We start from the raw sequence: 144,179 nt of genomic DNA, 5'->3' as shown, positions 1-144,179 counted from the left end.
AAGAAAACTTGCTGACCCTTACGTGTTCCCTTGAGAAGATGTTTTGCCTTGACTACCCTAGATTTAGGTTATGTTATGCCCTGAACGGATAGTACTTGGCCATGCTCATTTTCAAAAGTGATACTCCCCTAGTGACAATGAATGCTAGCTTTGTTTGCAATTAACCAATCCATCCCAAGAATCTTTATGGATTCATGGGAAGGGGAAAGATATCTTTCCTTCGCGGCCTGCTTGATGTCTTCCCACGTTTGAGAATGCTCGGTGACTCCCTTGTCACGGCACCACTGTTTCCACCAGAGTTTAGCATCTCCGATGAGGTGAAACCATGCAAGCATAGACTGATTTGCTACTCCAGTACCGGCGGTACAGAAATGCACTCCCACTTCATTTGGGGAATATCCAAGGGTTGAAGTTTCCCAGGCATCTTGACCCTTTCAGCTTTGACCCTTTTAGCTTTGATCCTTTGGCATGAGAGAGACATCGCTTCAAGTACCGAAGGACATCATTTTTCAAGCCTGCCTAATGAAAGCTCCTTGTTACGGCATTGAATATTTTTGCATAGCCTGGGTGTCCCGCAGTAGGACTATCATGAGCTTCATGGAGGACACCACCAAGTGCTAGACTACTGGCATCAGTAACCACTTGGTGAAATCAGGAAGTTTCAGGACTGGGGCAAAAGTAATAATGACCTTGAGCTGATCAAAGCTGTTTTGATGGATTGGCAGCCACAGTATTTTGCAATACTTCTTGAGAGAAGATCCGTCAAAGGTGCAGCTACCGAGGCATAATCTTTAGAAAAAATCCTATACCATCCCGTGATTCCCAAAAACCCACGAACTTCATGAACTGATTTAGGGGATGGCCACTCTAAAATATCTTTAACCTTGGCGGGAACTATTGAAATGCCATCTTTGAAGACGATGAACCCAAGATACTCAATTTGATGAGTAAAGAAGGTACATTTGCTCTTCTTGGCATAGAGTTTGTGTCTGCGCAACAATTGCAGAACTCTACGCACATGCTCCTCATGCTCTTCCATTGATTTGGAGTAGATTAAGATGTCATCAAAGAAAACAAGCACAAATTCATCCAAGTAAGGATGGAATATATCTTGCATTAGGCGGTTGAAGGTTGCAGGAGCATTGGTTAACCCGAATGAGGTTACAGTAAACTCATAGTGGTTATAACCGGTACTGAAGGCTATCTTGGGTATATCTGCTTCCTCGACTTTGATGATCTAATAGTAACCAGATCTCAAATCTATTTTTGAGAAGACTTTGGCCCCATGAAGCCTGTCAAGAAGTTCGTCGATGCGAGGGATAGCATACTTATTCTTGACAGTGACTTGATTCAGCCCTCGATAATCTATGCAGAGGCAGAGAGTTCCGTCCTTTTTTTTGGAAAAGGACAGGTGCCCCCCAAGGAGAGCTACTGGGGTGTACGAATCCTTGCTCAATGAGTTGGGAAAGTTGCTCTTTAAGTTCAATGGCTTCAGGAAGGGACATTTTATAGGGCGCGTTTTTGAGACGGGTTGAGTCCCATGGATCACCTAAATTTCATGATTCGAGGAGGCGGTAGGCCTGTAAGCTTGTCAGGGAAGATGTTAGAGAATTCTTGGAGCCAAGAGGGTTCTGTCTCCTTACTAGGTTCAATGGTTTTGTTGAGCTTGGCTAAGAAAACTTGCTGACCCTTACGTGTTCCCTTGAGAAGATGTTTTGCCTTGACTACCCTAGATTTAGGTTATGTTATGCCCTGAACGGATATTACTTGGCCATGCTCATTTTCAAAAGTGATACTCCCCTAGTGACAATGAATGCTAGCTTTGCAATTAACCAGTCCATCCCAAGAATCTTTATGGATTCATGGGAAGGGGGAAGATATCTTTCCTTCACAGCCCCTGCTTGATGTCTTCCCACGTTTGAGAATGCTCGGTGACTCCCTTTTCACGGCACCACTGTTTCCACCAGAGTTTAGCATCTCCGATGAGGCGAAACAATGCAAGCATAGACTGATTTGCTACTCCAGTACCGGCGGTAGAGAAATAATCGTCCATCGCTTCAATCCAGACTTCAGCATCCTTCTCAATCTTTGAGTCTTCTCCTTTAAAGGAGGGAGGTTGCATTTGCTTGAGACGGGTTGAGTCTCAGGGATCACCTCAATTTCATGATTCGAGGAGGCGGTAGGCCTGTAAGCTTGTCAGGGAAGATGTCAGAGAATTCTTGGAGCCAAGAGGGTTCTGTCTCCTTACTAGGTTCAATGGTTTTGTTGAGCTTGGCTAAGAAAACTTGCTGACCCTTACGTGTTCCCTTGAGAAGATGTTTTGCCTTGACTACCCTAGATTTAGGTTATGTTATGCCCTGAACGGATAGTACTTGGCCATGCTCATTTTCAAAAGTGATACTCCCCTAGTGACAATGAATGCTAGCTTTGTTTGCAATTAACCAATCCATCCCAAGAATCGTTATGGATTCATGGGAAGGGGGAAGATATCTTTCCTTCGCGGCCTGCTTGATGTCTTCCCACGTTTGAGAATGCTCGGTGACTCCCTTGTCACGGCACCACTGTTTCCACCAGAGTTTAGCATCTCCGATGAGGCGAAACCATGCAAGCATAGACTGATTTGCTACTCCAGAACCGGCGGTACAGAAATGCACTCCCACTTCATTTGGGGAATATCCAAGGGTTGAAGTATCCCAGGCATCTTGACCCTTTCAGCTTTGACCCTTTTAGCTTTGATCCTTTGGCATGAGAGAGACATCGCTTCAAGTACCGAAGGACATCATTTTTCAAGCCTGCCTAATGAAAGCTCCTTGTTACGGCATTGAATATTTTTGCATAGCCTGGGTGTCCCGCAGTAGGACTATCATGAGCTTAATGGAGGACACCACCAAGTGCTAGACTACTGGCATCAGTAACCACTTGGTGAAATCAGGAAGTTTCAGGACTGGGGCAAAAGTAATAATGACCTTGAGCTGATCAAAGCTGTTTTGATGGATTGGCAGCCACAATATTTTGCAATACTTCTTGAGAGAAGATCCGTCAAAGGTGCAGCTACCGAGGCATAATCTTTAATAAAAATCCTATACCATCCCGTGATTCCCAAGAACCCACGAACTTCATGAACTGATTTAGGGGATGGCCACTCTAGAATATCTTTAACCTTGGCGGGAACTATTGAAATGCTATCTTTGAAGACGATGAACCCAAGATACTCAATTTGATGAGTAAAGAAGGTACATTTGCTCTTCTTGGCATAGAGTTTGTGTCTGCGCAACAATTGCAGAACTCTACGCACATGCTTCTCATGCTCTTCCATTGATTTGGAGTAGATTAAGATGTCATCAAAGAAAACAAGCACAAATTCATCCAAGTAAGGATGGAATATATCTTGCATTACGCGGTTGAAGGTTGCAGGAGCATTGGTTAACCCGAATGAGGTTACAGTAAACTCATAGTGGTTATAACCGGTACTGAAGGCTATCTTGGGTATATCTGCTTCCTCGACTTTGATGATCTAATAGTAACCAGATCTCAAATCTATTTTTGAGAAGACTTTGGCCCCATGAAGCCTGTCAAGAAGTTCGTCGATGCGAGGGATAGCATACTTATTCTTGATAGTGACTTGATTCAGCCCTCGATAATCTATGCAGAGGCAGAGAGTTTCGTCCTTTTTTTTGGAAAAGGACAGGTGCCCCCCAAGGAGAGCTACTGGGGTGTACGAATCCTTGCTCAATGAGTTGGGAAAGTTGCTCTTTAAGTTCAATGGCTTCAGGAAGGGACATTTTATAGGGCGCGTTTTTGAGACGGGTTGAGTCCCAGGGATCACCTAAATTTCATGATTCGAGGAGGCGGTAGGCCTGTAAGCTTGTCAGGGAAGATGTTAGAGAATTCTTGGAGCCAAGAGGGTTCTGTCTCCTTACTAGGTTCAATGGTTTTGTTGAGCTTGGCTAAGAAAACTTGCTGACCCTTACGTGTTCCCTTGAGAAGATGTTTTGCCTTGACTACCCTAGATTTAGGTTATGTTATGCCCTGAACGGATATTACTTGGCCATGCTCATTTTCAAAAGTGATACTCCCCTAGTGACAATGAATGCTAGCTTTGCAATTAACCAGTCCATCCCAAGAATCTTTATGGATTCATGGGAAGGGGGAAGATATCTTTCCTTCACGGCCCCTGCTTGATGTCTTCCCACGTTTGAGAATGCTCGGTGACTCCCTTTTCACGGCACCACTGTTTCCACCAGAGTTTAGCATCTCCGATGAGGCGAAACAATGCAAGCATAGACTGATTTGCTACTCCAGTACCGGCGGTAGAGAAATAATCGTCCATCGCTTCAATCCAGACTTCAGCATCCTTCTCAATCTTTGAGTCTTCTCCTTTAAAGGAGGGAGGTTGCATTTGCTTGAGACGGGTTGAGTCTCAGGGATCACCTCAATTTCATGATTCGAGGAGGCGGTAGGCCTGTAAGCTTGTCAGGGAAGATGTCAGAGAATTCTTGGAGCCAAGAGGGTTCTGTCTCCTTACTAGGTTCAATGGTTTTGTTGAGCTTGGCTAAGAAAACTTGCTGACCCTTACGTGTTCCCTTGAGAAGATGTTTTGCCTTGACTACCCTAGATTTAGGTTATGTTATGCCCTGAACGGATAGTACTTGGCCATGCTCATTTTCAAAAGTGATACTCCCCTAGTGACAATGAATGCTAGCTTTGTTTGCAATTAACCAATCCATCCCAAGAATCGTTATGGATTCATGGGAAGGGGGAAGATATCTTTCCTTCGCGGCCTGCTTGATGTCTTCCCACGTTTGAGAATGCTCGGTGACTCCCTTGTCACGGCACCACTGTTTCCACCAGAGTTTAGCATCTCCGATGAGGTGAAACCATGCAAGCATAGACTGATTTGCTACTCCAGTACCGGCGGTACAGAAATGCACTCCCACTTCATTTGGGGAATATCCAAGGGTTGAAGTTTCCCAGGCATCTTGACCCTTTCAGCTTTGACCCTTTTAGCTTTGATCCTTTGGCATGAGAGAGACATCGCTTCAAGTACCGAAGGACATCATTTTTCAAGCCTGCCTAATGAAAGCTCCTTGTTACGGCATTGAATATTTTTGCATAGCCTGGGTGTCCCGCAGTAGGACTATCATGAGCTTCATGGAGGACACCACCAAGTGCTAGACTACTGGCATCAGTAACCACTTGGTGAAATCAGGAAGTTTCAGGACTGGGGCAAAAGTAATAATGACCTTGAGCTGATCAAAGCTGTTTTGATGGATTGGCAGCCACACTATTTTGCAATACTTCTTGAGAGAAGATCCGTCAAAGGTGCAGCTACCGAGGCATAATCTTTAGAAAAAATCCTATACCATCTCGTGATTCCCAAAAACCCACGAACTTCATGAACTGATTTAGGGGATGGCCACTCTAGAATATCTTTAACCTTGGCGGGAACTATTGAAATGCCATCTTTGAAGACGATGAACCCAAGATACTCAATTTGATGAGTAAAGAAGGTACATTTGCTCTTCTTGGCATAGAGTTTGTGTCTGCGCAACAATTGCAGAACTCTACGCACATGCTTCTCATGCTCTTCCATTGATTTGGAGTAGATTAAGATGTCATCAAAGAAAACAAGCACAAATTCATCCAAGTAAGGATGGAGTATATCTTGCATTAGGCGGTTGAAGGTTGCAGGAGCATTGGTTAACCCGAATGAGGTTATAGTAAACTCATAGTGGTTATAACCGGTACTGAAGGCTATCTTGGGTATATCTGCTTCCTCGACTTTGATGATCTAATAGTAACCAGATCTCAAATCTATTTTTGAGAAGACTTTGGCCCCATGAAGCCTGTCAAGAAGTTCGTCGATGCGAGGGATAGCATACTTATTCTTGACAGTGACTTGATTCAGCCCTCGATAATCTATGCAGAGGCAGAGAGTTCCGTCCTTTTTTTTGGAAAAGGACAGGTGCCCCCCAAGGAGAGCTACTGGGGTGTACGAATCCTTGCTCAATGAGTTGGGAAAGTTGCTCTTTAAGTTCAATGGCTTCAGGAAGGGACATTTTATAGGGCGCGTTTTTGAGACGGGTTGAGTCCCATGGATCACCTAAATTTCATGATTCGAGGAGGCGGTAGGCCTGTAAGCTTGTCAGGGAAGATGTTAGAGAATTCTTGGAGCCAAGAGGGTTCTGTCTCCTTACTAGGTTCAATGGTTTTGTTGAGCTTGGCTAAGAAAACTTGCTGACCCTTACGTGTTCCCTTGAGAAGATGTTTTGCCTTGACTACCCTAGATTTAGGTTATGTTATGCCCTGAACGGATATTACTTGGCCATGCTCATTTTCAAAAGTGATACTCCCCTAGTGACAATGAATGCTAGCTTTGCAATTAACCAGTCCATCCCAAGAATCTTTATGGATTCATGGGAAGGGGGAAGATATCTTTCCTTCACGGCCCCTGCTTGATGTCTTCCCACGTTTGAGAATGCTCGGTGACTCCCTTTTCACGGCACCACTGTTTCCACCAGAGTTTAGCATCTCCGATGAGGCGAAACAATGCAAGCATAGACTGATTTGCTACTCCAGTACCGGCGGTAGAGAAATAATCGTCCATCGCTTCAATCCAGACTTCAGCATCCTTCTCAATCTTTGAGTCTTCTCCTTTAAAGGAGGGAGGTTGCATTTGCTTGAGACGGGTTGAGTCTCAGGGATCACCTCAATTTCATGATTCGAGGAGGCGGTAGGCCTGTAAGCTTGTCAGGGAAGATGTCAGAGAATTCTTGGAGCCAAGAGGGTTCTGTCTCCTTACTAGGTTCAATGGTTTTGTTGAGCTTGGCTAAGAAAACTTGCTGACCCTTACGTGTTCCCTTGAGAAGATGTTTTGCCTTGACTACCCTAGATTTAGGTTATGTTATGCCCTGAACGGATAGTACTTGGCCATGCTCATTTTCAAAAGTGATACTCCCCTAGTGACAATGAATGCTAGCTTTGTTTGCAATTAACCAATCCATCCCAAGAATCGTTATGGATTCATGGGAAGGGGGAAGATATCTTTCCTTCGCGGCCTGCTTGATGTCTTCCCACGTTTGAGAATGCTCGGTGACTCCCTTGTCACGGCACCACTGTTTCCACCAGAGTTTAGCATCTCCGATGAGGTGAAACCATGCAAGCATAGACTGATTTGCTACTCCAGTACCGGCGGTACAGAAATGCACTCCCACTTCATTTGGGGAATATCCAAGGGTTCAAGTTTCCCAGGCATCTTGACCCTTTCAGCTTTGACCCTTTTAGCTTTGATCCTTTGGCATGAGAGAGACATCGCTTCAAGTACCGAAGGACATCATTTTTCAAGCCTGCCTAATGAAAGCTCCTTGTTACGGCATTGAATATTTTTGCATAGCCTGGGTGTCCCGCAGTAGGACTATCATGAGCTTCATGGAGGACACCACCAAGTGCTAGACTACTGGCATCAGTAACCACTTGGTGAAATCAGGAAGTTTCAGGACTGGGGCAAAAGTAATAATGACCTTGAGCTGATCAAAGCTGTTTTGATGGATTGGCAGCCACACTATTTTGCAATACTTCTTGAGAGAAGATCCGTCAAAGGTGCAGCTACCGAGGCATAATCTTTAGAAAAAATCCTATACCATCTCGTGATTCCCAAAAACCCACGAACTTCATGAACTGATTTAGGGGATGGCCACTCTAGAATATCTTTAACCTTGGCGGGAACTATTGAAATGCCATCTTTGAAGACGATGAACCCAAGATACTCAATTTGATGAGTAAAGAAGGTACATTTGCTCTTCTTGGCATAGAGTTTGTGTCTGCGCAACAATTGCAGAACTCTACGCACATGCTTCTCATGCTCTTCCATTGATTTGGAGTAGATTAAGATGTCATCAAAGAAAACAAGCACAAATTCATCCAAGTAAGGATGGAATATATCTTGCATTAGGCGGTTGAAGGTTGCAGGAGCATTGGTTAACCCGAATGAGGTTACAGTAAACTCATAGTGGTTATAACCGGTACTGAAGGCTATCTTGGGTATATCTGCTTCCTCGACTTTGATGATCTAATAGTAACCAGATCTCAAATCTATTTTTGAGAAGACTTTGGCCCCATGAAGCCTGTCAAGAAGTTCGTCGATGCGAGGGATAGCATACTTATTCTTGACAGTGACTTGATTCAGCCCTCGATAATCTATGCAGAGGCAGAGAGTTCCGTCCTTTTTTTTGGAAAAGGACAGGTGCCCCCCAAGGAGAGCTACTGGGGTGTACGAATCCTTGCTCAATGAGTTGGGAAAGTTGCTCTTTAAGTTCAATGGCTTCAGGAAGGGACATTTTATAGGGCGCGTTTTTGAGACGGGTTGAGTCCCATGGATCACCTAAATTTCATGATTCGAGGAGGCGGTAGGCCTGTAAGCTTGTCAGGGAAGATGTTAGAGAATTCTTGGAGCCAAGAGGGTTCTGTCTCCTTACTAGGTTCAATGGTTTTGTTGAGCTTGGCTAAGAAAACTTGCTGACCCTTACGTGTTCCCTTGAGAAGATGTTTTGCCTTGACTACCCTAGATTTAGGTTATGTTATGCCCTGAACGGATATTACTTGGCCATGCTCATTTTCAAAAGTGATACTCCCCTAGTGACAATGAATGCTAGCTTTGCAATTAACCAGTCCATCCCAAGAATCTTTATGGATTCATGGGAAGGGGGAAGATATCTTTCCTTCACAGCCCCTGCTTGATGTCTTCCCACGTTTGAGAATGCTCGGTGACTCCCTTTTCACGGCACCACTGTTTCCACCAGAGTTTAGCATCTCCGATGAGGCGAAACAATGCAAGCATAGACTGATTTGCTACTCCAGTACCGGCGGTAGAGAAATAATCGTCCATCGCTTCAATCCAGACTTCAGCATCCTTCTCAATCTTTGAGTCTTCTCCTTTAAAGGAGGGAGGTTGCATTTGCTTGAGACGGGTTGAGTCTCAGGGATCACCTCAATTTCATGATTCGAGGAGGCGGTAGGCCTGTAAGCTTGTCAGGGAAGATGTCAGAGAATTCTTGGAGCCAAGAGGGTTCTGTCTCCTTACTAGGTTCAATGGTTTTGTTGAGCTTGGCTAAGAAAACTTGCTGACCCTTACGTGTTCCCTTGAGAAGATGTTTTGCCTTGACTACCCTAGATTTAGGTTATGTTATGCCCTGAACGGATAGTACTTGGCCATGCTCATTTTCAAAAGTGATACTCCCCTAGTGACAATGAATGCTAGCTTTGTTTGCAATTAACCAATCCATCCCAAGAATCGTTATGGATTCATGGGAAGGGGGAAGATATCTTTCCTTCGCGGCCTGCTTGATGTCTTCCCACGTTTGAGAATGCTCGGTGACTCCCTTGTCACGGCACCACTGTTTCCACCAGAGTTTAGCATCTCCGATGAGGTGAAACCATGCAAGCATAGACTGATTTGCTACTCCAGTACCGGCGGTACAGAAATGCACTCCCACTTCATTTGGGGAATATCCAAGGGTTGAAGTTTCCCAGGCATCTTGACCCTTTCAGCTTTGACCCTTTTAGCTTTGATCCTTTGGCATGAGAGAGACATCGCTTCAAGTACCGAAGGACATCATTTTTCAAGCCTGCCTAATGAAAGCTCCTTGTTACGGCATTGAATATTTTTGCATAGCCTGGGTGTCCCGCAGTAGGACTATCATGAGCTTCATGGAGGACACCACCAAGTGCTAGACTACTGGCATCAGTAACCACTTGGTGAAATCAGGAAGTTTCAGGACTGGGGCAAAAGTAATAATGACCTTGAGCTGATCAAAGCTGTTTTGATGGATTGGCAGCCACACTATTTTGCAATACTTCTTGAGAGAAGATCCGTCAAAGGTGCAGCTACCGAGGCATAATCTTTAGAAAAAATCCTATACCATCCCGTGATTCCCAAAAACCCACGAACTTCATGAACTGATTTAGGGGATGGCCACTCTAAAATATCTTTAACCTTGGCGGGAACTATTGAAATGCCATCTTTGAAGACGATGAACCCAAGATACTCAATTTGATGAGTAAAGAAGGTACATTTGCTCTTCTTGGCATAGAGTTTGTGTCTGCGCAACAATTGCAGAACTCTACGCACATGCTCCTCATGCTCTTCCATTGATTTGGAGTAGATTAAGATGTCATCAAAGAAAACAAGCACAAATTCATCCAAGTAAGGATGGAATATATCTTGCATTAGGCGGTTGAAGGTTGCAGGAGCATTGGTTAACCCGAATGAGGTTACAGTAAACTCATAGTGGTTATAACCGGTACTGAAGGCTATCTTGGGTATATCTGCTTCCTCGACTTTGATGATCTAATAGTAACCAGATCTCAAATCTATTTTTGAGAAGACTTTGGCCCCATGAAGCCTGTCAAGAAGTTCGTCGATGCGAGGGATAGCATACTTATTCTTGACAGTGACTTGATTCAGCCCTCGATAATCTATGCAGAGGCAGAGAGTTCCGTCCTTTTTTTTGGAAAAGGACAGGTGCCCCCCAAGGAGAGCTACTGGGGTGTACGAATCCTTGCTCAATGAGTTGGGAAAGTTGCTCTTTAAGTTCAATGGCTTCAGGAAGGGACATTTTATAGGGCGCGTTTTTGAGACGGGTTGAGTCCCATGGATCACCTAAATTTCATGATTCGAGGAGGCGGTAGGCCTGTAAGCTTGTCAGGGAAGATGTTAGAGAATTCTTGGAGCCAAGAGGGTTCTGTCTCCTTACTAGGTTCAATGGTTTTGTTGAGCTTGGCTAAGAAAACTTGCTGACCCTTACGTGTTCCCTTGAGAAGATGTTTTGCCTTGACTACCCTAGATTTAGGTTATGTTATGCCCTGAACGGATATTACTTGGCCATGCTCATTTTCAAAAGTGATACTCCCCTAGTGACAATGAATGCTAGCTTTGCAATTAACCAGTCCATCCCAAGAATCTTTATGGATTCATGGGAAGGGGGAAGATATCTTTCCTTCACAGCCCCTGCTTGATGTCTTCCCACGTTTGAGAATGCTCGGTGACTCCCTTTTCACGGCACCACTGTTTCCACCAGAGTTTAGCATCTCCGATGAGGCGAAACAATGCAAGCATAGACTGATTTGCTACTCCAGTACCGGCGGTAGAGAAATAATCGTCCATCGCTTCAATCCAGACTTCAGCATCCTTCTCAATCTTTGAGTCTTCTCCTTTAAAGGAGGGAGGTTGCATTTGCTTGAGACGGGTTGAGTCTCAGGGATCACCTCAATTTCATGATTCGAGGAGGCGGTAGGCCTGTAAGCTTGTCAGGGAAGATGTCAGAGAATTCTTGGAGCCAAGAGGGTTCTGTCTCCTTACTAGGTTCAATGGTTTTGTTGAGCTTGGCTAAGAAAACTTGCTGACCCTTACGTGTTCCCTTGAGAAGATGTTTTGCCTTGACTACCCTAGATTTAGGTTATGTTATGCCCTGAACGGATAGTACTTGGCCATGCTCATTTTCAAAAGTGATACTCCCCTAGTGACAATGAATGCTAGCTTTGTTTGCAATTAACCAATCCATCCCAAGAATCGTTATGGATTCATGGGAAGGGGGAAGATATCTTTCCTTCGCGGCCTGCTTGATGTCTTCCCACGTTTGAGAATGCTCGGTGACTCCCTTGTCACGGCACCACTGTTTCCACCAGAGTTTAGCATCTCCGATGAGGTGAAACCATGCAAGCATAGACTGATTTGCTACTCCAGTACCGGCGGTACAGAAATGCACTCCCACTTCATTTGGGGAATATCCAAGGGTTGAAGTTTCCCAGGCATCTTGACCCTTTCAGCTTTGACCCTTTTAGCTTTGATCCTTTGGCATGAGAGAGACATCGCTTCAAGTACCGAAGGACATCATTTTTCAAGCCTGCCTAATGAAAGCTCCTTGTTACGGCATTGAATATTTTTGCATAGCCTGGGTGTCCCGCAGTAGGACTATCATGAGCTTAATGGAGGACACCACCAAGTGCTAGACTACTGGCATCAGTAACCACTTGGTGAAATCAGGAAGTTTCAGGACTGGGGCAAAAGTAATAATGACCTTGAGCTGATCAAAGCTGTTTTGATGGATTGGCAGCCACAATATTTTGCAATACTTCTTGAGAGAAGATCCGTCAAAGGTGCAGCTACCGAGGCATAATCTTTAATAAAAATCCTATACCATCCCGTGATTCCCAAGAACCCACGAACTTCATGAACTGATTTAGGGGATGGCCACTCTAGAATATCTTTAACCTTGGCGGGAACTATTGAAATGCCATCTTTGAAGACGATGAACCCAAGATACTCAATTTGATGAGTAAAGAAGGTACATTTGCTCTTCTTGGCATAGAGTTTGTGTCTGCGCAACAATTGCAGAACTCTACGCACATGCTTCTCATGCTCTTCCATTGATTTGGAGTAGATTAAGATGTCATCAAAGAAAACAAGCACAAATTCATCCAAGTAAGGATGGAATATATCTTGCATTACGCGGTTGAAGGTTGCAGGAGCATTGGTTAACCCGAATGAGGTTACAGTAAACTCATAGTGGTTATAACCGGTACTGAAGGCTATCTTGGGTATATCTGCTTCCTCGACTTTGATGATCTAATAGTAACCAGATCTCAAATCTATTTTTGAGAAGACTTTGGCCCCATGAAGCCTGTCAAGAAGTTCGTCGATGCGAGGGATAGCATACTTATTCTTGATAGTGACTTGATTCAGCCCTCGATAATCTATGCAGAGGCAGAGAGTTTCGTCCTTTTTTTTGGAAAAGGACAGGTGCCCCCCAAGGAGAGCTACTGGGGTGTACGAATCCTTGCTCAATGAGTTGGGAAAGTTGCTCTTTAAGTTCAATGGCTTCAGGAAGGGACATTTTATAGGGCGCGTTTTTGAGACGGGTTGAGTCTCATGGATCACCTAAATTTCATGATTCGAGGAGGCGGTAGGCCTGTAAGCTTGTCAGGGAAGATGTTAGAGAATTCTTGGAGCCAAGAGGGTTCTGTCTCCTTACTAGGTTCAATGGTTTTGTTGAGCTTGGCTAAGAAAACTTGCTGACCCTTACGTGTTCCCTTGAGAAGATGTTTTGCCTTGACTACCCTAGATTTAGGTTATGTTATGCCCTGAACGGATATTACTTGGCCATGCTCATTTTCAAAAGTGATACTCCCCTAGTGACCCTTTCAGCACAAATTCATCCAAGTAAGGATGGAATATATCTTGCATTAGGCGGTTGAAGGTTGCAGGAGCATTGGTTAACCCGAATGAGGTTACAGTAAACTCATAGTGGTTATAACCGGTACTGAAGGCTATCTTGGGTATATCTGCTTCCTCGACTTTGATGATCTAATAGTAACCAGATCTCAAATCTATTTTTGAGAAGACTTTGGCCCCATGAAGCCTGTCAAGAAGTTCGTCGATGCGAGGGATAGCATACTTATTCTTGACAGTGACTTGATTCAGCCCTCGATAATCTATGCAGAGGCAGAGAGTTCCGTCCTTTTTTTTGGAAAAGGACAGGTGCCCCCCAAGGAGAGCTACTGGGGTGTACGAATCCTTGCTCAATGAGTTGGGAAAGTTGCTCTTTAAGTTCAATGGCTTCAGGAAGGGACATTTTATAGGGCGCGTTTTTGAGACGGGTTGAGTCTCATGGATCACCTAAATTTCATGATTCGAGGAGGCGGTAGGCCTGTAAGCTTGTCAGGGAAGATGTTAGAGAATTCTTGGAGCCAAGAGGGTTCTGTCTCCTTACTAGGTTCAATGGTTTTGTTGAGCTTGGCTAAGAAAACTTGCTGACCCTTACGTGTTCCCTTGAGAAGATGTTTTGCCTTGACTACCCTAGATTTAGGTTATGTTATGCCCTGAACGGATATTACTTGGCCATGCTCATTTTCAAAAGTGATACTCCCCTAGTGACAATGAATGCTAGCTTTGCAATTAACCAGTCCATCCCAAGAATCTTTATGGATTCATGGGAAGGGGGAAGATATCTTTCCTTCACGGCCCCTGCTTGATGTCTTCCCACGTTTGAGAATGCTCGGTGACTCCCTTTTCACGGCACCACTGTTTCCACCAGAGTTTAGCATCTCCGATGAGGCGAAACAATGCAAGCATAGACTGATTTGCTACTCCAGTACCGGCGGTAGAGAAATAATCGTCCATCGCTTCAATCCAGACTTCAGCATCCTTCTCAATCTTTGAGTCTTCTCCTTTAAAGGAGGGAGGTTGCATTTGCTTGAGACGGGTTGAGTCTCAGGGATCACCTCAATTTCATGATTCGAGGAGGCGGTAGGCCTGTAAGCTTGTCAGGGAAGATGTCAGAGAATTCTTGGAGCCAAGAGGGTTCTGTCTCCTTACTAGGTTCAATGGTTTTGTTGAGCTTGGCTAAGAAAACTTGCTGACCCTTACGTGTTCCCTTGAGAAGATGTTTTGCCTTGACTACCCTAGATTTAGGTTATGTTATGCCCTGAACGGATAGTACTTGGCCATGCTCATTTTCAAAAGTAATACTCCCCTAGTGACAATGAATGCTAGCTTTGTTTGCAATTAACCAATCCATCCCAAGAATCTTTATGGATTCATGGGAAGGGGGAAGATATCTTTCCTTCGCGGCCTGCTTGATGTCTTCCCACGTTTGAGAATGCTCGGTGACTCCCTTGTCACGGCACCACTGTTTCCACCAGAGTTTAGCATCTCCGATGAGGTGAAACCATGCAAGCATAGACTGATTTGCTACTCCAGTACCGGCGGTACAGAAATGCACTCCCACTTCATTTGGGGAATATCCAAGGGTTGAAGTATCCCAGGCATCTTGACCCTTTCAGCTTTGACCCTTTTAGCTTTGATCCTTTGGCATGAGAGAGACATCGCTTCAAGTACCGAAGGACATCATTTTTCAAGCCTGCCTAATGAAAGCTCCTTGTTACGGCATTGAATATTTTTGCATAGCCTGGGTGTCCCGCAGTAGGACTATCATGAGCTTCATGGAGGACACCACCAAGTGCTAGACTACTGGCATCAGTAACCACTTGGTGAAATCAGGAAGTTTCAGGACTGGGGCAAAAGTAATAATGACCTTGAGCTGATCAAAGCTGTTTTGATGGATTGGCAGCCACACTATTTTGCAATACTTCTTGAGAGAAGATCCGTCAAAGGTGCAGCTACCGAGGCATAATCTTTAGAAAAAATCCTATACCATCCCGTGATTCCCAAAAACCCACGAACTTCATGAACTGATTTAGGGGATGGCCACTCTAGAATATCTTTAACCTTGGCAGGAACTATTGAAATGCCATCTTTGAAGACAATGAACCCAAGATACTCAATTTGATGAGTAAAGAAGGTACATTTGCTCTTCTTGGCATAGAGTTTGTGTCTGCGCAACAATTACAGAACTCTACGCACATGCTCCTCGTGCTCTTCCATTGATTTGGAGTAGATTAAGATGTCATCAAAGAAAACAAGCACAAATTCATCCAAGTAAGGATGGAATATGTCTTGCATTAGGCGGTTGAAGGTTGCAGGAGCATTGGTTAACCCGAATGAGGTTACAGTAAACTCATAGTGGTTATAACCGGTACTGAAGGCTGTCTTGGGTATATCTGCTTCCTCGACTTTGATGATCTGATAGTAACCAGATCTCAAATCTATTTTTGAGAAGACTTTGGCCCCATGAAGCCTGTCAAGAAGTTCGTCGATGCGAGGGATAGCATACTTATTCTTGACAGTGACTTGATTCAGCCCTCGATAATCTATGCAGAGGCAGAGAGTTCCGTCCTTTTTTTTGGAAAAGGACAGGTGCCCCCCAAGGAGAGCTCCTGGGGTGTACGAATCCTTGCTCAATGAGTTGGGAAAGTTGCTCTTTAAGTTCAATGGCTTCAGGAAGGGACATTTTATAGGGCGCGTTTTTGAGACGGGTTGAGTCCCAGGGATCACCTAAATTTCATGATTCGAGGAGGCGGTAGGCCTGTAAGCTTGTCAGGGAAAATGTTAGAGAATTCTTGGAGCCAAGAGGGTTCTGTCTCCTTACTAGGTTCAATGGTTTTGTTGAGCTTGGCTAAGAAAACTTGCTGACCCTTACGTGTTCCCTTGAGAAGATGTTTTGCCTTGACTACCCTAGATTTAGGTTATGTTATGCCCTGAACGGATAGTACTTGGCCATGCTCATTTTCAAAAGTGATACTCCCCTAGTGACAATGAATGCTAGCTTTGTTTGCAATTAACCAATCCATCCCAAGAATCTTTATGGATTCATGGGAAGGGGGAAGATATCTTTCCTTCACGGCCTGCTTGATGTCTTCCCACGTTTGAGAATGCTCGGTGACTCCCTTGTCACGGCACCACTGTTTCCACCAGAGTTTAGCATCTCCGATGAGGCGAAACAATGCAAGCATAGACTGATTTGCTACTCCAGTACCGGCGGTAGAGAAATAATCGTCCATCGCTTCAATCCAGACTTCAGCATCCTTCTCAATCTTTGAACCTTCTCCTTTAAACGAGGGAGGTTGCATTTGCTTGAGCAAGAGCTTCTTCTCCTGGATATCAGTGTAAAGTGCACTGGGAAGTGGAGGGTGATCGTCCTGGCCATCATTGTAAAATTAATTTTAAGATTACAAGATTCATATTTGCACAACGCTTATTTTGAAGAGTAAAACATAGAAATCATTTTATTTCTAATATTTACAAGGACGAGTTTTATTACAAAGATCTGAGACTAATATAATTAGTCTCATTTGCCATCAAGGGAAATTCCTAAGCTTGACTATGACATAAGGGTACAGCGGTCCACATAGGTGAAATATTGGGGTTCTGCTGTAGTTTCTAAGACTCTAAAAACTGATGGTAAGGGTGGTAGACTCTGGATTGGGGTAGGTCCCAACACAGCTACTCTGTGAGCAGGTAAGACTTGCATCACTTGTTTGGTCATACACCCAGCGATCCTGAGGTATACGAATCCCATCTATAGTCAGAGAGGTGTCGGCCCTGGGGGTTACCGACAAAACAAAATAAATGGATCATCTTCAACTTTTCAATCCAACGAATCATTTAAAAAATCATTCAAACATCAAGTCCACTTGTTTGTTTTAGTAGGATGTTTTTATTAATTAGCATTATGTTAGGTAAAACATTTATTGCAAAACAGTCCTTAACTGTCAATTCCTTGGAGCTAAGATTGGCTCTGATACCAATTATAAGGTTCCCCCTTCTAAAATAGGGAAACACTTAAGATAGTCCACCAAGTCTTAACTTCCAAAAAGTTTCCTATTAATCGACACCTTGACCATGTAGAGATTCAAGTATGCGATTCATAGGTAAGACCTAGTCCTATCCCACAAGGGAGCGTGATCTTCTAAAAATCAAATCACCCATAGGGTAATTGATCATAAATTGGGTAATTACTAGACTTGATTTCTAGAGCAACGCTTTTTTCATCATCCATGCAAGGCATAGCCGCTGGCCTAGTCTTCTAGAATAGAGTTGCCCAAGAACCCAATTCATTAAAGATAACAATTTCAATACAAATCATTGAATACAACACTCAATTCGTAGCTTCATACAATTTTACGTCATTATTCTAAAAGGAAAAGATACACATTTATTAACACTAATATTTTAAAAAAAACTCTTCTCTAAAAGATAACCAAGCTGACTTGGCTACCATTTCCTTGAGCAGCTTGTAAAGGGAGGGTTGGGGCCGCATCGGGAGCATCTTCTCTACTCTCGTTATTGTGCGTGCCTCCCGAGGTAATATTTTGACGTTTTCGAGAAGGGGCCATCTTGTAGGGCTCGCTGTCGCGATCGAAACGGTCCAATCAGATCTCAATTTTGAGATCGTTCGCTCACCGTATGAGCAAAAGATCATAGCGCAAGAACCCTCTCTTAAGGCTAAAACCTCTTACTAAAGTCCACACAAATAAGGGGGGGGGATTGTGAGATGTCCTTAACACAAAAATGTTTTGCTAAAGGGGAGAAGGGCTGAGGGATGCTGTAAGTCTCTTCACACAGGGGGAGAAGAAGAGTTAAGGACACTGCCTCCTAGCAAGAGGGAGATGAAGGAAAATTGCCTTATTTGAAAAGTGGCAATTGAGGGGGTGTGGAGAGGGGTGGCTGTACTACTCTAGCAAGTACATTGCACAGGGATAGACGACGGTACGGACAACGGCACAACAAAGCATACGCTACGCAAAAAATGGCTCTGTAAGAAAGATATGCCGTCGGTTAACAGGGAAAGAAGTGGTACGCATGTACCTTATCTGGTCTGGGACAGCATGGTGGGTGTCCAATTAGCGGTACGTGTGGACCACATAGTGGGCGACCGTCCTTTGGTTCTTGTGCAGCTATCATACGTGTATCCAGGTAAGTGTGTACGGTCCAAATTTTGGGGCAAGGTTCCCAAATTTGGAGCGTCGGTCTCGATTTGCGTACCAGACTGCGCCTGAGAGGTTTTTTTTTTTTTGATCCGGGAGGTTCTCCTAGTCGTTGGGGTGCAGACCATTCATCAATCGGACGCTCAGTCATGCATTTATTAAGGTTTAAAGGTCGTCGCTTTTTAACTAAAAATGACTGAAATTTGTGTATAAGCTTGATTCCGTGTCCGTTTTGGATGCTGTAAAGTCCTATATTAGGGTAAAATCACGCATAAATTCTAAATTTGGGCTCAAAATTTAAAGACTCTAAGTAGAAATGACTCATTTAATAAAATCATTGATTTTTAAAACATAAAAACTCATAAATTTATCTATTACAAGACATTTCTTTATTAGTGAAGATGGGTATGTTACATCCTTCCCCCATTAAAGAAATCAAGACGACTCATCATGAATTGGGGATAATCCTTTAAGAGTGTAGCTTCATCTTCCCAAGTTGCATCCTCTTCAGGGTAATCTTTCCACTGTACCAGATGTTCTGCAAGAGTTCTATTTCGAAGTTGCCTTTCCCTAGAATCTATGATGCTATTGGGCTGTAATTCAAGGACTCCTTGAGTAGGTTAATGATCAAGACTGGGTACATAAGGTTTTAACAAACTTACATGAAATACATTGTGGACTTTGATATTGGCTGGGAGTTGGAGTTTGTAGGCACTTTTACCTAAAGGCTTGATAACTGTATAGGGACCACAATACCTAGGGCTGAGCTTCTTATATTTCCCAAGTGATAGAGAACTTCGTTTGGGTAGCACTCATAGAAGAACTTTGTCTCCTTCCTTGAAGATCCTTTCAGACCTCTTGGTGTCAGCATAATGCTTTTATCCATCTTGGCAGCTTTAATATCCTTTTGGATTGCCTTGGTTTGTTCCTCCATCTCTTCGAGCATTTTCTTGGATCAGAGAAATTTAGAGGAAACAAGCATTCTTGCCCATAGAGAGTGCTTTGAATGGTGACATTCCTATGCTCTGATGATAAGATGCATTGTAGGCAAATTCTACCAGAGTTGGAGTTGGAGTTTATAGGCACTTTGAAGTGAAGTCAAAATCTCGGTCACTTAGTATCCTTTTTGGGAGACCATGAAGTTTGAGGACTTCCTTGATGAATATTCTAGCAACATCAGAAGCTTTGAAGGTCTTCTTTGCTGGTATAAGGTGAGCTACTTTGGTAAGTAAGTCCACTACTACCAGAATGGAGTCATATCCTGCTTGAACAATGGGGAGACTTGTGACAAAATCCATACTAATGCACTCCCACTTCATTTGGGGAATATCCAAGGGTTGAAGTTTCCCAGGCATCTTGACCCTTTCAGCTTTGATCCTTTGGCATGAGAGAGACATCGCTTCAAGTACCGAAGGACATCATTTTTCAAGCCTGCCTAATGAAAGCTCCTTGTTACGGCATTGAATATTTTTGCGTAGCCTGGGTGTCCCGCAGTAGGACTATCATGAGCTTCATGGAGGACACCACCAAGTGCTAGACTACTGGCATCAGTAACCACTTGGTGAAATCAGGAAGTTTCAGGACTGGGGCAAAAGTAATAATGACCTTGAGCTGATCAAAGCTGTTTTGATGGATTGGCAGCCACACTATTTTGCAATACTTCTTGAGAGAAGATCCGTCAAAGGTGCAACTACCAAGGCATAATCTTTAATGAAAATCCTATACCATCCCGTGATTCCCAAAAACCCATGAACTTCATGAACTGATTTAGGGGATGGCCACTCTAGAATATCTTTGATCTTGGCGGGAACTATTGAAATGCCATCTTTGAAGACGATGAACCCAAGATACTCAATTTGATGAGTAAAGAAGGTACATTTGCTCTTCTTGGCATAGAGTTTGTGTCTGCGCAACAATTGCAGAACTCTACGCACATGCTCCTCATGCTCTTCCATTGATTTGGAGTAGATTAAGATGTCATCAAAGAAAACAAGCACAAATTCATCCAAGTAAGGATGGAATATATCTTGCATTAGGCGGTTGAAGGTTGCAGGAGCATTGGTTAACCCGAATGAGGTTACAGTAAACTCATAGTGGTTATAACCGGTACTGAAGGCTGTCTTGGGTATATCTGCTTCCTCGACTTTGATGATCTGATAGTAACCAGACTCAAATCTATTTTTGAGAAGACTTTGGCCCCATAAAGCCTGTCAAGAAGTTCGTCGATGCGAGGGATAGCATACTTATTCTTGACAGTGACTTGATTCAGCCCTCGATAATCTATGAAGAGGCAGAGAGTTCCGTCCTTCTTTTTTTTGGAAAAGGACAGGTGCCCCCCAAGGAGAGCTACTGGGGTGTACGAATCCTTGCTCAATGAGTTGGGAAAGTTGCTCTTTAAGTTCAATGGCTTGAGGAAGGGACATTTTATAGGACGCGTTTTTGAGATGGGTTGAGTCCCAGGGATCACCTCAATTTCATGATTCGGGGAGGCAGTAGGCCTGTAAGCTTGTCAGGGAAGATGTCAGAGAATTCTTGGAGCCAAGAGGGTTCTGTCTCCTTACTAGGTTCAATGGTTTTGTTGAGCTTGGCTAAGAAAACTTGCTGACCCTTACGTGTTCCCTTGAGAAGATGTTTTGCCTTGACTACCCTAGATTTAGGTTATGTTATGCCCTGAACGGATATTACTTGGCCATGCTCACTTTAAAAAGTGATACTCCCCTAGTGACAATGAATGCTAGCTTTGTTTGCAATTAACCAATCCATCCCAAGAATCTTTATGGATTCATGGGAAGGGGGAAGATATCTTTCCTTCACGGCCCCTGCTTGATGTCTTTCCACGTTTGAGAATGCTCGGTGACTCCCTTGTCACGGCACCACTGTTTGCACCAGAGTTTAGCATCTCCGATGAGGCAAAACCATGCAAGCATAGACTGATTTGCTACTCCAGTACCGGCGGTAGAGAAATAATCGTCCATCGCTTCAATCCAGACTTCAGCATCCTTCTCAATCTTTGAACCTTCTCCTTTAAAGGAGGGAGATTGCATTTGCTTGAGCAAGAGCTTCTTCTCCTGGATATCAATGTAAAGCACACTGGGAAGTGGAGGGTGATCGTCGTGGCCATCATTGTAAAAACAATTTTAAGATTACAAGATATATATTTGCACAACGCTTATTTTGAAGAGTAAAACATAGAAATCATTTTATTTCTAAATATTTACAAGGACGAGTTTTATTACAAAGATCTGATACTAATATAATTAGTCTTATTTGCCATCAAGGGAAATTCCTAAGCTTGACTATGACATAAGGGTACAGCGGTCCACATAGGTGAAATATTGGGATTCTGCTGTAGTTTCTAAGACTCTAAAAACTGATGGTAAGGGTGGTAGACTCTGGATTGGGGTAGGTCCCAACACAGCTACTCTGTGAGCAGGTAAGACTTGCATCACTTGTTTGGTCATACACCTAGCGATCCTGAGGTATGCGAATCCCATCTATAGTCACAGAGATGTCGGCCCTGGGGGTACCGACAAAACAAAATAAATGGATCATCTTCAACTTTTCAATCCAACGAATCATTTAAACAATCATTCAAACATCACTTCCACTTGTTTGTTTTAGTAGGATGTTTTTATTAATTAACATTATGTTAGGTAAAACATTTATTGCAAAACAGTCCTTAAATGGTAATTCCTTGGAGCTAAGATTGGCTCTGATACCAATTATAAGGTTTCCCCCTTCTAAAATAGGGAAACACTTAAGATAGTCCACCAAGTCTTACCTTGCAAAAAATTTCCTATTAATCGACACCTTGACCATGTAGAGATTCAAGGATACGATTCATAGGTAAGACCTAGTCCTATCCCACAAGGGAGCGTGATCTTCTAAAAATCAAATCACCCATAGATTGGGTAAGTACTAGACTTGATTTCTAGAGGCAAGCTTTTTTCCTCATCCATGCAAGGCATAGCCGCTGGCCTGGTCTTCTAGAATAGAGTTGCCCAAGAACCCAATTCATTAAAGATAACAATTTCAATACAAATCATTGAATACAACACTCAATTCGTAGCTTCATACAATTTTATGTCATTATTCTAAAAGGAAAAGATACACATTTATTAACACTAATATTAAAAAAAAACTCTTCTCTAAAAGATAACCAAGCTGACTTGGCCACCATTTCCTTGAGGAGCTTGTAAAGGGAGGGTTGGGGCCGCATCGGGAGCATCTTCTCTACTCTCGTTATTTTGCGCGCCTCTTGAGGTAATATTTTGACGTTTTCGAGAAGGGGCCATCTTGTAGGGCTCGCTGTTGCGATCAAAACGGTCCAATCAGATCTCAATTCTGAGATCGTTTGCTCACCGTATGAGTAAAAGATCACAGCGCAAGAACCCTCTCTTAAGGCTAAAACCTCTTACTAAAGTCCGGACACACAAATAAGGGGGGGGGGGATTGTGAGATGTCCTTAACACAAAAGTGTTTTGCTAAAGGGGAGAAGGGCTGAGGGATGCTGTAAGTCTCTTCACACAGGGGAAGAAGAAGAGTTGACACTGCCTCCTAGCAAGAGGGAGATGGAGGAAAATTGCCTTATTTGAAAAGTGGCAATTGAGGGGGTGTGGAGAGGGGTGGCTGTACTACTATAGCAAGTACACTGCACAGGGACAGACGACGGTACGGACAACGGCACAACAGAGCATACGCTACGCAGAAAATGCTTGTTGCCCGGGGGTTTATATAACTATGGGATATGGGTAGTACGGGCGTTGCGCAAAGCAAGGATGAAAGGACGGTGTACTAGCAAAGGCTGTAGATCAGTGGCCTGCATGGCTCTGTAAGAAAGATATGCTGTCGGTTAACAGGGAAAGGAGTGGTACGCATGTACCTTATCTGGTCTGGGACAGCATGGTGGGTGTCCAAGTAGCGGTACGTGTGGACCACATAGTGGGCGACCGTCCTTTGGTTCTTGTGCAGCTATCATACGGGTACCCAGGTAAGTGTGTACGGTCCAAATTTTGGGGCAAGGTTTTCAAATTTGGAGCGTCGGTCTCGATTTGCGTACCAGACTGCGAGGTAATTTTTTCTTTATCCGGGAGGTTCTCCTAGTCGTTGGGGTGCAGACCATCCGTCAATCGGACGCTCGGTCATGCATTTATTAAGGTTTAAAGGTCATCGCTTTTTAACTAAACATGACTGAAATTTGCGTATAAGCTTGATTCGGTGTCCGTTTTGGATGCTGTAAAATCCTATATTAGGATAAAATCGCGCATAAATTTCAAATTTGGGCTCAAAATTTAGAGACTCTAAGTAGAAATGACTCATTTAATAAAATCATTGATTTTTAAACCATAAAAACTCATAAATTTATCTATTACAAGACATTTCTTTATTAGTGAAGATGGGTATGTTACATCCTTCCCCCATTAAAGAAATCAAGACGACTCATCATGAATTGGGGATAATCCTTTAAGAGTGTAGCTTCATCTTCCCAAGTTGCATCCTCTTCAGGGTAATCTTTCCACTGTACCAGATGTTCTACAAGAGTTCTATTTCGAAGTTGCCTTTCCCTAGAATCTATGATGCTATTGGGCTGTAATTCAAGGACTCCTTGAGTAGGTTAATGATCAAGACTGGGTACATAAGGTTTTAACAAACTTACATGAAATACATTGTGGACTTTGATATTGGCTGGGAGTTGGAGTTTGTAGGCACTTTTACCTAAAGGCTTGATAACTGTATAGGGACCACAATACCTAGGGCTGAGCTTCTTATATTTCCCAAGTGATAGAGAACTTCGTTTGGGTAGCACTCATAGAAGAACTTTGTCTCCTTCCTTGAAGATCCTTTCAGACCTCTTATTGTCAGCATAATGCTTTTATCCATCTTGGCAGCTTTAATATCCTTTTGGATTGCCTTGGTTTGTTCCTCCATCTCTTCGAGCATTTTCCTGTATCAGAGAAATTTAGAGGAAACAAGCATTCTTGCCCATAGAGAGTGCTTTGAATGGTGACATTCCTATGCTCTGATGATAAGATGCATTGTAGGCAAATTCTACCAGAGTTGGAGTTGGAGTTTATAGGCACTTTGAAGTGAAGTCAAAATCCTGGTCAGCTACTATCCTTTTTGGGAGACCATGAAGTTTGAGGACTTCCTTGATGAATATTCTAGCAACATCAGAAGCTTTGAAGGTCTTCTTTGCTGATATAAGGTGAGCTACTTTGGTAAGTAAGTCCACTACTACCAGAATGGAGTCATATCCTGCTTGAACAATGGGGAGACTTGTGACAAAATCCATAGTAATGTACTCCCACTTCGTTTGGGGAATATCCAAGGGTTGAAGTTTCCCAGGCATCTCGACCCTTTCAGCTTTGACCCTTTTAGCTTTGATCCTTTGGCATGAGAGACATCGCTTCAAGTACCGAAGGACATCATTTTTCAAGCCTGCCTAATGAAAGCTCCTTGTTACGGCATTGAATATTTTTGCATAGCCTGGGTGTCCCGCAGTAGGACTATCATGAGCTTCATGGAGGACACCACCAAGTGCTAGACTACTGGCATCAGTAACCACTTGGTGAAATCAGGAAGTTTCAGGACTGGGGCAAAAGTAATAATGACCTTGAGCTGATCAAAGCTGTTTTGATGGATTGGCAGCCACACTATTTTGCAATACTTCTTGAGAGAAGATCCGTCAAAGGTGCAGCTACCAAGGCATAATCTTTAATAAAAATCCTACACCATCCCGTGATTCCCAAAAACCCACGAACTTCATGAACTGATTTAGGGGATGGCCAGTCTAGAATATCTTTAACCTTGGCAGGAACTATTGAAATGCCATCTTTGAAGACGATGAACCCAAGATACTCAATTTGATGAGTAAAGAAGGTACATTTGCTCTTGTTGGCATAGAGTTTGTGTCTGCGCAACAGTTGCAGAACTCTACGCACATGCTCCTCATTCTCTTCCATTGATTTGGAGTAGATTAAGATGTCATCAAAGAAAACAAGCACAAATTCATCCAAGTAAGGATGGAATATATCTTGCATTAAGCGGTTGAAGGTTGCAGGAGCATTGGTTAACCCGAATGCGGTTACAGTAAACTCATAGTGGTTATAACCGGTACTGAAGGCTGTCTTGGGTATATCTGCTTCCTCGACTTTGATGATCTGATAGTAACCAGATCTCAAATCTATTTTTGAGAAGACTTTGGCCCCATGAAGCCTGTCAAGAAGTTCGTCGATGCGAGGGATAGCATACTTATTCTTGACAGTGACTTGATTCAGCCCTCGATAATCTATGCAGAGGCAGAGAGTTCCGTCCTTTTTTTTGGAAAAGGACAGGTGCCCCCCAAGGAGAGCTCCTGGGGTGTACGAATCCTTGCTCAATGAGTTGGGAAAGTTGCTCTTTAAGTTCAATGGCTTCAGGAAGGGACATTTTATAGGGCGCGTTTTTGAGACGGGTTGAGTCCCAGGGATCACCTAAATTTCATGATTCGAGGAGGCGGTAGGCCTGTAAGCTTGTCAGGGAAAATGTTAGAGAATTCTTGGAGCCAAGAGGGTTCTGTCTCCTTACTAGGTTCAATGGTTTTGTTGAGCTTGGCTAAGAAAACTTGCTGACCCTTACGTGTTCCCTTGAGAAGATGTTTTGCCTTGACTACCCTAGATTTAGGTTATGTTATGCCCTGAACGGATAGTACTTGGCCATGCTCATTTTCAAAAGTGATACTCCCCTAGTGACAATGAATGCTAGCTTTGTTTGCAATTAACCAATCCATCCCAAGAATCTTTATGGATTCATGGCAACGGAAAAGATATCTTTCCTTCACGGCCTGCTTGATGTCTTCCCATGTTTGAGAATGCTCGGTGACTCCCTTGTCACGGCACCACTGTTTCCACCAGAGTTTAGCATCTCCGATGAGGCGAAACCATGCAAGCATAGACTGATTTGCTACTCCAGTACCGACGGTACAGAAATGCACTCCCACTTCATTTGGGGAATATCCAAGGGTTGAAGTTTCCCAGGCATCTTGACCCTTTCAGCTTTGATCCTTTGGCATGAGAGAGACATCGCTTCAAGTACCGAAGGACATCATTTTTCAAGCCTGCCTAATGAAAGCTCCTTGTTACGGCATTGAATATTTTTGCATAGCCTAGGTGTCCCGCAGTAGGACATCATGAGCTTAATGGAGGACACCACCAAGTGCTAGACTACTGGCATCAGTAACCACTTGGTGAAATCAGGAAGTTTCAGGACTGGGGCAAAAGTAATAATGACCTTGAGCTGATCAAAGCTGTTTTGATGGATTGGCAGCCACACTATTTTGCAATACTTCTTGAGAGAAGATCCGTCAAAGGTGCAGCTACCGAGGCATAATCTTTAATGAAAATCCTATACCATCCCGTGATTCCCAAAAACCCACGAACTTCATGAACTGATTTAGGGGATGGCCACTCTAGAATATCTTTAACCTTGGCGGGAACTATTGAAATGCCATCTTTGAAGACGATGAACCCAAGATACTCAATTTGATGAGTAAAGAAGGTACATTTGCTCTTCTTGGCATAGAGTTTGTGTCTGCGCAACAATTGCAGAACTCTACGCACATGCTCCTCATGCTCTTCCATTGATTTGGAGTAGATTAAGATGTCATCAAAGAAAACAAGCACAAATTCATCCAAGTAAGGATGGAATATATCTTGCATTAGGCTGTTGAAGGTTGCAGGAGCATTGGTTAACCCGAATGAGGTTACAGTAAACTCATAGTGGTTATAACCGGTACTGAAGGCTGTCTTGGGTATATCTGCTTCCTCGACTTTGATGATCTAATAGTAACCAGATCTCAAATCTATTTTTGAGAAGACTTTGGCCCCATGAAGCCTGTCAAGAAGTTCGTCGATGCGAGGGATAGCATACTTATTCTTGACAGTGACTTGATTCAGCCCTCGATAATCTATGCAGAGGCAGAGAGTTCCGTCCTTTTTTTTGGAAAAGGACAGGTGCCCCCCAAGGAGAGCTACTGGGGTGTACGAATCCTTGCTCAATGAGTTGGGAAAGTTGCTCTTTAAGTTCAATGGCTTCAGGAAGGGACATTTTATAGGGCGCGTTTTTGAGACGGGTTGAGTCCCAGGGATCACCTAAATTTCATGATTCGAGGAGGCGGTAGGCCTGTAAGCTTGTCAGGGAAGATGTTAGAGAATTATTGGAGCCAAGAGGGTTCTGTCTCCTTACTAGGTTCAATGGTTTTGTTGAGCTTGGCTAAGAAAACTTGCTGACCCTTACGTGTTCCCTTGAGAAGATGTTTTGCCTTGACTACCCTAGATTTAGGTTATGTTATGCCCTGAACGGATAGTACTTGGCCATGCTCATTTTCAAAAGTGATACTCCCCTAGTGACAATGAATGCTAGCTTTGTTTGCAATTAACCAATCCATCCCAAGAATCTTTATGGATTCATGGGAAGGGGGAAGATATCTTTCCTTCACGGCCCCTGCTTGATGTCTTCCCACGTTTGAGAATGCTCGGTGACTCCCTTGTCACGGCACCACTGTTTCCACCAGAGTTTAGCATCTCCGATGAGGCGGAACCATGCAAGCATAGACTGATTTGCTATTCCAGTACCGGCGGTACAGAAATGCACTCCCACTTCATTTGGGGAATATCCAAGGGTTCAAGTTTCCCAGGCATCTTGACCCTTTCAGCTTTGACCCTTTTAGCTTTGATCCTTTGGCATGAGAGAGACATCGCTTCAAGTACCGAAGGACATCATTTTTCAAGCCTGCCTAATGAAAGCTCCTTGTTACGGCATTGAATATTTTTGCATAGCCTGGGTGTCCCGCAGTAGGACTATCATGAGCTTAATGGAGGACACCACCAAGTGCTAGACTACTGGCATCAGTAACCACTTGGTGAAATCAGGAAGTTTCAGGACTGGGGCAAAAGTAATAATGACCTTGAGCTGATCAAAGCTGTTTTGATGGATTGGCAGCCACAATATTTTGCAGTACTTCTTGAGAGAAGATCCGTCAAAGGTGCAGCTACCGAGGCATAATCTTTAATAAAAATCCTATACCATCCCGTGATTCCCAAGAACCCACGAACTTCATGAACTGATTTAGGGGATGGCCACTCTAGAATATCTTTAACCTTGGCGGGAACTATTGAAATGCCATCTTTGAAGACGATGAACCCAAGATACTCAATTTGATGAGTAAAGAAGGTACATTTGCTCTTCTTGGCATAGAGTTTGTGTCTGCGCAACAATTGCAGAACTCTACGCACATGCTTCTCATGCTCTTCCATTGATTTGGAGTAGATTAAGATGTCATCAAAGAAAACAAGCACAAATTCATCCAAGTAAGGATGGAATATATCTTGCATTACGCGGTTGAAGGTTGCAGGAGCATTGGTTAACCCGAATGAGGTTACAGTAAACTCATAGTGGTTATAACCGGTACTGAAGGCTATCTTGGGTATATCTGCTTTCTCGACTTTGATGATCTAATAGTAACCAGATCTCAAATCTATTTTTGAGAAGACTTTGGCCCCATGAAGCCTGTCAAGAAGTTCGTCGATGCGAGGGATAGCATACTTATTCTTGACAGTGACTTGATTCAGCCCTCGATAATCTATGCAGAGGCAGAGAGTTCCGTCCTTTTTTTTGAAAAAGGACAGGTGCCCCCCAAGGAGAGCTACTGGGGTGTACGAATCCTTGCTCAATGAGTTGGGAAAGTTGCTCTTTAAGTTCAATGGCTTCAGGAAGGGACATTTTATAGGGCGCGTTTTTGAGACGGGTTGAGTCCCAGGGATCACCTAAATTTCATGATTCGAGGAGGCGGTAGGCCTGTAAGCTTGTCAGGGAAGATGTTAGAGAATTCTTGGAGCCAAGAGGGTTCTGTCTCCTTACTAGGTTCAATGGTTTTGTTGAGCTTGGCTAAGAAAACTTGCTGACCCTTACGTGTTCCCTTGAGAAGATGTTTTGCCTTGACTACCCTAGATTTAGGTTATGTTATGCCCTGAACGGATATTACTTGGCCATGCTCATTTTCAAAAGTGATACTCCCCTAGTGACAATGAATGCTAGCTTTGCAATTAACCAGTCCATCCCAAGAATCTTTATGGATTCATGGGAAGGGGGAAGATATCTTTCCTTCACGGCCCCTGCTTGATGTCTTCCCACGTTTGAGAATGCTCGGTGACTCCCTTTTCACGGCACCACTGTTTCCACCAGAGTTTAGCATCTCCGATGAGGCGAAACAATGCAAGCATAGACTGATTTGCTACTCCAGTACCGGCGGTAGAGAAATAATCGTCCATCGCTTCAATCCAGACTTCAGCATCCTTCTCAATCTTTCAGTCTTCTCCTTTAAAGGAGGGAGGTTGCATTTGCTTGAGACGGGTTGAGTCTCAGGGATCACCTCAATTTCATGATTCGAGGAGGCGGTAGGCCTGTAAGCTTGTCAGGGAAGATGTCAGAGAATTCTTGGAGCCAAGAGGGTTCTGTCTCCTTACTAGGTTCAATGGTTTTGTTGAGCTTGGCTAAGAAAACTTGCTGACCCTTACGTGTTCCCTTGAGAAGATGTTTTGCCTTGACTACCCTAGATTTAGGTTATGTTATGCCCTGAACGGATAGTACTTGGCCATGCTCATTTTCAAAAGTGATACTCCCCTAGTGACAATGAATGCTAGCTTTGTTTGCAATTAACCAATCCATCCCAAGAATCGTTATGGATTCATGGGAAGGGGGAAGATATCTTTCCTTCGCGGCCTGCTTGATGTCTTCCCACGTTTGAGAATGCTCGGTGACTCCCTTGTCACGGCACCACTGTTTCCACCAGAGTTTAGCATCTCCGATGAGGTGAAACCATGCAAGCATAGACTGATTTGCTACTCCAGTACCGGCGGTACAGAAATGCACTCCCACTTCATTTGGGGAATATCCAAGGGTTCAAGTTTCCCAGGCATCTTGACCCTTTCAGCTTTGACCCTTTTAGCTTTGATCCTTTGGCATGAGAGAGACATCGCTTCAAGTACCGAAGGACATCATTTTTCAAGCCTGCCTAATGAAAGCTCCTTGTTACGGCATTGAATATTTTTGCATAGCCTGGGTGTCCCGCAGTAGGACTATCATGAGCTTCATGGAGGACACCACCAAGTGCTAGACTACTGGCATCAGTAACCACTTGGTGAAATCAGGAAGTTTCAGGACTGGGGCAAAAGTAATAATGACCTTGAGCTGATCAAAGCTGTTTTGATGGATTGGCAGCCACACTATTTTGCAATACTTCTTGAGAGAAGATCCGTCAAAGGTGCAGCTACCGAGGCATAATCTTTAGAAAAAATCCTATACCATCTCGTGATTCCCAAAAACCCACGAACTTCATGAACTGATTTAGGGGATGGCCACTCTAGAATATCTTTAACCTTGGCGGGAACTATTGAAATGCCATCTTTGAAGACGATGAACCCAAGATACTCAATTTGATGAGTAAAGAAGGTACATTTGCTCTTCTTGGCATAGAGTTTGTGTCTGCGCAACAATTGCAGAACTCTACGCACATGCTTCTCATGCTCTTCCATTGATTTGGAGTAGATTAAGATGTCATCAAAGAAAACAAGCACAAATTCATCCAAGTAAGGATGGAATATATCTTGCATTAGGCGGTTGAAGGTTGCAGGAGCATTGGTTAACCCGAATGAGGTTACAGTAAACTCATAGTGGTTATAACCGGTACTGAAGGCTATCTTGGGTATATCTGCTTCCTCGACTTTGATGATCTAATAGTAACCAGATCTCAAATCTATTTTTGAGAAGACTTTGGCCCCATGAAGCCTGTCAAGAAGTTCGTCGATGCGAGGGATAGCATACTTATTCTTGACAGTGACTTGATTCAGCCCTCGATAATCTATGCAGAGGCAGAGAGTTCCGTCCTTTTTTTTGGAAAAGGACAGGTGCCCCCCAAGGAGAGCTACTGGGGTGTACGAATCCTTGCTCAATGAGTTGGGAAAGTTGCTCTTTAAGTTCAATGGCTTCAGGAAGGGACATTTTATAGGGCGCGTTTTTGAGACGGGTTGAGTCCCATGGATCACCTAAATTTCATGATTCGAGGAGGCGGTAGGCCTGTAAGCTTGTCAGGGAAGATGTTAGAGAATTCTTGGAGCCAAGAGGGTTCTGTCTCCTTACTAGGTTCAATGGTTTTGTTGAGCTTGGCTAAGAAAACTTGCTGACCCTTACGTGTTCCCTTGAGAAGATGTTTTGCCTTGACTACCCTAGATTTAGGTTATGTTATGCCCTGAACGGATATTACTTGGCCATGCTCATTTTCAAAAGTGATACTCCCCTAGTGACAATGAATGCTAGCTTTGCAATTAACCAGTCCATCCCAAGAATCTTTATGGATTCATGGGAAGGGGGAAGATATCTTTCCTTCACAGCCCCTGCTTGATGTCTTCCCACGTTTGAGAATGCTCGGTGACTCCCTTTTCACGGCACCACTGTTTCCACCAGAGTTTAGCATCTCCGATGAGGCGAAACAATGCAAGCATAGACTGATTTGCTACTCCAGTACCGGCGGTAGAGAAATAATCGTCCATCGCTTCAATCCAGACTTCAGCATCCTTCTCAATCTTTGAGTCTTCTCCTTTAAAGGAGGGAGGTTGCATTTGCTTGAGACGGGTTGAGTCTCAGGGATCACCTCAATTTCATGATTCGAGGAGGCGGTAGGCCTGTAAGCTTGTCAGGGAAGATGTCAGAGAATTCTTGGAGCCAAGAGGGTTCTGTCTCCTTACTAGGTTCAATGGTTTTGTTGAGCTTGGCTAAGAAAACTTGCTGACCCTTACGTGTTCCCTTGAGAAGATGTTTTGCCTTGACTACCCTAGATTTAGGTTATGTTATGCCCTGAACGGATAGTACTTGGCCATGCTCATTTTCAAAAGTGATACTCCCCTAGTGACAATGAATGCTAGCTTTGTTTGCAATTAACCAATCCATCCCAAGAATCGTTATGGATTCATGGGAAGGGGGAAGATATCTTTCCTTCGCGGCCTGCTTGATGTCTTCCCACGTTTGAGAATGCTCGGTGACTCCCTTGTCACGGCACCACTGTTTCCACCAGAGTTTAGCATCTCCGATGAGGTGAAACCATGCAAGCATAGACTGATTTGCTACTCCAGTACCGGCGGTACAGAAATGCACTCCCACTTCATTTGGGGAATATCCAAGGGTTGAAGTTTCCCAGGCATCTTGACCCTTTCAGCTTTGACCCTTTTAGCTTTGATCCTTTGGCATGAGAGAGACATCGCTTCAAGTACCGAAGGACATCATTTTTCAAGCCTGCCTAATGAAAGCTCCTTGTTACGGCATTGAATATTTTTGCATAGCCTGGGTGTCCCGCAGTAGGACTATCATGAGCTTCATGGAGGACACCACCAAGTGCTAGACTACTGGCATCAGTAACCACTTGGTGAAATCAGGAAGTTTCAGGACTGGGGCAAAAGTAATAATGACCTTGAGCTGATCAAAGCTGTTTTGATGGATTGGCAGCCACACTATTTTGCAATACTTCTTGAGAGAAGATCCGTCAAAGGTGCAGCTACCGAGGCATAATCTTTAGAAAAAATCCTATACCATCCCGTGATTCCCAAAAACCCACGAACTTCATGAACTGATTTAGGGGATGGCCACTCTAAAATATCTTTAACCTTGGCGGGAACTATTGAAATGCCATCTTTGAAGACGATGAACCCAAGATACTCAATTTGATGAGTAAAGAAGGTACATTTGCTCTTCTTGGCATAGAGTTTGTGTCTGCGCAACAATTGCAGAACTCTACGCACATGCTCCTCATGCTCTTCCATTGATTTGGAGTAGATTAAGATGTCATCAAAGAAAACAAGCACAAATTCATCCAAGTAAGGATGGAATATATCTTGCATTAGGCGGTTGAAGGTTGCAGGAGCATTGGTTAACCCGAATGAGGTTACAGTAAACTCATAGTGGTTATAACCGGTACTGAAGGCTATCTTGGGTATATCTGCTTCCTCGACTTTGATGATCTAATAGTAACCAGATCTCAAATCTATTTTTGAGAAGACTTTGGCCCCATGAAGCCTGTCAAGAAGTTCGTCGATGCGAGGGATAGCATACTTATTCTTGACAGTGACTTGATTCAGCCCTCGATAATCTATGCAGAGGCAGAGAGTTCCGTCCTTTTTTTTGGAAAAGGACAGGTGCCCCCCAAGGAGAGCTACTGGGGTGTACGAATCCTTGCTCAATGAGTTGGGAAAGTTGCTCTTTAAGTTCAATGGCTTCAGGAAGGGACATTTTATAGGGCGCGTTTTTGAGACGGGTTGAGTCCCATGGATCACCTAAATTTCATGATTCGAGGAGGCGGTAGGCCTGTAAGCTTGTCAGGGAAGATGTTAGAGAATTCTTGGAGCCAAGAGGGTTCTGTCTCCTTACTAGGTTCAATGGTTTTGTTGAGCTTGGCTAAGAAAACTTGCTGACCCTTACGTGTTCCCTTGAGAAGATGTTTTGCCTTGACTACCCTAGATTTAGGTTATGTTATGCCCTGAACGGATATTACTTGGCCATGCTCATTTTCAAAAGTGATACTCCCCTAGTGACAATGAATGCTAGCTTTGCAATTAACCAGTCCATCCCAAGAATCTTTATGGATTCATGGGAAGGGGGAAGATATCTTTCCTTCACAGCCCCTGCTTGATGTCTTCCCACGTTTGAGAATGCTCGGTGACTCCCTTTTCACGGCACCACTGTTTCCACCAGAGTTTAGCATCTCCGATGAGGCGAAACAATGCAAGCATAGACTGATTTGCTACTCCAGTACCGGCGGTAGAGAAATAATCGTCCATCGCTTCAATCCAGACTTCAGCATCCTTCTCAATCTTTGAGTCTTCTCCTTTAAAGGAGGGAGGTTGCATTTGCTTGAGACGGGTTGAGTCTCAGGGATCACCTCAATTTCATGATTCGAGGAGGCGGTAGGCCTGTAAGCTTGTCAGGGAAGATGTCAGAGAATTCTTGGAGCCAAGAGGGTTCTGTCTCCTTACTAGGTTCAATGGTTTTGTTGAGCTTGGCTAAGAAAACTTGCTGACCCTTACGTGTTCCCTTGAGAAGATGTTTTGCCTTGACTACCCTAGATTTAGGTTATGTTATGCCCTGAACGGATAGTACTTGGCCATGCTCATTTTCAAAAGTGATACTCCCCTAGTGACAATGAATGCTAGCTTTGTTTGCAATTAACCAATCCATCCCAAGAATCGTTATGGATTCATGGGAAGGGGGAAGATATCTTTCCTTCGCGGCCTGCTTGATGTCTTCCCACGTTTGAGAATGCTCGGTGACTCCCTTGTCACGGCACCACTGTTTCCACCAGAGTTTAGCATCTCCGATGAGGCGAAACCATGCAAGCATAGACTGATTTGCTACTCCAGAACCGGCGGTACAGAAATGCACTCCCACTTCATTTGGGGAATATCCAAGGGTTGAAGTATCCCAGGCATCTTGACCCTTTCAGCTTTGACCCTTTTAGCTTTGATCCTTTGGCATGAGAGAGACATCGCTTCAAGTACCGAAGGACATCATTTTTCAAGCCTGCCTAATGAAAGCTCCTTGTTACGGCATTGAATATTTTTGCATAGCCTGGGTGTCCCGCAGTAGGACTATCATGAGCTTAATGGAGGACACCACCAAGTGCTAGACTACTGGCATCAGTAACCACTTGGTGAAATCAGGAAGTTTCAGGACTGGGGCAAAAGTAATAATGACCTTGAGCTGATCAAAGCTGTTTTGATGGATTGGCAGCCACAATATTTTGCAATACTTCTTGAGAGAAGATCCGTCAAAGGTGCAGCTACCGAGGCATAATCTTTAATAAAAATCCTATACCATCCCGTGATTCCCAAGAACCCACGAACTTCATGAACTGATTTAGGGGATGGCCACTCTAGAATATCTTTAACCTTGGCGGGAACTATTGAAATGCCATCTTTGAAGACGATGAACCCAAGATACTCAATTTGATGAGTAAAGAAGGTACATTTGCTCTTCTTGGCATAGAGTTTGTGTCTGCGCAACAATTGCAGAACTCTACGCACATGCTTCTCATGCTCTTCCATTGATTTGGAGTAGATTAAGATGTCATCAAAGAAAACAAGCACAAATTCATCCAAGTAAGGATGGAATATATCTTGCATTACGCGGTTGAAGGTTGCAGGAGCATTGGTTAACCCGAATGAGGTTACAGTAAACTCATAGTGGTTATAACCGGTACTGAAGGCTATCTTGGGTATATCTGCTTCCTCGACTTTGATGATCTAATAGTAACCAGATCTCAAATCTATTTTTGAGAAGACTTTGGCCCCATGAAGCCTGTCAAGAAGTTCGTCGATGCGAGGGATAGCATACTTATTCTTGATAGTGACTTGATTCAGCCCTCGATAATCTATGCAGAGGCAGAGAGTTTCGTCCTTTTTTTTGGAAAAGGACAGGTGCCCCCCAAGGAGAGCTACTGGGGTGTACGAATCCTTGCTCAATGAGTTGGGAAAGTTGCTCTTTAAGTTCAATGGCTTCAGGAAGGGACATTTTATAGGGCGCGTTTTTGAGACGGGTTGAGTCCCAGGGATCACCTAAATTTCATGATTCGAGGAGGCGGTAGGCCTGTAAGCTTGTCAGGGAAGATGTTAGAGAATTCTTGGAGCCAAGAGGGTTCTGTCTCCTTACTAGGTTCAATGGTTTTGTTGAGCTTGGCTAAGAAAACTTGCTGACCCTTACGTGTTCCCTTGAGAAGATGTTTTGCCTTGACTACCCTAGATTTAGGTTATGTTATGCCCTGAACGGATATTACTTGGCCATGCTCATTTTCAAAAGTGATACTCCCCTAGTGACAATGAATGCTAGCTTTGCAATTAACCAGTCCATCCCAAGAATCTTTATGGATTCATGGGAAGGGGGAAGATATCTTTCCTTCACGGCCCCTGCTTGATGTCTTCCCACGTTTGAGAATGCTCGGTGACTCCCTTTTCACGGCACCACTGTTTCCACCAGAGTTTAGCATCTCCGATGAGGCGAAACAATGCAAGCATAGACTGATTTGCTACTCCAGTACCGGCGGTAGAGAAATAATCGTCCATCGCTTCAATCCAGACTTCAGCATCCTTCTCAATCTTTGAGTCTTCTCCTTTAAAGGAGGGAGGTTGCATTTGCTTGAGACGGGTTGAGTCTCAGGGATCACCTCAATTTCATGATTCGAGGAGGCGGTAGGCCTGTAAGCTTGTCAGGGAAGATGTCAGAGAATTCTTGGAGCCAAGAGGGTTCTGTCTCCTTACTAGGTTCAATGGTTTTGTTGAGCTTGGCTAAGAAAACTTGCTGACCCTTACGTGTTCCCTTGAGAAGATGTTTTGCCTTGACTACCCTAGATTTAGGTTATGTTATGCCCTGAACGGATAGTACTTGGCCATGCTCATTTTCAAAAGTGATACTCCCCTAGTGACAATGAATGCTAGCTTTGTTTGCAATTAACCAATCCATCCCAAGAATCGTTATGGATTCATGGGAAGGGGGAAGATATCTTTCCTTCGCGGCCTGCTTGATGTCTTCCCACGTTTGAGAATGCTCGGTGACTCCCTTGTCACGGCACCACTGTTTCCACCAGAGTTTAGCATCTCCGATGAGGTGAAACCATGCAAGCATAGACTGATTTGCTACTCCAGTACCGGCGGTACAGAAATGCACTCCCACTTCATTTGGGGAATATCCAAGGGTTGAAGTTTCCCAGGCATCTTGACCCTTTCAGCTTTGACCCTTTTAGCTTTGATCCTTTGGCATGAGAGAGACATCGCTTCAAGTACCGAAGGACATCATTTTTCAAGCCTGCCTAATGAAAGCTCCTTGTTACGGCATTGAATATTTTTGCATAGCCTGGGTGTCCCGCAGTAGGACTATCATGAGCTTCATGGAGGACACCACCAAGTGCTAGACTACTGGCATCAGTAACCACTTGGTGAAATCAGGAAGTTTCAGGACTGGGGCAAAAGTAATAATGACCTTGAGCTGATCAAAGCTGTTTTGATGGATTGGCAGCCACACTATTTTGCAATACTTCTTGAGAGAAGATCCGTCAAAGGTGCAGCTACCGAGGCATAATCTTTAGAAAAAATCCTATACCATCTCGTGATTCCCAAAAACCCACGAACTTCATGAACTGATTTAGGGGATGGCCACTCTAGAATATCTTTAACCTTGGCGGGAACTATTGAAATGCCATCTTTGAAGACGATGAACCCAAGATACTCAATTTGATGAGTAAAGAAGGTACATTTGCTCTTCTTGGCATAGAGTTTGTGTCTGCGCAACAATTGCAGAACTCTACGCACATGCTTCTCATGCTCTTCCATTGATTTGGAGTAGATTAAGATGTCATCAAAGAAAACAAGCACAAATTCATCCAAGTAAGGATGGAATATATCTTGCATTAGGCGGTTGAAGGTTGCAGGAGCATTGGTTAACCCGAATGAGGTTATAGTAAACTCATAGTGGTTATAACCGGTACTGAAGGCTATCTTGGGTATATCTGCTTCCTCGACTTTGATGATCTAATAGTAACCAGATCTCAAATCTATTTTTGAGAAGACTTTGGCCCCATGAAGCCTGTCAAGAAGTTCGTCGATGCGAGGGATAGCATACTTATTCTTGACAGTGACTTGATTCAGCCCTCGATAATCTATGCAGAGGCAGAGAGTTCCGTCCTTTTTTTTGGAAAAGGACAGGTGCCCCCCAAGGAGAGCTACTGGGGTGTACGAATCCTTGCTCAATGAGTTGGGAAAGTTGCTCTTTAAGTTCAATGGCTTCAGGAAGGGACATTTTATAGGGCGCGTTTTTGAGACGGGTTGAGTCCCATGGATCACCTAAATTTCATGATTCGAGGAGGCGGTAGGCCTGTAAGCTTGTCAGGGAAGATGTTAGAGAATTCTTGGAGCCAAGAGGGTTCTGTCTCCTTACTAGGTTCAATGGTTTTGTTGAGCTTGGCTAAGAAAACTTGCTGACCCTTACGTGTTCCCTTGAGAAGATGTTTTGCCTTGACTACCCTAGATTTAGGTTATGTTATGCCCTGAACGGATATTACTTGGCCATGCTCATTTTCAAAAGTGATACTCCCCTAGTGACAATGAATGCTAGCTTTGCAATTAACCAGTCCATCCCAAGAATCTTTATGGATTCATGGGAAGGGGAAAGATATCTTTCCTTCACGGCCCCTGCTTGATGTCTTCCCACGTTTGAGAATGCTCGGTGACTCCCTTTTCACGGCACCACTGTTTCCACCAGAGTTTAGCATCTCCGATGAGGCGAAACAATGCAAGCATAGACTGATTTGCTACTCCAGTACCGGCGGTAGAGAAATAATCGTCCATCGCTTCAATCCAGACTTCAGCATCCTTCTCAATCTTTGAGTCTTCTCCTTTAAAGGAGGGAGGTTGCATTTGCTTGAGACGGGTTGAGTCTCAGGGATCACCTCAATTTCATGATTCGAGGAGGCGGTAGGCCTGTAAGCTTGTCAGGGAAGATGTCAGAGAATTCTTGGAGCCAAGAGGGTTCTGTCTCCTTACTAGGTTCAATGGTTTTGTTGAGCTTGGCTAAGAAAACTTGCTGACCCTTACGTGTTCCCTTGAGAAGATGTTTTGCCTTGACTACCCTAGATTTAGGTTATGTTATGCCCTGAACGGATAGTACTTGGCCATGCTCATTTTCAAAAGTGATACTCCCCTAGTGACAATGAATGCTAGCTTTGTTTGCAATTAACCAATCCATCCCAAGAATCTTTATGGATTCATGGGAAGGGGAAAGATATCTTTCCTTCGCGGCCTGCTTGATGTCTTCCCACGTTTGAGAATGCTCGGTGACTCCCTTGTCACGGCACCACTGTTTCCACCAGAGTTTAGCATCTCCGATGAGGTGAAACCATGCAAGCATAGACTGATTTGCTACTCCAGTACCGGCGGTACAGAAATGCACTCCCACTTCATTTGGGGAATATCCAAGGGTTGAAGTTTCCCAGGCATCTTGACCCTTTCAGCTTTGACCCTTTTAGCTTTGATCCTTTGGCATGAGAGAGACATCGCTTCAAGTACCGAAGGACATCATTTTTCAAGCCTGCCTAATGAAAGCTCCTTGTTACGGCATTGAATATTTTTGCATAGCCTGGGTGTCCCGCAGTAGGACTATCATGAGCTTCATGGAGGACACCACCAAGTGCTAGACTACTGGCATCAGTAACCACTTGGTGAAATCAGGAAGTTTCAGGACTGGGGCAAAAGTAATAATGACCTTGAGCTGATCAAAGCTGTTTTGATGGATTGGCAGCCACACTATTTTGCAATACTTCTTGAGAGAAGATCCGTCAAAGGTGCAGCTACCGAGGCATAATCTTTAGAAAAAATCCTATACCATCCCGTGATTCCCAAAAACCCACGAACTTCATGAACTGATTTAGGGGATGGCCACTCTAAAATATCTTTAACCTTGGCGGGAACTATTGAAATGCCATCTTTGAAGACAATGAACCCAAGATACTCAATTTGATGAGTAAAGAAGGTACATTTGCTCTTCTTGGCATAGAGTTTGTGTCTGCGCAACAATTGCAGAACTCTACGCACATGCTCCTCATGCTCTTCCATTGATTTGGAGTAGATTAAGATGTCATCAAAGATAACAAGCACAAATTCATCCAAGTAAGGATGGAATATATCTTGCATTAGGCGGTTGAAGGTTGCAGGAGCATTGGTTAACCCGAATGAGGTTACAGTAAACTCATAGTGGTTATAACCGGTACTGAAGGCTATCTTGGGTATATCTGCTTCCTCGACTTTGATGATCTAATAGTAACCAGATCTCAAATCTATTTTTGAGAAGACTTTGGCCCCATGAAGCCTGTCAAGAAGTTCGTCGATGCGAGGGATAGCATACTTATTCTTGACAGTGACTTGATTCAGCCCTCGATAATCTATGCAGAGGCAGAGAGTTCCGTCCTTTTTTTTGGAAAAGGACAGGTGCCCCCCAAGGAGAGCTACTGGGGTGTACGAATCCTTGCTCAATGAGTTGGGAAAGTTGCTCTTTAAGTTCAATGGCTTCAGGAAGGGACATTTTATAGGGCGCGTTTTTGAGACGGGTTGAGTCTCATGGATCACCTAAATTTCATGATTCGAGGAGGCGGTAGGCCTGTAAGCTTGTCAGGGAAGATGTTAGAGAATTCTTGGAGCCAAGAGGGTTCTGTCTCCTTACTAGGTTCAATGGTTTTGTTGAGCTTGGCTAAGAAAACTTGCTGACCCTTACGTGTTCCCTTGAGAAGATGTTTTGCCTTGACTACCCTAGATTTAGGTTATGTTATGCCCTGAACGGATATTACTTGGCCATGCTCATTTTCAAAAGTGATACTCCCCTAGTGACAATGAATGCTAGCTTTGCAATTAACCAGTCCATCCCAAGAATCTTTATGGATTCATGGGAAGGGGGAAGATATCTTTCCTTCACGGCCCCTGCTTGATGTCTTCCCACGTTTGAGAATGCTCGGTGACTCCCTTTTCACGGCACCACTGTTTCCACCAGAGTTTAGCATCTCCGATGAGGCGAAACAATGCAAGCATAGACTGATTTGCTACTCCAGTACCGGCGGTAGAGAAATAATCGTCCATCGCTTCAATCCAGACTTCAGCATCCTTCTCAATCTTTGAGTCTTCTCCTTTAAAGGAGGGAGGTTGCATTTGCTTGAGACGGGTTGAGTCTCAGGGATCACCTCAATTTCATGATTCGAGGAGGCGGTAGGCCTGTAAGCTTGTCAGGGAAGATGTCAGAGAATTCTTGGAGCCAAGAGGGTTCTGTCTCCTTACTAGGTTCAATGGTTTTGTTGAGCTTGGCTAAGAAAACTTGCTGACCCTTACGTGTTCCCTTGAGAAGATGTTTTGCCTTGACTACCCTAGATTTAGGTTATGTTATGCCCTGAACGGATAGTACTTGGCCATGCTCATTTTCAAAAGTAATACTCCCCTAGTGACAATGAATGCTAGCTTTGTTTGCAATTAACCAATCCATCCCAAGAATCTTTATGGATTCATGGGAAGGGGGAAGATATCTTTCCTTCGCGGCCTGCTTGATGTCTTCCCACGTTTGAGAATGCTCGGTGACTCCCTTGTCACGGCACCACTGTTTCCACCAGAGTTTAGCATCTCCGATGAGGTGAAACCATGCAAGCATAGACTGATTTGCTACTCCAGTACCGGCGGTACAGAAATGCACTCCCACTTCATTTGGGGAATATCCAAGGGTTGAAGTATCCCAGGCATCTTGACCCTTTCAGCTTTGACCCTTTTAGCTTTGATCCTTTGGCATGAGAGAGACATCGCTTCAAGTACCGAAGGACATCATTTTTCAAGCCTGCCTAATGAAAGCTCCTTGTTACGGCATTGAATATTTTTGCATAGCCTGGGTGTCCCGCAGTAGGACTATCATGAGCTTCATGGAGGACACCACCAAGTGCTAGACTACTGGCATCAGTAACCACTTGGTGAAATCAGGAAGTTTCAGGACTGGGGCAAAAGTAATAATGACCTTGAGCTGATCAAAGCTGTTTTGATGGATTGGCAGCCACACTATTTTGCAATACTTCTTGAGAGAAGATCCGTCAAAGGTGCAGCTACCGAGGCATAATCTTTAGAAAAAATCCTATACCATCCCGTGATTCCCAAAAACCCACGAACTTCATGAACTGATTTAGGGGATGGCCACTCTAGAATATCTTTAACCTTGGCAGGAACTATTGAAATGCCATCTTTGAAGACAATGAACCCAAGATACTCAATTTGATGAGTAAAGAAGGTACATTTGCTCTTCTTGGCATAGAGTTTGTGTCTGCGCAACAATTACAGAACTCTACGCACATGCTCCTCGTGCTCTTCCATTGATTTGGAGTAGATTAAGATGTCATCAAAGAAAACAAGCACAAATTCATCCAAGTAAGGATGGAATATGTCTTGCATTAGGCGGTTGAAGGTTGCAGGAGCATTGGTTAACCCGAATGAGGTTACAGTAAACTCATAGTGGTTATAACCGGTACTGAAGGCTGTCTTGGGTATATCTGCTTCCTCGACTTTGATGATCTGATAGTAACCAGATCTCAAATCTATTTTTGAGAAGACTTTGGCCCCATGAAGCCTGTCAAGAAGTTCGTCGATGCGAGGGATAGCATACTTATTCTTGACAGTGACTTGATTCAGCCCTCGATAATCTATGCAGAGGCAGAGAGTTCCGTCCTTTTTTTTGGAAAAGGACAGGTGCCCCCCAAGGAGAGCTCCTGGGGTGTACGAATCCTTGCTCAATGAGTTGGGAAAGTTGCTCTTTAAGTTCAATGGCTTCAGGAAGGGACATTTTATAGGGCGCGTTTTTGAGACGGGTTGAGTCCCAGGGATCACCTAAATTTCATGATTCGAGGAGGCGGTAGGCCTGTAAGCTTGTCAGGGAAAATGTTAGAGAATTCTTGGAGCCAAGAGGGTTCTGTCTCCTTACTAGGTTCAATGGTTTTGTTGAGCTTGGCTAAGAAAACTTGCTGACCCTTACGTGTTCCCTTGAGAAGATGTTTTGCCTTGACTACCCTAGATTTAGGTTATGTTATGCCCTGAACGGATAGTACTTGGCCATGCTCATTTTCAAAAGTGATACTCCCCTAGTGACAATGAATGCTAGCTTTGTTTGCAATTAACCAATCCATCCCAAGAATCTTTATGGATTCATGGGAAGGGGGAAGATATCTTTCCTTCACGGCCTGCTTGATGTCTTCCCACGTTTGAGAATGCTCGGTGACTCCCTTGTCACGGCACCACTGTTTCCACCAGAGTTTAGCATCTCCGATGAGGCGAAACAATGCAAGCATAGACTGATTTGCTACTCCAGTACCGGCGGTAGAGAAATAATCGTCCATCGCTTCAATCCAGACTTCAGCATCCTTCTCAATCTTTGAACCTTCTCCTTTAAACGAGGGAGGTTGCATTTGCTTGAGCAAGAGCTTCTTCTCCTGGATATCAGTGTAAAGTGCACTGGGAAGTGGAGGGTGATCGTCCTGGCCATCATTGTAAAATTAATTTTAAGATTACAAGATTCATATTTGCACAACGCTTATTTTGAAGAGTAAAACATAGAAATCATTTTATTTCTAATATTTACAAGGACGAGTTTTATTACAAAGATCTGAGACTAATATAATTAGTCTCATTTGCCATCAAGGGAAATTCCTAAGCTTGACTATGACATAAGGGTACAGCGGTCCACATAGGTGAAATATTGGGGTTCTGCTGTAGTTTCTAAGACTCTAAAAACTGATGGTAAGGGTGGTAGACTCTGGATTGGGGTAGGTCCCAACACAGCTACTCTGTGAGCAGGTAAGACTTGCATCACTTGTTTGGTCATACACCCAGCGATCCTGAGGTATACGAATCCCATCTATAGTCAGAGAGGTGTCGGCCCTGGGGGTTACCGACAAAACAAAATAAATGGATCATCTTCAACTTTTCAATCCAACGAATCATTTAAAAAATCATTCAAACATCAAGTCCACTTGTTTGTTTTAGTAGGATGTTTTTATTAATTAGCATTATGTTAGGTAAAACATTTATTGCAAAACAGTCCTTAACTGTCAATTCCTTGGAGCTAAGATTGGCTCTGATACCAATTATAAGGTTCCCCCTTCTAAAATAGGGAAACACTTAAGATAGTCCACCAAGTCTTAACTTCCAAAAAGTTTCCTATTAATCGACACCTTGACCATGTAGAGATTCAAGTATGCGATTCATAGGTAAGACCTAGTCCTATCCCACAAGGGAGCGTGATCTTCTAAAAATCAAATCACCCATAGGGTAATTGATCATAAATTGGGTAATTACTAGACTTGATTTCTAGAGCAACGCTTTTTTCATCATCCATGCAAGGCATAGCCGCTGGCCTAGTCTTCTAGAATAGAGTTGCCCAAGAACCCAATTCATTAAAGATAACAATTTCAATACAAATCATTGAATACAACACTCAATTCGTAGCTTCATACAATTTTACGTCATTATTCTAAAAGGAAAAGATACACATTTATTAACACTAATATTTTAAAAAAAACTCTTCTCTAAAAGATAACCAAGCTGACTTGGCTACCATTTCCTTGAGCAGCTTGTAAAGGGAGGGTTGGGGCCGCATCGGGAGCATCTTCTCTACTCTCGTTATTGTGCGTGCCTCCCGAGGTAATATTTTGACGTTTTCGAGAAGGGGCCATCTTGTAGGGCTCGCTGTCGCGATCGAAACGGTCCAATCAGATCTCAATTTTGAGATCGTTCGCTCACCGTATGAGCAAAAGATCATAGCGCAAGAACCCTCTCTTAAGGCTAAAACCTCTTACTAAAGTCCACACAAATAAGGGGGGGGGATTGTGAGATGTCCTTAACACAAAAATATTTTGCTAAAGGGGAGAAGGGCTGAGGGATGCTGTAAGTCTCTTCACACAGGGGGAGAAGAAGAGTTAAGGACACTGCCTCCTAGCAAGAGGGAGATGAAGGAAAATTGCCTTATTTGAAAAGTGGCAATTGAGGGGGTGTGGAGAGGGGTGGCTGTACTACTCTAGCAAGTACATTGCACAGGGATAGACGACGGTACGGACAACGGCACAACAAAGCATACGCTACGCAAAAAATGGCTCTGTAAGAAAGATATGCCGTCGGTTAACAGGGAAAGAAGTGGTACGCATGTACCTTATCTGGTCTGGGACAGCATGGTGGGTGTCCAATTAGCGGTACGTGTGGACCACATAGTGGGCGACCGTCCTTTGGTTCTTGTGCAGCTATCATACGTGTATCCAGGTAAGTGTGTACGGTCCAAATTTTGGGGCAAGGTTCCCAAATTTGGAGCGTCGGTCTCGATTTGCGTACCAGACTGCGCCTGAGAGGTTTTTTTTTTTTTGATCCGGGAGGTTCTCCTAGTCGTTGGGGTGCAGACCATTCATCAATCGGACGCTCAGTCATGCATTTATTAAGGTTTAAAGGTCGTCGCTTTTTAACTAAAAATGACTGAAATTTGTGTATAAGCTTGATTCCGTGTCCGTTTTGGATGCTGTAAAGTCCTATATTAGGGTAAAATCACGCATAAATTCTAAATTTGGGCTCAAAATTTAAAGACTCTAAGTAGAAATGACTCATTTAATAAAATCATTGATTTTTAAACCATAAAAACTCATAAATTTATCTATTACAAGACATTTCTTTATTAGTGAAGATGGGTATGTTACATCCTTCCCCCATTAAAGAAATCAAGACGACTCATCATGAATTGGGGATAATCCTTTAAGAGTGTAGCTTCATCTTCCCAAGTTGCATCCTCTTCAGGGTAATCTTTCCACTGTACCAGATGTTCTACAAGAGTTCTATTTCGAAGTTGCCTTTCCCTAGAATCTATGATGCTATTGGGCTGTAATTCAAGGACTCCTTGAGTAGGTTAATGATCAAGACTGGGTACATAAGGTTTTAACAAACTTACATGAAATACATTGTGGACTTTGATATTGGCTGGGAGTTGGAGTTTGTAGGCACTTTTACCTAAAGGCTTGATAACTGTATAGGGACCACAATACCTAGGGCTGAGCTTCTTATATTTCCCAAGTGATAGAGAACTTCGTTTGGGTAGCACTCATAGAAGAACTTTGTCTCCTTCCTTGAAGATCCTTTCAGACCTCTTGGTGTCAGCATAATGCTTTTATCCATCTTGGCAGCTTTAATATCCTTTTGGATTGCCTTGGTTTGTTCCTCCATCTCTTCGAGCATTTTCTTGGATCAGAGAAATTTAGAGGAAACAAGCATTCTTGCCCATAGAGAGTGCTTTGAATGGTGACATTCCTATGCTCTGATGATAAGATGCATTGTAGGCAAATTCTACCAGAGTTGGAGTTGGAGTTTATAGGCACTTTGAAGTGAAGTCAAAATCTCGGTCACTTAGTATCCTTTTTGGGAGACCATGAAGTTTGAGGACTTCCTTGATGAATATTCTAGCAACATCAGAAGCTTTGAAGGTCTTCTTTGCTGGTATAAGGTGAGCTACTTTGGTAAGTAAGTCCACTACTACCAGAATGGAGTCATATCCTGCTTGAACAATGGGGAGACTTGTGACAAAATCCATACTAATGCACTCCCACTTCATTTGGGGAATATCCAAGGGTTGAAGTTTCCCAGGCATCTTGACCCTTTCAGCTTTGATCCTTTGGCATGAGAGAGACATCGCTTCAAGTACCGAAGGACATCATTTTTCAAGCCTGCCTAATGAAAGCTCCTTGTTACGGCATTGAATATTTTTGCGTAGCCTGGGTGTCCCGCAGTAGGACTATCATGAGCTTCATGGAGGACACCACCAAGTGCTAGACTACTGGCATCAGTAACCACTTGGTGAAATCAGGAAGTTTCAGGACTGGGGCAAAAGTAATAATGACCTTGAGCTGATCAAAGCTGTTTTGATGGATTGGCAGCCACACTATTTTGCAATACTTCTTGAGAGAAGATCCGTCAAAGGTGCAACTACCAAGGCATAATCTTTAATGAAAATCCTATACCATCCCGTGATTCCCAAAAACCCATGAACTTCATGAACTGATTTAGGGGATGGCCACTCTAGAATATCTTTGATCTTGGCGGGAACTATTGAAATGCCATCTTTGAAGACGATGAACCCAAGATACTCAATTTGATGAGTAAAGAAGGTACATTTGCTCTTCTTGGCATAGAGTTTGTGTCTGCGCAACAATTGCAGAACTCTACGCACATGCTCCTCATGCTCTTCCATTGATTTGGAGTAGATTAAGATGTCATCAAAGAAAACAAGCACAAATTCATCCAAGTAAGGATGGAATATATCTTGCATTAGGCGGTTGAAGGTTGCAGGAGCATTGGTTAACCCGAATGAGGTTACAGTAAACTCATAGTGGTTATAACCGGTACTGAAGGCTGTCTTGGGTATATCTGCTTCCTCGACTTTGATGATCTGATAGTAACCAGACTCAAATCTATTTTTGAGAAGACTTTGGCCCCATAAAGCCTGTCAAGAAGTTCGTCGATGCGAGGGATAGCATACTTATTCTTGACAGTGACTTGATTCAGCCCTCGATAATCTATGAAGAGGCAGAGAGTTCCGTCCTTCTTTTTTTTGGAAAAGGACAGGTGCCCCCCAAGGAGAGCTACTGGGGTGTACGAATCCTTGCTCAATGAGTTGGGAAAGTTGCTCTTTAAGTTCAATGGCTTGAGGAAGGGACATTTTATAGGACGCGTTTTTGAGATGGGTTGAGTCCCAGGGATCACCTCAATTTCATGATTCGGGGAGGCAGTAGGCCTGTAAGCTTGTCAGGGAAGATGTCAGAGAATTCTTGGAGCCAAGAGGGTTCTGTCTCCTTACTAGGTTCAATGGTTTTGTTGAGCTTGGCTAAGAAAACTTGCTGACCCTTACGTGTTCCCTTGAGAAGATGTTTTGCCTTGACTACCCTAGATTTAGGTTATGTTATGCCCTGAACGGATATTACTTGGCCATGCTCACTTTAAAAAGTGATACTCCCCTAGTGACAATGAATGCTAGCTTTGTTTGCAATTAACCAATCCATCCCAAGAATCTTTATGGATTCATGGGAAGGGGGAAGATATCTTTCCTTCACGGCCCCTGCTTGATGTCTTTCCACGTTTGAGAATGCTCGGTGACTCCCTTGTCACGGCACCACTGTTTGCACCAGAGTTTAGCATCTCCGATGAGGCAAAACCATGCAAGCATAGACTGATTTGCTACTCCAGTACCGGCGGTAGAGAAATAATCGTCCATCGCTTCAATCCAGACTTCAGCATCCTTCTCAATCTTTGAACCTTCTCCTTTAAAGGAGGGAGATTGCATTTGCTTGAGCAAGAGCTTCTTCTCCTGGATATCAATGTAAAGCACACTGGGAAGTGGAGGGTGATCGTCGTGGCCATCATTGTAAAAACAATTTTAAGATTACAAGATATATATTTGCACAACGCTTATTTTGAAGAGTAAAACATAGAAATCATTTTATTTCTAAATATTTACAAGGACGAGTTTTATTACAAAGATCTGATACTAATATAATTAGTCTTATTTGCCATCAAGGGAAATTCCTAAGCTTGACTATGACATAAGGGTACAGCGGTCCACATAGGTGAAATATTGGGATTCTGCTGTAGTTTCTAAGACTCTAAAAACTGATGGTAAGGGTGGTAGACTCTGGATTGGGGTAGGTCCCAACACAGCTACTCTGTGAGCAGGTAAGACTTGCATCACTTGTTTGGTCATACACCTAGCGATCCTGAGGTATGCGAATCCCATCTATAGTCACAGAGATGTCGGCCCTGGGGGTACCGACAAAACAAAATAAATGGATCATCTTCAACTTTTCAATCCAACGAATCATTTAAACAATCATTCAAACATCACTTCCACTTGTTTGTTTTAGTAGGATGTTTTTATTAATTAACATTATGTTAGGTAAAACATTTATTGCAAAACAGTCCTTAAATGGTAATTCCTTGGAGCTAAGATTGGCTCTGATACCAATTATAAGGTTTCCCCCTTCTAAAATAGGGAAACACTTAAGATAGTCCACCAAGTCTTACCTTGCAAAAAATTTCCTATTAATCGACACCTTGACCATGTAGAGATTCAAGGATACGATTCATAGGTAAGACCTAGTCCTATCCCACAAGGGAGCGTGATCTTCTAAAAATCAAATCACCCATAGATTGGGTAAGTACTAGACTTGATTTCTAGAGGCAAGCTTTTTTCCTCATCCATGCAAGGCATAGCCGCTGGCCTGGTCTTCTAGAATAGAGTTGCCCAAGAACCCAATTCATTAAAGATAACAATTTCAATACAAATCATTGAATACAACACTCAATTCGTAGCTTCATACAATTTTATGTCATTATTCTAAAAGGAAAAGATACACATTTATTAACACTAATATTAAAAAAAAACTCTTCTCTAAAAGATAACCAAGCTGACTTGGCCACCATTTCCTTGAGGAGCTTGTAAAGGGAGGGTTGGGGCCGCATCGGGAGCATCTTCTCTACTCTCGTTATTTTGCGCGCCTCTTGAGGTAATATTTTGACGTTTTCGAGAAGGGGCCATCTTGTAGGGCTCGCTGTTGCGATCAAAACGGTCCAATCAGATCTCAATTCTGAGATCGTTTGCTCACCGTATGAGTAAAAGATCACAGCGCAAGAACCCTCTCTTAAGGCTAAAACCTCTTACTAAAGTCCACACAAATAAGGGGGGGGGGATTGTGAGATGTCCTTAACACAAAAGTGTTTTGCTAAAGGGGAGAAGGGCTGAGGGATGCTGTAAGTCTCTTCACACAGGGGAAGAAGAAGAGTTGACACTGCCTCCTAGCAAGAGGGAGATGGAGGAAAATTGCCTTATTTGAAAAGTGGCAATTGAGGGGGTGTGGAGAGGGGTGGCTGTACTACTATAGCAAGTACACTGCACAGGGACAGACGACGGTACGGACAACGGCACAACAGAGCATACGCTACGCAGAAAATGCTTGTTGCCCGGGGGTTTATATAACTATGGGATATGGGTAGTACGGGCGTTGCGCAAAGCAAGGATGAAAGGACGGTGTACTAGCAAAGGCTGTAGATCAGTGGCCTGCATGGCTCTGTAAGAAAGATATGCTGTCGGTTAACAGGGAAAGGAGTGGTACGCATGTACCTTATCTGGTCTGGGACAGCATGGTGGGTGTCCAAGTAGCGGTACGTGTGGACCACATAGTGGGCGACCGTCCTTTGGTTCTTGTGCAGCTATCATACGGGTACCCAGGTAAGTGTGTACGGTCCAAATTTTGGGGCAAGGTTTTCAAATTTGGAGCGTCGGTCTCGATTTGCGTACCAGACTGCGAGGTAATTTTTTCTTTATCCGGGAGGTTCTCCTAGTCGTTGGGGTGCAGACCATCCGTCAATCGGACGCTCGGTCATGCATTTATTAAGGTTTAAAGGTCATCGCTTTTTAACTAAACATGACTGAAATTTGCGTATAAGCTTGATTCGGTGTCCGTTTTGGATGCTGTAAAATCCTATATTAGGATAAAATCGCGCATAAATTTCAAATTTGGGCTCAAAATTTAGAGACTCTAAGTAGAAATGACTCATTTAATAAAATCATTGATTTTTAAACCATAAAAACTCATAAATTTATCTATTACAAGACATTTCTTTATTAGTGAAGATGGGTATGTTACATCCTTCCCCCATTAAAGAAATCAAGACGACTCATCATGAATTGGGGATAATCCTTTAAGAGTGTAGCTTCATCTTCCCAAGTTGCATCCTCTTCAGGGTAATCTTTCCACTGTACCAGATGTTCTACAAGAGTTCTATTTCGAAGTTGCCTTTCCCTAGAATCTATGATGCTATTGGGCTGTAATTCAAGGACTCCTTGAGTAGGTTAATGATCAAGACTGGGTACATAAGGTTTTAACAAACTTACATGAAATACATTGTGGACTTTGATATTGGCTGGGAGTTGGAGTTTGTAGGCACTTTTACCTAAAGGCTTGATAACTGTATAGGGACCACAATACCTAGGGCTGAGCTTCTTATATTTCCCAAGTGATAGAGAACTTCGTTTGGGTAGCACTCATAGAAGAACTTTGTCTCCTTCCTTGAAGATCCTTTCAGACCTCTTATTGTCAGCATAATGCTTTTATCCATCTTGGCAGCTTTAATATCCTTTTGGATTGCCTTGGTTTGTTCCTCCATCTCTTCGAGCATTTTCCTGTATCAGAGAAATTTAGAGGAAACAAGCATTCTTGCCCATAGAGAGTGCTTTGAATGGTGACATTCCTATGCTCTGATGATAAGATGCATTGTAGGCAAATTCTACCAGAGTTGGAGTTGGAGTTTATAGGCACTTTGAAGTGAAGTCAAAATCCTGGTCAGCTACTATCCTTTTTGGGAGACCATGAAGTTTGAGGACTTCCTTGATGAATATTCTAGCAACATCAGAAGCTTTGAAGGTCTTCTTTGCTGATATAAGGTGAGCTACTTTGGTAAGTAAGTCCACTACTACCAGAATGGAGTCATATCCTGCTTGAACAATGGGGAGACTTGTGACAAAATCCATAGTAATGTACTCCCACTTCGTTTGGGGAATATCCAAGGGTTGAAGTTTCCCAGGCATCTCGACCCTTTCAGCTTTGACCCTTTTAGCTTTGATCCTTTGGCATGAGAGACATCGCTTCAAGTACCGAAGGACATCATTTTTCAAGCCTGCCTAATGAAAGCTCCTTGTTACGGCATTGAATATTTTTGCATAGCCTGGGTGTCCCGCAGTAGGACTATCATGAGCTTCATGGAGGACACCACCAAGTGCTAGACTACTGGCATCAGTAACCACTTGGTGAAATCAGGAAGTTTCAGGACTGGGGCAAAAGTAATAATGACCTTGAGCTGATCAAAGCTGTTTTGATGGATTGGCAGCCACACTATTTTGCAATACTTCTTGAGAGAAGATCCGTCAAAGGTGCAGCTACCAAGGCATAATCTTTAATAAAAATCCTACACCATCCCGTGATTCCCAAAAACCCACGAACTTCATGAACTGATTTAGGGGATGGCCAGTCTAGAATATCTTTAACCTTGGCAGGAACTATTGAAATGCCATCTTTGAAGACGATGAACCCAAGATACTCAATTTGATGAGTAAAGAAGGTACATTTGCTCTTGTTGGCATAGAGTTTGTGTCTGCGCAACAGTTGCAGAACTCTACGCACATGCTCCTCATTCTCTTCCATTGATTTGGAGTAGATTAAGATGTCATCAAAGAAAACAAGCACAAATTCATCCAAGTAAGGATGGAATATATCTTGCATTAAGCGGTTGAAGGTTGCAGGAGCATTGGTTAACCCGAATGCGGTTACAGTAAACTCATAGTGGTTATAACCGGTACTGAAGGCTGTCTTGGGTATATCTGCTTCCTCGACTTTGATGATCTGATAGTAACCAGATCTCAAATCTATTTTTGAGAAGACTTTGGCCCCATGAAGCCTGTCAAGAAGTTCGTCGATGCGAGGGATAGCATACTTATTCTTGACAGTGACTTGATTCAGCCCTCGATAATCTATGCAGAGGCAGAGAGTTCCGTCCTTTTTTTTGGAAAAGGACAGGTGCCCCCCAAGGAGAGCTCCTGGGGTGTACGAATCCTTGCTCAATGAGTTGGGAAAGTTGCTCTTTAAGTTCAATGGCTTCAGGAAGGGACATTTTATAGGGCGCGTTTTTGAGACGGGTTGAGTCCCAGGGATCACCTAAATTTCATGATTCGAGGAGGCGGTAGGCCTGTAAGCTTGTCAGGGAAAATGTTAGAGAATTCTTGGAGCCAAGAGGGTTCTGTCTCCTTACTAGGTTCAATGGTTTTGTTGAGCTTGGCTAAGAAAACTTGCTGACCCTTACGTGTTCCCTTGAGAAGATGTTTTGCCTTGACTACCCTAGATTTAGGTTATGTTATGCCCTGAACGGATAGTACTTGGCCATGCTCATTTTCAAAAGTGATACTCCCCTAGTGACAATGAATGCTAGCTTTGTTTGCAATTAACCAATCCATCCCAAGAATCTTTATGGATTCATGGGAACGGAAAAGATATCTTTCCTTCACGGCCTGCTTGATGTCTTCCCATGTTTGAGAATGCTCGGTGACTCCCTTGTCACGGCACCACTGTTTCCACCAGAGTTTAGCATCTCCGATGAGGCGAAACCATGCAAGCATAGACTGATTTGCTACTCCAGTACCGACGGTACAGAAATGCACTCCCACTTCATTTGGGGAATATCCAAGGGTTGAAGTTTCCCAGGCATCTTGACCCTTTCAGCTTTGATCCTTTGGCATGAGAGAGACATCGCTTCAAGTACCGAAGGACATCATTTTTCAAGCCTGCCTAATGAAAGCTCCTTGTTACGGCATTGAATATTTTTGCATAGCCTAGGTGTCCCGCAGTAGGACATCATGAGCTTAATGGAGGACACCACCAAGTGCTAGACTACTGGCATCAGTAACCACTTGGTGAAATCAGGAAGTTTCAGGACTGGGGCAAAAGTAATAATGACCTTGAGCTGATCAAAGCTGTTTTGATGGATTGGCAGCCACACTATTTTGCAATACTTCTTGAGAGAAGATCCGTCAAAGGTGCAGCTACCGAGGCATAATCTTTAATGAAAATCCTATACCATCCCGTGATTCCCAAAAACCCACGAACTTCATGAACTGATTTAGGGGATGGCCACTCTAGAATATCTTTAACCTTGGCGGGAACTATTGAAATGCCATCTTTGAAGACGATGAACCCAAGATACTCAATTTGATGAGTAAAGAAGGTACATTTGCTCTTCTTGGCATAGAGTTTGTGTCTGCGCAACAATTGCAGAACTCTACGCACATGCTCCTCATGCTCTTCCATTGATTTGGAGTAGATTAAGATGTCATCAAAGAAAACAAGCACAAATTCATCCAAGTAAGGATGGAATATATCTTGCATTAGGCTGTTGAAGGTTGCAGGAGCATTGGTTAACCCGAATGAGGTTACAGTAAACTCATAGTGGTTATAACCGGTACTGAAGGCTGTCTTGGGTATATCTGCTTCCTCGACTTTGATGATCTAATAGTAACCAGATCTCAAATCTATTTTTGAGAAGACTTTGGCCCCATGAAGCCTGTCAAGAAGTTCGTCGATGCGAGGGATAGCATACTTATTCTTGACAGTGACTTGATTCAGCCCTCGATAATCTATGCAGAGGCAGAGAGTTCCGTCCTTTTTTTTGGAAAAGGACAGGTGCCCCCCAAGGAGAGCTACTGGGGTGTACGAATCCTTGCTCAATGAGTTGGGAAAGTTGCTCTTTAAGTTCAATGGCTTCAGGAAGGGACATTTTATAGGGCGCGTTTTTGAGACGGGTTGAGTCCCAGGGATCACCTAAATTTCATGATTCGAGGAGGCGGTAGGCCTGTAAGCTTGTCAGGGAAGATGTTAGAGAATTATTGGAGCCAAGAGGGTTCTGTCTCCTTACTAGGTTCAATGGTTTTGTTGAGCTTGGCTAAGAAAACTTGCTGACCCTTACGTGTTCCCTTGAGAAGATGTTTTGCCTTGACTACCCTAGATTTAGGTTATGTTATGCCCTGAACGGATAGTACTTGGCCATGCTCATTTTCAAAAGTGATACTCCCCTAGTGACAATGAATGCTAGCTTTGTTTGCAATTAACCAATCCATCCCAAGAATCTTTATGGATTCATGGGAAGGGGGAAGATATCTTTCCTTCACGGCCCCTGCTTGATGTCTTCCCACGTTTGAGAATGCTCGGTGACTCCCTTGTCACGGCACCACTGTTTCCACCAGAGTTTAGCATCTCCGATGAGGCGGAACCATGCAAGCATAGACTGATTTGCTATTCCAGTACCGGCGGTACAGAAATGCACTCCCACTTCATTTGGGGAATATCCAAGGGTTCAAGTTTCCCAGGCATCTTGACCCTTTCAGCTTTGACCCTTTTAGCTTTGATCCTTTGGCATGAGAGAGACATCGCTTCAAGTACCGAAGGACATCATTTTTCAAGCCTGCCTAATGAAAGCTCCTTGTTACGGCATTGAATATTTTTGCATAGCCTGGGTGTCCCGCAGTAGGACTATCATGAGCTTAATGGAGGACACCACCAAGTGCTAGACTACTGGCATCAGTAACCACTTGGTGAAATCAGGAAGTTTCAGGACTGGGGCAAAAGTAATAATGACCTTGAGCTGATCAAAGCTGTTTTGATGGATTGGCAGCCACAATATTTTGCAGTACTTCTTGAGAGAAGATCCGTCAAAGGTGCAGCTACCGAGGCATAATCTTTAATAAAAATCCTATACCATCCCGTGATTCCCAAGAACCCACGAACTTCATGAACTGATTTAGGGGATGGCCACTCTAGAATATCTTTAACCTTGGCGGGAACTATTGAAATGCCATCTTTGAAGACGATGAACCCAAGATACTCAATTTGATGAGTAAAGAAGGTACATTTGCTCTTCTTGGCATAGAGTTTGTGTCTGCGCAACAATTGCAGAACTCTACGCACATGCTTCTCATGCTCTTCCATTGATTTGGAGTAGATTAAGATGTCATCAAAGAAAACAAGCACAAATTCATCCAAGTAAGGATGGAATATATCTTGCATTACGCGGTTGAAGGTTGCAGGAGCATTGGTTAACCCGAATGAGGTTACAGTAAACTCATAGTGGTTATAACCGGTACTGAAGGCTATCTTGGGTATATCTGCTTCCTCGACTTTGATGATCTAATAGTAACCAGATCTCAAATCTATTTTTGAGAAGACTTTGGCCCCATGAAGCCTGTCAAGAAGTTCGTCGATGCGAGGGATAGCATACTTATTCTTGACAGTGACTTGATTCAGCCCTCGATAATCTATGCAGAGGCAGAGAGTTCCGTCCTTTTTTTTGGAAAAGGACAGGTGCCCCCCAAGGAGAGCTACTGGGGTGTACGAATCCTTGCTCAATGAGTTGGGAAAGTTGCTCTTTAAGTTCAATGGCTTCAGGAAGGGACATTTTATAGGGCGCGTTTTTGAGACGGGTTGAGTCCCAGGGATCACCTAAATTTCATGATTCGAGGAGGCGGTAGGCCTGTAAGCTTGTCAGGGAAGATGTTAGAGAATTCTTGGAGCCAAGAGGGTTCTGTCTCCTTACTAGGTTCAATGGTTTTGTTGAGCTTGGCTAAGAAAACTTGCTGACCCTTACGTGTTCCCTTGAGAAGATGTTTTGCCTTGACTACCCTAGATTTAGGTTATGTTATGCCCTGAACGGATAGTACTTGGCCATGCTCATTTTCAAAAGTGATACTCCCCTAGTGACAATGAATGCTAGCTTTGTTTGCAATTAACCAATCCATCCCAAGAATCTTTATGGATTCATGGGAAGGGGGAAGATATCTTTCCTTCACGGCCTGCTTGATGTCTTCCCACGTTTGAGAATGCTCGGTGACTCCCTTGTCACGGCACCACTGTTTCCACCAGAGTTTAGCATCTCCGATGAGGCGAAACCATGCAAGCATAGACTGATTTGCTATTCCAGTACCGGCGGTACAGAAATGCACTCCCACTTCATTTGGGGAATATCCAAGGGTTCAAGTTTCCCAGGCATCTTGACCCTTTCAGCTTTGACCCTTTTAGCTTTGATCCTTTGGCATGAGAGAGACATCGCTTCAAGTACCGAAGGACATCATTTTTCAAGCCTGCCTAATGAAAGCTCCTTGTTACGGCATTGAATATTTTTGCATAGCCTGGGTGTCCCGCAGTAGGACTATCATGAGCTTCATGGAGGACACCACCAAGTGCTAGACTACTGGCATCAGTAACCACTTGGTGAAATCAGGAAGTTTCAGGACTGGGGCAAAAGTAATAATGACCTTGAGCTGATCAAAGCTGTTTTGATGGATTGGCAGCCACAATATTTTGCAATACTTCTTGAGAGAAGATCCGTCAAAGGTGCAGTACCGAGGCATAATCTTTAATAAAAATCCTATACCATCCCGTGATTCCCAAGAACCCACGAACTTCATGAACTGATTTAGGGGATGGCCACTCTAGAATATCTTTAACCTTGGCGGGAACTATTGAAATGCCATCTTTGAAGACGATGAACCCAAGATACTCAATTTGATGAGTAAAGAAGGTACATTTGCTCTTCTTGGCATAGAGTTTGTGTCTGCACAACAATTGCAGAACTCTACGCACATGCTTCTCATGCTCTTCCATTGATTTGGAGTAGATTAAGATGTCATCAAAGAAAACAAGCACAAATTCATCCAAGTAAGGATGGAATATATCTTGCATTAGGCGGTTGAAGGTTGCAGGAGCATTGGTTAACCCGAATGAGGTTACAGTAAACTCATAGTGGTTATAACCGGTACTGAAGGCTATCTTGGGTATATCTGCTTCCTCGACTTTGATGATCTAATAGTAACCAGATCTCAAATCTATTTTTGAGAAGACTTTGGCCCCATGAAGCCTGTCAAGAAGTTCGTCGATGCGAGGGATAGCATACTTATTCTTGACAGTGACTTGATTCAGCCCTCGATAATCTATGCAGAGGCAGAGAGTTCCGTCCTTTTTTTTGGAAAAGGACAGGTGCCCCCCAAGGAGAGCTACTGGGGTGTACGAATCCTTGCTCAATGAGTTGGGAAAGTTGCTCTTTAAGTTCAATGGCTTCAGGAAGGGACATTTTATAGGGCGCGTTTTTGAGACGGGTTGAGTCCCAGGGATCACCTAAATTTCATGATTCGAGGAGGCGGTAGGCCTGTAAGCTTGTCAGGGAAGATGTTAGAGAATTCTTGGAGCCAAGAGGGTTCTGTCTCCTTACTAGGTTCAATGGTTTTGTTGAGCTTGGCTAAGAAAACTTGCTGACCCTTACGTGTTCCCTTGAGAAGATGTTTTGCCTTGACTACCCTAGATTTAGGTTATGTTATGCCCTGAACGGATAGTACTTGGCCATGCTCATTTTCAAAAGTGATACTCCCCTAGTGACAATGAATGCTAGCTTTGTTTGCAATTAACCAATCCATCCCAAGAATCTTTATGGATTCATGGGAAGGGGGAAGATATCTTTCCTTCACGGCCCCTGCTTGATGTCTTCCCACGTTTGAGAATGCTCGGTGACTCCCTTGTCACGGCACCACTGTTTCCACCAGAGTTTAGCATCTCCGATGAGGCGGAACCATGCAAGCATAGACTGATTTGCTATTCCAGTACCGGCGGTACAGAAATGCACTCCCACTTCATTTGGGGAATATCCAAGGGTTCAAGTTTCCCAGGCATCTTGACCCTTTCAGCTTTGACCCTTTTAGCTTTGATCCTTTGGCATGAGAGAGACATCGCTTCAAGTACCGAAGGACATCATTTTTCAAGCCTGCCTAATGAAAGCTCCTTGTTACGGCATTGAATATTTTTGCATAGCCTGGGTGTCCCGCAGTAGGACTATCATGAGCTTAATGGAGGACACCACCAAGTGCTAGACTACTGGCATCAGTAACCACTTGGTGAAATCAGGAAGTTTCAGGACTGGGGCAAAAGTAATAATGACCTTGAGCTGATCAAAGCTGTTTTGATGGATTGGCAGCCACAATATTTTGCAGTACTTCTTGAGAGAAGATCCGTCAAAGGTGCAGCTACCGAGGCATAATCTTTAATAAAAATCCTATACCATCCCGTGATTCCCAAGAACCCACGAACTTCATGAACTGATTTAGGGGATGGACACTCTAGAATATCTTTAACCTTGGCGGGAACTATTGAAATGCCATCTTTGAAGACGATGAACCCAAGATACTCAATTTGATGAGTAAAGAAGGTACATTTGCTCTTCTTGGCATAGAGTTTGTGTCTGCGCAACAATTGCAGAACTCTACGCACATGCTTCTCATGCTCTTCCATTGATTTGGAGTAGATTAAGATGTCATCAAAGAAAACAAGCACAAATTCATCCAAGTAAGGATGGAATATATCTTGCATTACGCGGTTGAAGGTTGCAGGAGCATTGGTTAACCCGAATGAGGTTACAGTAAACTCATAGTGGTTATAACCGGTACTGAAGGCTATCTTGGGTATATCTGCTTCCTCGACTTTGATGATCTAATAGTAACCAGATCTCAAATCTATTTTTGAGAAGACTTTGGCCCCATGAAGCCTGTCAAGAAGTTCGTCGATGCGAGGGATAGCATACTTATTCTTGACAGTGACTTGATTCAGCCCTCGATAATCTATGCAGAGGCAGAGAGTTCCGTCCTTTTTTTTGGAAAAGGACAGGTGCCCCCCAAGGAGAGCTACTGGGGTGTACGAATCCTTGCTCAATGAGTTGGGAAAGTTGCTCTTTAAGTTCAATGGCTTCAGGAAGGGACATTTTATAGGGCGCGTTTTTGAGACGGGTTGAGTCCCAGGGATCACCTAAATTTCATGATTCGAGGAGGTGGTAGGCCTGTAAGCTTGTCAGGGAAGATGTTAGAGAATTCTTGGAGCCAAGAGGGTTCTGTCTCCTTACTAGGTTCAATGGTTTTGTTGAGCTTGGCTAAGAAAACTTGCTGACCCTTACGTGTTCCCTTGAGAAGATGTTTTGCCTTGACTACCCTAGATTTAGGTTATGTTATGCCCTGAACGGATATTACTTGGCCATGCTCATTTTCAAAAGTGATACTCCCCTAGTGACAATGAATGCTAGCTTTGCAATTAACCAGTCCATCCCAAGAATCTTTATGGATTCATGGGAAGGGGGAAGATATCTTTCCTTCACGGCCCCTGCTTGATGTCTTCCCACGTTTGAGAATGCTCGGTGACTCCCTTTTCACGGCACCACTGTTTCCACCAGAGTTTAGCATCTCCGATGAGGCGAAACAATGCAAGCATAGACTGATTTGCTACTCCAGTACCGGCGGTAGAGAAATAATCGTCCATCGCTTCAATCCAGACTTCAGCATCCTTCTCAATCTTTGAGTCTTCTCCTTTAAAGGAGGGAGGTTGCATTTGCTTGAGACGGGTTGAGTCTCAGGGATCACCTCAATTTCATGATTCGAGGAGGCGGTAGGCCTGTAAGCTTGTCAGGGAAGATGTCAGAGAATTCTTGGAGCCAAGAGGGTTCTGTCTCCTTACTAGGTTCAATGGTTTTGTTGAGCTTGGCTAAGAAAACTTGCTGACCCTTACGTGTTCCCTTGAGAAGATGTTTTGCCTTGACTACCCTAGATTTAGGTTATGTTATGCCCTGAACGGATAGTACTTGGCCATGCTCATTTTCAAAAGTGATACTCCCCTAGTGACAATGAATGCTAGCTTTGTTTGCAATTAACCAATCCATCCCAAGAATCGTTATGGATTCATGGGAAGGGGGAAGATATCTTTCCTTCGCGGCCTGCTTGATGTCTTCCCACGTTTGAGAATGCTCGGTGACTCCCTTGTCACGGCACCACTGTTTCCACCAGAGTTTAGCATCTCCGATGAGGCGAAACCATGCAAGCATAGACTGATTTGCTACTCCAGAACCGGCGGTACAGAAATGCACTCCCACTTCATTTGGGGAATATCCAAGGGTTGAAGTATCCCAGGCATCTTGACCCTTTCAGCTTTGACCCTTTTAGCTTTGATCCTTTGGCATGAGAGAGACATCGCTTCAAGTACCGAAGGACATCATTTTTCAAGCCTGCCTAATGAAAGCTCCTTGTTACGGCATTGAATATTTTTGCATAGCCTGGGTGTCCCGCAGTAGGACTATCATGAGCTTAATGGAGGACACCACCAAGTGCTAGACTACTGGCATCAGTAACCACTTGGTGAAATCAGGAAGTTTCAGGACTGGGGCAAAAGTAATAATGACCTTGAGCTGATCAAAGCTGTTTTGATGGATTGGCAGCCACAATATTTTGCAATACTTCTTGAGAGAAGATCCGTCAAAGGTGCAGCTACCGAGGCATAATCTTTAATAAAACTCCTATACCATCCCGTGATTCCCAAGAACCCACGAACTTCATGAACTGATTTAGGGGATGGCCACTCTAGAATATCTTTAACCTTGGCGGGAACTATTGAAATGCCATCTTTGAAGACGATGAACCCAAGATACTCAATTTGATGAGTAAAGAAGGTACATTTGCTCTTCTTGGCATAGAGTTTGTGTCTGCGCAACAATTGCAGAACTCTACGCACATGCTTCTCATGCTCTTCCATTGATTTGGAGTAGATTAAGATGTCATCAAAGAAAACAAGCACAAATTCATCCAAGTAAGGATGGAATATATCTTGCATTACGCGGTTGAAGGTTGCGGGAGCATTGGTTAACCCGAATGAGGTTACAGTAAACTCATAGTGGTTATAACCGGTACTGAAGGCTATCTTGGGTATATCTGCTTCCTCGACTTTGATGATCTAATAGTAACCAGATCTCAAATCTATTTTTGAGAAGACTTTGGCCCCATGAAGCCTGTCAAGAAGTTCGTCGATGCGAGGGATAGCATACTTATTCTTGACAGTGACTTGATTCAGCCCTCGATAATCTATGCAGAGGCAGAGAGTTTCGTCCTTTTTTTTGGAAAAGGACAGGTGCCCCCCAAGGAGAGCTACTGGGGTGTACGAATCCTTGCTCAATGAGTTGGGAAAGTTGCTCTTTAAGTTCAATGGCTTCAGGAAGGGACATTTTATAGGGCGCGTTTTTGAGACGGGTTGAGTCTCAGGGATCACCTAAATTTCATGATTCGAGGAGGCGGTAGGCCTGTAAGCTTGTCAGGGAAGATGTTAGAGAATTCTTGGAGCCAAGAGGGTTCTGTCTCCTTACTAGGTTCAATGGTTTTGTTGAGCTTGGCTAAGAAAACTTGCTGACCCTTACGTGTTCCCTTGAGAAGATGTTTTGCCTTGACTACCCTAGATTTAGGTTATGTTATGCCCTGAACGGATATTACTTGGCCATGCTCATTTTCAAAAGTGATACTCCCCTAGTGACAATGAATGCTAGCTTTGCAATTAACCAGTCCATCCCAAGAATCTTTATGGATTCATGGGAAGGGGGAAGATATCTTTCCTTCACGGCCCCTGCTTGATGTCTTCCCACGTTTGAGAATGCTCGGTGACTCCCTTTTCACGGCACCACTGTTTCCACCAGAGTTTAGCATCTCCGATGAGGCGAAACAATGCAAGCATAGACTGATTTGCTACTCCAGTACCGGCGGTAGAGAAATAATCGTCCATCGCTTCAATCCAGACTTCAGCATCCTTCTCAATCTTTCAGTCTTCTCCTTTAAAGGAGGGAGGTTGCATTTGCTTGAGACGGGTTGAGTCTCAGGGATCACCTCAATTTCATGATTCGAGGAGGCGGTAGGCCTGTAAGCTTGTCAGGGAAGATGTCAGAGAATTCTTGGAGCCAAGAGGGTTCTGTCTCCTTACTAGGTTCAATGGTTTTGTTGAGCTTGGCTAAGAAAACTTGCTGACCCTTACGTGTTCCCTTGAGAAGATGTTTTGCCTTGACTACCCTAGATTTAGGTTATGTTATGCCCTGAACGGATAGTACTTGGCCATGCTCATTTTCAAAAGTAATACTCCCCTAGTGACAATGAATGCTAGCTTTGTTTGCAATTAACCAATCCATCCCAAGAATCTTTATGGATTCATGGGAAGGGGGAAGATATCTTTCCTTCGCGGCCTGCTTGATGTCTTCCCACGTTTGAGAATGCTCGGTGACTCCCTTGTCACGGCACCACTGTTTCCACCAGAGTTTAGCATCTCCGATGAGGTGAAACCATGCAAGCATAGACTGATTTGCTACTCCAGTACCGGCGGTACAGAAATGCACTCCCACTTCATTTGGGGAATATCCAAGGGTTGAAGTATCCCAGGCATCTTGACCCTTTCAGCTTTGACCCTTTTAGCTTTGATCCTTTGGCATGAGAGAGACATCGCTTCAAGTACCGAAGGACATCATTTTTCAAGCCTGCCTAATGAAAGCTCCTTGTTACGGCATTGAATATTTTTGCATAGCCTGGGTGTCCCGCAGTAGGACTATCATGAGCTTCATGGAGGACACCACCAAGTGCTAGACTACTGGCATCAGTAACCACTTGGTGAAATCAGGAAGTTTCAGGACTGGGGCAAAAGTAATAATGACCTTGAGCTGATCAAAGCTGTTTTGATGGATTGGCAGCCACACTATTTTGCAATACTTCTTGAGAGAAGATCCGTCAAAGGTGCAGCTACCGAGGCATAATCTTTAATAAAAATCCTATACCATCCCGTGATTCCCAAAAACCCACGAACTTCATGAACTGATCTAGGGGATGGCCACTCTAGAATATCTTTAACCTTGGCAGGAACTATTGAAATGCCATCTTTGAAGACGATGAACCCAAGATACTCAATTTGATGAGTAAAGAAGGTACATTTGCTCTTCTTGGCATAGAGTTTGTGTCTGCGCAACAATTGCAGAACTCTACGCACATGCTCCTCATTCTCTTCCATTGATTTGGAGTAGATTAAGATGTCATCAAAGAAAACAAGCACAAATTCATCCAAGTAAGGATGGAATATATCTTGCATTAAGCGGTTGAAGGTTGCAGGAGCATTGGTTAACCCGAATGAGGTTACAGTAAACTCATAGTGGTTATAACCGGTACTGAAGGCTGTCTTGGGTATATCTGCTTCCTCGACTTTGATGATCTGATAGTAACCAGATCTCAAATCTATTTTTGAGAAGACTTTGGCCCCATGAAGCCTGTCAAGAAGTTCGTCGATGCGAGGGATAGCATACTTATTCTTGACAGTGACTTGATTCAGCCCTCGATAATCTATGCAGAGGCAGAGAGTTCCGTCCTTTTTTTTGGAAAAGGACAGGTGCCCCCCAAGGAGAGCTCCTGGGGTGTACGAATCCTTGCTCAATGAGTTGGGAAAGTTGCTCTTTAAGTTCAATGGCTTCAGGAAGGGACATTTTATAGGGCGCGTTTTTGAGACGGGTTGAGTCCCAGGGATCACCTAAATTTCATGATTCGAGGAGGCGGTAGGCCTGTAAGCTTGTCAGGGAAAATGTTAGAGAATTCTTGGAGCCAAGAGGGTTCTGTCTCCTTACTAGGTTCAATGGTTTTGTTGAGCTTGGCTAAGAAAACTTGCTGACCCTTACGTGTTCCCTTGAGAAGATGTTTTGCCTTGACTACCCTAGATTTAGGTTATGTTATGCCCTGAACGGATAGTACTTGGCCATGCTCATTTTCAAAAGTGATACTCCCCTAGTGACAATGAATGCTAGCTTTGTTTGCAATTAACCAATCCATCCCAAGAATCTTTATGGATTCATGGGAAGGGGGAAGATATCTTTCCTTCACGGCCTGCTTGATGTCTTCCCACGTTTGAGAATGCTCGGTGACTCCCTTGTCACGGCACCACTGTTTCCACCAGAGTTTAGCATCTCCGATGAGGCGAAACAATGCAAGCATAGACTGATTTGCTACTCCAGTACCGGCGGTAGAGAAATAATCGTCCATCGCTTCAATCCAGACTTCAGCATCCTTCTCAATCTTTGAACCTTCTCCTTTAAAGGAGGGAGGTTGCATTTGCTTGAGCAAGAGCTTCTTCTCCTGGATATCAGTGTAAAGTGCACTGGGAAGTGGAGGGTGATCGTCCTGGCCATCATTGTAAAAACAATTTTAAGATTACAAGATTCATATTTGCACAACGCTTATTTTGAAGAGTAAAACATAGAAATCATTTTATTTCTAATATTTACAAGGACGAGTTTTATTACAAAGATCTGAGACTAATATAATTAGTCTCATTTGCCATCAAGGGAAATTCCTAAGCTTGACTATGACATAAGGGTACAGCGGTCCACATAGGTGAAATATTGGGGTTCTGCTGTAGTTTCTAAGACTCTAAAAACTGATGGTAAGGGTGGTAGACTCTGGATTGGGGTAGGTCCCAACACAGCTACTCTGTGAGCAGGTAAGACTTGCATCACTTGTTTGGTCATACACCCAGCGATCCTGAGGTATACGAATCCCATCTATAGTCAGAGAGGTGTCGGCCCTGGGGGTTACCGACAAAACAAAATAAATGGATCATCTTCAACTTTTCAATCCAACGAATCATTTAAAAAATCATTCAAACATCAAGTCCACTTGTTTGTTTTAGTAGGATGTTTTTATTAATTAGCATTATGTTAGGTAAAACATTTATTGCAAAACAGTCCTTAACTGTCAATTCCTTGGAGCTAAGATTGGCTCTGATACCAATTATAAGGTTCCCCCTTCTAAAATAGGGAAACACTTAAGATAGTCCACCAAGTCTTAACTTGCAAAAAGTTTCCTATTAATCGACACCTTGACCATGTAGAGATTCAAGTATGCGATTCATAGGTAAGACCTAGTCCTATCCCACAAGGGAGCGTGATCTTCTAAAAATCAAATCACCCATAGGGTAATTGATCATAAATTGGGTAATTACTAGACTTGATTTCTAGAGGCAACGCTTTTTTCATCATCCATGCAAGGCATAGCCGCTGGCCTAGTCTTCTAGAATAGAGTTGCCCAAGAACCCAATTCATTAAAGATAACAATTTCAATACAAATCATTGAATACAACACTCAATTCGTAGCTTCATACAATTTTACGTCATTATTCTAAAAGGAAAAGATACACATTTATTAACACTAATATTTTAAAAAAAACTCTTCTCTAAAAGATAACCAAGCTGACTTGGCTACCATTTCCTTGAGCAGCTTGTAAAGGGAGGGTTGGGGCCGCATCGGGAGCATCTTCTCTACTCTCGTTATTGTGCGTGCCTCCCGAGGTAATATTTTGACGTTTTCGAAAAGGGGCCATCTTGTAGGGCTCGCTGTCGCGATCGAAACGGTCCAATCAGATCTCAATTTTGAGATCGTTCGCTCACCGTATGAGCAAAAGATCATAGCGCAAGAACCCTCTCTTAAGGCTAAAACCTCTTACTAAAGTCCACACAAATAAGGGGGGGGATTGTGAGATGTCCTTAACACAAAAATGTTTTGCTAAAGGGGAGAAGGGCTGAGGGATGCTGTAAGTCTCTTCACACAGGGGGAGAAGAAGAGTTAAGGACACTGCCTCCTAGCAAGAGGGAGATGGAGGAAAATTGCCTTATTTGAAAAGTGGCAATTGAGGGGGTGTGGAGAGGGGTGGCTGTACTACTCTAGCAAGTACATTGCACAGGGATAGACGACGGTACGGACAACGGCACAACAAAGCATACGCTACGCAAAAAATGGCTCTGTAAGAAAGATATGCCGTCAGTTAACAGGGAAAGAAGTGGTACGCATGTACCTTATCTGGTCTGGGACAGCATGGTGGGTGTCCAATTAGCGGTACGTGTGGACCACATAGTGGGCGACCGTCCTTTGGTTCTTGTGCAGCTATCATACGTGTATCCAGGTAAGTGTGTACGGTCCAAATTTTGGGGCAAGGTTCCCAAATTTGGAGCGTCGGTCTCGATTTGCGTACCAGACTGCGCCTGAGAGGTATTTTTTTTTTTGATCCGGGAGGTTCTCCTAGTCGTTGGGGTGCAGACCATTCATCAATCGGACGCTCAGTCATGCATTTATTAAGGTTTAAAGGTCGTCGCTTTTTAACTAAAAATGACTGAAATTTGTGTATAAGCTTGATTCCGTGTCCGTTTTGGATGCTGTAAAGTCCTATATTAGGGTAAAATCACGCATAAATTCTAAATTTGGGCTCAAAATTTAAAGACTCTAAGTAGAAATGACTCATTTAATAAAATCATTGATTTTTAAACCATAAAAACTCATAAATTTATCTATTACAAGACATTTCTTTATTAGTGAAGATGGGTATGTTACATCCTTCCCCCATTAAAGAAATCAAGACGACTCATCATGAATTGGGGATAATCCTTTAAGAGTGTAGCTTCATCTTCCCAAGTTGCATCCTCTTCAGGGTAATCTTTCCACTGTACCAGATGTTCTACAAGAGTTCTATTTCGAAGTTGCCTTTCCCTAGAATCTATGATGCTATTGGGCTGTAATTCAAGGACTCCTTGAGTAGGTTAATGATCAAGACTGGGTACATAAGGTTTTAACAAACTTACATGAAATACATTGTGGACTTTGATATTGGCTGGGAGTTGGAGTTTGTAGGCACTTTTACCTAAAGGCTTGATAACTGTATAGGGACCACAATACCTAGGGCTGAGCTTCTTATATTTCCCAAGTGATAGAGAACTTCGTTTGGGTAGCACTCATAGAAGAACTTTGTCTCCTTCCTTGAAGATCCTTTCAGACCTCTTGGTGTCAGCATAATGCTTTTATCCATCTTGGCAGCTTTAATATCCTTTTGGATTGCCTTGGTTTGTTCCTCCATCTCTTCGAGCATTTTCCTGTATCAGAGAAATTTAGAGGAAACAAGCATTCTTGCCCATAGAGAGTGCTTTGAATGGTGACATTCCTATGCTCTGATGATAAGATGCATTGTAGGCAAATTCTACCAGAGTTGGAGTTGGAGTTTATAGGCACTTTGAAGTGAAGTCAAAATCCTGGTCAGCTACTATCCTTTTTGGGAGACCATGAAGTTTGAGGACTTCCTTGATGAATATTCTAGCAACATCAGAAGCTTTGAAGGTCTTCTTTGCTGATATAAGGTGAGCTACTTTGGTAAGTAAGTCCACTACTACCAGAATGGAGTCATATCCTGCTTGAACAATGGGGAGACTTGTGACAAAATCCATAGTAATGTACTCCCACTTCGTTTGGGGAATATCCAAGGGTTGAAGTTTCCCAGGCATCTCGACCCTTTGAGCTTTGACCCTTTTAGCTTTGATCCTTTGGCATGAGAGACATCGCTTCAAGTACCGAAGGACATCATTTTTCAAGCCTGCCTAATGAAAGCTCCTTGTTACGGCATTGAATATTTTTGCATAGCCTGGGTGTCCCGCAGTAGGACTATCATGAGCTTCATGGAGGACACCACCAAGTGCTAGACTACTGGCATCAGTAACCACTTGGTGAAATCAGGAAGTTTCAGGACTGGGGCAAAAGTAATAATGACCTTGAGCTGATCAAAGCTGTTTTGATGGATTGGCAGCCACACTATTTTGCAATACTTCTTGAGAGAAGATCCGTCAAAGGTGCAGCTACCAAGGCATAATCTTTAATAAAAATCCTACACCATCCCGTGATTCCCAAAAACCCACGAACTTCATGAACTGATTTAGGGGATGGCCACTCTAGAATATCTTTAACCTTGGCAGGAACTATTGAAATGCCATCTTTGAAGACGATGAACCCAAGATACTCAATTTGATGAGTAAAGAAGGTACATTTGCTCTTGTTGGCATAGAGTTTGTGTCTGCGCAACAGTTGCAGAACTCTACGCACATGCTCCTCATTCTCTTCCATTGATTTGGAGTAGATTAAGATGTCATCAAAGAAAACAAGCACAAATTCATCCAAGTAAGGATGGAATATATCTTGCATTAAGCGGTTGAAGGTTGCAGGAGCATTGGTTAACCCGAATGAGGTTACAGTAAACTCATAGTGGTTATAACCGGTACTGAAGGCTGTCTTGGGTATATCTGCTTCCTCGACTTTGATGATCTGATAGTAACCAGATCTCAAATCTATTTTTGAGAAGACTTTGGCCCCATGAAGCCTGTCAAGAAGTTCGTCGATGCGAGGGATAGCATACTTATTCTTGACAGTGACTTGATTCAGCCCTCGATTATCTATGCAGAGGCATAGAGTTCCGTCCTTCTTTTTTTTGGAAAAGGACAGGTGCCCCCCACCAAGGAGAGCTACTGGGGTGTACGAATCCTTGCTCAATGAGTTGGGAAAGTTGCTCTTTAAGTTCAATGGCTTCAGGAAGGGACATTTTATAGGGCGCGTTTTTGAGACGGGTTGAGTCCCAGGGATCACCTCAATTTCATGATTCGAGGAGGCGGTAGGCCTGTAAGCTTGTCAGGGAAGATGTCAGAGAATTCTTGGAGCCAAGAGGGTTCTGTCTCCTTACTAGGTTCAATGGTTTTGTTGAGCTTGGCTAAGAAAACTTACTGACCCTTACGTGTTCCCTTGAGAAGATGTTTTGCCTTGACTACCCTAGATTTAGGTTATGTTATGCCCTGAACGGATAGTACTTGGCCATGCTCATTTTCAAAAGTGATACTCCCCTAGTGACAATGAATGCTAGCTTTGTTTGCAATTAACCAATCCATCCCAAGAATCTTTATGGATTCATGGGAAGGGGAAAGATATCTTTCCTTCACGGCCTGCTTGATGTCTTCCCATGTTTGAGAATGCTCGGTGACTCCCTTGTCACGGCACCACTGTTTCCACCAGAGTTTAGCATCTCCGATGAGGCGAAACCATGCAAGCATAGACTGATTTGCTACTCCAGTACCGACGGTACAGAAATGCACTCCCACTTCATTTGGGGAATATCCAAGGGTTGAAGTTTCCCAGGCATCTTGACCCTTTCAGCTTTGATCCTTTGGCATGAGAGAGACATCGCTTCAAGTACCGAAGGACATCATTTTTCAAGCCTGCCTAATGAAAGCTCCTTAATACGGCATTGAATATTTTTGCATAGCCTGGGTGTCCCGCAGTAGGACATCATGAGCTTAATGGAGGACACCACCAAGTGCTAGACTACTGGCATCAGTAACCACTTGGTGAAATCAGGAAGTTTCAGGACTGGGGCAAAAGTAATAATGACCTTGAGCTGATCAAAGCTGTTTTGATGGATTGGCAGCCACACTATTTTGCAATACTTCTTGAGAGAAGATCCGTCAAAGGTGCAGCTACCGAGGCATAATCTTTAATGAAAATCCTATACCATCCCGTGATTCCCAAAAACCCACGAACTTCATGAACTGATTTAGGGGATGGCCACTCTAGAATATCTTTAACCTTGGCGGGAACTATTGAAATGCCACCTTTGAAGACGATGAACCCAAGATACTCAATTTGATGAGTAAAGAAGGTACATTTGCTCTTCTTGGCATAGAGTTTGTGTCTGCGCAACAATTGCAGAACTCTACGCACATGCTCCTCATGCTCTTCCATTGATTTGGAGTAGATTAAGATGTCATCAAAGAAAACAAGCACAAATTCATCCAAGTAAGGATGGAATATATCTTGCATTAGGCTGTTGAAGGTTGCAGGAGCATTGGTTAACCCGAATGAGGTTACAGTAAACTCATAGTGGTTATAACCGGTACTGAAGGCTGTCTTGGGTATATCTGCTTCCTCGACTTTGATGATCTAATAGTAACCAGATCTCAAATCTATTTTTGAGAAGACTTTGGCCCCATGAAGCCTGTCAAGAAGTTCGTCGATGCGAGGGATAGCATACTTATTCTTGACAGTGACTTGATTCAGCCCTCGATAATCTATGCAGAGGCAGAGAGTTCCGTCCTTTTTTTTGGAAAAGGACAAGTGCCCCCCAAGGAGAGCTACTGGGGTGTACGAATCCTTGCTCAATGAGTTGGGAAAGTTGCTCTTTAAGTTCAATGGCTTCAGGAAGGGACATTTTATAGGGCGCGTTTTTGAGACGGGTTGAGTCCCAGGGATCACCTCAATTTCATGATTCGAGGAGGCGGTAGGCCTGTAAGCTTGTCAGGGAAGATGTTAGAGAATTCTTGGAGCCAAGAGGGTTCTGTCTCCTTACTAGGTTCAATGGTTTTGTTGAGCTTGGCTAAGAAAACTTGCTGACCCTTACGTGTTCCCTTGAGAAGATGTTTTGCCTTGACTACCCTAGATTTAGGTTATGTTATGCCCTGAACGGATAGTACTTGGCCATGCTCATTTTCAAAAGTGATACTCCCCTAGTGACAATGAATGCTAGCTTTGTTTGCAATTAACCAATCCATCCCAAGAATCTTTATGGATTCATGGGAAGGGGGAAGATATCTTTCCTTCACGGCCTGCTTGATGTCTTCCCACGTTTGAGAATGCTCGGTGACTCCCTTGTCACGGCACCACTGTTTCCACCAGAGTTTAGCATCTCCGATGAGGCGAAACCATGCAAGCATAGACTGATTTGCTATTCCAGTACCGGCGGTACAGAAATGCACTCCCACTTCATTTGGGGAATATCCAAGGGTTCAAGTTTCCCAGGCATCTTGACCCTTTCAGCTTTGACCCTTTTAGCTTTGATCCTTTGGCATGAGAGAGACATCGCTTCAAGTACCGAAGGACATCATTTTTCAAGCCTGCCTAATGAAAGCTCCTTGTTACGGCATTGAATATTTTTGCATAGCCTGGGTGTCCCGCAGTAGGACTATCATGAGCTTCATGGAGGACACCACCAAGTGCTAGACTACTGGCATCAGTAACCACTTGGTGAAATCAGGAAGTTTCAGGACTGGGGCAAAAGTAATAATGACCTTGAGCTGATCAAAGCTGTTTTGATGGATTGGCAGCCACAATATTTTGCAATACTTCTTGAGAGAAGATCCGTCAAAGGTGCAGTACCGAGGCATAATCTTTAATAAAAATCCTATACCATCCCGTGATTCCCAAGAACCCACGAACTTCATGAACTGATTTAGGGGATGGCCACTCTAGAATATCTTTAACCTTGGCGGGAACTATTGAAATGCCATCTTTGAAGACGATGAACCCAAGATACTCAATTTGATGAGTAAAGAAGGTACATTTGCTCTTCTTGGCATAGAGTTTGTGTCTGCACAACAATTGCAGAACTCTACGCACATGCTTCTCATGCTCTTCCATTGATTTGGAGTAGATTAAGATGTCATCAAAGAAAACAAGCACAAATTCATCCAAGTAAGGATGGAATATATCTTGCATTAGGCGGTTGAAGGTTGCAGGAGCATTGGTTAACCCGAATGAGGTTACAGTAAACTCATAGTGGTTATAACCGGTACTGAAGGCTATCTTGGGTATATCTGCTTCCTCGACTTTGATGATCTAATAGTAACCAGATCTCAAATCTATTTTTGAGAAGACTTTGGCCCCATGAAGCCTGTCAAGAAGTTCGTCGATGCGAGGGATAGCATACTTATTCTTGACAGTGACTTGATTCAGCCCTCGATAATCTATGCAGAGGCAGAGAGTTCCGTCCTTTTTTTTGGAAAAGGACAGGTGCCCCCCAAGGAGAGCTACTGGGGTGTACGAATCCTTGCTCAATGAGTTGGGAAAGTTGCTCTTTAAGTTCAATGGCTTCAGGAAGGGACATTTTATAGGGCGCGTTTTTGAGACGGGTTGAGTCCCAGGGATCACCTAAATTTCATGATTCGAGGAGGCGGTAGGCCTGTAAGCTTGTCAGGGAAGATGTTAGAGAATTCTTGGAGCCAAGAGGGTTCTGTCTCCTTACTAGGTTCAATGGTTTTGTTGAGCTTGGCTAAGAAAACTTGCTGACCCTTACGTGTTCCCTTGAGAAGATGTTTTGCCTTGACTACCCTAGATTTAGGTTATGTTATGCCCTGAACGGATAGTACTTGGCCATGCTCATTTTCAAAAGTGATACTCCCCTAGTGACAATGAATGCTAGCTTTGTTTGCAATTAACCAATCCATCCCAAGAATCTTTATGGATTCATGGGAAGGGGGAAGATATCTTTCCTTCACGGCCCCTGCTTGATGTCTTCCCACGTTTGAGAATGCTCGGTGACTCCCTTGTCACGGCACCACTGTTTCCACCAGAGTTTAGCATCTCCGATGAGGCGGAACCATGCAAGCATAGACTGATTTGCTATTCCAGTACCGGCGGTACAGAAATGCACTCCCACTTCATTTGGGGAATATCCAAGGGTTCAAGTTTCCCAGGCATCTTGACCCTTTCAGCTTTGACCCTTTTAGCTTTGATCCTTTGGCATGAGAGAGACATCGCTTCAAGTACCGAAGGACATCATTTTTCAAGCCTGCCTAATGAAAGCTCCTTGTTACGGCATTGAATATTTTTGCATAGCCTGGGTGTCCCGCAGTAGGACTATCATGAGCTTAATGGAGGACACCACCAAGTGCTAGACTACTGGCATCAGTAACCACTTGGTGAAATCAGGAAGTTTCAGGACTGGGGCAAAAGTAATAATGACCTTGAGCTGATCAAAGCTGTTTTGATGGATTGGCAGCCACAATATTTTGCAGTACTTCTTGAGAGAAGATCCGTCAAAGGTGCAGCTACCGAGGCATAATCTTTAATAAAAATCCTATACCATCCCGTGATTCCCAAGAACCCACGAACTTCATGAACTGATTTAGGGGATGGACACTCTAGAATATCTTTAACCTTGGCGGGAACTATTGAAATGCCATCTTTGAAGACGATGAACCCAAGATACTCAATTTGATGAGTAAAGAAGGTACATTTGCTCTTCTTGGCATAGAGTTTGTGTCTGCGCAACAATTGCAGAACTCTACGCACATGCTTCTCATGCTCTTCCATTGATTTGGAGTAGATTAAGATGTCATCAAAGAAAACAAGCACAAATTCATCCAAGTAAGGATGGAATATATCTTGCATTACGCGGTTGAAGGTTGCAGGAGCATTGGTTAACCCGAATGAGGTTACAGTAAACTCATAGTGGTTATAACCGGTACTGAAGGCTATCTTGGGTATATCTGCTTCCTCGACTTTGATGATCTAATAGTAACCAGATCTCAAATCTATTTTTGAGAAGACTTTGGCCCCATGAAGCCTGTCAAGAAGTTCGTCGATGCGAGGGATAGCATACTTATTCTTGACAGTGACTTGATTCAGCCCTCGATAATCTATGCAGAGGCAGAGAGTTCCGTCCTTTTTTTTGGAAAAGGACAGGTGCCCCCCAAGGAGAGCTACTGGGGTGTACGAATCCTTGCTCAATGAGTTGGGAAAGTTGCTCTTTAAGTTCAATGGCTTCAGGAAGGGACATTTTATAGGGCGCGTTTTTGAGACGGGTTGAGTCCCAGGGATCACCTAAATTTCATGATTCGAGGAGGTGGTAGGCCTGTAAGCTTGTCAGGGAAGATGTTAGAGAATTCTTGGAGCCAAGAGGGTTCTGTCTCCTTACTAGGTTCAATGGTTTTGTTGAGCTTGGCTAAGAAAACTTGCTGACCCTTACGTGTTCCCTTGAGAAGATGTTTTGCCTTGACTACCCTAGATTTAGGTTATGTTATGCCCTGAACGGATATTACTTGGCCATGCTCATTTTCAAAAGTGATACTCCCCTAGTGACAATGAATGCTAGCTTTGCAATTAACCAGTCCATCCCAAGAATCTTTATGGATTCATGGGAAGGGGGAAGATATCTTTCCTTCACGGCCCCTGCTTGATGTCTTCCCACGTTTGAGAATGCTCGGTGACTCCCTTTTCACGGCACCACTGTTTCCACCAGAGTTTAGCATCTCCGATGAGGCGAAACAATGCAAGCATAGACTGATTTGCTACTCCAGTACCGGCGGTAGAGAAATAATCGTCCATCGCTTCAATCCAGACTTCAGCATCCTTCTCAATCTTTGAGTCTTCTCCTTTAAAGGAGGGAGGTTGCATTTGCTTGAGACGGGTTGAGTCTCAGGGATCACCTCAATTTCATGATTCGAGGAGGCGGTAGGCCTGTAAGCTTGTCAGGGAAGATGTCAGAGAATTCTTGGAGCCAAGAGGGTTCTGTCTCCTTACTAGGTTCAATGGTTTTGTTGAGCTTGGCTAAGAAAACTTGCTGACCCTTACGTGTTCCCTTGAGAAGATGTTTTGCCTTGACTACCCTAGATTTAGGTTATGTTATGCCCTGAACGGATAGTACTTGGCCATGCTCATTTTCAAAAGTGATACTCCCCTAGTGACAATGAATGCTAGCTTTGTTTGCAATTAACCAATCCATCCCAAGAATCGTTATGGATTCATGGGAAGGGGGAAGATATCTTTCCTTCGCGGCCTGCTTGATGTCTTCCCACGTTTGAGAATGCTCGGTGACTCCCTTGTCACGGCACCACTGTTTCCACCAGAGTTTAGCATCTCCGATGAGGCGAAACCATGCAAGCATAGACTGATTTGCTACTCCAGAACCGGCGGTACAGAAATGCACTCCCACTTCATTTGGGGAATATCCAAGGGTTGAAGTATCCCAGGCATCTTGACCCTTTCAGCTTTGACCCTTTTAGCTTTGATCCTTTGGCATGAGAGAGACATCGCTTCAAGTACCGAAGGACATCATTTTTCAAGCCTGCCTAATGAAAGCTCCTTGTTACGGCATTGAATATTTTTGCATAGCCTGGGTGTCCCGCAGTAGGACTATCATGAGCTTAATGGAGGACACCACCAAGTGCTAGACTACTGGCATCAGTAACCACTTGGTGAAATCAGGAAGTTTCAGGACTGGGGCAAAAGTAATAATGACCTTGAGCTGATCAAAGCTGTTTTGATGGATTGGCAGCCACAATATTTTGCAATACTTCTTGAGAGAAGATCCGTCAAAGGTGCAGCTACCGAGGCATAATCTTTAATAAAACTCCTATACCATCCCGTGATTCCCAAGAACCCACGAACTTCATGAACTGATTTAGGGGATGGCCACTCTAGAATATCTTTAACCTTGGCGGGAACTATTGAAATGCCATCTTTGAAGACGATGAACCCAAGATACTCAATTTGATGAGTAAAGAAGGTACATTTGCTCTTCTTGGCATAGAGTTTGTGTCTGCGCAACAATTGCAGAACTCTACGCACATGCTTCTCATGCTCTTCCATTGATTTGGAGTAGATTAAGATGTCATCAAAGAAAACAAGCACAAATTCATCCAAGTAAGGATGGAATATATCTTGCATTACGCGGTTGAAGGTTGCGGGAGCATTGGTTAACCCGAATGAGGTTACAGTAAACTCATAGTGGTTATAACCGGTACTGAAGGCTATCTTGGGTATATCTGCTTCCTCGACTTTGATGATCTAATAGTAACCAGATCTCAAATCTATTTTTGAGAAGACTTTGGCCCCATGAAGCCTGTCAAGAAGTTCGTCGATGCGAGGGATAGCATACTTATTCTTGACAGTGACTTGATTCAGCCCTCGATAATCTATGCAGAGGCAGAGAGTTTCGTCCTTTTTTTTGGAAAAGGACAGGTGCCCCCCAAGGAGAGCTACTGGGGTGTACGAATCCTTGCTCAATGAGTTGGGAAAGTTGCTCTTTAAGTTCAATGGCTTCAGGAAGGGACATTTTATAGGGCGCGTTTTTGAGACGGGTTGAGTCTCAGGGATCACCTAAATTTCATGATTCGAGGAGGCGGTAGGCCTGTAAGCTTGTCAGGGAAGATGTTAGAGAATTCTTGGAGCCAAGAGGGTTCTGTCTCCTTACTAGGTTCAATGGTTTTGTTGAGCTTGGCTAAGAAAACTTGCTGACCCTTACGTGTTCCCTTGAGAAGATGTTTTGCCTTGACTACCCTAGATTTAGGTTATGTTATGCCCTGAACGGATATTACTTGGCCATGCTCATTTTCAAAAGTGATACTCCCCTAGTGACAATGAATGCTAGCTTTGCAATTAACCAGTCCATCCCAAGAATCTTTATGGATTCATGGGAAGGGGGAAGATATCTTTCCTTCACGGCCCCTGCTTGATGTCTTCCCACGTTTGAGAATGCTCGGTGACTCCCTTTTCACGGCACCACTGTTTCCACCAGAGTTTAGCATCTCCGATGAGGCGAAACAATGCAAGCATAGACTGATTTGCTACTCCAGTACCGGCGGTAGAGAAATAATCGTCCATCGCTTCAATCCAGACTTCAGCATCCTTCTCAATCTTTCAGTCTTCTCCTTTAAAGGAGGGAGGTTGCATTTGCTTGAGACGGGTTGAGTCTCAGGGATCACCTCAATTTCATGATTCGAGGAGGCGGTAGGCCTGTAAGCTTGTCAGGGAAGATGTCAGAGAATTCTTGGAGCCAAGAGGGTTCTGTCTCCTTACTAGGTTCAATGGTTTTGTTGAGCTTGGCTAAGAAAACTTGCTGACCCTTACGTGTTCCCTTGAGAAGATGTTTTGCCTTGACTACCCTAGATTTAGGTTATGTTATGCCCTGAACGGATAGTACTTGGCCATGCTCATTTTCAAAAGTAATACTCCCCTAGTGACAATGAATGCTAGCTTTGTTTGCAATTAACCAATCCATCCCAAGAATCTTTATGGATTCATGGGAAGGGGGAAGATATCTTTCCTTCGCGGCCTGCTTGATGTCTTCCCACGTTTGAGAATGCTCGGTGACTCCCTTGTCACGGCACCACTGTTTCCACCAGAGTTTAGCATCTCCGATGAGGTGAAACCATGCAAGCATAGACTGATTTGCTACTCCAGTACCGGCGGTACAGAAATGCACTCCCACTTCATTTGGGGAATATCCAAGGGTTGAAGTATCCCAGGCATCTTGACCCTTTCAGCTTTGACCCTTTTAGCTTTGATCCTTTGGCATGAGAGAGACATCGCTTCAAGTACCGAAGGACATCATTTTTCAAGCCTGCCTAATGAAAGCTCCTTGTTACGGCATTGAATATTTTTGCATAGCCTGGGTGTCCCGCAGTAGGACTATCATGAGCTTCATGGAGGACACCACCAAGTGCTAGACTACTGGCATCAGTAACCACTTGGTGAAATCAGGAAGTTTCAGGACTGGGGCAAAAGTAATAATGACCTTGAGCTGATCAAAGCTGTTTTGATGGATTGGCAGCCACACTATTTTGCAATACTTCTTGAGAGAAGATCCGTCAAAGGTGCAGCTACCGAGGCATAATCTTTAATAAAAATCCTATACCATCCCGTGATTCCCAAAAACCCACGAACTTCATGAACTGATCTAGGGGATGGCCACTCTAGAATATCTTTAACCTTGGCAGGAACTATTGAAATGCCATCTTTGAAGACGATGAACCCAAGATACTCAATTTGATGAGTAAAGAAGGTACATTTGCTCTTCTTGGCATAGAGTTTGTGTCTGCGCAACAATTGCAGAACTCTACGCACATGCTCCTCATTCTCTTCCATTGATTTGGAGTAGATTAAGATGTCATCAAAGAAAACAAGCACAAATTCATCCAAGTAAGGATGGAATATATCTTGCATTAAGCGGTTGAAGGTTGCAGGAGCATTGGTTAACCCGAATGAGGTTACAGTAAACTCATAGTGGTTATAACCGGTACTGAAGGCTGTCTTGGGTATATCTGCTTCCTCGACTTTGATGATCTGATAGTAACCAGATCTCAAATCTATTTTTGAGAAGACTTTGGCCCCATGAAGCCTGTCAAGAAGTTCGTCGATGCGAGGGATAGCATACTTATTCTTGACAGTGACTTGATTCAGCCCTCGATAATCTATGCAGAGGCAGAGAGTTCCGTCCTTTTTTTTGGAAAAGGACAGGTGCCCCCCAAGGAGAGCTCCTGGGGTGTACGAATCCTTGCTCAATGAGTTGGGAAAGTTGCTCTTTAAGTTCAATGGCTTCAGGAAGGGACATTTTATAGGGCGCGTTTTTGAGACGGGTTGAGTCCCAGGGATCACCTAAATTTCATGATTCGAGGAGGCGGTAGGCCTGTAAGCTTGTCAGGGAAAATGTTAGAGAATTCTTGGAGCCAAGAGGGTTCTGTCTCCTTACTAGGTTCAATGGTTTTGTTGAGCTTGGCTAAGAAAACTTGCTGACCCTTACGTGTTCCCTTGAGAAGATGTTTTGCCTTGACTACCCTAGATTTAGGTTATGTTATGCCCTGAACGGATAGTACTTGGCCATGCTCATTTTCAAAAGTGATACTCCCCTAGTGACAATGAATGCTAGCTTTGTTTGCAATTAACCAATCCATCCCAAGAATCTTTATGGATTCATGGGAAGGGGGAAGATATCTTTCCTTCACGGCCTGCTTGATGTCTTCCCACGTTTGAGAATGCTCGGTGACTCCCTTGTCACGGCACCACTGTTTCCACCAGAGTTTAGCATCTCCGATGAGGCGAAACAATGCAAGCATAGACTGATTTGCTACTCCAGTACCGGCGGTAGAGAAATAATCGTCCATCGCTTCAATCCAGACTTCAGCATCCTTCTCAATCTTTGAACCTTCTCCTTTAAAGGAGGGAGGTTGCATTTGCTTGAGCAAGAGCTTCTTCTCCTGGATATCAGTGTAAAGTGCACTGGGAAGTGGAGGGTGATCGTCCTGGCCATCATTGTAAAAACAATTTTAAGATTACAAGATTCATATTTGCACAACGCTTATTTTGAAGAGTAAAACATAGAAATCATTTTATTTCTAATATTTACAAGGACGAGTTTTATTACAAAGATCTGAGACTAATATAATTAGTCTCATTTGCCATCAAGGGAAATTCCTAAGCTTGACTATGACATAAGGGTACAGCGGTCCACATAGGTGAAATATTGGGGTTCTGCTGTAGTTTCTAAGACTCTAAAAACTGATGGTAAGGGTGGTAGACTCTGGATTGGGGTAGGTCCCAACACAGCTACTCTGTGAGCAGGTAAGACTTGCATCACTTGTTTGGTCATACACCCAGCGATCCTGAGGTATACGAATCCCATCTATAGTCAGAGAGGTGTCGGCCCTGGGGGTTACCGACAAAACAAAATAAATGGATCATCTTCAACTTTTCAATCCAACGAATCATTTAAAAAATCATTCAAACATCAAGTCCACTTGTTTGTTTTAGTAGGATGTTTTTATTAATTAGCATTATGTTAGGTAAAACATTTATTGCAAAACAGTCCTTAACTGTCAATTCCTTGGAGCTAAGATTGGCTCTGATACCAATTATAAGGTTCCCCCTTCTAAAATAGGGAAACACTTAAGATAGTCCACCAAGTCTTAACTTGCAAAAAGTTTCCTATTAATCGACACCTTGACCATGTAGAGATTCAAGTATGCGATTCATAGGTAAGACCTAGTCCTATCCCACAAGGGAGCGTGATCTTCTAAAAATCAAATCACCCATAGGGTAATTGATCATAAATTGGGTAATTACTAGACTTGATTTCTAGAGGCAACGCTTTTTTCATCATCCATGCAAGGCATAGCCGCTGGCCTAGTCTTCTAGAATAGAGTTGCCCAAGAACCCAATTCATTAAAGATAACAATTTCAATACAAATCATTGAATACAACACTCAATTCGTAGCTTCATACAATTTTACGTCATTATTCTAAAAGGAAAAGATACACATTTATTAACACTAATATTTTAAAAAAAACTCTTCTCTAAAAGATAACCAAGCTGACTTGGCTACCATTTCCTTGAGCAGCTTGTAAAGGGAGGGTTGGGGCCGCATCGGGAGCATCTTCTCTACTCTCGTTATTGTGCGTGCCTCCCGAGGTAATATTTTGACGTTTTCGAAAAGGGGCCATCTTGTAGGGCTCGCTGTCGCGATCGAAACGGTCCAATCAGATCTCAATTTTGAGATCGTTCGCTCACCGTATGAGCAAAAGATCATAGCGCAAGAACCCTCTCTTAAGGCTAAAACCTCTTACTAAAGTCCACACAAATAAGGGGGGGGATTGTGAGATGTCCTTAACACAAAAATGTTTTGCTAAAGGGGAGAAGGGCTGAGGGATGCTGTAAGTCTCTTCACACAGGGGGAGAAGAAGAGTTAAGGACACTGCCTCCTAGCAAGAGGGAGATGGAGGAAAATTGCCTTATTTGAAAAGTGGCAATTGAGGGGGTGTGGAGAGGGGTGGCTGTACTACTCTAGCAAGTACATTGCACAGGGATAGACGACGGTACGGACAACGGCACAACAAAGCATACGCTACGCAAAAAATGGCTCTGTAAGAAAGATATGCCGTCAGTTAACAGGGAAAGAAGTGGTACGCATGTACCTTATCTGGTCTGGGACAGCATGGTGGGTGTCCAATTAGCGGTACGTGTGGACCACATAGTGGGCGACCGTCCTTTGGTTCTTGTGCAGCTATCATACGTGTATCCAGGTAAGTGTGTACGGTCCAAATTTTGGGGCAAGGTTCCCAAATTTGGAGCGTCGGTCTCGATTTGCGTACCAGACTGCGCCTGAGAGGTATTTTTTTTTTTGATCCGGGAGGTTCTCCTAGTCGTTGGGGTGCAGACCATTCATCAATCGGACGCTCAGTCATGCATTTATTAAGGTTTAAAGGTCGTCGCTTTTTAACTAAAAATGACTGAAATTTGTGTATAAGCTTGATTCCGTGTCCGTTTTGGATGCTGTAAAGTCCTATATTAGGGTAAAATCACGCATAAATTCTAAATTTGGGCTCAAAATTTAAAGACTCTAAGTAGAAATGACTCATTTAATAAAATCATTGATTTTTAAACCATAAAAACTCATAAATTTATCTATTACAAGACATTTCTTTATTAGTGAAGATGGGTATGTTACATCCTTCCCCCATTAAAGAAATCAAGACGACTCATCATGAATTGGGGATAATCCTTTAAGAGTGTAGCTTCATCTTCCCAAGTTGCATCCTCTTCAGGGTAATCTTTCCACTGTACCAGATGTTCTACAAGAGTTCTATTTCGAAGTTGCCTTTCCCTAGAATCTATGATGCTATTGGGCTGTAATTCAAGGACTCCTTGAGTAGGTTAATGATCAAGACTGGGTACATAAGGTTTTAACAAACTTACATGAAATACATTGTGGACTTTGATATTGGCTGGGAGTTGGAGTTTGTAGGCACTTTTACCTAAAGGCTTGATAACTGTATAGGGACCACAATACCTAGGGCTGAGCTTCTTATATTTCCCAAGTGATAGAGAACTTCGTTTGGGTAGCACTCATAGAAGAACTTTGTCTCCTTCCTTGAAGATCCTTTCAGACCTCTTGGTGTCAGCATAATGCTTTTATCCATCTTGGCAGCTTTAATATCCTTTTGGATTGCCTTGGTTTGTTCCTCCATCTCTTCGAGCATTTTCTTGGATCAGAGAAATTTAGAGGAAACAAGCATTCTTGCCCATAGAGAGTGCTTTGAATGGTGACATTCCTATGCTCTGATGATAAGATGCATTGTAGGCAAATTCTACCAGAGTTGGAGTTGGAGTTTATAGGCACTTTGAAGTGAAGTCAAAATCTCGGTCACTTAGTATCCTTTTTGGGAGACCATGAAGTTTGAGGACTTCCTTGATGAATATTCTAGCAACATCAGAAGCTTTGAAGGTCTTCTTTGCTGGTATAAGGTGAGCTACTTTGGTAAGTAAGTCCACTACTACCAGAATGGAGTCATATCCTGCTTGAACAATGGGGAGACTTGTGACAAAATCCATACTAATGCACTCCCACTTCATTTGGGGAATATCCAAGGGTTGAAGTTTCCCAGGCATCTTGACCCTTTCAGCTTTGATCCTTTGGCATGAGAGAGACATCGCTTCAAGTACCGAAGGACATCATTTTTCAAGCCTGCCTAATGAAAGCTCCTTGTTACGGCATTGAATATTTTTGCGTAGCCTGGGTGTCCCGCAGTAGGACTATCATGAGCTTCATGGAGGACACCACCAAGTGCTAGACTACTGGCATCAGTAACCACTTGGTGAAATCAGGAAGTTTCAGGACTGGGGCAAAAGTAATAATGACCTTGAGCTGATCAAAGCTGTTTTGATGGATTGGCAGCCACACTATTTTGCAATACTTCTTGAGAGAAGATCCGTCAAAGGTGCAACTACCAAGGCATAATCTTTAATGAAAATCCTATACCATCCCGTGATTCCCAAAAACCCATGAACTTCATGAACTGATTTAGGGGATGGCCACTCTAGAATATCTTTGATCTTGGCGGGAACTATTGAAATGCCATCTTTGAAGACGATGAACCCAAGATACTCAATTTGATGAGTAAAGAAGGTACATTTGCTCTTCTTGGCATAGAGTTTGTGTCTGCGCAACAATTGCAGAACTCTACGCACATGCTCCTCATGCTCTTCCATTGATTTGGAGTAGATTAAGATGTCATCAAAGAAAACAAGCACAAATTCATCCAAGTAAGGATGGAATATATCTTGCATTAGGCGGTTGAAGGTTGCAGGAGCATTGGTTAACCCGAATGAGGTTACAGTAAACTCATAGTGGTTATAACCGGTACTGAAGGCTGTCTTGGGTATATCTGCTTCCTCGACTTTGATGATCTGATAGTAACCAGACTCAAATCTATTTTTGAGAAGACTTTGGCCCCATAAAGCCTGTCAAGAAGTTCGTCGATGCGAGGGATAGCATACTTATTCTTGACAGTGACTTGATTCAGCCCTCGATAATCTATGAAGAGGCAGAGAGTTCCGTCCTTCTTTTTTTTGGAAAAGGACAGGTGCCCCCCAAGGAGAGCTACTGGGGTGTACGAATCCTTGCTCAATGAGTTGGGAAAGTTGCTCTTTAAGTTCAATGGCTTGAGGAAGGGACATTTTATAGGACGCGTTTTTGAGATGGGTTGAGTCCCAGGGATCACCTCAATTTCATGATTCGGGGAGGCAGTAGGCCTGTAAGCTTGTCAGGGAAGATGTCAGAGAATTCTTGGAGCCAAGAGGGTTCTGTCTCCTTACTAGGTTCAATGGTTTTGTTGAGCTTGGCTAAGAAAACTTGCTGACCCTTACGTGTTCCCTTGAGAAGATGTTTTGCCTTGACTACCCTAGATTTAGGTTATGTTATGCCCTGAACGGATATTACTTGGCCATGCTCACTTTAAAAAGTGATACTCCCCTAGTGACAATGAATGCTAGCTTTGTTTGCAATTAACCAATCCATCCCAAGAATCTTTATGGATTCATGGGAAGGGGGAAGATATCTTTCCTTCACGGCCCCTGCTTGATGTCTTTCCACGTTTGAGAATGCTCGGTGACTCCCTTGTCACGGCACCACTGTTTGCACCAGAGTTTAGCATCTCCGATGAGGCAAAACCATGCAAGCATAGACTGATTTGCTACTCCAGTACCGGCGGTAGAGAAATAATCGTCCATCGCTTCAATCCAGACTTCAGCATCCTTCTCAATCTTTGAACCTTCTCCTTTAAAGGAGGGAGATTGCATTTGCTTGAGCAAGAGCTTCTTCTCCTGGATATCAATGTAAAGCACACTGGGAAGTGGAGGGTGATCGTCGTGGCCATCATTGTAAAAACAATTTTAAGATTACAAGATATATATTTGCACAACGCTTATTTTGAAGAGTAAAACATAGAAATCATTTTATTTCTAAATATTTACAAGGACGAGTTTTATTACAAAGATCTGATACTAATATAATTAGTCTTATTTGCCATCAAGGGAAATTCCTAAGCTTGACTATGACATAAGGGTACAGCGGTCCACATAGGTGAAATATTGGGATTCTGCTGTAGTTTCTAAGACTCTAAAAACTGATGGTAAGGGTGGTAGACTCTGGATTGGGGTAGGTCCCAACACAGCTACTCTGTGAGCAGGTAAGACTTGCATCACTTGTTTGGTCATACACCTAGCGATCCTGAGGTATGCGAATCCCATCTATAGTCACAGAGATGTCGGCCCTGGGGGTACCGACAAAACAAAATAAATGGATCATCTTCAACTTTTCAATCCAACGAATCATTTAAACAATCATTCAAACATCACTTCCACTTGTTTGTTTTAGTAGGATGTTTTTATTAATTAACATTATGTTAGGTAAAACATTTATTGCAAAACAGTCCTTAAATGGTAATTCCTTGGAGCTAAGATTGGCTCTGATACCAATTATAAGGTTTCCCCCTTCTAAAATAGGGAAACACTTAAGATAGTCCACCAAGTCTTACCTTGCAAAAAATTTCCTATTAATCGACACCTTGACCATGTAGAGATTCAAGGATACGATTCATAGGTAAGACCTAGTCCTATCCCACAAGGGAGCGTGATCTTCTAAAAATCAAATCACCCATAGATTGGGTAAGTACTAGACTTGATTTCTAGAGGCAACGCTTTTTTCCTCATCCATGCAAGGCATAGCCGCTGGCCTGGTCTTCTAGAATAGAGTTGCCCAAGAACCCAATTCATTAAAGATAACAATTTCAATACAAATCATTGAATACAACACTCAATTCGTAGCTTCATACAATTTTATGTCATTATTCTAAAAGGAAAAGATACACATTTATTAACACTAATATTAAAAAAAACTCTTCTCTAAAAGATAACCAAGCTGACTTGGCCACCATTTCCTTGAGGAGCTTGTAAAGGGAGGGTTGGGGCCGCATCGGGAGCATCTTCTCTACTCTCGTTATTTTGCGCGCCTCTTGAGGTAATATTTTGACGTTTTCGAGAAGGGGCCATCTTGTAGGGCTCGCTGTTGCGATCAAAACGGTCCAATCAGATCTCAATTCTGAGATCGTTTGCTCACCGTATGAGTAAAAGATCACAGCGCAAGAACCCTCTCTTAAGGCTAAAACCTCTTACTAAAGTCCACACAAATAAGGGGGGGGGGATTGTGAGATGTCCTTAACACAAAAGTGTTTTGCTAAAGGGGAGAAGGGCTGAGGGATGCTGTAAGTCTCTTCACACAGGGGAAGAAGAAGAGTTGACACTGCCTCCTAGCAAGAGGGAGATGGAGGAAAATTGCCTTATTTGAAAAGTGGCAATTGAGGGGGTGTGGAGAGGGGTGGCTGTACTACTATAGCAAGTACACTGCACAGGGACAGACGACGGTACGGACAACGGCACAACAGAGCATACGCTACGCAGAAAATGCTTGTTGCCCGGGGGTTTATATAACTATGGGATATGGGTAGTACGGGCGTTGCGCAAAGCAAGGATGAAAGGACGGTGTACTAGCAAAGGCTGTAGATCAGTGGCCTGCATGGCTCTGTAAGAAAGATATGCTGTCGGTTAACAGGGAAAGGAGTGGTACGCATGTACCTTATCTGGTCTGGGACAGCATGGTGGGTGTCCAAGTAGCGGTACGTGTGGACCACATAGTGGGCGACCGTCCTTTGGTTCTTGTGCAGCTATCATACGGGTACCCAGGTAAGTGTGTACGGTCCAAATTTTGGGGCAAGGTTTTCAAATTTGGAGCGTCGGTCTCGATTTGCGTACCAGACTGCGAGGTAATTTTTTCTTTATCCGGGAGGTTCTCCTAGTCGTTGGGGTGCAGACCATCCGTCAATCGGACGCTCGGTCATGCATTTATTAAGGTTTAAAGGTCATCGCTTTTTAACTAAACATGACTGAAATTTGCGTATAAGCTTGATTCGGTGTCCGTTTTGGATGCTGTAAAATCCTATATTAGGATAAAATCGCGCATAAATTTCAAATTTGGGCTCAAAATTTAGAGACTCTAAGTAGAAATGACTCATTTAATAAAATCATTGATTTTTAAACCATAAAAACTCATAAATTTATCTATTACAAGACATTTCTTTATTAGTGAAGATGGGTATGTTACATCCTTCCCCCATTAAAGAAATCAAGACGACTCATCATGAATTGGGGATAATCCTTTAAGAGTGTAGCTTCATCTTCCCAAGTTGCATCCTCTTCAGGGTAATCTTTCCACTGTACCAGATGTTCTACAAGAGTTCTATTTCGAAGTTGCCTTTCCCTAGAATCTATGATGCTATTGGGCTGTAATTCAAGGACTCCTTGAGTAGGTTAATGATCAAGACTGGGTACATAAGGTTTTAACAAACTTACATGAAATACATTGTGGACTTTGATATTGGCTGGGAGTTGGAGTTTGTAGGCACTTTTACCTAAAGGCTTGATAACTGTATAGGGACCACAATACCTAGGGCTGAGCTTCTTATATTTCCCAAGTGATAGAGAACTTCGTTTGGGTAGCACTCATAGAAGAACTTTGTCTCCTTCCTTGAAGATCCTTTCAGACCTCTTGGTGTCAGCATAATGCTTTTATCCATCTTGGCAGCTTTAATATCCTTTTGGATTGCCTTGGTTTGTTCCTCCATCTCTTCGAGCATTTTCCTGTATCAGAGAAATTTAGAGGAAACAAGCATTCTTGCCCATAGAGAGTGCTTTGAATGGTGACATTCCTATGCTCTGATGATAAGATGCATTGTAGGCAAATTCTACCAGAGTTGGAGTTGGAGTTTATAGGCACTTTGAAGTGAAGTCAAAATCCTGGTCAGCTACTATCCTTTTTGGGAGACCATGAAGTTTGAGGACTTCCTTGATGAATATTCTAGCAACATCAGAAGCTTTGAAGGTCTTCTTTGCTGATATAAGGTGAGCTACTTTGGTAAGTAAGTCCACTACTACCAGAATGGAGTCATATCCTGCTTGAACAATGGGGAGACTTGTGACAAAATCCATAGTAATGTACTCCCACTTCGTTTGGGGAATATCCAAGGGTTGAAGTTTCCCAGGCATCTCGACCCTTTGAGCTTTGACCCTTTTAGCTTTGATCCTTTGGCATGAGAGACATCGCTTCAAGTACCGAAGGACATCATTTTTCAAGCCTGCCTAATGAAAGCTCCTTGTTACGGCATTGAATATTTTTGCATAGCCTGGGTGTCCCGCAGTAGGACTATCATGAGCTTCATGGAGGACACCACCAAGTGCTAGACTACTGGCATCAGTAACCACTTGGTGAAATCAGGAAGTTTCAGGACTGGGGCAAAAGTAATAATGACCTTGAGCTGATCAAAGCTGTTTTGATGGATTGGCAGCCACACTATTTTGCAATACTTCTTGAGAGAAGATCCGTCAAAGGTGCAGCTACCAAGGCATAATCTTTAATAAAAATCCTACACCATCCCGTGATTCCCAAAAACCCACGAACTTCATGAACTGATTTAGGGGATGGCCACTCTAGAATATCTTTAACCTTGGCAGGAACTATTGAAATGCCATCTTTGAAGACGATGAACCCAAGATACTCAATTTGATGAGTAAAGAAGGTACATTTGCTCTTGTTGGCATAGAGTTTGTGTCTGCGCAACAGTTGCAGAACTCTACGCACATGCTCCTCATTCTCTTCCATTGATTTGGAGTAGATTAAGATGTCATCAAAGAAAACAAGCACAAATTCATCCAAGTAAGGATGGAATATATCTTGCATTAAGCGGTTGAAGGTTGCAGGAGCATTGGTTAACCCGAATGAGGTTACAGTAAACTCATAGTGGTTATAACCGGTACTGAAGGCTGTCTTGGGTATATCTGCTTCCTCGACTTTGATGATCTGATAGTAACCAGATCTCAAATCTATTTTTGAGAAGACTTTGGCCCCATGAAGCCTGTCAAGAAGTTCGTCGATGCGAGGGATAGCATACTTATTCTTGACAGTGACTTGATTCAGCCCTCGATTATCTATGCAGAGGCATAGAGTTCCGTCCTTCTTTTTTTTGGAAAAGGACAGGTGCCCCCCACCAAGGAGAGCTACTGGGGTGTACGAATCCTTGCTCAATGAGTTGGGAAAGTTGCTCTTTAAGTTCAATGGCTTCAGGAAGGGACATTTTATAGGGCGCGTTTTTGAGACGGGTTGAGTCCCAGGGATCACCTCAATTTCATGATTCGAGGAGGCGGTAGGCCTGTAAGCTTGTCAGGGAAGATGTCAGAGAATTCTTGGAGCCAAGAGGGTTCTGTCTCCTTACTAGGTTCAATGGTTTTGTTGAGCTTGGCTAAGAAAACTTACTGACCCTTACGTGTTCCCTTGAGAAGATGTTTTGCCTTGACTACCCTAGATTTAGGTTATGTTATGCCCTGAACGGATAGTACTTGGCCATGCTCATTTTCAAAAGTGATACTCCCCTAGTGACAATGAATGCTAGCTTTGTTTGCAATTAACCAATCCATCCCAAGAATCTTTATGGATTCATGGGAAGGGGAAAGATATCTTTCCTTCACGGCCTGCTTGATGTCTTCCCATGTTTGAGAATGCTCGGTGACTCCCTTGTCACGGCACCACTGTTTCCACCAGAGTTTAGCATCTCCGATGAGGCGAAACCATGCAAGCATAGACTGATTTGCTACTCCAGTACCGACGGTACAGAAATGCACTCCCACTTCATTTGGGGAATATCCAAGGGTTGAAGTTTCCCAGGCATCTTGACCCTTTCAGCTTTGATCCTTTGGCATGAGAGAGACATCGCTTCAAGTACCGAAGGACATCATTTTTCAAGCCTGCCTAATGAAAGCTCCTTAATACGGCATTGAATATTTTTGCATAGCCTGGGTGTCCCGCAGTAGGACATCATGAGCTTAATGGAGGACACCACCAAGTGCTAGACTACTGGCATCAGTAACCACTTGGTGAAATCAGGAAGTTTCAGGACTGGGGCAAAAGTAATAATGACCTTGAGCTGATCAAAGCTGTTTTGATGGATTGGCAGCCACACTATTTTGCAATACTTCTTGAGAGAAGATCCGTCAAAGGTGCAGCTACCGAGGCATAATCTTTAATGAAAATCCTATACCATCCCGTGATTCCCAAAAACCCACGAACTTCATGAACTGATTTAGGGGATGGCCACTCTAGAATATCTTTAACCTTGGCGGGAACTATTGAAATGCCACCTTTGAAGACGATGAACCCAAGATACTCAATTTGATGAGTAAAGAAGGTACATTTGCTCTTCTTGGCATAGAGTTTGTGTCTGCGCAACAATTGCAGAACTCTACGCACATGCTCCTCATGCTCTTCCATTGATTTGGAGTAGATTAAGATGTCATCAAAGAAAACAAGCACAAATTCATCCAAGTAAGGATGGAATATATCTTGCATTAGGCTGTTGAAGGTTGCAGGAGCATTGGTTAACCCGAATGAGGTTACAGTAAACTCATAGTGGTTATAACCGGTACTGAAGGCTGTCTTGGGTATATCTGCTTCCTCGACTTTGATGATCTAATAGTAACCAGATCTCAAATCTATTTTTGAGAAGACTTTGGCCCCATGAAGCCTGTCAAGAAGTTCGTCGATGCGAGGGATAGCATACTTATTCTTGACAGTGACTTGATTCAGCCCTCGATAATCTATGCAGAGGCAGAGAGTTCCGTCCTTTTTTTTGGAAAAGGACAAGTGCCCCCCAAGGAGAGCTACTGGGGTGTACGAATCCTTGCTCAATGAGTTGGGAAAGTTGCTCTTTAAGTTCAATGGCTTCAGGAAGGGACATTTTATAGGGCGCGTTTTTGAGACGGGTTGAGTCCCAGGGATCACCTCAATTTCATGATTCGAGGAGGCGGTAGGCCTGTAAGCTTGTCAGGGAAGATGTTAGAGAATTCTTGGAGCCAAGAGGGTTCTGTCTCCTTACTAGGTTCAATGGTTTTGTTGAGCTTGGCTAAGAAAACTTGCTGACCCTTACGTGTTCCCTTGAGAAGATGTTTTGCCTTGACTACCCTAGATTTAGGTTATGTTATGCCCTGAACGGATAGTACTTGGCCATGCTCATTTTCAAAAGTGATACTCCCCTAGTGACAATGAATGCTAGCTTTGTTTGCAATTAACCAATCCATCCCAAGAATCTTTATGGATTCATGGGAAGGGGGAAGATATCTTTCCTTCACGGCCTGCTTGATGTCTTCCCACGTTTGAGAATGCTCGGTGACTCCCTTGTCACGGCACCACTGTTTCCACCAGAGTTTAGCATCTCCGATGAGGCGAAACCATGCAAGCATAGACTGATTTGCTATTCCAGTACCGGTGGTACAGAAATGCACTCCCACTTCATTTGGGGAATATCCAAGGGTTCAAGTTTCCCAGGCATCTTGACCCTTTCAGCTTTGACCCTTTTAGCTTTGATCCTTTGGCATGAGAGAGACATCGCTTCAAGTACCGAAGGACATCATTTTTCAAGCCTGCCTAATGAAAGCTCCTTGTTACGGCATTGAATATTTTTGCATAGCCTGGGTGTCCCGCAGTAGGACTATCATGAGCTTCATGGAGGACACCACCAAGTGCTAGACTACTGGCATCAGTAACCACTTGGTGAAATCAGGAAGTTTCAGGACTGGGGCAAAAGTAATAATGACCTTGAGCTGATCAAAGCTGTTTTGATGGATTGGCAGCCACAATATTTTGCAATACTTCTTGAGAGAAGATCCGTCAAAGGTGCAGCTACCGAGGCATAATCTTTAATAAAAATCCTATACCATCCCGTGATTCCCAAGAACCCACGAACTTCATGAACTGATTTAGGGGATGGCCACTCTAGAATATCTTTAACCTTGGCGGGAACTATTGAAATGCCATCTTTGAAGACGATGAACCCAAGATACTCAATTTGATGAGTAAAGAAGGTACATTTGCTCTTCTTGGCATAGAGTTTGTGTCTGCGCAACAATTGCAGAACTCTACGCACATGCTTCTCATGCTCTTCCATTGATTTGGAGTAGATTAAGATGTCATCAAAGAAAACAAGCACAAATTCATCCAAGTAAGGATGGAATATATCTTGCATTAGGCGGTTGAAGGTTGCAGGAGCATTGGTTAACCCGAATGAGGTTACAGTAAACTCATAGTGGTTATAACCGGTACTGAAGGCTATCTTGGGTATATCTGCTTCCTCGACTTTGATGATCTAATAGTAACCAGATCTCAAATCTATTTTTGAGAAGACTTTGGCCCCATGAAGCCTGTCAAGAAGTTCGTCGATGCGAGGGATAGCATACTTATTCTTGACAGTGACTTGATTCAGCCCTCGATAATCTATGCAGAGGCAGAGAGTTCCGTCCTTTTTTTTGGAAAAGGACAGGTGCCCCCCAAGGAGAGCTACTGGGGTGTACGAATCCTTGCTCAATGAGTTGGGAAAGTTGCTCTTTAAGTTCAATGGCTTCAGGAAGGGACATTTTATAGGGCGCGTTTTTGAGACGGGTTGAGTCCCAGGGATCACGTAAATTTCATGATTCGAGGAGGTTGTAGGCCTGTAAGCTTGTCAGGGAAGATGTTAGAGAATTCTTGGAGCCAAGAGGGTTCTGTCTCCTTACTAGGTTCAATGGTTTTGTTGAGCTTGGCTAAGAAAACTTGCTGACCCTTACGTGTTCCCTTGAGAAGATGTTTTGCCTTGACTACCCTAGATTTAGGTTATGTTATGCCCTGAACGGATAGTACTTGGCCATGCTCATTTTCAAAAGTGATACTCCCCTAGTGACAATGAATGCTAGCTTTGTTTGCAATTAACCAATCCATCCCAAGAATCTTTATGGATTCATGGGAAGGGGGAAGATATCTTTCCTTCACGGCCTGCTTGATGTCTTCCCACGTTTGAGAATGCTCGGTGAGTCCCTTGTCACGGCACCACTGTTTCCACCAGAGTTTAGCATCTCCGATGAGGCGAAACCATGCAAGCATAGACTGATTTGCTATTCCAGTACCGGCGGTACAGAAATGCACTCCCACTTCATTTGGGGAATATCCAAGGGTTCAAGTTTCCCAGGCATCTTGACCCTTTCAGCTTTGACCCTTTTAGCTTTGATCCTTTGGCATGAGAGAGACATCGCTTCAAGTACCGAAGGACATCATTTTTCAAGCCTGCCTAATGAAAGCTCCTTGTTACGGCATTGAATATTTTTGCATAGCCTGGGTGTCCCGCAGTAGGACTATCATGAGCTTCATGGAGGACACCACCAAGTGCTAGACTACTGGCATCAGTAACCACTTGGTGAAATCAGGAAGTTTCAGGACTGGGGCAAAAGTAATAATGACCTTGAGCTGATCAAAGCTGTTTTGATGGATTGGCAGCCACACTATTTTGCAATACTTCTTGAGAGAAGATCCGTCAAAGGTGCAGCTACCGAGGCATAATCTTTAATAAAAATCCTATACCATCCCGTGATTCCCAAGAACCCACGAACTTCATGAACTGATTTAGGGGATGGCCACTCTAGAATATCTTTAACCTTGGCGGGAACTATTGAAATGCCATCTTTGAAGACGATGAACCCAAGATACTCAATTTGATGAGTAAAGAAGGTACATTTGCTCTTCTTGGCATAGAGTTTGTGTCTGCGCAACAATTGCAGAACTCTACGCACATGCTTCTCATGCTCTTCCATTGATTTGGAGTAGATTAAGATGTCATCAAAGAAAACAAGCACAAATTCATCCAAGTAAGGATGGAATATATCTTGCATTAGGCGGTTGAAGGTTGCAGGAGCATTGGTTAACCCGAATGAGGTTACAGTAAACTCATAGTGGTTATAACCGGTACTGAAGGCTATCTTGGGTATATCTGCTTCCTCGACTTTGATGATCTAATAGTAACCAGATCTCAAATCTATTTTTGAGAAGACTTTGGCCCCATGAAGCCTGTCAAGAAGTTCGTCGATGCGAGGGATAGCATACTTATTCTTGACAGTGACTTGATTCAGCCCTCGATAATCTATGCAGAGGCAGAGAGTTCCGTCCTTTTTTTTGGAAAAGGACAGGTGCCCCCCAAGGAGAGCTACTGGGGTGTACGAATCCTTGCTCAATGAGTTGGGAAAGTTGCTCTTTAAGTTCAATGGCTTCAGGAAGGGACATTTTATAGGGCGCGTTTTTGAGACGGGTTGAGTCCCATGGATCACCTAAATTTCATGATTCGAGGAGGCGGTAGGCCTGTAAGCTTGTCAGGGAAGATGTTAGAGAATTCTTGGAGCCAAGAGGGTTCTGTCTCCTTACTAGGTTCAATGGTTTTGTTGAGCTTGGCTAAGAAAACTTGCTGACCCTTACGTGTTCCCTTGAGAAGATGTTTTGCCTTGACTACCCTAGATTTAGGTTATGTTATGCCCTGAACGGATATTACTTGGCCATGCTCATTTTCAAAAGTGATACTCCCCTAGTGACAATGAATGCTAGCTTTGCAATTAACCAGTCCATCCCAAGAATCTTTATGGATTCATGGGAAGGGGGAAGATATCTTTCCTTCACGGCCCCTGCTTGATGTCTTCCCACGTTTGAGAATGCTCGGTGACTCCCTTTTCACGGCACCACTGTTTCCACCAGAGTTTAGCATCTCCGATGAGGCGAAACAATGCAAGCATAGACTGATTTGCTACTCCAGTACCGGCGGTAGAGAAATAATCGTCCATCGCTTCAATCCAGACTTCAGCATCCTTCTCAATCTTTGAGTCTTCTCCTTTAAAGGAGGGAGGTTGCATTTGCTTGAGACGGGTTGAGTCTCAGGGATCACCTCAATTTCATGATTCGAGGAGGCGGTAGGCCTGTAAGCTTGTCAGGGAAGATGTCAGAGAATTCTTGGAGCCAAGAGGGTTCTGTCTCCTTACTAGGTTCAATGGTTTTGTTGAGCTTGGCTAAGAAAACTTGCTGACCCTTACGTGTTCCCTTGAGAAGATGTTTTGCCTTGACTACCCTAGATTTAGGTTATGTTATGCCCTGAACGGATAGTACTTGGCCATGCTCATTTTCAAAAGTGATACTCCCCTAGTGACAATGAATGCTAGCTTTGTTTGCAATTAACCAATCCATCCCAAGAATCGTTATGGATTCATGGGAAGGGGGAAGATATCTTTCCTTCGCGGCCTGCTTGATGTCTTCCCACGTTTGAGAATGCTCGGTGACTCCCTTGTCACGGCACCACTGTTTCCACCAGAGTTTAGCATCTCCGATGAGGTGAAACCATGCAAGCATAGACTGATTTGCTACTCCAGTACCGGCGGTACAGAAATGCACTCCCACTTCATTTGGGGAATATCCAAGGGTTGAAGTTTCCCAGGCATCTTGACCCTTTCAGCTTTGACCCTTTTAGCTTTGATCCTTTGGCATGAGAGAGACATCGCTTCAAGTATCGAAGGACATCATTTTTCAAGCCTGCCTAATGAAAGCTCCTTGTTACGGCATTGAATATTTTTGCATAGCCTGGGTGTCCCGCAGTAGGACTATCATGAGCTTCATGGAGGACACCACCAAGTGCTAGACTACTGGCATCAGTAACCACTTGGTGAAATCAGGAAGTTTCAGGACTGGGGCAAAAGTAATAATGACCTTGAGCTGATCAAAGCTGTTTTGATGGATTGGCAGCCACACTATTTTGCAATACTTCTTGAGAGAAGATCCGTCAAAGGTGCAGCTACCGAGGCATAATCTTTAGAAAAAATCCTATACCATCTCGTGATTCCCAAAAACCCACGAACTTCATGAACTGATTTAGGGGATGGCCACTCTAGAATATCTTTAACCTTGGCGGGAACTATTGAAATGCCATCTTTGAAGACGATGAACCCAAGATACTCAATTTGATGAGTAAAGAAGGTACATTTGCTCTTCTTGGCATAGAGTTTGTGTCTGCGCAACAATTGCAGAACTCTACGCACATGCTTCTCATGCTCTTCCATTGATTTGGAGTAGATTAAGATGTCATCAAAGAAAACAAGCACAAATTCATCCAAGTAAGGATGGAATATATCTTGCATTAGGCGGTTGAAGGTTGCAGGAGCATTGGTTAACCCGAATGAGGTTATAGTAAACTCATAGTGGTTATAACCGGTACTGAAGGCTATCTTGGGTATATCTGCTTCCTCGACTTTGATGATCTAATAGTAACCAGATCTCAAATCTATTTTTGAGAAGACTTTGGCCCCATGAAGCCTGTCAAGAAGTTCGTCGATGCGAGGGATAGCATACTTATTCTTGACAGTGACTTGATTCAGCCCTCGATAATCTATGCAGAGGCAGAGAGTTCCGTCCTTTTTTTTGGAAAAGGACAGGTGCCCCCCAAGGAGAGCTACTGGGGTGTACGAATCCTTGCTCAATGAGTTGGGAAAGTTGCTCTTTAAGTTCAATGGCTTCAGGAAGGGACATTTTATAGGGCGCGTTTTTGAGACGGGTTGAGTCCCATGGATCACCTAAATTTCATGATTCGAGGAGGCGGTAGGCCTGTAAGCTTGTCAGGGAAGATGTTAGAGAATTCTTGGAGCCAAGAGGGTTCTGTCTCCTTACTAGGTTCAATGGTTTTGTTGAGCTTGGCTAAGAAAACTTGCTGACCCTTACGTGTTCCCTTGAGAAGATGTTTTGCCTTGACTACCCTAGATTTAGGTTATGTTATGCCCTGAACGGATATTACTTGGCCATGCTCATTTTCAAAAGTGATACTCCCCTAGTGACAATGAATGCTAGCTTTGCAATTAACCAGTCCATCCCAAGAATCTTTATGGATTCATGGGAAGGGGGAAGATATCTTTCCTTCACGGCCCCTGCTTGATGTCTTCCCACGTTTGAGAATGCTCGGTGACTCCCTTTTCACGGCACCACTGTTTCCACCAGAGTTTAGCATCTCCGATGAGGCGAAACAATGCAAGCATAGACTGATTTGCTACTCCAGTACCGGCGGTAGAGAAATAATCGTCCATCGCTTCAATCCAGACTTCAGCATCCTTCTCAATCTTTGAGTCTTCTCCTTTAAAGGAGGGAGGTTGCATTTGCTTGAGACGGGTTGAGTCTCAGGGATCACCTCAATTTCATGATTCGAGGAGGCGGTAGGCCTGTAAGCTTGTCAGGGAAGATGTCAGAGAATTCTTGGAGCCAAGAGGGTTCTGTCTCCTTACTAGGTTCAATGGTTTTGTTGAGCTTGGCTAAGAAAACTTGCTGACCCTTACGTGTTCCCTTGAGAAGATGTTTTGCCTTGACTACCCTAGATTTAGGTTATGTTATGCCCTGAACGGATAGTACTTGGCCATGCTCATTTTCAAAAGTGATACTCCCCTAGTGACAATGAATGCTAGCTTTGTTTGCAATTAACCAATCCATCCCAAGAATCGTTATGGATTCATGGGAAGGGGAAAGATATCTTTCCTTCGCGGCCTGCTTGATGTCTTCCCACGTTTGAGAATGCTCGGTGACTCCCTTGTCACGGCACCACTGTTTCCACCAGAGTTTAGCATCTCCGATGAGGTGAAACCATGCAAGCATAGACTGATTTGCTACTCCAGTACCGGCGGTACAGAAATGCACTCCCACTTCATTTGGGGAATATCCAAGGGTTGAAGTTTCCCAGGCATCTTGACCCTTTCAGCTTTGACCCTTTTAGCTTTGATCCTTTGGCATGAGAGAGACATCGCTTCAAGTACCGAAGGACATCATTTTTCAAGCCTGCCTAATGAAAGCTCCTTGTTACGGCATTGAATATTTTTGCATAGCCTGGGTGTCCCGCAGTAGGACTATCATGAGCTTCATGGAGGACACCACCAAGTGCTAGACTACTGGCATCAGTAACCACTTGGTGAAATCAGGAAGTTTCAGGACTGGGGCAAAAGTAATAATGACCTTGAGCTGATCAAAGCTGTTTTGATGGATTGGCAGCCACACTATTTTGCAATACTTCTTGAGAGAAGATCCGTCAAAGGTGCAGCTACCGAGGCATAATCTTTAGAAAAAATCCTATACCATCCCGTGATTCCCAAAAACCCACGAACTTCATGAACTGATTTAGGGGATGGCCACTCTAAAATATCTTTAACCTTGGCGGGAACTATTGAAATGCCATCTTTGAAGACGATGAACCCAAGATACTCAATTTGATGAGTAAAGAAGGTACATTTGCTCTTCTTGGCATAGAGTTTGTGTCTGCGCAACAATTGCAGAACTCTACGCACATGCTCCTCATGCTCTTCCATTGATTTGGAGTAGATTAAGATGTCATCAAAGAAAACAAGCACAAATTCATCCAAGTAAGGATGGAATATATCTTGCATTAGGCGGTTGAAGGTTGCAGGAGCATTGGTTAACCCGAATGAGGTTACAGTAAACTCATAGTGGTTATAACCGGTACTGAAGGCTATCTTGGGTATATCTGCTTCCTCGACTTTGATGATCTAATAGTAACCAGATCTCAAATCTATTTTTGAGAAGACTTTGGCCCCATGAAGCCTGTCAAGAAGTTCGTCGATGCGAGGGATAGCATACTTATTCTTGACAGTGACTTGATTCAGCCCTCGATAATCTATGCAGAGGCAGAGAGTTCCGTCCTTTTTTTTGGAAAAGGACAGGTGCCCCCCAAGGAGAGCTACTGGGGTGTACGAATCCTTGCTCAATGAGTTGGGAAAGTTGCTCTTTAAGTTCAATGGCTTCAGGAAGGGACATTTTATAGGGCGCGTTTTTGAGACGGGTTGAGTCCCATGGATCACCTAAATTTCATGATTCGAGGAGGCGGTAGGCCTGTAAGCTTGTCAGGGAAGATGTTAGAGAATTCTTGGAGCCAAGAGGGTTCTGTCTCCTTACTAGGTTCAATGGTTTTGTTGAGCTTGGCTAAGAAAACTTGCTGACCCTTACGTGTTCCCTTGAGAAGATGTTTTGCCTTGACTACCCTAGATTTAGGTTATGTTATGCCCTGAACGGATATTACTTGGCCATGCTCATTTTCAAAAGTGATACTCCCCTAGTGACAATGAATGCTAGCTTTGCAATTAACCAGTCCATCCCAAGAATCTTTATGGATTCATGGGAAGGGGGAAGATATCTTTCCTTCACAGCCCCTGCTTGATGTCTTCCCACGTTTGAGAATGCTCGGTGACTCCCTTTTCACGGCACCACTGTTTCCACCAGAGTTTAGCATCTCCGATGAGGCGAAACAATGCAAGCATAGACTGATTTGCTACTCCAGTACCGGCGGTAGAGAAATAATCGTCCATCGCTTCAATCCAGACTTCAGCATCCTTCTCAATCTTTGAGTCTTCTCCTTTAAAGGAGGGAGGTTGCATTTGCTTGAGACGGGTTGAGTCTCAGGGATCACCTCAATTTCATGATTCGAGGAGGCGGTAGGCCTGTAAGCTTGTCAGGGAAGATGTCAGAGAAATCTTGGAGCCAAGAGGGTTCTGTCTCCTTACTAGGTTCAATGGTTTTGTTGAGCTTGGCTAAGAAAACTTGCTGACCCTTACGTGTTCCCTTGAGAAGATGTTTTGCCTTGACTACCCTAGATTTAGGTTATGTTATGCCCTGAACGGATAGTACTTGGCCATGCTCATTTTCAAAAGTGATACTCCCCTAGTGACAATGAATGCTAGCTTTGTTTGCAATTAACCAATCCATCCCAAGAATCGTTATGGATTCATGGGAAGGGGGAAGATATCTTTCCTTCGCGGCCTGCTTGATGTCTTCCCACGTTTGAGAATGCTCGGTGACTCCCTTGTCACGGCACCACTGTTTCCACCAGAGCTTAGCATCTCCGATGAGGTGAAACCATGCAAGCATAGACTGATTTGCTACTCCAGTACCGGCAGTACAGAAATGCACTCCCACTTCATTTGGGGAATATCCAAGGGTTGAAGTTTCCCAGGCATCTTGACCCTTTCAGCTTTGACCCTTTTAGCTTTGATCCTTTGGCATGAGAGAGACATCGCTTCAAGTACCGAAGGACATCATTTTTCAAGCCTGCCTAATGAAAGCTCCTTGTTACGGCATTGAATATTTTTGCATAGCCTGGGTGTCCCGCAGTAGGACTATCATGAGCTTCATGGAGGACACCACCAAGTGCTAGACTACTGGCATCAGTAACCACTTGGTGAAATCAGGAAGTTTCAGGACTGGGGCAAAAGTAATAATGACCTTGAGCTGATCAAAGCTGTTTTGATGGATTGGCAGCCACACTATTTTGCAATACTTCTTGAGAGAAGATCCGTCAAAGGTGCAGCTACCGAGGCATAATCTTTAGAAAAAATCCTATACCATCTCGTGATTCCCAAAAACCCACGAACTTCATGAACTGATTTAGGGGATGGCCACTCTAGAATATCTTTAACCTTGGCGGGAACTATTGAAATGCCATCTTTGAAGACGATGAACCCAAGATACTCAATTTGATGAGTAAAGAAGGTACATTTGCTCTTCTTGGCATAGAGTTTGTGTCTGCGCAACAATTGCAGAACTCTACGCACATGCTTCTCATGCTCTTCCATTGATTTGGAGTAGATTAAGATGTCATCAAAGAAAACAAGCACAAATTCATCCAAGTAAGGATGGAATATATCTTGCATTAGGCGGTTGAAGGTTGCAGGAGCATTGGTTAACCCGAATGAGGTTATAGTAAACTCATAGTGGTTATAACCGGTACTGAAGGCTATCTTGGGTATATCTGCTTCCTCGACTTTGATGATCTAATAGTAACCAGATCTCAAATCTATTTTTGAGAAGACTTTGGCCCCATGAAGCCTGTCAAGAAGTTCGTCGATGCGAGGGATAGCATACTTATTCTTGACAGTGACTTGATTCAGCCCTCGATAATCTATGCAGAGGCAGAGAGTTCCGTCCTTTTTTTTTGGAAAAGGACAGGTGCCCCCCAAGGAGAGCTACTGGGGTGTACGAATCCTTGCTCAATGAGTTGGGAAAGTTGCTCTTTAAGTTCAATGGCTTCAGGAAGGGACATTTTATAGGGCGCGTTTTTGAGACGGGTTGAGTCCCATGGATCACCTAAATTTCATGATTCGAGGAGGCGGTAGGCCTGTAAGCTTGTCAGGGAAGATGTTAGAGAATTCTTGGAGCCAAGAGGGTTCTGTCTCCTTACTAGGTTCAATGGTTTTGTTGAGCTTGGCTAAGAAAACTTGCTGACCCTTACGTGTTCCCTTGAGAAGATGTTTTGCCTTGACTACCCTAGATTTAGGTTATGTTATGCCCTGAACGGATATTACTTGGCCATGCTCATTTTCAAAAGTGATACTCCCCTAGTGACAATGAATGCTAGCTTTGCAATTAACCAGTCCATCCCAAGAATCTTTATGGATTCATGGGAAGGGGGAAGATATCTTTCCTTCACGGCCCCTGCTTGATGTCTTCCCACGTTTGAGAATGCTCGGTGACTCCCTTTTCACGGCACCACTGTTTCCACCAGAGTTTAGCATCTCCGATGAGGCGAAACAATGCAAGCATAGACTGATTTGCTACTCCAGTACCGGCGGTAGAGAAATAATCGTCCATCGCTTCAATCCAGACTTCAGCATCCTTCTCAATCTTTGAGTCTTCTCCTTTAAAGGAGGGAGGTTGCATTTGCTTGAGACGGGTTGAGTCTCAGGGATCACCTCAATTTCATGATTCGAGGAGGCGGTAGGCCTGTAAGCTTGTCAGGGAAGATGTCAGAGAATTCTTGGAGCCAAGAGGGTTCTGTCTCCTTACTAGGTTCAATGGTTTTGTTGAGCTTGGCTAAGAAAACTTGCTGACCCTTACGTGTTCCCTTGAGAAGATGTTTTGCCTTGACTACCCTAGATTTAGGTTATGTTATGCCCTGAACGGATAGTACTTGGCCATGCTCATTTTCAAAAGTGATACTCCCCTAGTGACAATGAATGCTAGCTTTGTTTGCAATTAACCAATCCATCCCAAGAATCGTTATGGATTCATGGGAAGGGGGAAGATATCTTTCCTTCGCGGCCTGCTTGATGTCTTCCCACGTTTGAGAATGCTCGGTGACTCCCTTGTCACGGCACCACTGTTTCCACCAGAGTTTAGCATCTCCGATGAGGTGAAACCATGCAAGCATAGACTGATTTGCTACTCCAGTACCGGCGGTACAGAAATGCACTCCCACTTCATTTGGGGAATATCCAAGGGTTGAAGTTTCCCAGGCATCTTGACCCTTTCAGCTTTGACCCTTTTAGCTTTGATCCTTTGGCATGAGAGAGACATCGCTTCAAGTACCGAAGGACATCATTTTTCAAGCCTGCCTAATGAAAGCTCCTTGTTACGGCATTGAATATTTTTGCATAGCCTGGGTGTCCCGCAGTAGGACTATCATGAGCTTCATGGAGGACACCACCAAGTGCTAGACTACTGGCATCAGTAACCACTTGGTGAAATCAGGAAGTTTCAGGACTGGGGCAAAAGTAATAATGACCTTGAGCTGATCAAAGCTGTTTTGATGGATTGGCAGCCACACTATTTTGCAATACTTCTTGAGAGAAGATCCGTCAAAGGTGCAGCTACCGAGGCATAATCTTTAGAAAAAATCCTATACCATCTCGTGATTCCCAAAAACCCACGAACTTCATGAACTGATTTAGGGGATGGCCACTCTAGAATATCTTTAACCTTGGCGGGAACTATTGAAATGCCATCTTTGAAGACGATGAACCCAAGATACTCAATTTGATGAGTAAAGAAGGTACATTTGCTCTTCTTGGCATAGAGTTTGTGTCTGCGCAACAATTGCAGAACTCTACGCACATGCTTCTCATGCTCTTCCATTGATTTGGAGTAGATTAAGATGTCATCAAAGAAAACAAGCACAAATTCATCCAAGTAAGGATGGAATATATCTTGCATTAGGCGGTTGAAGGTTGCAGGAGCATTGGTTAACCCGAATGAGGTTATAGTAAACTCATAGTGGTTATAACCGGTACTGAAGGCTATCTTGGGTATATCTGCTTCCTCGACTTTGATGATCTGATAGTAACCAGATCTCAAATCTATTTTTGAGAAGACTTTGGCCCCATGAAGCCTGTCAAGAAGTTCGTCGATGCGAGGGATAGCATACTTATTCTTGACAGTGACTTGATTCAGCCCTCGATAATCTATGCAGAGGCAGAGAGTTCCGTCCTTTTTTTTGGAAAAGGACAGGTGCCCCCCAAGGAGAGCTACTGGGGTGTACGAATCCTTGCTCAATGAGTTGGGAAAGTTGCTCTTTAAGTTCAATGGCTTCAGGAAGGGACATTTTATAGGGCGCGTTTTTGAGACGGGTTGAGTCCCATGGATCACCTAAATTTCATGATTCGAGGAGGCGGTAGGCCTGTAAGCTTGTCAGGGAAAATGTTAGAGAATTCTTGGAGCCAAGAGGGTTCTGTCTCCTTACTAGGTTCAATGGTTTTGTTGAGCTTGGCTAAGAAAACTTGCTGACCCTTACGTGTTCCCTTGAGAAGATGTTTTGCCTTGACTACCCTAGATTTAGGTTATGTTATGCCCTGAACGGATAGTACTTGGCCATGCTCATTTTCAAAAGTGATACTCCCCTAGTGACAATGAATGCTAGCTTTGTTTGCAATTAACCAATCCATCCCAAGAATCTTTATGGATTCATGGGAAGGGGGAAGATATCTTTCCTTCACGGCCCCTGCTTGATGTCTTCCCACGTTTGAGAATGCTCGGTGACTCCCTTGTCACGGCACCACTGTTTCCACCAGAGTTTAGCATCTCCGATGAGGCGAAACAATGCAAGCATAGACTGATTTGCTACTCCAGTACCGGCGGTAGAGAAATAATCGTCCATCGCTTCAATCCAGACTTCAGCATCCTTCTCAATCTTTGAGTCTTCTCCTTTAAAGGAGGGAGGTTGCATTTGCTTGAGACGGGTTGAGTCTCAGGGATCACCTCAATTTCATGATTCGAGGAGGCGGTAGGCCTGTAAGCTTGTCAGGGAAGATGTCAGAGAATTCTTGGAGCCAAGAGGGTTCTGTCTCCTTACTAGGTTCAATGGTTTTGTTGAGCTTGGCTAAGAAAACTTGCTGACCCTTACGTGTTCCCTTGAGAAGATGTTTTGCCTTGACTACCCTAGATTTAGGTTATGTTATGCCCTGAACGGATAGTACTTGGCCATGCTCATTTTCAAAAGTGATACTCCCCTAGTGACAATGAATGCTAGCTTTGTTTGCAATTAACCAATCCATCCCAAGAATCTTTATGGATTCATGGGAAGGGGAAAGATATCTTTCCTTCGCGGCCTGCTTGATGTCTTCCCACGTTTGAGAATGCTCGGTGACTCCCTTGTCACGGCACCACTGTTTCCACCAGAGTTTAGCATCTCCGATGAGGTGAAACCATGCAAGCATAGACTGATTTGCTACTCCAGTACCGGCGGTACAGAAATGCACTCCCACTTCATTTGGGGAATATCCAAGGGTTGAAGTTTCCCAGGCATCTTGACCCTTTCAGCTTTGACCCTTTTAGCTTTGATCCTTTGGCATGAGAGAGACATCGCTTCAAGTACCGAAGGACATCATTTTTCAAGCCTGCCTAATGAAAGCTCCTTGTTACGGCATTGAATATTTTTGCATAGCCTGGGTGTCCCGCAGTAGGACTATCATGAGCTTCATGGAGGACACCACCAAGTGCTAGACTACTGGCATCAGTAACCACTTGGTGAAATCAGGAAGTTTCAGGACTGGGGCAAAAGTAATAATGACCTTGAGCTGATCAAAGCTGTTTTGATGGATTGGCAGCCACACTATTTTGCAATACTTCTTGAGAGAAGATCCGTCAAAGGTGCAGCTACCGAGGCATAATCTTTAGAAAAAATCCTATACCATCCCGTGATTCCCAAAAACCCACGAACTTCATGAACTGATTTAGGGGATGGCCACTCTAGAATATCTTTAACCTTGGCGGGAACTATTGAAATGCCATCTTTGAAGACGATGAACCCAAGATACTCAATTTGATGAGTAAAGAAGGTACATTTGCTCTTCTTGGCATAGAGTTTGTGTCTGCGCAACAATTGCAGAACTCTACGCACATGCTCCTCATGCTCTTCCATTGATTTGGAGTAGATTAAGATGTCATCAAAGAAAACAAGCACAAATTCATCCAAGTAAGGATGGAATATATCTTGCATTAGGCGGTTGAAGGTTGCAGGAGCATTGGTTAACCCGAATGAGGTTACAGTAAACTCATAGTGGTTATAACCGGTACTGAAGGCTATCTTGGGTATATCTGCTTCCTCGACTTTGATGATCTAATAGTAACCAGATCTCAAATCTATTTTTGAGAAGACTTTGGCCCCATGAAGCCTGTCAAGAAGTTCGTCGATGCGAGGGATAGCATACTTATTCTTGACAGTGACTTGATTCAGCCCTCGATAATCTATGCAGAGGCAGAGAGTTCCGTCCTTTTTTTTTGGAAAAGGACAGGTGCCCCCCAAGGAGAGCTACTGGGGTGTACGAATCCTTGCTCAATGAGTTGGGAAAGTTGCTCTTTAAGTTCAATGGCTTCAGGAAGGGACATTTTATAGGGCGCGTTTTTGAGACGGGTTGAGTCCCATGGATCACCTAAATTTCATGATTCGAGGAGGCGGTAGGCCTGTAAGCTTGTCAGGGAAGATGTTAGAGAATTCTTGGAGCCAAGAGGGTTCTGTCTCCTTACTAGGTTCAATGGTTTTGTTGAGCTTGGCTAAGAAAACTTGCTGACCCTTACGTGTTCCCTTGAGAAGATGTTTTGCCTTGACTACCCTAGATTTAGGTTGTATTATGCCCTGAACGGATATTACTTGGCCATGCTCATTTTCAAAAGTGATACTCCCCTAGTGACAATGAATGCTAGCTTTGCAATTAACCAGTCCATCCCAAGAATCTTTATGGATTCATGGGAAGGGGGAAGATATCTTTCCTTCACGGCCCCTGCTTGATGTCTTCCCACGTTTGAGAATGCTCGGTGACTCCCTTTTCACGGCACCACTGTTTCCACCAGAGTTTAGCATCTCCGATGAGGCGAAACAATGCAAGCATAGACTGATTTGCTACTCCAGTACCGGCGGTAGAGAAATAATCGTCCATCGCTTCAATCCAGACTTCAGCATCCTTCTCAATCTTTGAGTCTTCTCCTTTAAAGGAGGGAGGTTGCATTTGCTTGAGACGGGTTGAGTCTCAGGGATCACCTCAATTTCATGATTCGAGGAGGCGGTAGGCCTGTAAGCTTGTCAGGGAAGATGTCAGAGAATTCTTGGAGCCAAGAGGGTTCTGTCTCCTTACTAGGTTCAATGGTTTTGTTGAGCTTGGCTAAGAAAACTTGCTGACCCTTACGTGTTCCCTTGAGAAGATGTTTTGCCTTGACTACCCTAGATTTAGGTTATGTTATGCCCTGAACGGATAGTACTTGGCCATGCTCATTTTCAAAAGTGATACTCCCCTAGTGACAATGAATGCTAGCTTTGTTTGCAATTAACCAATCCATCCCAAGAATCGTTATGGATTCATGGGAAGGGGGAAGATATCTTTCCTTCGCGGCCTGCTTGATGTCTTCCCACGTTTGAGAATGCTCGGTGACTCCCTTGTCACGGCACCACTGTTTCCACCAGAGTTTAGCATCTCCGATGAGGTGAAACCATGCAAGCATAGACTGATTTGCTACTCCAGTACCGGCGGTACAGAAATGCACTCCCACTTCATTTGGGGAATATCCAAGGGTTCAAGTTTCCCAGGCATCTTGACCCTTTCAGCTTTGACCCTTTTAGCTTTGATCCTTTGGCATGAGAGAGACATCGCTTCAAGTACCGAAGGACATCATTTTTCAAGCCTGCCTAATGAAAGCTCCTTGTTACGGCATTGAATATTTTTGCATAGCCTGGGTGTCCCGCAGTAGGACTATCATGAGCTTCATGGAGGACACCACCAAGTGCTAGACTACTGGCATCAGTAACCACTTGGTGAAATCAGGAAGTTTCAGGACTGGGGCAAAAGTAATAATGACCTTGAGCTGATCAAAGCTGTTTTGATGGATTGGCAGCCACACTATTTTGCAATACTTCTTGAGAGAAGATCCGTCAAAGGTGCAGCTACCGAGGCATAATCTTTAGAAAAAATCCTATACCATCTCGTGATTCCCAAAAACCCACGAACTTCATGAACTGATTTAGGGGATGGCCACTCTAGAATATCTTTAACCTTGGCGGGAACTATTGAAATGCCATCTTTGAAGACGATGAACCCAAGATACTCAATTTGATGAGTAAAGAAGGTACATTTGCTCTTCTTGGCATAGAGTTTGTGTCTGCGCAACAATTGCAGAACTCTACGCACATGCTTCTCATGCTCTTCCATTGATTTGGAGTAGATTAAGATGTCATCAAAGAAAACAAGCACAAATTCATCCAAGTAAGGATGGAATATATCTTGCATTAGGCGGTTGAAGGTTGCAGGAGCATTGGTTAACCCGAATGAGGTTATAGTAAACTCATAGTGGTTATAACCGGTACTGAAGGCTATCTTGGGTATATCTGCTTCCTCGACTTTGATGATCTGATAGTAACCAGATCTCAAATCTATTTTTGAGAAGACTTTGGCCCCATGAAGCCTGTCAAGAAGTTCGTCGATGCGAGGGATAGCATACTTATTCTTGACAGTGACTTGATTCAGCCCTCGATAATCTATGCAGAGGCAGAGAGTTCCGTCCTTTTTTTTGGAAAAGGACAGGTGCCCCCCAAGGAGAGCTACTGGGGTGTACGAATCCTTGCTCAATGAGTTGGGAAAGTTGCTCTTTAAGTTCAATGGCTTCAGGAAGGGACATTTTATAGGGCGCGTTTTTGAGACGGGTTGAGTCCCATGGATCACCTAAATTTCATGATTCGAGGAGGCGGTAGGCCTGTAAGCTTGTCAGGGAAAATGTTAGAGAATTCTTGGAGCCAAGAGGGTTCTGTCTCCTTACTAGGTTCAATGGTTTTGTTGAGCTTGGCTAAGAAAACTTGCTGACCCTTACGTGTTCCCTTGAGAAGATGTTTTGCCTTGACTACCCTAGATTTAGGTTATGTTATGCCCTGAACGGATAGTACTTGGCCATGCTCATTTTCAAAAGTGATACTCCCCTAGTGACAATGAATGCTAGCTTTGTTTGCAATTAACCAATCCATCCCAAGAATCTTTATGGATTCATGGGAAGGGGGAAGATATCTTTCCTTCACGGCCTGCTTGATGTCTTCCCACGTTTGAGAATGCTCGGTGACTCCCTTGTCACGGCACCACTGTTTCCACCAGAGTTTAGCATCTCCGATGAGGCGAAACAATGCAAGCATAGACTGATTTGCTACTCCAGTACCGGCGGTAGAGAAATAATCTTCCATCGCTTCAATCCAAACTTCAGCATCCTTCTCAATCTTTGAACCTTCTCCTTTAAAGGAGGGAGGTTGCATTTGCTTGAGCAAGAGCTTCTTCTCCTGGATATCAGTGTAAAGTGCACTGGGAAGTGGAGGGTGATCGTCCTGGCCATCATTGTAAAAACAATTTTAAGATTACAAGATTCATATTTGCACAACGCTTATTTTGAAGAGTAAAACATAGAAATAATTTTATTTCTAATATTTACAAGGACGAGTTTTATTACAAAGATCTGAGACTAATATAATTAGTCTCATTTGCCATCAAGGGAAATTCCTAAGCTTGACTATGACATAAGGGTACAGCGGTCCACATAGGTGAAATATTGGGGTTCTGCTGTAGTTTCTAAGACTCTAAAAACTGATGGTAAGGGTGGTAGACTCTGGATTGGGGTAGGTCCCAACACAGCTACTCTGTGAGCAGGTAAGACTTGCATCACTTGTTTGGTCATACACCCAGCGATCCTGAGGTATACGAATCCCATCTATAGTCAGAGAGGTGTCGGCCCTGGGGGTTACCGACAAAACAAAATAAATGGATCATCTTCAACTTTTCAATCCAACGAATCATTTAAAAAATCATTCAAACATCAAGTCCACTTGTTTGTTTTAGTAGGATGTTTTTATTAATTAGCATTATGTTAGGTAAAACATTTATTGCAAAACAGTCCTTAACTGTCAATTCCTTGGAGCTAAGATTGGCTCTGATACCAATTATAAGGTTCCCCCTTCTAAAATAGGGAAACACTTAAGATAGTCCACCAAGTCTTAACTTGCAAAAAGTTTCCTATTAATCGACACCTTGACCATGTAGAGATTCAAGTATGCGATTCATAGGTAAGACCTAGTCCTATCCCACAAGGGAGCGTGATCTTCTAAAAATCAAATCACCCATAGGGTAATTGATCATAAATTGGGTAACTACTAGACTTGATTTCTAGAGGCAACGCTTTTTTCATCATCCATGCAAGGCATAGCCGCTGGCCTAGTCTTCTAGAATAGAGTTGCCCAAGAACCCAATTCATTAAAGATAACAATTTCAATACAAATCATTGAATACAACACTCAATTTGTAGCTTCATACAATTTTACGTCATTATTCTAAAAGGAAAAGATACACATTTATTAACACTAATATTTTAAAAAAAACTCTTCTCTAAAAGATAACCAAGCTGACTTGGCTACCATTTCCTTGAGCAGCTTGTAAAGGGAGGGTTGGGGCCGCATCGGGAGCATCTTCTCTACTCTCGTTATTGTGCGTGCCTCCCGAGGTAATATTTTGACGTTTTCGAGAAGGGGCCATCTTGTAGGGCTCGCTGTCGCGATCGAAACGGTCCAATCAGATCTCAATTTTGAGATCGTTCGCTCACCGTATGAGAAAAAGATCATAGCGCAAGAACCCTCTCTTAAGGCTAAAACCTCTTACTAAAGTCCACACAAATAAGGGGGGGGATTGTGAGATGTCCTTAACACAAAAATGTTTTGCTAAAGGGGAGAAGGGCTGAGGGATGCTGTAAGTCTCTTCACACAGGGGGAGAAGAAGAGTTAAGGACACTGCCTCCTAGCAAGAGGGAGATGGAGGAAAATTGCCTTATTTGAAAAGTGGCAATTGAGGGGGTGTGGAGAGGGGTGGCTGTACTACTCTAGCAAGTACATTGCACAGGGATAGACGACGGTACGGACAACGGCACAACAAAGCATACGCTACGCAAAAAATGGCTCTGTAAGAAAGATATGCCGTCGGTTAACAGGGAAAGAAGTGGTACGCATGTACCTTATCTGGTCTGGGACAGCATGGTGGGTGTCCAAGTAGCGGTACGTGTGGACCACATAGTGGGCGACCGTCCTTTGGTTCTTGTGCAGCTATCATACGTGTACCCAGGTAAGTGTGTACGGTCCAAATTTTGGGGCAAGGTTCCCAAATTTGGAGCATCGGTCTCGATTTACGTACCAGACTGCGCCTGAGAGGTAATTTTTTTTTTGATCCGGGAGGTTCTCCTAGTCGTTGGGGTGCAGACCATTCATCAATCGGACGCTCAGTCATGCATTTATTAAGGTTTAAAGGTCGTCGCTTTTTAACTAAAAATGACTGAAATTTGTGTATAAGCTTGATTCCGTGTCCGTTTTGGATGATGTAAAGTCCTATATTAGGGTAAAATCACGCATAAATTCCAAATTTGGGCTCAAAATTTAAAGACTCTAAGTAGAAATGACTCATTTAATAAAATCATTGATTTTTAAACCATAAAAACTCATAAATTTATCTATTACAAGATATTTTTTTATTAGTGAAGATGGGTATGTTACATCCTTCCCCCATTAAAGAAATCAAGATGACTCATCATGAATTGGGGATAATCCTTTAAGAGTGTAGCTTCATCTTCCCAAGTTGCATCCTCTTCAGGGTAATCTTTCCACTGTACGAGATGTTCTACAAGAGTTCTATTTCGAAGTTGCCTTTCCCTAGAATCGATGATGCTATTGGGCTGTAATTCAAGGACTCCTTGAGTAGGTTAATGATCAAGACTGGGTACATAAGGTTTTAACAAACTTACATGAAATACATTGTGGACTTTGATATTGGCTGGGAGTTGGAGTTTGTAGGCACTTTTACCTAAAGGCTTGATAACTGTATAGGGACCACAATACCTAGGGCTGAGCTTCTTATATTTCCCAAGTGATAGAGAACTTCGTTTGGGTAGCACTCATAGAAGAACTTTGTCTCCTTCCTTGAAGATCCTTTCAGACCTCTTGGTGTCAGCATAATGCTTTTATCCATCTTGGCAGCTTTAATATCCTTTTGGATTGCCTTGGTTTGTTCCTCCATCTCTTCGAGCATTTTCCTGGATCAGAGAAATTTAGAGGAAACAAGCATTCTTGCCCATAGAGAGTGCTTTGAATGGTGACATTCCTATGCTCTGATGATAAGATGCATTGTAGGCAAATTCTACCAGAGTTGGAGTTGGAGTTTATAGGCACTTTGAAGTGAAGTCAAAATCTCGGTCACTTAGTATCCTTTTTGGGAGACCATGAAGTTTGAGGACTTCCTTGATGAATATTCTAGCAACATCAGAAGCTTTGAAGGTCTTCTTTGCTGGTATAAGGTGAGCTACTTTGGTAAGTAAGTCCACTACTACCAGAATGGAGTCATATCCTGCTTGAACAATGGGGAGACTTGTGACAAAATCCATACTAATGCACTCCCACTTCATTTGGGGAATATCCAAGGGTTGAAGTTTCCCAGGCATCTTGACCCTTTCAGCTTTGATCCTTTGGCATGAGAGAGACATCGCTTCAAGTACCGAAGGACATCATTTTTCAAGCCTGCCTAATGAAAGCTCCTTGTTACGGCATTGAATATTTTTGCGTAGCCTGGGTGTCCCGCAGTAGGACTATCATGAGCTTCATGGAGGACACCACCAAGTGCTAGACTACTGGCATCAGTAACCACTTGGTGAAATCAGGAAGTTTCAGGACTGGGGCAAAAGTAATAATGACCTTGAGCTGATCAAAGCTGTTTTGATGGATTGGCAGCCACACTATTTTGCAATACTTCTTGAGAGAAGATCCGTCAAAGGTGCAACTACCAAGGCATAATCTTTAATGAAAATCCTATACCATCCCGTGATTCCCAAAAACCCATGAACTTCATGAACTGATTTAGGGGATGGCCAGTCTAGAATATCTTTGATCTTGGCGGGAACTATTGAAATGCCATCTTTGAAGACGATGAACCCAAGATACTCAATTTGATGAGTAAAGAAGGTACATTTGCTCTTCTTGGAATAGAGTTTGTGTCTGCGCAACAATTGCAGAACTCTACGCACATGCTCCTCATGCTCTTCCATTGATTTGGAGTAGATTAAGATGTCATCAAAGAAAACAAGCACAAATTCATCCAAGTAAGGATGGAATATATCTTGCATTAGGCGGTTGAAGGTTGCAGGAGCATTGGTTAACCCGAATGAGGTTACAGTAAACTCATAGTGGTTATAACCAGTAGTGAAGGCTGTCTTGGGTATATCTGCTTCCTCGACTTTGATGATCTGATAGTAACCAGACTCAAATCTATTTTTGAGAAGACTTTGGCCCCATAAAGCCTGTCAAGAAGTTCGTCGATGCGAGGGATAGCATACTTATTCTTGACAGTGACTTGATTCAGCCCTCGATAATCTATGCAGAGGCAGAGAGTTCCGTCTTTCTTTTTTTTGGAAAAGGACAGGTGCCCCCCAAGGAGAGCTACTGGGGTGTACGAATCCTTGCTCAATGAGTTGGGAAAGTTGCTCTTTAAGTTCAATGGCTTGAGGAAGGGACATTTTATAGGACGCGTTTTTGAGATGGGTTGAGTCCCAGGAAGCACATCAATTTCATGATTCGAGGAGGCGGTAGGCCTGTAAGCTTGTCAGGGAAGATGTCAGAGAATTCTTGGAGCCAAGAGGGTTCTGTCTCCTTACTAGGTTCAATGGTTTTGTTGAGCTTGGCTAAGAAAACTTGCTGACCCTTACGTGTTCCCTTGAGAAGATGTTTTGCCTTGACTACCCTAGATTTAGGTTATGTTATGCCCTGAACGGATATTACTTGGCCATGCTCACTTTAAAAAGTGATACTCCCCTAGTGACAATGAATGCTAGCTTTGTTTGCAATTAACCAATCCATCCCAAGAATCTTTATGGATTCATGGGAAGGGGGAAGATATCTTTCCTTCACGGCCCCTGCTTGATGTCTTTCCACGTTTGAGAATGCTCGGTGACTCCCTTGTCACGGCACCACTGTTTGCACCAGAGTTTAGCATCTCCGATGAGGCAAAACCATGCAAGCATAGACTGATTTGCTACTCCAGTACCGGCGGTAGAGAAATAATCGTCCATCGCTTCAATCCAGACTTCAGCATCCTTCTCAATCTTTGAACCTTCTCCTTTAAAGGAGGGAGATTGCATTTGCTTGAGCAAGAGCTTCTTCTCCTGGATATCAATGTAAAGCACACTGGGAAGTGGAGGGTGATCGTCGTGGCCATCATTGTAAAAACAATTTTAAGATTACAAGATATATATTTGCACAACGCTTATTTTGAAGAGTAAAACATAGAAATCATTTTATTTCTAAATATTTACAAGGACGAGTTTTATTACAAAGATCTGATACTAATATAATTAGTCTTATTTGCCATCAAGGGAAATTCCTAAGCTTGACTATGACATAAGGGTACAGCGGTCCACATAGGTGAAATATTGGGGTTCTGCTGTAGTTTCTAAGACTCTAAAAACTGATGGTAAGGGTGGTAGACTCTGGATTGGGGTAGGTCCCGTAGGTCCCAACACAGCTACTCTGTGAGCAGGTAAGACTTGCATCACTTGTTTGGTCATACACCTAGCGATCCTGAGGTATGCGAATCCCATCTATAGTCACAGAGATGTCGGCCCTGGGGGTACCGACAAAACAAAATAAATGGATCATCTGTAACTTTTCAATCCAACGAATCATTTAAACAATCATTGAAACATCACTTCCACTTGTTTGTTTTAGTAGGATGTTTTTATTAATTAACATTATGTTAGGTAAAACATTTATTGCAAAACAGTCCTTAAATGGTAATTCCTTGGAGCTAAGATTGGCTCTAATACCAATTATAAGGTTCCCCCCTTCTAAAATAGGGAAACACTTAAGATAATCCACCAAGTCTTACCTTGCAAAAAATTTTCTATTAATCGACACCTTGACCATGTAGAGATTCAAGGATACGATTCATAGGTAAGACCTAGTCCTATCCCACAAGGGAGCGTGATCTTCTAAAAATCAAATCACCCATAGATTGGGTAAGTACTAGACTTGATTTCTAGAGGCAACGCTTTTTTCCTCATCCATGCAAGGCATGGCCGCTGGCCTGGTCTTCTAGAATAGAGTTGCCCAAGAACCCAATTCATTAAAGATAACAATTTCAATACAAATCATTGAATACAACACTCAATTCGTAGCTTCATACAATTTTATGTCATTATTCTAAAAGGAAAAGATACACATTTATTAACACTAATATTAAAAAAAAACTCTTCTCTAAAAGATAACCAAGCTGACTTGGCCACCATTTCCTTGAGGAGCTTGTAAAGGGAGGGTTGGGGCCGCATCGGGAGCATCTTCTCTACTCTCGTTATTTTGCGCGCCTCTTGAGGTAATATTTTGACGTTTTCGAGAAGGGGCCATCTTGTAGGGCTCGCTGTTGCGATCAAAACGGTCCAATCAGATCTCAATTCTGAGATCGTTTGCTCACCGTATGAGTAAAAGATCACAGCGCAAGAACCCTCTCTTAAGGCTAAAACCTCTTACTAAAGTCCACACAAATAAGGGGGGGGGATTGTGAGATGTCCTTAACACAAAAATGTTTTGCTAAAGGGGAGAAGGGCTGAGGGATGCTGTAAGTCTCTTCACACAGGGGAAGAAGAAGAGTTGACACTGCCTCCTAGCAAGAGGGAGATGGAGGAAAATTGCCTTATTTGAAAAGTGGCAATTGAGGGGGTGTGGAGAGGGGTGGCTGTACTACTATAGCAAGTACACTGCACAGGGACAGACGACGGTACGGACAACGGCACAACAGAGCATACGCTACGCAGAAAATGCTTGTTGCCCATGGAGTACCTCGGGGGTTTATATAACTATGGGATATGGGTAGTACGGGCGTTGCGCAAAGCAAGGATGAAAGGACGGTGTACTAGCAAAGGCTGTAGATCAGTGGCCTGCATGGCTCTGTAAGAAAGATATGCTGTCGGTTAACAGGGAAAGGAGTGGTACGCATGTACCTTATCTGGTCTGGGACAGCATGGTGGGTGTCCAAGTAGCGGTACGTGTGGACCACATAGTGGGCGACCGTCCTTTGGTTCAGGTGCAGCTATCATACGGGTACCCAGGTAAGTGTGTACGGTCCAAATTTTGGGGCAAGGTTTCCAAATTTGGAGCGTCAGTCTCGATTTGCGTACCAGACTGCGAGGTAATTTTTTCTTTATCCGGGAGGTTCTCCTAGTCGTTGGGGTGCAGACCATCCGTCAATCGGACGCTCGGTCATGCATTTATTAAGGTTTAAAGGTCATCGCTTTTTAACTAAAAATGACTGAAATTTGCGTATAAGCTTGATTCGGTGTCCGTTTTGGATGCTGTAAAATCCTATATTAGGATAAAATCGCGCATAAATTTCAAATTTGGGCTCAAAATTTAGAGACTCTAAGTAGAAATGACTCATTTAATAAAATCATTGATTTTTATACCATAAAAACTCATAAATTTATCTATTACAAGACATTTCTTTATTAGTGAAGATGGGTATGTTACATCCTTCCCCCCTTAAAGAAATCAAGATGACTCATCATGAATTGGAGATAATCCTTTAAGAGTGTAGCTTCATCTTCCCAAGTTGCATCCTCTTCAGGGTAATCTTTCCACTGTACTAGATGTTCTACAAGAGTTCTATTTCGGAGTTGCCTTTCCCTAGAATCTATGATGCTATTGGGCTGTAATTCAAGGACTCCTTGAGTAGGTTAATGATCAAGACTGGGTACATAAGTTTTAACAAACTTACATGAAATACATTGTGGACTTTGATATTGGCTGGGAGTTGGAGTTTGTAGGCACTTTTACCTAAAGGCTTGATAACTGTATAGGGACCACAATACCTAGGGCTGAGCTTCTTATATTTCCCAAGTGATAGAGAACTTCGTTTGGGTAGCACTCATAGAAGAACTTTGTCTCCTTCCTTGAAGATCCTTTTAGACCTCTTGGTGTCAGCATAATGCTTTTATCCATCTTGGGCAGCTTTAATATCCTTTTGGATTGCCTTGGTTTGTTCCTCCATCTCTTCGAGCATTTTCCTGGATCAGAGAAATTTAGAGGAAACAAGCATTCTTGCCCATAGAGAGTGCTTTGAATGGTGACATTCCTATGCTCTGATGATAAGATGCATTGTAGGCAAATTCTACCAGAGTTGGAGTTGGAGTTTATAGGCACTTTGAAGTGAAGTCAAAATCCTGGTCAGTTACTATCCTTTTTGAGAGACCATGAAGTTTGAGGACTTCCTTGATGAATATTCTAGCAACATCAGAAGCTTTGAAGGTCTTCTTTGCTGATATAAGGTGAGCTACTTTGGTAAGTAAGTCCACTACTACCAGAATGGAGTCATATCCTGCTTGAACAATGGGGAGACTTGTGACAAAATCCATAGTAATGTACTCCCACTTCGTTTGGGGAATATCCAAGGGTTGAAGTTTCCCAGGCATCTCGACCCTTTCAGCTTTGACCCTTTTAGCTTTGATCCTTTGGCATGAGAGACATCGCTTCAAGTACCGAAGGACATCATTTTTCAAGCCTGCCTAATGAAAGCTCCTTGTTACGGCATTGAATATTTTTGCATAGCCTGGGTGTCCCGCAGTAGGACTATCATGAGCTTCATGGAGGACACCACCAAGTGCTAGACTACTGGCATCAGTAACCACTTGGTGAAATCAGGAAGTTTCAGGACTGGGGCAAAAGTAATAATGACCTTGAGCTGATCAAAGCTGTTTTGATGGATTGGCAGCCACACTATTTTGCAATACTTCTTGAGAGAAGATCCGTCAAAGGTGCAGCTACCAAGGCATAATCTTTAATAAAAATCCTATACCATCCCGTGATTCCCAAAAACCCACGAACTTCATGAACTGATTTAGGGGATGGCCAGTCTAGAATATCTTTAACCTTGGCAGGAACTATTGAAATGCCATCTTTGAAGACGATGAACCCAAGATACTCAATTTGATGAGTAAAGAAGGTACATTTGCTCTTCTTGGCATAGAGTTTGTGTCTGCGCAACAATTGCAGAACTCTACGCACATGCTTCTCATGCTCTTCCATTGATTTGGAGTAGATTAAGATGTCATCAAAGAAAACAAGCACAAATTCATCCAAGTAAGGATGGAATATATCTTGCATTACGCGGTTGAAGGTTGCAGGAGCATTGGTCAACCCGAATGAGGTTACAGTAAACTCATAGTGGTTATAACCGGTACTGAAGGCTGTCTTGGGTATATCTGCTTCCTCGACTTTGATGATCTGATAGTAACCAGATCTCAAATCTATTTTTGAGAAGACTTTGGCCCCATGAAGCCTGTCAAGAAGTTCGTCGATGCGAGGGATAGCATACTTATTCTTGACAGTGACTTGATTCAGCCCTCGATTATCTATGCAGAGGCATAGAGTTCCGTCCTTCTTTTTTTTGGAAAAGGACAGGTGCCCCCCACCAAGGAGAGCTACTGGGGTGTACGAATCCTTGCTCAATGAGTTGGGAAAGTTGCTCTTTAAGTTCAATGGCTTCAGGAAGGGACATTTTATAGGGCGCGTTTTTGAGACGGGTTGAGTCCCAGGGATCACCTCAATGTCATGATTCGAAGAGGCGGTAGGCCTGTAAGCTTGTCAGGGAAGATGTCAGAGAATTCTTGGAGCCAAGAGGGTTCTGTCTCCTTACTAGGTTCAATGGTTTTGTTGAGCTTGGCTAAGAAAACTTACTGACCCTTACGTGTTCCCTTGAGAAGATGTTTTGCCTTGACTACCCTAGATTTAGGTTATGTTATGCTTTGAACGGATAGTACTTGGCCATGCTCATTTTCAAAAGTGATACTCCCCTAGTGACAATGAATGCTAGCTTTGTTTGCAATTAACCAATCCATCCCAAGAATCTTTATGGATTCATGGGAAGGGGAAAGATATCTTTCCTTCACGGCCCCTGCTTGATGTCTTCCCACGTTTGAGAATGCTCGGTGACTCCCTTTTCACGGCACCACTGTTTCCACCAGAGTTTAGCATCTCCGATGAGGCGAAACAATGCAAGCATAGACTGATTTGCTACTCCAGTACCGGCGGTAGAGAAATGCACTCCCACTTCATTTGGGGAATATCCAAGGGTTGAAGTTTCCCAGGCATCTTGACCCTTTCAGCTTTGACCCTTTTAGCTTTGATCCTTTGGCATGAGAGAGACATCGCTTCAAGTACCGAAGGACATCATTTTTCAAGCCTGCCTAATGAAAGCTCCTTGTTACGGCATTGAATATTTTTGCATAGCCTGGGTGTCCCGCAGTAGGACTATCATGAGCTTCATGGAGGACACCACCAAGTGCTAGACTACTGGCATCAGTAACCACTTGGTGAAATCAGGAAGTTTCAGGACTGGGGCAAAAGTAATAATGACCTTGAGCTGATCAAAGCTGTTTTGATGGATTGGCAGCCACACTATTTTGCAATACTTCTTGAGAGAAGATCCGTCAAAGGTGCAGCTACCGAGGCATAATCTTTAGAAAAAATCCTATACCATCCCGTGATTCCCAAAAACCCACGAACTTCATGATCTTATTTAGGGGATGGCCACTCTAGAATATCTTTAACCTTGGCGGGAACTATTGAAATGCCATCTTTGAAGACGATGAACCCTAGATACTCAATTTGATGAGTAAAGAAGGTACATTTGCTCTTCTTGGCATAGAGTTTGTGTCTGCGCAACAATTGCAGAACTCTACGCACATGCTTCTCATGCTCTTCCATTGATTTGGAGTAGATTAAGATGTCATCAAAGAAAACAAGCACAAATTCATCCAAGTAAGGATGGAATATATCTTGCATTAGGCGGTTGAAGGTTGCAGGAGCATTGGTTAACCCGAATGAGGTTATAGTAAACTCATAGTGGTTATAACCGGTACTGAAGGCTATCTTGGGTATATCTGCTTCCTCGACTTTGATGATCTAATAGTAACCAGATCTCAAATCTATTTTTGAGAAGACTTTGGCCCCATGAAGCCTGTCAAGAAGTTCGTCGATGCGAGGGATAGCATACTTATTCTTGACAGTGACTTGATTCAGCCCTCGATAATCTATGCAGAGGCAGAGAGTTCCGTCCTTTTTTTGGAAAAGGACAGGTGCCCCCCAAGGAGAGCTACTGGGGTGTACGAATCCTTGCTCAATGAGTTGGGAAAGTTGCTCTTTAAGTTCAATGGCTTCAGGAAGGGACATTTTATAGGGCGCGTTTTTGAGACGGGTTGAGTCCCATGGATCACCTAAATTTCATGATTCGAGGAGGCGGTAGGCCTGTAAGCTTGTCAGGGAAGATGTTAGAGAATTCTTGGAGCCAAGAGGGTTCTGTCTCCTTACTAGGTTCAATGGTTTTGTTGAGCTTGGCTAAGAAAACTTGCTGACCCTTACGTGTTCCCTTGAGAAGATGTTTTGCCTTGACTACCCTAGATTTAGGTTATGTTATGCCCTGAACGGATATTACTTGGCCATGCTCATTTTCAAAAGTGATACTCCCCTAGTGACAATGAATGCTAGCTTTGCAATTAACCAGTCCATCCCAAGAATCTTTATGGATTCATGGGAAGGGGAAAGATATCTTTCCTTCACGGCCCCTGCTTGATGTCTTCCCACGTTTGAGAATGCTCGGTGACTCCCTTTTCACGGCACCACTGTTTCCACCAGAGTTTAGCATCTTCGATGAGGCGAAACAATGCAAGCATAGACTGATTTGCTACTCCAGTACCGGCGGTAGAGAAATAATCGTCCATCGCTTCAATCCAGACTTCAGCATCCTTCTCAATCTTTGAGTCTTCTCCTTTAAAGGAGGGAGGTTGCATTTGCTTGAGACGGGTTGAGTCTCAGGGATCACCTCAATTTCATGATTCGAGGAGGCGGTAGGCCTGTAAGCTTGTCAGGGAAGATGTCAGAGAATTCTTGGAGCCAAGAGGGTTCTGTCTCCTTACTAGGTTCAATGGTTTTGTTGAGCTTGGCTAAGAAAACTTGCTGACCCTTACGTGTTCCCTTGAGAAGATGTTTTGCCTTGACTACCCTAGATTTAGGTTATGTTATGCCCTGAATGGATAGTACTTGGCCATGCTCATTTTCAAAAGTGATACTCCCCTAGTGACAATGAATGCTAGCTTTGTTTGCAATTAACCAATCCATCCCAAGAATCTTTATGGATTCATGGGAAGGGGGAAGATATCTTTCCTTCGCGGCCTGCTTGATGTCTTCCCACGTTTGAGAATGCTCGGTGACTCCCTTGTCACGGCACCACTGTTTCCACCAGAGTTTAGCATCTCCGATGAGGTGAAACCATGCAAGCATAGACTGATTTGCTACTCCAGTACCGGCGGTACAGAAATGCACTCCCACTTCATTTGGGGAATATCCAAGGGTTGAAGTTTCCCAGGCATCTTGACCCTTTCAGCTTTGACCCTTTTAGCTTTGATCCTTTGGCATGAGAGAGACATCGCTTCAAGTACCGAAGGACATCATTTTTCAAGCCTGCCTAATGAAAGCTCCTTGTTACGGCATTGAATATTTTTGCATAGCCTGGGTGTCCCGCAGTAGGACTATCATGAGCTTCATGGAGGACACCACCAAGTGCTAGACTACTGGCATCAGTAACCACTTGGTGAAATCAGGAAGTTTCAGGACTGGGGCAAAAGTAATAATGACCTTGAGCTGATCAAAGCTGTTTTGATGGATTGGCAGCCACACTATTTTGCAATACTTCTTGAGAGAAGATCCGTCAAAGGTGCAGCTACCGAGGCATAATCTTTAGAAAAAATCCTATACCATCCCGTGATTCCCAAAAACCCACGAACTTCATGAACTGATTTAGGGGATGGCCACTCTAGAATATCTTTAACCTTGGCGGGAACTATTGAAATGCCATCTTTGAAGACGATGAACCCAAGATACTCAATTTGATGAGTAAAGAAGGTACATTTGCTCTTCTTGGAATAGAGTTTGTGTCTGCGCAACAATTGCAGAACTCTACGCACATGCTTCTCATGCTCTTCCATTGATTTGGAGTAGATTAAGATGTCATCAAAGAAAACAAGCACAAATTCATCCAAGTAAGGATGGAATATATCTTGCATTAGGCGGTTGAAGGTTGCAGGAGCATTGGTTAACCCGAATGAGGTTACAGTAAACTCATAGTGGTTATAACCGGTACTGAAGGCTATCTTGGGTATATCTGCTTCCTCGACTTTGATGATCTAATAGTAACCAGATCTCAAATCTATTTTTGAGAAGACTTTGGCCCCATGAAGCCTGTCAAGAAGTTCGTCGATGCGAGGGATAGCATACTTATTCTTGACAGTGACTTGATTCAGCCCTCGATAATCTATGCAGAGGCAGAGAGTTCCGTCCTTTTTTTTGGAAAAGGACAGGTGCCCCCCAAGGAGAGCTACTGGGGTGTACGAATCCTTGCTCAATGAGTTGGGAAAGTTGCTCTTTAAGTTCAATGGCTTCAGGAAGGGACATTTTATAGGGCGCGTTTTTGAGACGGGTTGAGTCCCATGGATCACCTAAATTTCATGATTCGAGGAGGCGGTAGGCCTGTAAGCTTGTCAGGGAAGATGTTAGAGAATTCTTGGAGCCAAGAGGGTTCTGTCTCCTTACTAGGTTCAATGGTTTTGTTGAGCTTGGCTAAGAAAACTTGCTGACCCTTACGTGTTCCCTTGAGAAGATGTTTTGCCTTGACTACCCTAGATTTAGGTTATGTTATGCCCTGAACGGATATTACTTGGCCATGCTCATTTTCAAAAGTGATACTCCCCTAGTGACAATGAATGCTAGCTTTGCAATTAACAAGTCCATCCCAAGAATCTTTATGGATTCATGGGAAGGGGGAAGATATCTTTCCTTCACGGCCCCTGCTTGATGTCTTCCCACGTTTGAGAATGCTCGGTGACTCCCTTTTCACGGCACCACTGTTTCCACCAGAGTTTAGCATCTCCGATGAGGCGAAACAATGCAAGCATAGACTGATTTGCTACTCCAGTACCGGCGGTAGAGAAATAATCGTCCATCGCTTCAATCCAGACTTCAGCATCCTTCTCAATCTTTGAGTCTTCTCCTTTAAAGGAGGGAGGTTGCATTTGCTTGAGACGGGTTGAGTCTCAGGGATCACCTCAATTTCATGATTCGAGGAGGCGGTAGGCCTGTAAGCTTGTCAGGGAAGATGTCAGAGAATTCTTGGAGCCAAGAGGGTTCTGTCTCCTTACTAGGTTCAATGGTTTTGTTGAGCTTGGCTAAGAAAACTTGCTGACCCTTACGTGTTCCCATGAGAAGATGTTTTGCCTTGACTACCCTAGATTTAGGTTATGTTATGCCCTGAACGGATAGTACTTGGCCATGCTCATTTTCAAAAGTAATACTCCCCTAGTGACAATGAATGCTAGCTTTGTTTGCAATTAACCAATCCATCCCAAGAATCTTTATGGATTCATGGGAAGGGGGAAGATATCTTTCCTTCGCGGCCTGCTTGATGTCTTCCCACGTTTGAGAATGCTCGGTGACTCCCTTGTCACGGCACCACTGTTTCCACCAGAGTTTAGCATCTCCGATGAGGTGAAACCATGCAAGCATAGACTGATTTGCTACTCCAGTACCGGCGGTACAGAAATGCACTCCCACTTCATTTGGGGAATATCCAAGGGTTGAAGTTTCCCAGGCATCTTGACCCTTTCAGCTTTGACCCTTTTAGCTTTGATCCTTTGGCATGAGAGAGACATCGTTTCAAGTACCGAAGGACATCATTTTTCAAGCCTGCCTAATGAAAGCTCCTTGTTACGGCATTGAATATTTTTGCATAGCCTGGGTGTCCCGCAGTAGGACTATCATGAGCTTCATGGAGGACACCACCAAGTGCTAGACTACTGGCATCAGTAACCACTTGGTGAAATCAGGAAGTTTCAGGACTGGGGCAAAAGTAATAATGACCTTGAGCTGATCAAAGCTGTTTTGATGGATTGGCAGCCACACTATTTTGCAATACTTCTTGAGAGAAGATCCGTCAAAGGTGCAGCTACCGAGGCATAATCTTTAGAAAAAATCCTATACCATCCCGTGATTCCCAAAAACCCACGAACTTCATGATCTTATTTAGGGGATGGCCACTCTAGAATATCTTTAACCTTGGCAGGAACTATTGAAATGCCATCTTTGAAGACAATGAACCCAAGATACTCAATTTGATGAGTAAAGAAGGTACATTTGCTCTTCTTGGCATAGAGTTTGTGTCTGCGCAACAATTACAGAACTCTACGCACATGCTCCTCATGCTCTTCCATTGATTTGGAGTAGATTAAGATGTCATCAAAGAAAACAAGCACAAATTCATCCAAGTAAGGATGGAATATGTCTTGCATTAGGCGGTTGAAGGTTGCAGGAGCATTGGTTAACCCGAATGAGGTTACAGTAAACTCATAGTGGTTATAACCGGTACTGAAGGCTATCTTGGGTATATCTGCTTCCTCGACTTTGATGATCTGATAGTAACCAGATCTCAAATCTATTTTTGAGAAGACTTTGGCCCCATGAAGCCTGTCAAGAAGTTCGTCGATGCGAGGGATAGCATACTTATTCTTGACAGTGACTTGATTCAGCCCTCGATAATCTATGCAGAGGCAGAGAGTTCCGTCCTTTTTTTTGGAAAAGGACAGGTGCCCCCCAAGGAGAGCTACTGGGGTGTACGAATCCTTGCTCAATGAGTTGGGAAAGTTGCTCTTTAAGTTCAATGGCTTTAGGAAGGGACATTTTATAGGGCGCGTTTTTGAGACGGGTTGAGTCCCAGGGATCACCTAAATTTCATGATTCGAGGAGGCGGTAGGCCTGTAAGCTTGTCAGGGAAAATGTTAGAGAATTCTTGGAGCCAAGAGGGTTCTGTCTCCTTACTAGGTTCAATGGTTTTGTTGAGCTTGGCTAAGAAAACTTGCTGACCCTTACGTGTTCCCTTGAGAAGATGTTTTGCCTTGACTACCCTAGATTTAGGTTATGTTATGCCCTGAACGGATAGTACTTGGCCATGCTCATTTTCAAAAGTGATACTCCCCTAGTGACAATGAATGCTAGCTTTGTTTGCAATTAACCAATCCATCCCAAGAATCTTTATGGATTCATGGGAAGGGGGAAGATATCTTTCCTTCACGGCCTGCTTGATGTCTTCCCACGTTTGAGAATGCTCGGTGACTCCCTTGTCACGGCACCACTGTTTCCACCAGAGTTTAGCATCTCCGATGAGGCGAAACAATGCAAGCATAGACTGATTTGCTACTCCAGTACCGGCGGTAGAGAAATAATCGTCCATCGCTTCAATCCAAACTTCAGCATCCTTCTCAATCTTTGAACCTTCTCCTTTAAAGGAGGGAGGTTGCATTTGCTTGAGCAAGAGCTTCTTCTCCTGGATATCAGTGTAAAGTGCACTGGGAAGTGGAGGGTGATCGTCCTGGCCATCATTGTAAAAACAATTTTAAGATTACAAGATTCATATTTGCACAACGCTTATTTTGAAGAGTAAAACATAGAAATAATTTTATTTCTAATATTTACAAGGACGAGTTTTATTACAAAGATCTGAGACTAATATAATTAGTCTCATTTGCCATCAAGGGAAATTCCTAAGCTTGACTATGACATAAGGGTACAGCGGTCCACATAGGTGAAATATTGGGGTTCTGCTGTAGTTTCTAAGACTCTAAAAACTGATGGTAAGGGTGGTAGACTCTGGATTGGGGTAGGTCCCAACACAGCTACTCTGTGAGCAGGTAAGACTTGCATCACTTGTTTGGTCATACACCCAGCGATCCTGAGGTATACGAATCCCATCTATAGTCAGAGAGGTGTCGGCCCTGGGGGTTACCGACAAAACAAAATAAATGGATCATCTTCAACTTTTCAATCCAACGAATCATTTAAAAAATCATTCAAACATCAAGTCCACTTGTTTGTTTTAGTAGGATGTTTTTATTAATTAGCATTATGTTAGGTAAAACATTTATTGCAAAACAGTCCTTAACTGTCAATTCCTTGGAGCTAAGATTGGCTCTGATACCAATTATAAGGTTCCCCCTTCTAAAATAGGGAAACACTTAAGATAGTCCACCAAGTCTTAACTTGCAAAAAGTTTCCTATTAATCGACACCTTGACCATGTAGAGATTCAAGTATGCGATTCATAGGTAAGACCTAGTCCTATCCCACAAGGGAGCGTGATCTTCTAAAAATCAAATCACCCATAGGGTAATTGATCATAAATTGGGTAACTACTAGACTTGATTTCTAGAGGCAACGCTTTTTTCATCATCCATGCAAGGCATAGCCGCTGGCCTAGTCTTCTAGAATAGAGTTGCCCAAGAACCCAATTCATTAAAGATAACAATTTCAATACAAATCATTGAATACAACACTCAATTTGTAGCTTCATACAATTTTACGTCATTATTCTAAAAGGAAAAGATACACATTTATTAACACTAATATTTAAAAAAAAACTCTTCTCTAAAAGATAACCAAGCTGACTTGGCTACCATTTCCTTGAGCAGCTTGTAAAGGGAGGGTTGGGGCCGCATCGGGAGCATCTTCTCTACTCTCGTTATTGTGCGTGCCTCCCGAGGTAATATTTTGACGTTTTCGAGAAGGGGCCATCTTGTAGGGCTCGCTGTCGCGATCGAAACGGTCCAATCAGATCTCAATTTTGAGATCGTTCGCTCACCGTATGAGAAAAAGATCATAGCGCAAGAACCCTCTCTTAAGGCTAAAACCTCTTACTAAAGTCCACACAAATAAGGGGGGGGATTGTGAGATGTCCTTAACACAAAAATGTTTTGCTAAAGGGGAGAAGGGCTGAGGGATGCTGTAAGTCTCTTCACACAGGGGGAGAAGAAGAGTTAAGGACACTGCCTCCTAGCAAGAGGGAGATGGAGGAAAATTGCCTTATTTGAAAAGTGGCAATTGAGGGGGTGTGGAGAGGGGTGGCTGTACTACTCTAGCAAGTACATTGCACAGGGATAGACGACGGTACGGACAACGGCACAACAAAGCATACGCTACGCAAAAAATGGCTCTGTAAGAAAGATATGCCGTCGGTTAACAGGGAAAGAAGTGGTACGCATGTACCTTATCTGGTCTGGGACAGCATGGTGGGTGTCCAAGTAGCGGTACGTGTGGACCACATAGTGGGCGACCGTCCTTTGGTTCTTGTGCAGCTATCATACGTGTACCCAGGTAAGTGTGTACGGTCCAAATTTTGGGGCAAGGTTCCCAAATTTGGAGCATCGGTCTCGATTTGCGTACCAGACTGCGCCTGAGAGGTAATTTTTTTTTTGATCCGGGAGGTTCTCCTAGTCGTTGGGGTGCAGACCATTCATCAATCGGACGCTCAGTCATGCATTTATTAAGGTTTAAAGGTCGTCGCTTTTTAACTAAAAATGACTGAAATTTGTGTATAAGCTTGATTCCGTGTCCGTTTTGGATGATGTAAAGTCCTATATTAGGGTAAAATCACGCATAAATTCCAAATTTGGGCTCAAAATTTAAAGACTCTAAGTAGAAATGACTCATTTAATAAAATCATTGATTTTTAAACCATAAAAACTCATAAATTTATCTATTACAAGATATTTTTTTATTAGTGAAGATGGGTATGTTACATCCTTCCCCCATTAAAGAAATCAAGATGACTCATCATGAATTGGGGATAATCCTTTAAGAGTGTAGCTTCATCTTCCCAAGTTGCATCCTCTTCAGGGTAATCTTTCCACTGTACGAGATGTTCTACAAGAGTTCTATTTCGAAGTTGCCTTTCCCTAGAATCGATGATGCTATTGGGCTGTAATTCAAGGACTCCTTGAGTAGGTTAATGATCAAGACTGGGTACATAAGGTTTTAACAAACTTACATGAAATACATTGTGGACTTTGATATTGGCTGGGAGTTGGAGTTTGTAGGCACTTTTACCTAAAGGCTTGATAACTGTATAGGGACCACAATACCTAGGGCTGAGCTTCTTATATTTCCCAAGTGATAGAGAACTTCGTTTGGGTAGCACTCATAGAAGAACTTTGTCTCCTTCCTTGAAGATCCTTTCAGACCTCTTGGTGTCAGCATAATGCTTTTATCCATCTTGGCAGCTTTAATATCCTTTTGGATTGCCTTGGTTTGTTCCTCCATCTCTTCGAGCATTTTCCTGGATCAGAGAAATTTAGAGGAAACAAGCATTCTTGCCCATAGAGAGTGCTTTGAATGGTGACATTCCTATGCTCTGATGATAAGATGCATTGTAGGCAAATTCTACCAGAGTTGGAGTTGGAGTTTATAGGCACTTTGAAGTGAAGTCAAAATCTCGGTCACTTAGTATCCTTTTTGGGAGACCATGAAGTTTGAGGACTTCCTTGATGAATATTCTAGCAACATCAGAAGCTTTGAAGGTCTTCTTTGCTGGTATAAGGTGAGCTACTTTGGTAAGTAAGTCCACTACTACCAGAATGGAGTCATATCCTGCTTGAACAATGGGGAGACTTGTGACAAAATCCATACTAATGCACTCCCACTTCATTTGGGGAATATCCAAGGGTTGAAGTTTCCCAGGCATCTTGACCCTTTCAGCTTTGATCCTTTGGCATGAGAGAGACATCGCTTCAAGTACCGAAGGACATCATTTTTCAAGCCTGCCTAATGAAAGCTCCTTGTTACGGCATTGAATATTTTTGCGTAGCCTGGGTGTCCCGCAGTAGGACTATCATGAGCTTCATGGAGGACACCACCAAGTGCTAGACTACTGGCATCAGTAACCACTTGGTGAAATCAGGAAGTTTCAGGACTGGGGCAAAAGTAATAATGACCTTGAGCTGATCAAAGCTGTTTTGATGGATTGGCAGCCACACTATTTTGCAATACTTCTTGAGAGAAGATCCGTCAAAGGTGCAACTACCAAGGCATAATCTTTAATGAAAATCCTATACCATCCCGTGATTCCCAAAAACCCATGAACTTCATGAACTGATTTAGGGGATGGCCAGTCTAGAATATCTTTGATCTTGGCGGGAACTATTGAAATGCCATCTTTGAAGACGATGAACCCAAGATACTCAATTTGATGAGTAAAGAAGGTACATTTGCTCTTCTTGGCATAGAGTTTGTGTCTGCGCAACAATTGCAGAACTCTACGCACATGCTCCTCATGCTCTTCCATTGATTTGGAGTAGATTAAGATGTCATCAAAGAAAACAAGCACAAATTCATCCAAGTAAGGATGGAATATATCTTGCATTAGGCGGTTGAAGGTTGCAGGAGCATTGGTTAACCCGAATGAGGTTACAGTAAACTCATAGTGGTTATAACCGGTACTGAAGGCTGTCTTGGGTATATCTGCTTCCTCGACTTTGATGATCTGATAGTAACCAGACTCAAATCTATTTTTGAGAAGACTTTGGCCCCATAAAGCCTGTCAAGAAGTTCGTCGATGCGAGGGATAGCATACTTATTCTTGACAGTGACTTGATTCAGCCCTCGATAATCTATGCAGAGGCAGAGAGTTCCGTCCTTCTTTTTTTTGGAAAAGGACAGGTGCCCCCCAAGGAGAGCTACTGGGGTGTACGAATCCTTGCTCAATGAGTTGGGAAAGTTGCTCTTTAAGTTCAATGGCTTGAGGAAGGGACATTTTATAGGACGCGTTTTTGAGATGGGTTGAGTCCCAGGGATCACCTCAATTTCATGATTCGGGGAGGCAGTAGGCCTGTAAGCTTGTCAGGGAAGATGTCAGAGAATTCTTGGAGCCAAGAGGGTTCTGTCTCCTTACTAGGTTCAATGGTTTTGTTGAGCTTGGCTAAGAAAACTTGCTGACCCTTACGTGTTCCCTTGAGAAGATGTTTTGCCTTGACTACCCTAGATTTAGGTTATGTTATGCCCTGAACGGATATTACTTGGCCATGCTCACTTTAAAAAGTGATACTCCCCTAGTGACAATGAATGCTAGCTTTGTTTGCAATTAACCAATCCATCCCAAGAATCTTTATGGATTCATGGGAAGGGGGAAGATATCTTTCCTTCACGGCCCCTGCTTGATGTCTTTCCACGTTTGAGAATGCTCGGTGACTCCCTTGTCACGGCACCACTGTTTGCACCAGAGTTTAGCATCTCCGATGAGGCAAAACCATGCAAGCATAGACTGATTTGCTACTCCAGTACCGGCGGTAGAGAAATAATCGTCCATCGCTTCAATCCAGACTTCAGCATCCTTCTCAATCTTTGAACCTTCTCCTTTAAAGGAGGGAGATTGCATTTGCTTGAGCAAGAGCTTCTTCTCCTGGATATCAATGTAAAGCACACTGGGAAGTGGAGGGTGATCGTCGTGGCCATCATTGTAAAAACAATTTTAAGATTACAAGATATATATTTGCACAACGCTTATTTTGAAGAGTAAAACATAGAAATCATTTTATTTCTAAATATTTACAAGGACGAGTTTTATTACAAAGATCTGATACTAATATAATTAGTCTTATTTGCCATCAAGGGAAATTCCTAAGCTTGACTATGACATAAGGGTACAGCGGTCCACATAGGTGAAATATTGGGGTTCTGCTGTAGTTTCTAAGACTCTAAAAACTGATGGTAAGGGTGGTAGACTCTGGATTGGGGTAGGTCCCGTAGGTCCCAACACAGCTACTCTGTGAGCAGGTAAGACTTGCATCACTTGTTTGGTCATACACCTAGCGATCCTGAGGTATGCGAATCCCATCTATAGTCACAGAGATGTCGGCCCTGGGGGTACCGACAAAACAAAATAAATGGATCATCTGTAACTTTTCAATCCAACGAATCATTTAAACAATCATTGAAACATCACTTCCACTTGTTTGTTTTAGTAGGATGTTTTTATTAATTAACATTATGTTAGGTAAAACATTTATTGCAAAACAGTCCTTAAATGGTAATTCCTTGGAGCTAAGATTGGCTCTAATACCAATTATAAGGTTCCCCCCTTCTAAAATAGGGAAACACTTAAGATAATCCACCAAGTCTTACCTTGCAAAAAATTTTCTATTAATCGACACCTTGACCATGTAGAGATTCAAGGATACGATTCATAGGTAAGACCTAGTCCTATCCCACAAGGGAGCGTGATCTTCTAAAAATCAAATCACCCATAGATTGGGTAAGTACTAGACTTGATTTCTAGAGGCAACGCTTTTTTCCTCATCCATGCAAGGCATAGCCGCTGGCCTGGTCTTCTAGAATAGAGTTGCCCAAGAACCCAATTCATTAAAGATAACAATTTCAATACAAATCATTGAATACAACACTCAATTCGTAGCTTCATACAATTTTATGTCATTATTCTAAAAGGAAAAGATACACATTTATTAACACTAATATTAAAAAAAAAACTCTTCTCTAAAAGATAACCAAGCTGACTTGGCCACCATTTCCTTGAGGAGCTTGTAAAGGGAGGGTTGGGGCCGCATCGGGAGCATCTTCTCTACTCTCGTTATTTTGCGCGCCTCTTGAGGTAATATTTTGACGTTTTCGAGAAGGGGCCATCTTGTAGGGCTCGCTGTTGCGATCAAAACGGTCCAATCAGATCTCAATTCTGAGATCGTTTGCTCACCGTATGAGTAAAAGATCACAGCGCAAGAACCCTCTCTTAAGGCTAAAACCTCTTACTAAAGTCCACACAAATAAGGGGGGGGGATTGTGAGATGTCCTTAACACAAAAATGTTTTGCTAAAGGGGAGAAGGGCTGAGGGATGCTGTAAGTCTCTTCACACAGGGGAAGAAGAAGAGTTGACACTGCCTCCTAGCAAGAGGGAGATGGAGGAAAATTGCCTTATTTGAAAAGTGGCAATTGAGGGGGTGTGGAGAGGGGTGGCTGTACTACTATAGCAAGTACACTGCACAGGGACAGACGACGGTACGGACAACGGCACAACAGAGCATACGCTACGCAGAAAATGCTTGTTGCCCATGGAGTACCTCGGGGGTTTATATAACTATGGGATATGGGTAGTACGGGCGTTGCGCAAAGCAAGGATGAAAGGACGGTGTACTAGCAAAGGCTGTAGATCAGTGGCCTGCATGGCTCTGTAAGAAAGATATGCTGTCGGTTAACAGGGAAAGGAGTGGTACGCATGTACCTTATCTGGTCTGGGACAGCATGGTGGGTGTCCAAGTAGCGGTACGTGTGGACCACATAGTGGGCGACCGTCCTTTGGTTCAGGTGCAGCTATCATACGGGTACCCAGGTAAGTGTGTACGGTCCAAATTTTGGGGCAAGGTTTCCAAATTTGGAGCGTCAGTCTCGATTTGCGTACCAGACTGCGAGGTAATTTTTTCTTTATCCGGGAGGTTCTCCTAGTCGTTGGGGTGCAGACCATCCGTCAATCGGACGCTCGGTCATGCATTTATTAAGGTTTAAAGGTCATCGCTTTTTAACTAAAAATGACTGAAATTTGCGTATAAGCTTGATTCGGTGTCCGTTTTGGATGCTGTAAAATCCTATATTAGGATAAAATCGCGCATAAATTTCAAATTTGGGCTCAAAATTTAGAGACTCTAAGTAGAAATGACTCATTTAATAAAATCATTGATTTTTATACCATAAAAACTCATAAATTTATCTATTACAAGACATTTCTTTATTAGTGAAGATGGGTATGTTACATCCTTCCCCCCTTAAAGAAATCAAGATGACTCATCATGAATTGGAGATAATCCTTTAAGAGTGTAGCTTCATCTTCCCAAGTTGCATCCTCTTCAGGGTAATCTTTCCACTGTACTAGATGTTCTACAAGAGTTCTATTTCGGAGTTGCCTTTCCCTAGAATCTATGATGCTATTGGGCTGTAATTCAAGGACTCCTTGAGTAGGTTAATGATCAAGACTGGGTACATAAGTTTTAACAAACTTACATGAAATACATTGTGGACTTTGATATTGGCTGGGAGTTGGAGTTTGTAGGCACTTTTACCTAAAGGCTTGATAACTGTATAGGGACCACAATACCTAGGGCTGAGCTTCTTATATTTCCCAAGTGATAGAGAACTTCGTTTGGGTAGCACTCATAGAAGAACTTTGTCTCCTTCCTTGAAGATCCTTTTAGACCTCTTGGTGTCAGCATAATGCTTTTATCCATCTTGGGCAGCTTTAATATCCTTTTGGATTGCCTTGGTTTGTTCCTCCATCTCTTCGAGCATTTTCCTGGATCAGAGAAATTTAGAGGAAACAAGCATTCTTGCCCATAGAGAGTGCTTTGAATGGTGACATTCCTATGCTCTGATGATAAGATGCATTGTAGGCAAATTCTACCAGAGTTGGAGTTGGAGTTTATAGGCACTTTGAAGTGAAGTCAAAATCCTGGTCAGTTACTATCCTTTTTGGGAGACCATGAAGTTTGAGGACTTCCTTGATGAATATTCTAGCAACATCAGAAGCTTTGAAGGTCTTCTTTGCTGATATAAGGTGAGCTACTTTGGTAAGTAAGTCCACTACTACCAGAATGGAGTCATATCCTGCTTGAACAATGGGGAGACTTGTGACAAAATCCATAGTAATGTACTCCCACTTCGTTTGGGGAATATCCAAGGGTTGAAGTTTCCCAGGCATCTCGACCCTTTCAGCTTTGACCCTTTTAGCTTTGATCCTTTGGCATGAGAGACATCGCTTCAAGTACCGAAGGACATCATTTTTCAAGCCTGCCTAATGAAAGCTCCTTGTTACGGCATTGAATATTTTTGCATAGCCTGGGTGTCCCGCAGTAGGACTATCATGAGCTTCATGGAGGACACCACCAAGTGCTAGACTACTGGCATCAGTAACCACTTGGTGAAATCAGGAAGTTTCAGGACTGGGGCAAAAGTAATAATGACCTTGAGCTGATCAAAGCTGTTTTGATGGATTGGCAGCCACACTATTTTGCAATACTTCTTGAGAGAAGATCCGTCAAAGGTGCAGCTACCAAGGCATAATCTTTAATGAAAATCCTATACCATCCCGTGATTCCCAAAAACCCATGAACTTCATGAACTGATTTAGGGGATGGCCACTCTAGAATATCTTTGATCTTGGCGGGAACTATTGAAATGCCATCTTTGAAGACGATGAACCCAAGATACTCAATTTGATGAGTAAAGAAGGTACATTTGCTCTTCTTGGCATAGAGTTTGTGTCTGCGCAACAATTGCAGAACTCTACGCACATGCTCCTCATGCTCTTCCATTGATTTGGAGTAGATTAAGATGTCATCAAAGAAAACAAGCACAAATTCATCCAAGTAAGGATGGAATATATCTTGCATTAGGCGGTTGAAGGTTGCAGGAGCATTGGTTAACCCGAATGAGGTTACAGTAAACTCATAGTGGTTATAACCGGTACTGAAGGCTGTCTTGGGTATATCTGCTTCCTCGACTTTGATGATCTGATAGTAACCAGACTCAAATCTATTTTTGAGAAGACTTTGGCCCCATAAAGCCTGTCAAGAAGTTCGTCGATGCGAGGGATAGCATACTTATTCTTGACAGTGACTTGATTCAGCCCTCGATAATCTATGAAGAGGCAGAGAGTTCCGTCCTTCTTTTTTTTGGAAAAGGACAGGTGCCCCCCAAGGAGAGCTACTGGGGTGTACGAATCCTTGCTCAATGAGTTGGGAAAGTTGCTCTTTAAGTTCAATGGCTTGAGGAAGGGACATTTTATAGGACGCGTTTTTGAGATGGGTTGAGTCCCAGGGATCACCTCAATTTCATGATTCGGGGAGGCAGTAGGCCTGTAAGCTTGTCAGGGAAGATGTCAGAGAATTCTTGGAGCCAAGAGGGTTCTGTCTCCTTACTAGGTTCAATGGTTTTGTTGAGCTTGGCTAAGAAAACTTGCTGACCCTTACGTGTTCCCTTGAGAAGATGTTTTGCCTTGACTACCCTAGATTTAGGTTATGTTATGCCCTGAACGGATATTACTTGGCCATGCTCACTTTAAAAAGTGATACTCCCCTAGTGACAATGAATGCTAGCTTTGTTTGCAATTAACCAATCCATCCCAAGAATCTTTATGGATTCATGGGAAGGGGGAAGATATCTTTCCTTCACGGCCCCTGCTTGATGTCTTTCCACGTTTGAGAATGCTCGGTGACTCCCTTGTCACGGCACCACTGTTTGCACCAGAGTTTAGCATCTCCGATGAGGCAAAACCATGCAAGCATAGACTGATTTGCTACTCCAGTACCGGCGGTAGAGAAATAATCGTCCATCGCTTCAATCCAGACTTCAGCATCCTTCTCAATCTTTGAACCTTCTCCTTTAAAGGAGGGAGATTGCATTTGCTTGAGCAAGAGCTTCTTCTCCTGGATATCAATGTAAAGCACACTGGGAAGTGGAGGGTGATCGTCGTGGCCATCATTGTAAAAACAATTTTAAGATTACAAGATATATATTTGCACAACGCTTATTTTGAAGAGTAAAACATAGAAATCATTTTATTTCTAAATATTTACAAGGACGAGTTTTATTACAAAGATCTGATACTAATATAATTAGTCTTATTTGCCATCAAGGGAAATTCCTAAGCTTGACTATGACATAAGGGTACAGCGGTCCACATAGGTGAAATATTGGGGTTCTGCTGTAGTTTCTAAGACTCTAAAAACTGATGGTAAGGGTGGTAGACTCTGGATTGGGGTAGGTCCCGTAGGTCCCAACACAGCTACTCTGTGAGCAGGTAAGACTTGCATCACTTGTTTGGTCATACACCTAGCGATCCTGAGGTATGCGAATCCCATCTATAGTCACAGAGATGTCGGCCCTGGGGGTACCGACAAAACAAAATAAATGGATCATCTGTAACTTTTCAATCCAACGAATCATTTAAACAATCATTGAAACATCACTTCCACTTGTTTGTTTTAGTAGGATGTTTTTATTAATTAACATTATGTTAGGTAAAACATTTATTGCAAAACAGTCCTTAAATGGTAATTCCTTGGAGCTAAGATTGGCTCTAATACCAATTATAAGGTTCCCCCCTTCTAAAATAGGGAAACACTTAAGATAATCCACCAAGTCTTACCTTGCAAAAAATTTCCTATTAATCGACACCTTGACCATGTAGAGATTCAAGGATACGATTCATAGGTAAGACCTAGTCCTATCCCACAAGGGAGCGTGATCTTCTAAAAATCAAATCACCCATAGATTGGGTAAGTACTAGACTTGATTTCTAGAGGCAACGCTTTTTTCCTCATCCATGCAAGGCATAGCCGCTGGCCTGGTCTTCTAGAATAGAGTTGCCCAAGAACCCAATTCATTAAAGATAACAATTTCAATACAAATCATTGAATACAACACTCAATTCGTAGCTTCATACAATTTTATGTCATTATTCTAAAAGGAAAAGATACACATTTATTAACACTAATATTAAAAAAAAAACTCTTCTCTAAAAGATAACCAAGCTGACTTGGCCACCATTTCCTTGAGGAGCTTGTAAAGGGAGGGTTGGGGCCGCATCGGGAGCATCTTCTCTACTCTCGTTATTTTGCGCGCCTCTTGAGGTAATATTTTGACGTTTTCGAGAAGGGGCCATCTTGTAGGGCTCGCTGTTGCGATCAAAACGGTCCAATCAGATCTCAATTCTGAGATCGTTTGCTCACCGTATGAGTAAAAGATCACAGCGCAAGAACCCTCTCTTAAGGCTAAAACCTCTTACTAAAGTCCACACAAATAAGGGGGGGGGATTGTGAGATGTCCTTAACACAAAAATGTTTTGCTAAAGGGGAGAAGGGCTGAGGGATGCTGTAAGTCTCTTCACACAGGGGAAGAAGAAGAGTTGACACTGCCTCCTAGCAAGAGGGAGATGGAGGAAAATTGCCTTATTTGAAAAGTGGCAATTGAGGGGGTGTGGAGAGGGGTGGCTGTACTACTATAGCAAGTACACTGCACAGGGACAGACGACGGTACGGACAACGGCACAACAGAGCATACGCTACGCAGAAAATGCTTGTTGCCCATGGAGTACCTCGGGGGTTTATATAACTATGGGATATGGGTAGTACGGGCGTTGCGCAAAGCAAGGATGAAAGGACGGTGTACTAGCAAAGGCTGTAGATCAGTGGCCTGCATGGCTCTGTAAGAAAGATATGCTGTCGGTTAACAGGGAAAGGAGTGGTACGCATGTACCTTATCTGGTCTGGGACAGCATGGTGGGTGTCCAAGTAGCGGTACGTGTGGACCACATAGTGGGCGACCGTCCTTTGGTTCAGGTGCAGCTATCATACGGGTACCCAGGTAAGTGTGTACGGTCCAAATTTTGGGGCAAGGTTTCCAAATTTGGAGCGTCAGTCTCGATTTGCGTACCAGACTGCGAGGTAATTTTTTCTTTATCCGGGAGGTTCTCCTAGTCGTTGGGGTGCAGACCATCCGTCAATCGGACGCTCGGTCATGCATTTATTAAGGTTTAAAGGTCATCGCTTTTTAACTAAAAATGACTGAAATTTGCGTATAAGCTTGATTCGGTGTCCGTTTTGGATGCTGTAAAATCCTATATTAGGATAAAATCGCGCATAAATTTCAAATTTGGGCTCAAAATTTAGAGACTCTAAGTAGAAATGACTCATTTAATAAAATCATTGATTTTTATACCATAAAAACTCATAAATTTATCTATTACAAGACATTTCTTTATTAGTGAAGATGGGTATGTTACATCCTTCCCCCCTTAAAGAAATCAAGATGACTCATCATGAATTGGAGATAATCCTTTAAGAGTGTAGCTTCATCTTCCCAAGTTGCATCCTCTTCAGGGTAATCTTTCCACTGTACTAGATGTTCTACAAGAGTTCTATTTCGGAGTTGCCTTTCCCTAGAATCTATGATGCTATTGGGCTGTAATTCAAGGACTCCTTGAGTAGGTTAATGATCAAGACTGGGTACATAAGTTTTAACAAACTTACATGAAATACATTGTGGACTTTGATATTGGCTGGGAGTTGGAGTTTGTAGGCACTTTTACCTAAAGGCTTGATAACTGTATAGGGACCACAATACCTAGGGCTGAGCTTCTTATATTTCCCAAGTGATAGAGAACTTCGTTTGGGTAGCACTCATAGAAGAACTTTGTCTCCTTCCTTGAAGATCCTTTTAGACCTCTTGGTGTCAGCATAATGCTTTTATCCATCTTGGGCAGCTTTAATATCCTTTTGGATTGCCTTGGTTTGTTCCGCCATCTCTTCGAGCATTTTCCTGGATCAGAGAAATTTAGAGGAAACAAGCATTCTTGCCCATAGAGAGTGCTTTGAATGGTGACATTCCTATGCTCTGATGATAAGATGCATTGTAGGCAAATTCTACCAGAGTTGGAGTTGGAGTTTATAGGCACTTTGAAGTGAAGTCAAAATCCTGGTCAGTTACTATCCTTTTTGGGAGACCATGAAGTTTGAGGACTTCCTTGATGAATATTCTAGCAACATCAGAAGCTTTGAAGGTCTTCTTTGCTGATATAAGGTGAGCTACTTTGGTAAGTAAGTCCACTACTACCAGAATGGAGTCATATCCTGCTTGAACAATGGGGAGACTTGTGACAAAATCCATAGTAATGTACTCCCACTTCGTTTGGGGAATATCCAAGGGTTGAAGTTTCCCAGGCATCTCGACCCTTTCAGCTTTGACCCTTTTAGCTTTGATCCTTTGGCATGAGAGACATCGCTTCAAGTACCGAAGGACATCATTTTTCAAGCCTGCCTAATGAAAGCTCCTTGTTACGGCATTGAATATTTTTGCATAGCCTGGGTGTCCCGCAGTAGGACTATCATGAGCTTCATGGAGGACACCACCAAGTGCTAGACTACTGGCATCAGTAACCACTTGGTGAAATCAGGAAGTTTCAGGACTGGGGCAAAAGTAATAATGACCTTGAGCTGATCAAAGCTGTTTTGATGGATTGGCAGCCACACTATTTTGCAATACTTCTTGAGAGAAGATCCGTCAAAGGTGCAGCTACCAAGGCATAATCTTTAATAAAAATCCTATACCATCCCGTGATTCCCAAAAACCCACGAACTTCATGAACTGATTTAGGGGATGGCCAGTCTAGAATATCTTTAACCTTGGCAGGAACTATTGAAATGCCATCTTTGAAGACGATGAACCCAAGATACTCAATTTGATGAGTAAAGAAGGTACATTTGCTCTTCTTGGCATAGAGTTTGTGTCTGCGCAACAATTGCAGAACTCTACGCACATGCTCCTCATTCTCTTCCATTGATTTGGAGTAGATTAAGATGTCATCAAAGAAAACAAGCACAAATTCATCCAAGTAAGGATGGAATATATCTTGCATTAAGCGGTTGAAGGTTGCAGGAGCATTGGTTAACCCGAATGAGGTTACAGTAAACTCATAGTGGTTATAACCGGTACTGAAGGCTGTCTTGGGTATATCTGCTTCCTCGACTTTGATGATCTGATAGTAACTTGATCTCAAATCTATTTTTGAGAAGACTTTGGCCCCATGAAGCCTGTCAAGAAGTTCGTCGATGCGAGGGATAGCATACTTATTCTTGACAGTGACTTGATTCAGCCCTCGATTATCTATGCAGAGGCATAGAGTTCCGTCCTTCTTTTTTTTGGAAAAGGACAGGTGCCCCCCACCAAGGAGAGCTACTGGGGTGTACGAATCCTTGCTCAATGAGTTGGGAAAGTTGCTCTTTAAGTTCAATGGCTTCAGGAAGGGACATTTTATAGGGCGCGTTTTTGAGACGGGTTGAGTCCCAGGGATCACCTCAATGTCATGATTCGAGGAGGCGGTAGGCCTGTAAGCTTGTCAGGGAAGATGTCAGAGAATTCTTGGAGCCAAGAGGGTTCTGTCTCCTTACTAGGTTCAATGGTTTTGTTGAGCTTGGCTAAGAAAACTTACTGACCCTTACGTGTTCCCTTGAGAAGATGTTTTGCCTTGACTACCCTAGATTTAGGTTATGTTATGCCCTGAACGGATAGTACTTGGCCATGCTCATTTTCAAAAGTGATACTCCCCTAGTGACAATGAATGCTAGCTTTGTTTGCAATTAACCAATCCATCCCAAGAATCTTTATGGATTCATGGGAAGGGGAAAGATATCTTTCCTTCACGGCCTGCTTGATGTCTTCCCATGTTTGAGAATGCTCGGTGACTCCCTTGTCACGGCACCATAGTTTCCACCAGAGTTTAGCATCTCCGATGAGGCGAAACCATGCAAGCATAGACTGATTTGCTACTCCAGTACCGACGGTACAGAAATGCACTCCCACTTCATTTGGGGAATATCCAAGGGTTGAAGTTTCCCAGGCATCTTGACCCTTTCAGCTTTGACCCTTTTAGCTTTGATCCTTTGGCATGAGAGAGACATCGCTTCAAGTACCGAAGGACATCATTTTTCAAGCCTGCCTAATGAAAGCTCCTTGTTACGGCATTGAATATTTTTGCATAGCCTGGGAGTCCCGCAGTAGGACATCATGAGCTTCATGGAGGACACCACCAAGTGCTAGACTACTGGCATCAGTAACCACTTGGTGAAATCAGGAAGTTTCAGGACTGGGGCAAAAGTAATAATGACCTTGAGCTGATCAAAGCTGTTTTGATGGATTGGCAGCCACACTATTTTGCAATACTTCTTGAGAGAAGATCCGTCAAAGGTGCAGCTACCGAGGCATAATCTTTAATGAAAATCCTATACCATCCCGTGATTCCCAAAAACCCACGAACTTCATGAACTGATTTAGGGGATGGCCACTCTAGAATATCTTTAACCTTGGCGGGAACTATTGAAATGCCATCTTTGAAGACGATGAACCCAAGATACTCAATTTGATGAGTAAAGAAGGTACATTTGCTCTTCTTGGCATAGAGTTTGTGTCTGCGCAACAATTGCAGAACTCTACGCACATGCTCCTCATGCTCTTCCATTGATTTGGAGTAGATTAAGATGTCATCAAAGAAAACAAGCACAAATTCATCCAAGTAAGGATGGAATATATCTTGCATTAGGCGGTTGAAGGTTGCAGGAGCATTGGTTAACCCGAATGAGGTTACAGTAAACTCATAGTGGTTATAACCGGTACTGAAGGCTGTCTTGGGTATATCTGCTTCCTCGACTTTGATGATCTAATAGTAACCAGATCTCAAATCTATTTTTGAGAAGACTTTGGCCCCATGAAGCCTGTCAAGAAGTTCGTCGATGCGAGGGATAGCATACTTATTCTTGACAGTGACTTGATTCAGCCCTCGATAATCTATGCAGAGGCAGAGAGTTCCGTCCTTTTTTTTGGAAAAGGACAGGTGCCCCCCAAGGAGAGCTACTGGGGTGTACGAATCCTTGCTCAATGAGTTGGGAAAGTTGCTCTTTAAGTTCAATGGCTTCAGGAAGGGACATTTTATAGGGCGCGTTTTTGAGACGGGTTGAGTCCCAAGGATCACCTAAATTTCATGATTCGAGGAGGCGGTAGGCCTGTAAGCTTGTCAGGGAAGATGTTAGAGAATTCTTGGAGCCAAGAGGGTTCTGTCTCCTTACTAGGTTCAATGGTTTTGTTGAGCTTGGCTAAGAAAACTTGCTGACCCTTACGTGTTCCCTTGAGAAGATGTTTTGCCTTGACTACCCTAGATTTAGGTTATGTTATGCCCTGAACGGATAGTACTTGGCCATGCTCATTTTCAAAAGTGATACTCCCCTAGTGACAATGAATGCTAGCTTTGTTTGCAATTAACCAATCCATCCCAAGAATCTTTATGGATTCATGGGAAGGGGGAAGATATCTTTCCTTCACGGCCTGCTTGATGTCTTCCCACGTTTGAGAATGCTCGGTGACTCCCTTGTCACGGCACCACTGTTTCCACCAGAGTTTAGCATCTCCGATGAGGCGAAACCATGCAAGCATAGACTGATTTGCTATTCCAGTACCGGCGGTACAGAAATGCACTCCCACTTCATTTGGGGAATATCCAAGGGTTCAAGTTTCCCAGGCATCTTGACCCTTTCAGCTTTGACCCTTTTAGCTTTGATCCTTTGGCATGAGAGAGACATCGCTTCAAGTACCGAAGGACATCATTTTTCAAGCCTGCCTAATGAAAGCTCCTTGTTACGGCATTGAATATTTTTGCATAGCCTGGGTGTCCCGCAGTAGGACTATCATGAGCTTAATGGAGGACACCACCAAGTGCTAGACTACTGGCATCAGTAACCACTTGGTGAAATCAGGAAGTTTCAGGACTGGGGCAAAAGTAATAATGACCTTGAGCTGATCAAAGCTGTTTTGATGGATTGGCAGCCACAATATTTTGCAATACTTCTTGAGAGAAGATCCGTCAAAGGTGCAGCTACCGAGGCATAATCTTTAATAAAAATCCTATACCATCCCGTGATTCCCAAGAACCCACGAACTTCATGAACTGATTTAGGGGATGGCCACTCTAGAATATCTTTAACCTTGGCGGGAACTATTGAAATGCCATCTTTGAAGACGATGAACCCAAGATACTCAATTTGATGAGTAAAGAAGGTACATTTGCTCTTCTTGGCATAGAGTTTGTGTCTGCGCAACAATTGCAGAACTCTACGCACATGCTTCTCATGCTCTTCCATTGATTTGGAGTAGATTAAGATGTCATCAAAGAAAACAAGCACAAATTCATCCAAGTAAGGATGGAATATATCTTGCATTACGCGGTTGAAGGTTGCAGGAGCATTGGTTAACCCGAATGAGGTTACAGTAAACTCATAGTGGTTATAACCGGTACTGAAGGCTATCTTGGGTATATCTGCTTCCTCGACTTTGATGATCTAATAGTAACCAGATCTCAAATCTATTTTTGAGAAGACTTTGGCCCCATGAAGCCTGTCAAGAAGTTCGTCGATGCGAGGGATAGCATACTTATTCTTGACAGTGACTTGATTCAGCCCTCGATAATCTATGCAGAGGCAGAGAGTTCCGTCCTTTTTTTTGGAAAAGGACAGGTGCCCCCCAAGGAGAGCTACTGGGGTGTACGAATCCTTGCTCAATGAGTTGGGAAAGTTGCTCTTTAAGTTCAATGGCTTCAGGAAGGGACATTTTATAGGGCGCGTTTTTGAGACGGGTTGAGTCCCAGGGATCACCTAAATTTCATGATTCGAGGAGGCGGTAGGCCTGTAAGCTTGTCAGGGAAGATGTTAGAGAATTCTTGGAGCCAAGAGGGTTCTGTCTCCTTACTAGGTTCAATGGTTTTGTTGAGCTTGGCTAAGAAAACTTGCTGACCCTTACGTGTTCCCTTGAGAAGATGTTTTGCCTTGACTACCCTAGATTTAGGTTATGTTATGCCCTGAACGGATAGTACTTGGCCATGCTCATTTTCAAAAGTGATACTCCCCTAGTGACAATGAATGCTAGCTTTGTTTGCAATTAACCAATCCATCCCAAGAATCTTTATGGATTCATGGGAAGGGGGAAGATATCTTTCCTTCACGGCCTGCTTGATGTCTTCCCACGTTTGAGAATGCTCGGTGACTCCCTTGTCACGGCACCACTGTTTCCACCAGAGTTTAGCATCTCCGATGAGGCGAAACCATGCAAGCATAGACTGATTTGCTATTCCAGTACCGGCGGTACAGAAATGCACTCCCACTTCATTTGGGGAATATCCAAGGGTTCAAGTTTCCCAGGCATCTTGACCCTTTCAGCTTTGACCCTTTTAGCTTTGATCCTTTGGCATGAGAGAGACATCGCTTCAAGTACCGAAGGACATCATTTTTCAAGCCTGCCTAATGAAAGCTCCTTGTTACGGCATTGAATATTTTTGCATAGCCTGGGTGTCCCGCAGTAGGACTATCATGAGCTTCATGGAGGACACCACCAAGTGCTAGACTACTGGCATCAGTAACCACTTGGTGAAATCAGGAAGTTTCAGGACTGGGGCAAAAGTAATAATGACCTTGAGCTGATCAAAGCTGTTTTGATGGATTGGCAGCCACAATATTTTGCAATACTTCTTGAGAGAAGATCCGTCAAAGGTGCAGCTACCGAGGCATAATCTTTAATAAAAATCCTATACCATCCCGTGATTCCCAAGAACCCACGAACTTCATGAACTGATTTAGGGGATGGCCACTCTAGAATATCTTTAACCTTGGCGGGAACTATTGAAATGCCATCTTTGAAGACGATGAACCCAAGATACTCAATTTGATGAGTAAAGAAGGTACATTTGCTCTTCTTGGCATAGAGTTTGTGTCTGCACAACAATTACAGAACTCTACGCACATGCTTCTCATGCTCTTCCATTGATTTGGAGTAGATTAAGATGTCATCAAAGAAAACAAGCACAAATTCATCGAAGTAAGGATGGAATATATCTTGCATTAGGCGGTTGAAGGTTGCAGGAGCATTGGTTAACCCGAATGAGGTTACAGTAAACTCATAGTGGTTATAACCGGTACTGAAGGCTATCTTGGGTATATCTGCTTCCTCGACTTTGATGATCTAATAGTAACCAGATCTCAAATCTATTTTTGAGAAGACTTTGGCCCCATGAAGCCTGTCAAGAAGTTCGTCGATGCGATGGATAGCATACTTATTCTTGACAGTGACTTGATTCAGCCCTCGATAATCTATGCAGAGGCAGAGAGTTCCGTCCTTTTTTTTGGAAAAGGACAGGTGCCCCCCAAGGAGAGCTACTGGGGTGTACGAATCCTTGCTCAATGAGTTGGGAAAGTTGCTCTTTAAGTTCAATGGCTTCAGGAAGGGACATTTTATAGGGCGCGTTTTTGAGACGGGTTGAGTCCCATGGATCACCTAAATTTCATGATTCGAGGAGGCGGTAGGCCTGTAAGCTTGTCAGGGAAGATGTTAGAGAATTCTTGGAGCCAAGAGGGTTCTGTCTCCTTACTAGGTTCAATGGTTTTGTTGAGCTTGGCTAAGAAAACTTGCTGACCCTTACGTGTTCCCTTGAGAAGATGTTTTGCCTTGACTACCCTAGATTTAGGTTATGTTATGCCCTGAACGGATATTACTTGGCCATGCTCATTTTCAAAAGTGATACTCCCCTAGTGACAATGAATGCTAGCTTTGCAATTAACCAGTCCATCCCAAGAATCTTTATGGATTCATGGGAAGGGGGAAGATATCTTTCCTTCACGGCCCCTGCTTGATGTCTTCCCACGTTTGAGAATGCTCGGTGACTCCCTTTTCACGGCACCACTGTTTCCACCAGAGTTTAGCATCTCCGATGAGGCGAAACAATGCAAGCATAGACTGATTTGCTACTCCAGTACCGGCGGTAGAGAAATGCACTCCCACTTCATTTGGGGAATATCCAAGGGTTGAAGTTTCCCAGGCATCTTGACCCTTTCAGCTTTGACCCTTTTAGCTTTGATCCTTTGGCATGAGAGAGACATCGCTTCAAGTACCGAAGGACATCATTTTTCAAGCCTGCCTAATGAAAGCTCCTTGTTACGGCATTGAATATTTTTGCATAGCCTGGGTGTCCCGCAGTAGGACTATCATGAGCTTCATGGAGGACACCACCAAGTGCTAGACTACTGGCATCAGTAACCACTTGGTGAAATCAGGAAGTTTCAGGACTGGGGCAAAAGTAATAATGACCTTGAGCTGATCAAAGCTGTTTTGATGGATTGGCAGCCACACTATTTTGCAATACTTCTTGAGAGAAGATCCGTCAAAGGTGCAGCTACCGAGGCATAATCTTTAGAAAAAATCCTATACCATCCCGTGATTCCCAAAAACCCACGAACTTCATGATCTTATTTAGGGGATGGCCACTCTAGAATATCTTTAACCTTGGCGGGAACTATTGAAATGCCATCTTTGAAGACGAT

Source organism: Cibotium barometz, chromosome 64, assembly GCF_041138505.1.
Source record: "Cibotium barometz isolate CiBa-2024 chromosome 64, ASM4113850v1, whole genome shotgun sequence".
NCBI lineage: Eukaryota > Viridiplantae > Streptophyta > Polypodiopsida > Cyatheales > Cibotiaceae > Cibotium > Cibotium barometz.
Note: the sequence above shows the minus strand (reverse complement) of the source record.